At 28.8% G+C, this 121,896-nt stretch overlaps 14 protein-coding genes across 35 annotated transcripts; 10 read left to right on the top strand and 4 right to left on the bottom strand.

Moving 5' to 3' along the window:
• Positions 1 to 9,770: 9,770 nt before the first annotated feature.
• Ten-m (teneurin transmembrane protein Ten-m) lies at positions 9,771 to 69,198 on the top strand. Of its 10 annotated transcripts, none has more exons than XM_075728518.1 (19): positions 9,771 to 10,240; positions 12,369 to 12,853; positions 30,492 to 30,864; positions 36,405 to 36,628; positions 53,581 to 54,604; positions 54,675 to 54,753; positions 54,865 to 55,037; positions 55,113 to 55,418; positions 58,421 to 59,005; positions 59,219 to 59,413; positions 59,525 to 59,734; positions 59,805 to 59,990; positions 60,056 to 60,223; positions 60,431 to 60,469; positions 61,093 to 61,261; positions 62,217 to 62,243; positions 62,637 to 64,322; positions 64,386 to 66,860; positions 66,923 to 69,198. In XM_075728518.1, the coding sequence occupies exons 5-19, from the start codon at positions 53,791 to 53,793 to the stop codon at positions 68,595 to 68,597; spliced, it is 8,787 nt and encodes a 2,928-aa protein (XP_075584633.1). In that variant the 5' UTR covers positions 9,771 to 10,240; positions 12,369 to 12,853; positions 30,492 to 30,864; positions 36,405 to 36,628; positions 53,581 to 53,790; the 3' UTR covers positions 68,598 to 69,198. The 10 variants fall into 10 exon arrangements, with proteins under 10 accessions (XP_075584633.1, XP_075584640.1, XP_075584638.1 ...); XM_075728525.1 differs by having other exon boundaries at positions 55,113 to 55,289; XM_075728523.1 differs by having other exon boundaries at positions 54,868 to 55,037.
• Positions 69,199 to 70,915: 1,717 nt separating this feature from the next.
• On the top strand, positions 70,916 to 74,169 carry LOC124494959 (uncharacterized). The gene is made up of 4 exons (XM_075728532.1): positions 70,916 to 71,333; positions 71,397 to 71,724; positions 71,773 to 72,119; positions 72,180 to 74,169. The coding sequence occupies exons 1-4, from the start codon at positions 71,103 to 71,105 to the stop codon at positions 74,028 to 74,030; spliced, it is 2,757 nt and encodes a 918-aa protein (XP_075584647.1). The 5' UTR covers positions 70,916 to 71,102; the 3' UTR covers positions 74,031 to 74,169.
• A 686-nt stretch (positions 74,170 to 74,855) lies between these two features.
• Positions 74,856 to 76,590, top strand: LOC124496256 (solute carrier family 35 member G1). Its single transcript, XM_047059765.2, has 2 exons — positions 74,856 to 75,276; positions 75,339 to 76,590. Exons 1-2 carry the CDS (start codon positions 74,990 to 74,992, stop codon positions 76,141 to 76,143), a joined length of 1,092 nt encoding a protein of 363 aa, XP_046915721.1. The 5' UTR covers positions 74,856 to 74,989; the 3' UTR covers positions 76,144 to 76,590.
• A 439-nt stretch (positions 76,591 to 77,029) lies between these two features.
• Positions 77,030 to 78,116, top strand: LOC124496276 (uncharacterized). The gene is made up of 3 exons (XM_047059787.2): positions 77,030 to 77,436; positions 77,505 to 77,722; positions 77,795 to 78,116. The coding sequence occupies exons 1-3, from the start codon at positions 77,169 to 77,171 to the stop codon at positions 77,942 to 77,944; spliced, it is 636 nt and encodes a 211-aa protein (XP_046915743.1). The 5' UTR covers positions 77,030 to 77,168; the 3' UTR covers positions 77,945 to 78,116.
• A 909-nt stretch (positions 78,117 to 79,025) lies between these two features.
• Positions 79,026 to 80,096, top strand: LOC124496286 (uncharacterized). The gene is made up of 2 exons (XM_047059798.2): positions 79,026 to 79,419; positions 79,500 to 80,096. Exons 1-2 carry the CDS (start codon positions 79,248 to 79,250, stop codon positions 79,901 to 79,903), a joined length of 576 nt encoding a protein of 191 aa, XP_046915754.1. The 5' UTR covers positions 79,026 to 79,247; the 3' UTR covers positions 79,904 to 80,096.
• On the bottom strand, positions 80,021 to 84,849 carry LOC124496205 (alpha-1,3-mannosyl-glycoprotein 4-beta-N-acetylglucosaminyltransferase A). Of its 9 annotated transcripts, none has more exons than XM_075735939.1 (8): positions 84,449 to 84,849; positions 83,545 to 83,708; positions 82,143 to 82,967; positions 81,803 to 82,074; positions 81,556 to 81,739; positions 81,322 to 81,495; positions 80,569 to 81,254; positions 80,021 to 80,497 (listed from the first exon to the last, which is right to left on the bottom strand). In XM_075735939.1, the coding sequence occupies exons 3-8, from the start codon at positions 82,624 to 82,626 to the stop codon at positions 80,465 to 80,467; spliced, it is 1,833 nt and encodes a 610-aa protein (XP_075592054.1). In that variant the 5' UTR covers positions 82,627 to 82,967; positions 83,545 to 83,708; positions 84,449 to 84,849; the 3' UTR covers positions 80,021 to 80,464. The 9 variants fall into 9 exon arrangements, with proteins under 9 accessions (XP_075592054.1, XP_075592056.1, XP_075592057.1 ...); XM_075735941.1 differs by having other exon boundaries at positions 83,545 to 83,711; XM_075735942.1 differs by having other exon boundaries at positions 83,545 to 84,224.
• Positions 84,850 to 84,945: 96 nt separating this feature from the next.
• On the top strand, positions 84,946 to 89,755 carry LOC124496153 (uncharacterized). 4 transcript variants are annotated; one of them, XM_047059657.2, is made up of 3 exons: positions 84,946 to 85,504; positions 85,561 to 86,633; positions 86,702 to 89,755. In XM_047059657.2, exons 2-3 carry the CDS (start codon positions 85,703 to 85,705, stop codon positions 89,605 to 89,607), a joined length of 3,837 nt encoding a protein of 1,278 aa, XP_046915613.2. In that variant the 5' UTR covers positions 84,946 to 85,504; positions 85,561 to 85,702; the 3' UTR covers positions 89,608 to 89,755. The 4 variants fall into 4 exon arrangements, with proteins under 4 accessions (XP_046915613.2, XP_075592052.1, XP_046915597.2 ...); XM_075735937.1 differs by having other exon boundaries at positions 85,657 to 86,633; XM_047059641.2 differs by having other exon boundaries at positions 84,947 to 85,504; positions 85,561 to 86,636.
• A 74-nt stretch (positions 89,756 to 89,829) lies between these two features.
• Positions 89,830 to 90,965, top strand: LOC142598225 (uncharacterized). Its single transcript, XM_075735946.1, has 2 exons — positions 89,830 to 90,620; positions 90,691 to 90,965. The coding sequence occupies exons 1-2, from the start codon at positions 89,924 to 89,926 to the stop codon at positions 90,963 to 90,965; spliced, it is 972 nt and encodes a 323-aa protein (XP_075592061.1). The 5' UTR covers positions 89,830 to 89,923.
• Positions 90,915 to 96,819, bottom strand: Reck (Reversion-inducing-cysteine-rich protein with kazal motifs). Its single transcript, XM_047058406.2, has 9 exons — positions 96,635 to 96,819; positions 96,175 to 96,385; positions 93,662 to 93,822; positions 93,359 to 93,577; positions 92,600 to 93,296; positions 92,307 to 92,517; positions 92,044 to 92,241; positions 91,760 to 91,970; positions 90,915 to 91,690 (listed from the first exon to the last, which is right to left on the bottom strand). Exons 1-9 carry the CDS (start codon positions 96,635 to 96,637, stop codon positions 90,944 to 90,946), a joined length of 2,658 nt encoding a protein of 885 aa, XP_046914362.2. The 5' UTR covers positions 96,638 to 96,819; the 3' UTR covers positions 90,915 to 90,943.
• Positions 96,820 to 97,566: 747 nt separating this feature from the next.
• On the bottom strand, positions 97,567 to 98,508 carry LOC124496298 (uncharacterized). The gene is made up of 3 exons (XM_047059809.2): positions 98,381 to 98,508; positions 98,057 to 98,290; positions 97,567 to 97,834 (listed from the first exon to the last, which is right to left on the bottom strand). The coding sequence occupies exons 2-3, from the start codon at positions 98,234 to 98,236 to the stop codon at positions 97,628 to 97,630; spliced, it is 387 nt and encodes a 128-aa protein (XP_046915765.1). The 5' UTR covers positions 98,237 to 98,290; positions 98,381 to 98,508; the 3' UTR covers positions 97,567 to 97,627.
• A 1,667-nt stretch (positions 98,509 to 100,175) lies between these two features.
• On the bottom strand, positions 100,176 to 101,561 carry LOC124496313 (uncharacterized). The gene is made up of 2 exons (XM_047059828.2): positions 100,693 to 101,561; positions 100,176 to 100,637 (listed from the first exon to the last, which is right to left on the bottom strand). Exons 1-2 carry the CDS (start codon positions 100,889 to 100,891, stop codon positions 100,462 to 100,464), a joined length of 375 nt encoding a protein of 124 aa, XP_046915784.1. The 5' UTR covers positions 100,892 to 101,561; the 3' UTR covers positions 100,176 to 100,461.
• Positions 101,562 to 101,817: 256 nt separating this feature from the next.
• Positions 101,818 to 104,180, top strand: LOC124496226 (uncharacterized). Its single transcript, XM_047059729.2, has 3 exons — positions 101,818 to 102,515; positions 102,580 to 103,201; positions 103,298 to 104,180. Exons 1-3 carry the CDS (start codon positions 101,961 to 101,963, stop codon positions 103,636 to 103,638), a joined length of 1,518 nt encoding a protein of 505 aa, XP_046915685.2. The 5' UTR covers positions 101,818 to 101,960; the 3' UTR covers positions 103,639 to 104,180.
• A 306-nt stretch (positions 104,181 to 104,486) lies between these two features.
• Positions 104,487 to 106,137, top strand: LOC124496246 (uncharacterized). Its single transcript, XM_047059753.2, has 3 exons — positions 104,487 to 104,753; positions 104,830 to 105,453; positions 105,544 to 106,137. The coding sequence occupies exons 1-3, from the start codon at positions 104,603 to 104,605 to the stop codon at positions 106,080 to 106,082; spliced, it is 1,314 nt and encodes a 437-aa protein (XP_046915709.2). The 5' UTR covers positions 104,487 to 104,602; the 3' UTR covers positions 106,083 to 106,137.
• A 5,971-nt stretch (positions 106,138 to 112,108) lies between these two features.
• On the top strand, positions 112,109 to 121,584 carry LOC124496236 (uncharacterized). Of its 2 annotated transcripts, XM_075735935.1 has the most exons (7): positions 112,919 to 112,968; positions 113,087 to 113,153; positions 114,503 to 115,322; positions 116,196 to 116,462; positions 118,753 to 118,992; positions 119,140 to 119,505; positions 119,693 to 121,584. In XM_075735935.1, the coding sequence occupies exons 3-7, from the start codon at positions 114,593 to 114,595 to the stop codon at positions 120,736 to 120,738; spliced, it is 2,649 nt and encodes an 882-aa protein (XP_075592050.1). In that variant the 5' UTR covers positions 112,919 to 112,968; positions 113,087 to 113,153; positions 114,503 to 114,592; the 3' UTR covers positions 120,739 to 121,584. The 2 variants fall into 2 exon arrangements, with proteins under 2 accessions (XP_075592051.1, XP_075592050.1); XM_075735936.1 differs by lacking the exons at positions 112,919 to 112,968; positions 113,087 to 113,153 and adding an exon at positions 112,109 to 112,756.
• The last annotated feature ends 312 nt before the right edge of the window (positions 121,585 to 121,896 follow it).

Raw genomic sequence — 121,896 nt, forward strand, 5'->3', positions numbered from 1 at the left:
TCGTACTGTTGATGACATTCGTTGATCATTGATGATTCAGTCACATCATTATTGGTCATGTCACATCAACCCGTTCAAAATATTCATTAAATTCATTTATTTCGGAAACCAATACTTATTCTGGTCATCCATCATGGATAATGGAAACCCAACGGTCAAACCTACATGACCTTAACCGCCGGTTTCCAATGGATTAATTGATTGTTTTTTTCAAGAGAAAAAAAAATTAATGATACTTTTCCATTAGGATTAAGGTTTTTTGCCAATGTTCATTGTGATTAAAACACTGTCATATGCACAAGCATACAAAACATTTATTTTCACTATAAATTCAAATTGTAAATTGTATTTCAAATCTAGAATTTCACGAATCTCACAATGCGATTTGGTCTATTGTGTACATAATCATCAATTCGTTATCAATGTTTTATTTGTAAAAAAAAAATTTACTTTTAAATTCTTGTATTTCATTCATTTCAAAGCTACCAACAACAACTATTGATTATAATAATGATACAATTTCTGACTATAGTCAGATTCTATCAATTTTATCTATTTGTAATGTACATTTTTTTACTGTAGTCATCATTATTGATATTGTCATTGTGATGATATGATGGTGATAAACGTATATAGCTGAAACAAACCAAATCAAGATCCAAATTTTGCAAAGGAATTTCGCAAATGTTCAAATGACGTTCGAATTTTTCTTTATATCGATGTTTTCAATATTATTATTATTATTATCATTGTTGTTATTTTTATTGTTGTTATTATAAATGAATGTCTACCATGTCATCAGAATATTTGTCCTACCAGAACAGAACTAAACAGAACAGGCAAAATACCAATGAAAAAAGAAAAAAAAATTCTGATGTATTAACAACAACCAAAGACGGCGACAATAGCGATTGGCAATGATGATGATGATGATGAAAAGAAATAGAAACATTTCAACTATGGAATGTTTGGTTGGTTTTTAGTTGTCGCACCCCATCATCATTATTATTTGTACAATAATAATATGTATATGTATTGTTAATGATTTGAAATTCTTTTATCAATTGGAATCTTGTCATTGGTGTTTGTCTTTACATTTGAATATATATCGACAATCAGCCATCAAATTGTCATCACACACACATATATACGGACAAAGAATTGTGATTTTTTTTTCTTTGGTAAAATAACTATATATATGGTCAAAATGGTTATTTCTGTAATATTTTCCATTTTGGTTTGATTCTTTTTTACTATTTTGTCATTGTTGAAATGCAAAATGATGATCTTTTAATGTTTGCATCCCATAAGTGCTTAGATTCTATGGAAATTTTTTTTTCTTCGTTCTTTCTCTGTATCACATTCAATTGTTAATTGTGTGGCAAATTCTTTATCGCATTCAAAGTCTGTGTTGCTTTTAGTTTTTGTTTCCACAGAATTTTGTCGTTGTTGGTTTCGTCTATCATGGCTGCAACTAGAAAAAAATTCCTTCAATTATCAAATCAATTTGTTACTTTTTTTTGTCCAAAGAAAAAGCATTCTCTGTATTCTTTCCTTAAAAACACATGGTACAGGTCCACATTATTGTTTCTTATTTTTGTTTGATTATGGCCACATTTATATTATAGTAATTAACAATTATATTGCAACAACTAGTCAATGTTAATGTTGATGATAATGATGATGACAAAGAATATAAAAACAAATGGATTCCATTACGATTCTTTGATGATGATTATTATTATTATTATTACAGAATTGGCTAGCCAACAACAATTGAAATACAGTTTCGCCGAGTATCCCAGAATATCATTTCATGTTTATGTGTGTGTGTGTGTATGTATGTTCTTGATATATCTAATCTATAGTTTGTTTTTTTTCTGAGTTCCTTGGCATTCAAGTAATTTTTTTTGTCCATTTCCCAGTTGGTTTCACTCTTCATCATAGATTTTTTTTTTCATAAAACAAAACAAAGAATGAAGGATCACATATACACGATAGTGAAAGTTCAAGTCAAAGAAAAAAAAATGTTATCGGTCATATTTTGTTGGACATGTTATATCCATATATGTTATGCTAATAATAATGACATTCATTCATTCATTCAATTCAATTCAATTCCTGTGTAATGATCATCATCATCATTAGTTGATGATGAACGACGACAATGACAGTTGTAGTGTAACAAAGAAGAAAAATAGTAACATTTTTTTTTGTTGTTTTTGGATTTGGAATTTCTATTCCTATCTGTATCTACAATGTGTGTGTGTGTGTGTACCAAATATCAACGACCGATTCTGGTAAGTTTTTTTTTACATTTGAAAGAACAATTGTAATCACTATAGTAATAATTCGTAATCTATGTTGACCTCTATGAAGTTGTCATTTTTTGTTACACTTATATTTTTGTTGTAAATTTTTTTTTGTTACCGTACAGATATACGTAAAATAAAAATCATTCATCTCTGTTAATTCTCAGTTGATTAGCCAGTCATTTAGATTGATTCATCAACATTAGCTGATCCAGGTATGTATTATCCACAAGAAAGTAATGAATAAATTGAAACTATCATTCGTTACCATTAATTCTGTTTTTTCTTTCCACCACCACAAACAATTTATCTCTATTTTTTTTCCTTCAGGTTTTTTGTTCTGTCATACAATGTTTTGTCTTTTTCTCCGGATCGGTTCACGTTGATTATACATTCATCTGAAGAAAAAAAAACAACTACAACAAAGAGTTGACACAATGTTCCACAACAACAACAACAACAACAAAAGTCAAACAGAAATATCCTAGAAAAAAATGACAATTACACAATTAACTAATTGCTCAATTATACAGAATATATATACACATAAACGATTTCATTTACCTGAAATTTTTCTGTCCATTCTTTACACACTGATCTGAATGCAACAATTTTTGATTGTTAATGATTTGTATGATCCAGAAAAAAATACTCCATTATCAAGCCAATTTTTTTCTGTTATATTTGATTCAATCGCTATGTAAACTAAATACAATATTGATTTGTTTTTTCTTCTATAAATCACATCAAAAATGCTTAAACCAAATGTTGAAACCAATGGAGCAAACTAACTAACCAACCGGATGGATGGATGGATGAAATGTACGTCCCAACCTTTTTGGTTGGACGTTTTTTTTCTGTATTTTATTCTTTGTTGTTGTTGTTGTTTTATTTTCAATCCTTAACGATAGTGATGAGACACGCACAAACACACAGACATACATGGACAAACTGACAGTGTATTTATTTCTAAAAAACGATTCAAGCAAATAAAAAAAAAACACTATTCTTTTTACCCATCTTCCTATCTCTGAAACATATGTCTCTTCATTCTCATTGTGTGTTTCATTTATTTTTTTTTTTGGTGGCTACAGTTTTGTTTTGTCTTTTTTTTCTGTTTCATCCGATTGTGTAATCAATGAAATTCTCTCGATACGTACCCCATATATATCTCATTCATCTAATTCAGTGTGTGGAGTTTTTTATTATTATTATTATTATTATTCGTTGTCCGGTTTTGGTTCATTTTATTCATTTTGTTTTTTTTTCTCGTTTTCTGATAGTTCAATTGTGAATTCATTTTGTTGTCTATTCTATTCTAAATATGTTCGGCCTTATCAAATTGATGATAATGATGATGTTGGCTTTTGTTCCATCCATCTATCCATCCATCCAGAGAAATAACAAACTAGCCAACCATTTTCATTTGAATCATTCATCAATTGTTATTATTATTTAATCTATTTTTTTGTGATGATGATGATGATGATGATGATGGTCAATATGAATGGTACGAAATCATTGCAGAAATGACACCAAAATGACATGAACGGATGTAATAGTTGGAACTGTTTTTTTTTCGTTTGTTTAATCCATTATTATTTGATTTCATTCATTTATTTTTTGTGAATGTACATTAAATAAATTTTTAATTTCAAACGGATTGTTTTGTGATCAAATCAGAAGCATCAAATAATAATAATTGTTATTGTTGTATGAAGGGATGGATGGATGGATGGATAGATAGATGAAAGAATGGATGTTCATACTAATTTGAAATTCCATAATATTGATGATGAACACAGCATGGGCAAAAGTAAAAATCAATTTTGTTTGTTTGGGACATTGATGTCCGAATTTTGTAAAAATAATATTATTGATGATTTATGCAATCATGATCATTGGGCCCAAGAGAATGAATGAATGAATGAAGTGCATGTTTGAAGTGCTCTCAAAGTTTTTTTTACATTAAATTGAATTTTAAATGATTATTTTTTTTCATTTTGTTTTTGTTTAGCTTCACACTATTGCTTATAGTCATTATTTAACTATTTGATTGATGTCATTCGATCCATTCATTCATCCCTATAGGGATGGATCGAGTTTAGGTATACATGAGATTTCGAGTAGAAATGTTGGATTTCAAAAAAAAACGCATCACTATAGTTTTATACATTTAATACGATACTTGTGTGTTTGTGTTTGTGTGTGTGTGTGTGATATACTCGAAATTCATCGTCATTGTCATCAACGACGGTCCGTTGATGCACGATGTATATAACGGGCAACAAAACAAAAAAAATATCACCACTCAACCATGATGATGATGGTGATGAGCATCAAAGATCTGTAATATCTGTCTATGTTTATGTGTACATTGTAGACTTTAAACCGACTGGATGATTGCCATCATCATCATCAAAAAGCTTTAGCTCGCTTTGATGCATCGTTTGTTCCATTCATGCTTACTATTCTTGTTATTTTTCTTTCGTTTTTATTTTTTTTCTCTTGTTTCGTAGGGTTGGTTATTTCTAATTATGCTTCCAATAATAATAATAATAATAATAATAATGATGATGATAGTAGACGACCTCACACACATACACCACCACCACCACCATATAGGATCGTCATTGGATTCCTTATACAAGACCAGAATTGAAAGTTGAATGATTTTCTCTGTTTTTTTTTCTCCTTTGTCCATACGACAATGACAATGATGACATTGATGGACAATGAATGGATGATCAAATGAATGTTTTCAAATAATGATCCTCTTCAGTCAGCCAACCATGATTTTTTTTTTTTGTTGTTGTTATCGTTGTTTTGCTAAGTAGTAGCTATAATTTTTCTTTCTACCAGTTCATCATACTGTTGGTTACATTATTATGTTTAGGATAAATTAAATTCTTTCAAAGATTTTTAGAAAAAAAAATCAATGATGATCAAGGAAATTCAAGACATTCATATAATAATATTGATGACAATAACAAGATGAGATATATATTTTTTCATTTCGTTCGTTCGCCAATCACCAATCAAATAATTGTCAATCAATCAGATGTTTAATGGACAGCAAGCAAAAAAAAAAAAAAATCATTGAACCAGCTAAATGACAATTGATTTCTATTAATCAAATATTATTACTTTTTAAAAGAAATCATCATCTATTTTTCACAGATATGGATTCCATTTTTTTTTATTTGAAATTGCTGTGGGTGGAAACAATTTTTTTCTACTGCTGCTGCTCCGAATATATCCATTAAGAAGATTAACATTCACATCGATGCTAATTTCAAATTGGCTACCGTATTCATATATTATAATTGATTTGTGAAAAAAAAGTGAAGAGATTTTTTTTATTTATTTGTTTTTCCATCCAATTTTCGTTTTTTTTTCTTTATTTTCGATTCTCGGATGTGGAACATTAAACAAATTCTCAGCTTTTTTTTGGATCATTGATTTTCTCGGGATGCATTGAATATAATAACGTAGTAGTAGGTATAAAACGATTTTCAAACACGCGTACACACAACGATCATCTGGAAAGTGAGAGAGAAATCGGAGAGAAAAAAAAAATGAATGACCCAAAAGTCCATTTGTGAAATTGAAAAAAATGAACAGAAATTTTTTTTTTTCCTAACCATTCAACTGCATTGCAAGAGTCATCATTATTCATTTTTTTTTCTTATTGCATTTTTCGTAGTTTTTCTTTTGCATCCGAATGATCCACTTGTATAATGAAGAAGAAGATGGTGATGATGATGATGATGATGATGATGAAATGGAATTCAAATCTAAACTAATAATTGAAAATGATGAAAAAAAACGAATTGTTCCAATGCCATTCAATATTCATTGGCCATCATTTAGAAACATTGATATTTCGAATTGAAATTTACATTTATTCATCATTATTATTGAGTATCATCTTGAAGATGATCATAATACTGATGATGATGATCATCATCATCATCAACCAAGATGATAATGATAATAGCCACATTTAGACATCTGGAAAAAAACAAATAAAAAATAGTGGAGAAAATTGGCAATTTTTTTTTCTTTGACCACATTCGGTTTTTTTCGTTGACTCGTCTGTTTGATGAATTCGTGCAAATTGATGAGAAATGGAGAGAGAGCACACATTAGATATGTTATTTTTGGTGTTGAAACCAGACCACAACCACCATCATCATCATTGAATATTGGTCGAAGCCGCTATCATTATCTCATTTGAATACTGTCCATTTACACACACCCTTGTATATAAATGTTTAGCGGTATCTGTATAGGCAATTTTCGATTCAATTCAAAAAAAATCTATCTGTTTGTGTGTGTGTGTCTTTGAGGGTAATTTACCTTGTTGCGGGCCAGATCTCTTAGTTATTGAATGATAATAACAGTAAAAAAAAATTGTGATAATAATGATGATGATTGTAATAATAAAGTTATGAATTTCAAATGATTATTACGAATTTTTTCGATTCAATATTCCTGAAATAATCATAGACTATTCCATTGTACTTACCGATATTTTATTTTTTGTTTTTTGATTGAAAAATAACTTCTAAAATTTCGGAATTTTTTCCACAACAGTAATGGACATCTCGTGGTCAATCATTTGAATTTTAATTAATCATTAATGGATGGTCATTCGAATCCAATCGGATATGACCTTTGCCTTTTTCTAGGAATTTCATATTTATCAATAAAAAAAATTTCATTTTTTTTCCCTAATGGATTAATGATGATGATCAAAGTGTGTTGAATTTTCCATTTTTTTTTCACTAACAAAATGGTGTGTCGAATTTCATCATCATCTGTGGGTTTGTGTCTACGTGTGTGGTTGGTCAAGCGGTTCGATCTATTAGAACGAAAAAAAAAACGGTTCAATCAACCCATAGACAGTGGATGACGATGATGATTAAATGACTTTTAGTCTGAATTCGTTTGGTCATCATCATAATTTGTAAATAACAAACCAACCAACCAACCAATACGAGTCGATCAATTTTGACTTGAAAAAAAAATATTTGCAATCAATTAATTTGATTGTCACAATTTTTTTCGGGTTCTTTGTGTGTTTAATGTTGAAGAGGTGAGTATGAGTTGAACGAGTCTCATCAGATGATGATGATGATGATGATTGACCAATGCCTATTTGTCGATCAATCTATTTATGAACATGAAAATAACATTTGGTCAATGTCAAAATTGTTGGTGCTGGTGGTGGTGGTTGGTCATGAAAAAATACACAAAGTTCAAGTGAAAGAAAGAGAGTGATGAACGATTAATCGATTATGTGTCAATGAATGAAACGTTCGATTTGTATACAGAGTGAAAAAAAAACAATACAAAAAATACGAACCAAACCGAAACAACAACAACAACAAAAAAAACAGCAGAATTGCCCACGAGAATTGCCTTTTGGTTTTCAACAAATACGATTATTGTTGGTTACATCCATCCATTGCATTAGTTTTATTTCTCTCTCTCTTTCTCTCTTTACCTAATCAAATGGAATGTCCCATTCTAGTGATTGAAGTATTTAGTATATACCGTTATTTGTTAGGACTACCGGCTTTAGGTATAAACAATGAAAATTGAATTGAAGAAAATAACTTCCCCCCTCAAATAAAAGGCAATTTTCAGCATTATTTGTATATATAGTAATGAAAAAAAAGTCACGCCAAACATTCCTAAATTGGAGCCCAAATTGATTATGTTCGGCTGTTATATCCTGGTAGACAAATGGTCCATTGGTCGAAAATTATTATACAAAATGACAAACCGTTATACTAGCAGCAGCAGCAACAACAACAACAACAACAATGGCACCAAACAACCTGATCACATTGATGATGATGAATGACGGGTTCCGAAGTCTAATTAATTAACTATGAACTCTCGTGTTTGAATTGAATTTGACAAAAAAAAAATCAAGTTCGATACCGGTTCGATAGAGCTTGACTTTTTCCACCATTCATCTGTCTGTCGTTCAATTGTCATCGCCATCAAAAAAAAATCATCAGATTTTTTTTCTGAAAGGAGGGGGGACGAATGTCAAATCATCCAACAATTTACCGTTGATGATTAGGATGAACCTCATGAATCGAATGGAAAGATTGAAACAAAATCAAATCAAATGGATACTGTAATGGCTGAATGACTTGTCGCCTGATTTGTTGGTTGGTTGGTTGGCTGTCATCGTCTATATCATGTCATTAGAATTTTATTTTGGTGTTCACAATTTGATATCATTTTTTTCTGATTTGTTTCAAATCGATAAATCACAAATTTTCATCTAGTTTTTTTTACAATTTGATAGTAATGCCTGATACATTTATCATGCATCCGTTTGATTGGAATGAAAATCAATTTTTTTTTCTTTTACCAATCGTCATTAGTTGGACCTTGATTTTTTATGGTTTTTCATCATCATCATCATCAACATCAACCATGTTGCAATTAATAATAATAATAATAATAACTGTTCTGTCTGGACAGTGTTAGCATCAACAACAATAACACTTAAATTGAATGAATCTAAACGGAAATTGAGTTTTTTCTTCTCTCAATCTTTGTCTTGCTATTTGGGTATTGAGGTTTGGTGTGTTTTTTTTCCACATTCAATGTCCACATACATATTGGATTCATTTGTCAGCGTGTGTGTGTTCCAAACAAGACCGGAAATGTATGTGTGTGTGAGTGTGCGGGTAAAAGATCATTAGTTACAACGGTAGTATGACGGTATGTGGTTATGGTTCGTATGTGTCGAATTGTTGTTGTTGTTGTTGTTCTATGATCTTGATGTAAATTGATTTACCGTTTTTTTTAATGTTGTTCAATACCAATTTTGGATTATTTTCTTTCATTCGTTTTGGTTCACCCATTTTCTTTTTGATTTCTGGTTCATTGAACGAATCACGAACGTTTGTGTGTGTTTGATTAAATTTTGTTTTTTTGTTTTGTTTTGGATTCAATCAATCAATTGAAATTGATCAATATTTGGATTTTTTTTTCTGAAATGATTGGAGATTCTATTCGATTTTGGATTTAGGATTTGTATCCAAATGATTCAAAGACCCATCATCATCATATACACAGACGCAAGAATAAGAGTAGTGGTTCAAAATTAAACTACGAATAAAAGGGGTGGTACTTATAAAAAAAGTAGAAGCAAATAAATATTTACAAAGTTCTAAAATTCTACTGTTTGTGTGTGTGTGTGGCTTGTTGAATACATTTCACTGTATTAAATACCACTACTATACAACAACAACAAAAACGGAGAGAAATTCAGCTTCTTTTCACGTTATTTGACCATGGGGCTAGAAACTAGCTTTTCTTGTTCCCATACCACACATCGTACAAGAGGATTCACCACTACTGCTGTTTCGTAATCGTATTTGTGTGTGTTTGTGTTCATGTGTCCATTCAACCATCGTATCCATCTACATTCGCATTCGGTGTCTATGTTCGTTTACGAACGGACGGTTTTTATTTGGTTTGGTTAGATTTTTATTTGTGAATAAGGGAAAAGATGAAAAATTCGCGCTTAACCACAACATTATATCATCCTTGTATTCATCTATGAATGTGCGTGTGTTTGTATATGTCGATGTGATCATCATTGATTATCAGTGATTATATTAGTAGCCAATAAGTGTCATTTTTCAATTGTTTATGATCAAAATTCTATTTCGACCAAAACATTTTCTGTGTTTGTTTTCAAATCTGATAAAAATATTCGTGCTATTTGTACGATTATGGTGAATTATTATAATAATGATTATTATATCTAAACACATCGTGTATTTATTCTAACACATATTTATATTTTACAACCATCTGTGTGTGTGTGTGTGTTTTTGTATGACAAATAAAATGTTCTCATCAAATCCATCAAATGATACAACCGCGATGTAAGTTTTGTATTTGATTATATTTCCCCCTTCCATCATCGTTCAGCTTTCATAAAACGACTACGATTGATTTGATTAAAGAAAGAAAATCAATCAAATAATAACCAGAAAAACAGAAAACGAAAATCAGCCATCAGAATTGGCCACAAAATTATCACAATTTTTTTCCATTTTAACTCAATTCTGGTTATGCAAAATTAATTTTCGATTGCACAGAATCATTGCATAAATTCATTTTCTTCTTTTATTAATTTCTATGGTTCATTCATTTTTATATTAGACTTTGCAAACAATGTCTTATGAATTTTTTCACATTTGTTTTATTTTGACTCACTAACGATATATATCTTTTAAGACCCAAAAAATACAATTACAATCATCATAATATGATGATAATGATGTGATTCTTGTTTTCGTAATTTCAAGATTCTTTGGAATTTGAAATTAGAAATTCTTTTCTTTGCTTTTTTTTCTCTCTCTCTTATCCTTTTTTTGCATTCTGTAAGTCCTACATTTACATTTATTAGGAATTCTAATTCCCATCTCACGAGAGATGTTAATTTTTTTTTGTTGTTGTTGTTGTATTATTATATATGCGAATTGTTAAATCATTTATAATCATGTGTATATATGCTATTAATTTGTTGTATGAGTAAAATGTATAAATATGATGATGATGATTATGATGGTGGTGGCTTTCAATAGATCCTGTAGTTTTTGATTTTTCTTTTCATTTCTAATGAACTCAAATATTATTGGACAAATGCTTTTTGATCCGAGATTCTTATTGTATTGGAAAATGATTTTTATTTCGGATGAATTCATTTAAAAACTCTGTGAATTTTTTTTTTTTTTTTTTTTGGTTGAATAGAATGGGCATAGTATTTTTTTTCTCTCTCTCTTCTTTTCTTGTTATTTGTGTTTCCAGAATATTGCATCCAAAAGATTCTTTTGGTTATTGTATTCGGACTTTTTTGTTTTGTTTTGTTTTGTTTTGTCACAAATACAACAATGTGACCTGTCATTGCAAGATGTGTCGTCATCATCTTGGATCGAAATTTTTTCTACTCACAAACATATATATTATGTTTGTTTGTGTTGTTGAGTTTATTTGAAGAATGAAATTTCTATGCTGGCCATTCAGAATTTTTTTTGGTTTTCTTGAACCAAATTCATTTATTTCTACCATTAGAACTACATATTATTGAAAATCGAGTAAATATTTTTTTTTTCTGTTGCATGGCAATATTGTTGACATTATTTAGCTAATAAAATTAACAAGATTCATATTATTTGAATGAAAATTATTATTACTCATCACTTGAATTCATTTGTATCTTTGTTTCCGTCGTTAAGAGCCACACACACACACACACCCTATTATTGTTTACGATTTTCAATCATAATCATTCACTTAAAAATAGAAAAAACGTGACTTATATAATCACATATATTTACTATAATAAACCATCAAACATTATCATCATATCGATTGATTGTTGTATTGAATTGAAACACATGAAAAAAAAAATGAAATTTATATAAACAAGCAATGATAATTTCTATCTATATAAAATAACCAGCCAAAAACCAATGTTTGTGATTTTGATTTCAAGAATTGCAACAAAAACAGCAAACAACAACTACCACTACAGCAGCTGTTACTACTTGGTTGAATTTATTTTATTATGATAATAGTTACTTGGATGGCTAAAGATTTTTGATTTGATATGTAGGCGGTGGCGGCAAAAAAAAATGATGGAAAAAGAAAAAATTTTGATTTCTGATCAAATCCACATTCATTTTGTGATATTTTAAATGCCTCTATATTAATTTTTTCAGTGAGTAATAGATTTCATTTATTTAGAATCAAAGATTTTTATGTTTGAATCACATATTCAAACATAAATCTCATACAATATCTCTCTGGTATCGCTGGTTTTTGCTTTGTTATTGAGAAATTATCATCATTTTCAAATTTTTTTTTGTATCTTTATCTTACTACACAATCCAAAAATATTGATGACAAATCTTGTGAAAGTGTAATCATTACGAGTTCAATTATCAATCATTCATTTAATGTTTTTTTTTGTTGTTGTTGTTTTGTTCCATTTTTTTTTTTATTTAGTTGACAACTAGATAATTTCTGCAAAGTCATCATTAATATTTTCAACACTATTGAATTAATGAATGGATTGAAATCGAATACTTATCAAACTGGAGATAAATGTTTGAATTTTTCAACACAACAATATAATTCAAAAACATACAACATTATTATTCATCTAATCTGATTATCTTTGGCTCTAATCAAAGTGTAATCCGATCATTTCAAACATACAACATGGATGAAAATCCAAATTCAACTGAAACTTTGAATCTACACATGACATGACATTCAAAAAAAAAGATGACAACTGTTGAAATCATCATTTGATTTTTTTTTTTTGATTCTTTTTTCACTGGTTGTGTTTCTGTTGATGTGTAATGTGTTGTTTTTGAATTTTTTGATTTTTTTTTTGAAAACTACATTGTAAATTATCACATGTAACGTCAAATCATCATCATCATCTTCAACATCACACCATCACCACATGATTGGCCATTGAAATGGTAAATTTTGGCAAATGAAATTAATGCCTCTCTCTTTTTTTTTTGTTTTAAATTTTATTTTAAATGAAAAATTATTCTTGATATTCCGTTCATTTTATATAAACACAATATAAATCACATCATCATCACCGCCGCCACCACCACCACCATTATCGATGGATTTTATTTTTCTTTTCTTTTAAATTCCGTACATTCATTCAATATTTACACCAATATAGCTTTCGGTTTTTTTTTCTCGGTAAGCTTTCACCATTCTTCATTGAATAAATATTTACATTACAAATTTGTATACAAATTTCAACATAAAAACAAGTTTTGTCGATCATTGCAACAAAAAAAAAGAGAAAGAAAGATGGATAGTTTCACTTTCTCTCTCTCTTTCTCTCATTGGTTTGGATTTGTTTTTGGAACAATACACAACGCACGTACTAATACCGAGAAAAAAAAATCCAAATTTTGTACACTATCATTCTTCTTTTTTTTTCTTTTTGGTGGTTGCATCATCATCAATGTAAAGCATCGAAAAGCTTTTTTCCTAATTCAATGTAACAGCGACCGAGTGAAAGCTATAGTAGAAATAAAAGCCAAAAAGGTTTTATTTGTGTTATACATACAGAAGAATTTTTATTCATCTTCATTGTTGATATTATAGTGTATGGGCCTAAAAAAAATTTTATTCTTGTTTTTTTTTTTTGCTTCATTCTCTGAAATTCTTTGACATAGTAAGAAGCTTTTTTTTCCACAGAATAAAGCAAGTTTTATTTATCGAATAAATGATGAGAGGATTCTTCACCAAACAAATAAACAAACAAACAAACAAACAAACAAACGAACGAACGACAACAACAACAAAATGAAATCATGCGTTTTTTTTGAAAGAGGGTGATGATAAAAAAATGCATGATTTAATTTAGTTTCTGGAAATGAAAAAAAATGAAGAAAAAAAACGAAAAAAAATTAAGCATCCCAGTTTAGATAGAGATAGTGATGCCGATAGCGAAAAAAAACTCTCGTTGCTCTGTCTGTGTGTGTGAGTGAATATTTATCAAAAAAATTTTTTTTAAACTTTTTCAGCATCTTCACTTTGATCCTTGGTGTATAGTGGTGCTTTTCATCATTACTTGGAAATTTTTTTCGTTGTTGTTGTTCCTTTTGGTCGAATAATAATAATATATTCGGCTTGTTCCATCATCATCATTGCTCGTCAATGTTGTTGTTGTTGTTGTTGTGTATTCATAACCACGCTTGTTTCGATTTTTGTTGTTGTTGTTGAATTTAATAATTTTTAAAATTGAATAAACATAAATTTTGGCTACTCTTTTTTTCTGCACTGTGTAAAAGTATTAGCAGCGGTAAAAGAAAAAAAAATTGAAATCACCATTTTTTTTCTTCGGGACCTTATAGTTGTTTTTTCATTGAAATTCAGTTCAATTTCTAGTGATTTATCAAAAGATTTGATTATTTCGGTACATTTCGGTCATCATTGATTAGATTTTTTTTTACTTGTTCATCAATATGTGTGTGTGTTTGATGGGGGATGTTGACATTAAATTATACACCTATACCGTAGTGTATCGATCGATAGCCGGTTTCATTTTTGTATCATTTTAGCTATCTACTTTAGAATCTTTATATGCGATTTTTTTTTTACTTCGTTTTAGATGTCGTCAATCACCGTTGATTATCATGTTGCATATTTGATGATGAATGTCGTAATAACAAGATTGAATCAAACATTAAGGATCACTTGCACATTTTTGATTAAAAAGCCAAATATTATCTGCATAAATAGATATTAATTAATAGTGTACATTGTATACATCATCATCATTGCTGTTTTCATTTTCTACTTTTTTTTTCTTTCGTTGATTGATTAAACATATTCGGTCTATCTTTCATTCACTCACTTATGAGAAATTTCTCTTTGATCATCATCATCATCATTCGTGAATATATGAAGGTTCATCATTAAGGTCAATTTCAAATCTATTCGGCTTGTTTTTATGTTTTCATTTCATTCGTTCAAGACATGTGTGAATCTTAATTGGTCAATTATTATCGCTTTGCAAAATGTTTATTTGTCAATGCGATCCACTTTGCCTACTAACCACCATGATCATCATCATTGCCAAATGATATTCGTTTATTTTTTTCTTATCATTCTGGAATCGATATAAAAAAAGATGGCAAAAAAAACTTGATTTTTTTTATTTTGATCATCAAAAATGTGGTTTATCCACAATTAAAAGAAAGAAAAAAAAGCAGATTAGAGATAACAACAACAACAACAACAACAAAAATAGCAAAAAATCATTTTATCTCGATCATAAATTGTTTAGTGACCAGGTGACCTATGACTATGTTTGCTTTTTTCTGTTTAAAACCATCACTTAATAGATCTGATCTCATTATTTGATGATGATCATGATTACGATGATGATGATGAAATTGGATGTGTTGATGATAATGATCAAACATATATACACATATAATTGTGATCTTGTCGCATCATCCTACACTTGAAATGTTGATCAAGTTTTCAAGTTTCATTTACCTTTTTTTTCTCAGACAGTTTTTTTTTGTTTTTGTTTTATTATACTCGGATTTAATTTTTTTTTATGATTTTCTGTTTCATTTTCATCTAAATCCTTTCTAAATTAATAATTGTTTAAGTGTTTTTTTTCTTTGTTGAACCTTTTATTTTCTCAGCCAACAAATTGAAATTTATTCGTTCGTTTTTTTTACTGGACGATTGTAATCGATATCATTTTGTTTGCATGTGTGTTTTTATTTAAGATTTTCTCCTATAGTAGTATCTTGAATGGAATAACAAAAGTCGCTTGGAAATCCTTTGCAGGGCTCATTCATTTTCATCATTTTGTGTGTGTGTGTTTGTCCTTGCTAATGTTTGAGGATCTCTCTTTAGCTTATCTTTATTCGTTTTTTATATATTTCGGTAAAATGCTTGTTGCGCATTCAAAAAAAAAAAAATTGATGATGATGATCAATCTGGAATTTATTTTCCTTATTTTGCAATTTTAATTTCAACTATTTTAGATTTAATTTTATCGATAATGAATTGAATATAAAATTTGAATTAACGACAACGACTCACACACACACACATTGATGATGATGATGATGATAAACACATGTGGCATTTATTGGCAATTGAATCGAAGGTGGTCAACGATGATATAATAATATGCTTGTGTTGTGTGTACACTCACAAATAACAAATAAAGATTACGATAAAAAAAAGTTAAAGATTTGCAAATCTAATTTATTCTTCTTCTTCTTCTTCTCAATTTCATTCCAATATCTAGATTATTTTTTTTTATTTTATAATTTTACAATCATTTTGACACGTTTGATTGTGTCTCTGTGTGTGACTTTTTTTTTGCTGCTGTTGCTGTGATTCATTACAGAGTCGTATGATGTTTTTTTTTTGTTTGTGAATTTTGGTTGATCATATATGTATATATTTGAATGACATTTCATTGTTTCATTTTTTATTTTGTAAAATGATAATGATAATTTTTTTTCCATCTGAAATCCCAATGATGGTTTGTCGGTATTGATGGTTGAAAACACAACAACAATTACTGTCTTTTGTTTATGATGATGAGGACCACCCATTTATCCATTATCCACCCACATTAGGTCCCTAGTTTTATTCAAAATTCGTCTTATCATCATTTTGTGTTTTATAACTTTATATTTTTTTTTTTGACTTCAAGTTTCTTTGTTCTTGATGTGTGTTTGTGTGTGTGTGTGTGTTAATCTTAAAATCGATCATATAATTTTGACATTTACGGGATATCTTTTATCATATTTTTTTTTATTCTCTTCTTTTTTTTCTCTTCATTTTCGTTAAGAAGATTAGCTCTGCATATCCATATCCATAAAAATGATACATCATTGAATCATCATCATCATATGCTTTGATTTGATTATTGAATGTTTCTCTTACTGTCTCATCCATCTTCTTCCATAATCCATTTATATTCATTTTGTTTCCGTATCATATCAAATATTATACTGAATAAATGAGTTGAAATATTTTGTTTTGTTTCTAGTATATTTGGAAAATAATAATCGTTTCATATCGAAATAGTTATATATATGAAAACAGCATAATTCACAAATTTTTTTTAAAAATGTTTTCTTCTTCTTTTCATTACAAACACCAAATGTATCAATTAGAATGTTGTTTTTTTTTCTTTGTTATCATTATTTTGAATCTAAATAGTTGATGAATGAAAAAAAAAATTTAAAAATTTTCTCTCTTTAAAATTAAAAAATGCACTTGAAAATGCATTTGTCAAAGTGATATGAAATGGAATACAACATCTTTATCATTTTTTTTTCAAACCAGCAAATTATCATTGCCATTTGTTGATGATCAATGATGGTTTAATTCATCATTCATTCATTCATCATATAAAGATTTTTTTTTTTGGAGATCAAATTTTCATTTTTTTTCCATCAATGGAGAAACAATTTTTGGCAATTAATTCAGAGTTAATTTTTTTTTAAATAATCTCTTTATTTGATGATGATTTAATGAAATGAATTTTTCGATCATCATTTGAAAGATTTTTTACATTCATATTCAACAAATCTAACAACATTTGTATCAATTTGTTTGTTTGTAGCAATGGTAACATTGTCCATGTCTACTGATGCCATTGGCTTTGCAATTTTGTTCATCTTCCAATGATTCTTTTCGATGATGATGTTTTAAAAGACACAAAGATGACAGAGAAGAAGAAGAATAAGAAGATGAAAAATTATGAAATATAAGTTTATCTTAAATATATCCATGTTGTATGCCAGAGAGAGAGGTTATTAATCAAAATTTTTCACTTTGTACAAATTATGTGTATAAGTTCATCATATTTATTTTTTTGTTCAAATCCATTTCCATGTCAGTCTGTGGCCAAATACCATGTGTGTAAGTTTTTTTTTATCATCTGACTTTGTTAAGAAGAGAATTGATACACACACACACACACACACAAATGGCTGATGCTTCTGTCACCGATTGCCATCGTTACAAACACACACACACACACATCATTTTTTTGGTTGTTCCCCTGATGATGTTAAGTCTCCAAAAATTCGTGATCCGAATTTATTTTTCTATTCCCATTTTTCATTTTTTGCAGAAAAAAAAGTAAGAAAAATATGTTTTTTTCTACACTTAAGATGAATGTGTTTTTTGTGACATATTTGATAATCGAATTGATAATTCCTTAAACACACACACACACACGAAACAAACGTTCATATGACACATTGAAAAAAATCAACCGATTTTATGACAATTGAATCAATATGGTCCCCACCGGTCAAATTGCAAAATATAATATTCGGTTTTTTCTTTTTTTTCTTGCGATCTTTCATTTGTTCATTTTGGTCAGTTGTTTGTTTTGGTGAGGTGATTTGTCGATATTATTTTATTTTTTATTTTTGTTGTTGTTGTTGTTGTTGTTGTTGTTGATCATAAGCACCCGAATTTTTTTTCCACATATCCTTACTTTTTTTTCTTTTGACTTTTATCAAGTGACAATGTTTTTTTGACAAGCTAGAATGTCAATTGACATGAACATGAAATCCAAATATAAACCATAGTGTATTCATTTTGTGTACAAGCACACACACACACACATCTCGAAACTTTATCTGTTCTGCTGCTGGCCATGTGTTTTATTCATTTAATACGAAAAAAAAAACTTGAATTCGAAACAATCAGTGAAAAGATTAAAAAAGATCTTTGTCGTAAGGATATCTTGAAATTTTTTTTCTTCTTCTTCTTCTACTTCATTTCAATGCGTTTCACCCAAAATCGTTTTACGAATAATGTTGACATTTTTTTTCGTTTGAACGTTTTTCTTCTTTGGCCGATGCACAAGATGTAATGGATGACGAAACAACAACAACAAAAAAAATCTACATGACATGTTTTACTTGTCGGATAATCTCGATTCTCTCTTTTTATCTTTCGTTTTCCAGATTTTCATCATGTTTGTCGTACTCATAGAACCTTAATGTGTCATCTGAATTTTAGTGGTTTGCAGACAAACTGACTGAAATTCTTATCTAAATTGAATGTCCTATGATGATGACATTGATGATTGAAACTAGACTGAAAAGTTGTTTTTCTTTTTATTTTTTTTTGTTGTCTTTAATCAACGAATTTGTAATTAATATCCTATATCTATGTGTGTGTGGTGTTTGTATTCGACTGATTTGATTTGTGGTCATCAATTCGTTAGTATATTTTCTAAATACTGTTCGTGTAAAACAGTTTCGCTTGATTAAAGAATAATGGAAATGAATGAAACAAACCTTTGTACCCATGTACAATTTATAATTATCATTGCTGTCGTATTTCTTAACACTCCATTGGCACTAGACTTGGACAACATCAACAAGTTGTTCCATTATACAATTATAGCCAAACTAAAATGAGTATGGTGACACATGACCTTCTCAAGTGTATTTGGTGTGCACATTATATTATAATCCAACAGGTAAATTTTATTTCAGATTCCGTTATAGCAATTATACAAAATTATGCAAATCAGGGTGTTGTTTCCAGTCTTGACTTTTGTTGTTGTTGTTGTTGTTGTCGTCGTTTTTATACGCACCCTTAATTCACCTCATTTACACCGATTTCCATTGTGCAAAAAAATTGTTCATTTTTTTCTTACTTCAAAACATTTATAATGGCTGGTTTTGGGTTATTTGGTGGTATTTATTAGATGAGGATGATTGTAGACAATTTCCATTTTGAAAAATAATTATTATCATGGTGTGTATGAAATGTGTTTGTGTGTGTATTTGTCCCCTTTAGGGGTGAATTCACCACACGGATAATCAACACTTTGATGACAAATCTTTTGTCTTGTCATAGTAATATGTTTGCATAGAATTTTTTTTTTCGTTCATTTTTTCCGACTATTTTAGGCTTGGCATGTTTTGATGATTTGTGTTGTTAACCCATTAAAATGTCGTTGTTTTTTTTTCGAATGTGTCAAATATAGTATAGCTTCTGCTGTTCACATAAACATGTTTCTCATGAGCACCTTATGTATGGCTTCCGTGCACACACTGATGATATTCATGATCGATTTCCTTATCTAGCAGATATATCATTCATTTTTAGACAGAAAATAAAAAACACACACAAGTTCGTCTCGAAAGTTTTCAATATTAAAATTTTTATTTCTAATTGACTTGATATCGAAGAATATAGAGAAAGAAAATTTTTCATTGACTGTTTGTGTGTGTGTGTGTGTTGACAATTATTGTCATGATGATGATAAACAGATTGGTTTTAAATTGTGGGAATATTATGTTGATGATTATGGACATGGAACAAATTTGTCATATTGAAATTTTTCATTTTTTTTCTGAAAATTATTTAACATTTTCCATTGTTCTTTTCAATGTCCGAAAATGTATTATTCAATTCATTCATCATATATGAAAAACCATGCCCGAATTCCATAATATTGTTGTTTTCATTGATGATGAAAAATTTCTTGACCTTTTTTTCGCTCTCTCCAGTCATTTATGATCCATCAATCCTACTGTATATATGGTCCAAGCAATGAAATTCATGCACGCAACTATTTTTTTTTTCTCCATTTGATGCTGTCAATTGATGTGAGAAAAAAAGATTATCGAACTAAACGACGAATACTCATAAATCGGTTTCGATGAAAATTATGTGAAAATAATAAATTTATATTTTCCATCATCATCATCATCATCATCGTAATCATCATAACAGTCATCGAATAAATGTATTTCCATTTTGCATTTATTGGTTGGATATATATCTCAGCAAGGGATTTATATTCTGCAAAAGATTTTTCTTTTTTCATTTCTTACTTGTTAATAAGATTCTAAATCTTATGGATTTTTGTTTTTGTTTTTTTTTTGTTGTTGTTGCATTCATTTGTGACCGAGTTCTTTGATATAACATATGAACAACGTTATCATGTGATTTGTTAACATATCAAGAGATTATCATCATCATCCTTTTTTTTAAATGAAAATAGATAGTAAATGATAATTTAGTAGATTTCATAATTTCTCACATATTATGCAATGGATAATTATGTTTAAAAGTGGTGAATTTTCTCTTTGAATTCAATTCAATTTGAAAAGTGAAATCATTCACCAAAGTTTAATTTGTCTTTTTGGTTTTTGCAATTAATTTATATAATTTTGATCATAAAGTTTCACTCAAGACAAATCAAATAATGTTTGGAAGCAAATGTTCATCGTTTAATTCTCTTCTTCCCCCTCCCTACGACACACAAAAAAAACTTACATTATTGATTGACCACCCATTTACCATTTAGTATATCGACCATTCTTGCCCATCGTCATAGCCATCGCCATCATCAGATGGGCAGATTTTTTCTCGATTTTGTTTTTGGCTCCTCACTTTTTTTTCCATTTGCTTCTTGACTAAGAAATCGAAAAGTCCATTTATCTTATTCTTCTCTTTTTTTTCTATCATTTCTATACAACCAATCTTCGATCGGTCCATTTCATTTCAACCATATACAATGATGATTTGATCGATTTTGAATGTGAATCGAATCTTCTTATTGTTTGTTTGTTTGTTTGCTTGCTTGCTTTTTTTCATCAAATTCTACATTTATGCTTGAGCCAAACATCATCATGATGATGATGATGATTCTTTCTTATCACGTAGATTTTTATCTTATAATATCATGACTATTTGAAATCCAAATGAATGAATGAATTGTAGCTTTTGGCTGGTAGCTAAACATTGAACATACATAGCTTCACTTGATATTTCATATTCTAGAATTTTTCAAATATGATCAGTGATGCCCAGTGGCCATCACACACTAACACACCACAAATAACATATCATTTCCTAATATAAATGTGCGGGTTCGTCATTCGAATATGTTTTTTTTTTTTTTTTTTTTGGTTGGTCACACTAAAATATCAGAAAAACATACTGTTTTTGAAAATCGATTTGAATCGCTTTTCTCCCATCTTCTATTTTTTTTTTTTGGTACACGTAAATTTTGTTTCTCAAAATCTGTAGCAGAAAAAATATGATGGTGGCGTTATATAATGAATGAATAGCAAAAAAAAAAAAAATCTTAAAAAGTCAAAAAAGCCTGTCATCATTTTTTCGGATGATCGGTCATTCATTTTAATAGCCAAATTTTTTTTTTTTTTTTTGATCATTTGTCGTTGTTATCTACTTTCATCATTATCATTCTTATACCTGATTACCTGTGTACACACAGAACACAGTCATGAATATGAATCCGTATTGATTTTAAGTAAAATTTTTTTAAGAAAAAAAAATTAAAAATTCACTAATAACATACTATTAATAGTAGTACTAGTGTACGTAAATCATCATGTATAAAAAAAATTGGATAATGCACACGAATTTTTTCTGGAAAAAAAAGAAAATAAAAACAGTGTGGCTACCACCGGAAGATGTTGATATTATTATCATAATAGATTTAATTTGTCCATATGTTTCACGATTTCGTCAACCACTTGCCACGATTATGATTATTATTATTATTGATCATGATGATGATAATCGTCGTTCGAATTTTTGTTGTTGTTGTTGAAAATGATGAGCGATATTCATGATAATCGATCATTATTATTATTATCATAGATCTTTTTTGGATGAATTATCATTTTTTTTCCTCTGGTACATATATTGACCTGATATTAAATTGTTAAAATTTTTCTTTCTGGTATTTTTTTGAAGCAAATTATTATTGTTGTTGCCTAACATTTTTTTTTTACTCTAATCATCATCACCGGCGACATATTCCATAGTTAATGGTTGAAATGAAAAAAAAAAATTTTTTTTTTTTTAGTTCAAGTTGATCGATGTTATTTTTTTTTTGTTCTTTTCAAATCTAGCACACTAGCATCTAGCATTCAACATCTGGTGATGGTGATGGCGGGAAATAGATTTAATCATATTTATTGATCAATTATGCAATTATATTATTGACCTGTAATATTAAAATACTAAAAAAAATTTTCTACAACAACTATAGTGATGATAGTTTTCGATAGAAATCACACACACACACACAGACAGATTTATACACGCAATTATTGGTCAGCAGCAACAGCTAAACGACGATGATATAAAAATTGTATTCTAATGCCTAACCTTGATATCTGTGTGTGTGTGTGTGTGTGTGTGTGTGTGTGCGACCAGTTTATGCTTATGGCAAAATTCTCATATATAAAATGATTATGTTTGCTTGCCCTATTAACAATCATTTAATGATTCAATAATTATACGCTTTTGCTTCAGCAACAACAACAACAACGACAAAGTTTTTTTCTGTCTACTTTTTTTTCATTTTCATCCGTTTTGGAGACAAGTTTTTCTTTTTTCTTTTATCCATTGTGATGAACAAATTCAGTTTGTTATTTTGGATTGTTTTTTTTTCACTCACTCACTCCCTCAACGACATTGTTGATTCGTTTAATTTTCAAGATTTAATTGTTATTCAAAATAGCAAACAACAAAAAAAAAAAATATTTCATTTGCATAAATTTCTATCACTTTGTTTATCGTGATGTGATGATGAACTGATAAAGATCTATCATTTGAATTTCAGTCAAAAATACATGACCAATCTTTTTTTCCATATGTTAAGTTGGTGACAGAATGACATTTTTTTTTCGTTGGTCACCCATCAATAAATCTTCATATGATCAGACACATGTTAAAGAGACAGAAAAAAAATGAATAAATTAATACGAAATGCATAAAGTGTTCCATTTCATTTCATTGGAATTTTGTCCAAATGTTTTTTAGTTTTTCTGTTGAAAAAAAAAATTAAAATTTAATTCCAATTATGCAAATGATGATGATGATGAAAATTGATCAAACCAACCTGATATGTTTATCCCATTTTTATGTAACCCACATACACACACACAAGATCAAATAAGAAAGTAAATAATTTATGTGGAATTCAGATATATCCGGGATATATTCATTGTATCATCAGATTTCAGGTATATATGATCAAACTAGTGTTTTTTTTTGAATTACGTATATTGAATAATTTACATATATAGTTTTCTGGCGTAATTTATGAAAATAAAAAAAAAACAAAATTTTATCATATTACCTTTTAGCCTCAAGACAATTTTCTATCATCATTATTGATGATGATAATATCTACGAATGAATTCATCATCTAAAATCTCAATCTATGTATTCATTTTGTCATTTGCGTGCGTTTGTTGTCAATTTTTTTTTCGTTCTAAATCTTCTATATGCACCACTTCATCTTCACTAATCAACACACACACTCGAATGAAAACATATTCGAAAAAAAGTGAAGAATATAAAGATAAAGAAAACAATCCAAATTTTTGAATACCAAAAGCTAATCTTTATTATTTTCATTATTATATAACGACTTTCGATCATAGATTGTTGTAGTTTTTGGCTATTTCTTTAATATGCATCAACAAAGATAATGATTATTATCATTATTACTAATGTGCGTGCGTTTGCAAAAGTGAAAATTTTGGTTTTTTTTTGTTGTTTTGTTTTCACTATTTTTTTTTAAATCAAACCAAATCAACTTGTATACTTAGTAACAATGTTCAACACACAATCAGCCCCTCTTTCCCATTTTTTTGTGATTAAAATAAATAAATAAATAAGTTATCTTTACCTGTCGATTATTATTATTATTATCATCATTATTGTTGTTGTGTATTTTGGCCATCATTATCATTTTTTTTTATTTCGGGGTGGGCCATAATCATCGTTGTTGATTCGTTATTCGTCAACCACTATGAACTTATTATTATTACTCTTCTGATGATGATGTGTGATAATATTTTTGTTATTGTTGTTGTTTCTTTGCAAAAAAAAAAAAAAAAAAAAAATAATCTACATATCTCAAACGACATTAAAAAAAACATCATCTTTTTTGGCTTTTTTTTCCATAATATGAATTTTCAAACAACCGAATGGAATGAAAATTTTTTCTCATCTAAATTTTAGAATTTTGTTTTATTTTTTTTCTTTCATTTGTTCTTGTTTCTGTCAATGCCATTTTCTATTTATCTATCGTCGTCGTCATCATCTGTCGTTATGACTGATGGTAGATATGGTGGATAGATAGGTAAATGGATGGATGTGAAAATGAATGAATGATGGACTTTAGAAGACCACATTCTCTATTTTATATATGATAATATATAGTGAGAAACAAAACTGAAATAAGTGTTGATTGTTTTGTTTATGATGATGGTGGTGTAGCAAAAAAAAACTACTATTAACTTTGGTCATCATCATCATTATTATTATTCTTGAGCTATTTATTCATCATTGCACACCATTCAATTCTTTTTTTTTTTTTTTGGTCATTGTTGTTGTTATTGTCGGCGATTTGTCAACTGTCATTGCCACACACACACACAGACACATTTATTCCCCTTTCTGTTTTTTTTTGTTCATTGATAATGTGATAATTAGATGTGAACTAGTTTAGTTTTCTTATTAGTATCATTTTGGAACAAAAAAAAAATTTAACAACAAAACAAAACACACATCCAATGAGAACATCTTTTATTATTTTTTTTTTTTGCTACCAGGAATATTGAATCTCATTCACATTCATCATTTCTTTTGTTTTGATCATGGTCATCTCATTCTATATCTTCGTTTCGTTTGATGAGAAACAAAAAATACCAAAAATAGAAAAAAGAAAGAATAATTAAGTCATTAAATTAACGTTTTACGTTTGTGTGGTAGGTGTAAAAGTTTTCAACATTCCTAACAACAACGACGACGACAATTGAATGTGTATTTTCAAATTCATTTCAATTTGATTTGATTTGATCGAATCACCTTCTTTTTTTTTCTTTTCATCGAACAATAATAATGGACAACTTGACATTATTTTTTTTCTCGCCATCATCATTATATTACATTAGATCCACAAGTTTATTTTTTTTCTCATTGTTCACATAATTTATCTGTCCAAGAAAAAAAAGAAAAATTTGACGATTTAATCTTGTGTCGAAATTCTTCATCATCATTTTTTCAGACAGGATTCGAATAGAATGTTCAAAATGGAATAAAATGTTTAGTTTCCAATTTACTTTGTGTCAATTAACGGATAGACGGATTTTTGTTTTTACTAGGAAAATAGAGAAACAAAAAAAAAAAAAAAAAAATATCCATTCGACACACACACACACAGTCAAATTCGTAGGAAATTCTCATAATTCATTTTACATTTATACAATAATGATGATTATGATTGCTACTACCGTTTCTATCCACTGCCATATGTATATTCTCTTGTATGTGTGACACATTAAAGTTTAATTGGTTCACCACTACCCATTCTCTATCATTGCAATTTAACTTGAAATTCAAATTCATCTTTTTTTTATGATGATCAACATTTTTATTTTTTTTCTGGTTCAGGAATATATAAAAAAAAAATATTTCATTCAAATGTATGTGTGTATACGATATTTGATGACATGAATTTTACTCGCTTTATTCGCTGAAATCGTTTATGATGTCTGAATGTTGTTTTATTCTTTTGATATGCTTCTCACATGAATATTGTAATTCTTTCTGTATGTCAACATTTGCAACTTTGAAACTGTTTTTCTTTTCAATCTATTACTATCTATATTTGTCCATATATATAGACATTATTCGTACTGGCCAGAAATTTTTTTTTGTCATTTCATTTCAAATAGACCGGAATTTTTTCGCTTTACATTGATCTAAGATTAAAACTTGATTCTTGATTTTGAATGATTTTCCTAAGAAGAAAAAAAAATTCGGGTCCATACCCGAATGCACTCACACACACACACACACACACACACACACATAGACAGAAAATAAGATGTATATCATTATTACACACATTATTGATTAATCTTTTCATTCCAGAAAATCTATTTATTTGAAAATAAAAGTTTCATTTTCTCTATCTCTTATTTTCTTTTATTACTTTCTTCATTCATTCATTCATTCATTCGTTTGTTTATTTGTTTGAACGAAAAAAAAAATTAATCTCGTCATATGCTATTGATGATGATGGCTGGTTTTGGTGATGGTGATGGTTATGGTAGTGGTTGGGCAATATAATGCTATTATTACGATTTTTTTTGTTTGTTTGTTTGTTTTCTAATGTTCCAATTGGAATCTACTTTTCAAATGTTTGTTACACAAAACCTTTTTTTTATATTTATTTATATATAAAAGTCATAGGAAATAATAAAGTTGATCTCGACGATGAAGATGATTGTCGTCATCCACAATCGATGTATTATCGTCCTACAATCGATGTAATTATTTTCCTTTTTTTACATTCTATTTCTCTTTGTGTGTGTGTGTGTGTGTGTTTTAGTGAATAGCATCGATTTTTTTTTGGCAAATTTCATTCGTATCCTTATTTTTTTTTTGGTGCATTCACATTTCAAATAAAAAAAACATTGTTGATGACGATCAATTGTTTTTTCTTTTCCATTCGTCATTATCCTTAGCCTGATGTTGTTGTTTTTCTTTTACTTTCCCGTTCCTGTTCATAATAATAATAATAATGTTCACATTTCTTTGTATTATCGAAAAAAAACTTTTGATTTGATTGAGGAATGATGATCGATTCGAACATGTATTCTTGGTCTTCCTAGTGGATTTCAAACATAAGCAATCTACCAAATAACAAATACTTGAAGAAAAAAACAAAACATCATCATCATCATCATCCTGATCCAAAGAAAGAAACAGAAAGAAAAAACTGTAGAAATGAAAAAACTTTTTCTTTTCTTTTCGTTCGATTCGAAGTATATATATTGGTCAACGAAAAAAAAAAAGCCACAAAAAAAGATAATAGTTTTATCATTATCGATATATTCATCATCATCATCATCATTTTTTTTGATGAAATTGGTGGCCACAATTCAAACTTTTATTATACATTTGAAGATAGAAAAAAATCCATCCATCTATCTATCTATCTATAACATTTGTGGATAATCATTTTTTATCTCATATATGATGAAGATTTATTTGTTTATAATTGAGCACATCGATAGAAAAAACAAAATTTCTTTTTACCTTTTTTTTTAACAAACAGCGAACAAAAAAAAAAAACAATACAAATACAAAAACATATATATATTGACTATTGGTCGTGTGTCCTGATTCTTGTTATCTGTTTTGTAAATTGATTGACATCGATCTCTATTCAAATGCAATGCTATGACGATGACGATGATGATGTTGAAACGAAATCTTTCGTGAGTTTCAATTTTAGTAGAAAAAAAAATCAATCGTAATATTATATTGACATCATTAGTGATGTATTTATATGTTTATTCTTTGAAATTCATGTTATTCCTGTTTTCTTTTTGTCTCTGATTCAATTTTTTTGCCATCCATCTTCGAAAAAAAAGGTCACCTATCTCCCCTCACCACCACAATGATTTGATTGCGAATTTAGACTCTAAAAATTTTTCAATATCACATACACACCTGGGTGCCTTGTTGTGCCAATTGTTTTTTCTTTTTTACATTTGTCATTTATATATTCATCCAATATTTCTATTCTAACCCGCACACACACACATTCACCACATTACCGCAACAAATGAAAAAAAATCAAGTAGATTGGAAAAAAAATCAACCATGCTGAACCAATGGGGCAAATCATCATCATCATCATCATCATTTGAAATCATTTTAAATTTTTCTATCAAGTTTTTTTCTGACTTTTTTTTGTACAGAATCGACTAAAAATTGAATCGATTCATTTATTCATTCGGTTGATTCGTTTTTATTTCTTTTTTCTTACTATCATCATTATTTTACCATTGTTGTTGTTGTTGTTTTCGTTATCTTTTCAGGTTCATCATCATTTATTGTGTATACAATACAAGACATTCGGGTCCAGCTATTGTGATTTTCATAGCCAGCACAACAACAACAACAACAACGAAAAAAACCTTGATTATGACCTCAAAGCATAGAAAGGTCATAGGTTTTTTGTTTTTTTTTTTGATTCTAGTGATATAACATGTATTAGAAGGATTGTTGATTGTTTTTTGAATATCTAGTCATTTCGATATCATTCCAATAGTTAGACATCATATGCATCATATTCGGAATTTCATGTTTGAAAACAAAAATGATTCTCTGCTTTTTTTTGGAAATTTTTTTCTATTTATTATTTTAATCATGTTCACTTTTTCCAGATGTATTGAATGTGATTTTCTTCAATTCACTAGCAATTGTTATGACTTTTGAAAGCCATAGTAATTGTATGAAAAGAGAAAAATAGAGAGAGAAAGTGAGAAAAAATGAATTTTAATCATGTTAATATCAATAAAATAATAAAATTATTAAATTTGTCTATAGTTTGGCACTCACACACACACACTGGTGATGTAAAGAAAGCATTCAGCAATGAAAAATTTTTGCATTGTGCGTATAGAATCTAAATTGCTTATAATTTTTCGTATGGAATTTTTCTGCAATATGAAATATGAAATTTATTCTCAAATTTTTTTTTGTTTGGCTTCTCTAAATTTCCATTTTTAACAATTTCCTCATCATAACTGTGTGTTTTTTGAGCTTTCCTTTCGAGTTGAATTTTATTTTATTTTTTTTGGAATTTCTAGTATTTCAAAATGTGTGTGTGTGTGTGTGTGTGTGTGTGTGTGTGTGTGTGTGTGTGTGTGTGTGTGTGTGCATGTGTTTGTTTACCGTCTACAACAACATCAATAATGTTATGAATTTGGTTTCATTTTTTTCTTCTTCGCCGTTCTTGTCGTCATTCTAAACGAAAGAATGGATGCAAACAAACAAACAAACAAACAAACCCGAAAACAAATCCTAGACAAATTCTGTTATTTTACCATGTTTATTGAAAACAACTACTACTCTGTTGTTGTATACAAACAAAAATAATCTTAAGAATAATAGCAGTGAGTTCTCTTTTATTATAGAAAAAGGATTTCAATCACGAATCGAATTTGTCGATTTTCTCGATCAATCGAATTGATTTAAAGAATAATGAAAATATAGCTTTTTATAAAGTCAATGTTTGTGGAAACATTTCAATTCTTTTTTCCGTTTCTCTCTCTCTCTCTCTCACTCTTGCTGCTATTTTGATTTGAAAATTTATTCCAAATAACGAAAACCCTATTTACCCGAAAGACTTTTTTCTTTGTGTTATTATTGCATTTTATTTTTTTTTCTAATAGAAAATGTCTCTGAAAGTAAGTTTGTTTTTTTTTTTTTGGTGAATCTTGTTTTTTCTCTACATTTTTTTCTGATTTTGAATCAACAAAATTGTTGATTTTTGATTCTGGATGATGATTGTAAACAGTTGATATATCAATATTTTTTTTTTTTGGTATAGAAAAATTTGTCTCATTCACCATTGTAATCTAATCCAATTTGAAAGATTATTCGTGCATTCAAATTTTGATTTTTTGCGGACATTGTACCCCATTTTATTCATATTTGATTTTGTAAAGCCAAAAATGTCTAACTTTTTATTTTCATTTCTTTCTTTTTTTTCAGTTCATAGATTCCTCACAACAGAATCAGAAACGGCCACATTTCGTCATCCATAATCATCATCATCATCACATATCATCGAATCGAGCTATAAATATTCGTGTCATACATCATTACTATTATCAACTTTGTGTGTGTGTGTGCTGTATCTGTGTGTGTGTTTGCTTTAGGATGTTTTTTATTTTATTTCGTTGTTTTTGTGATTGTATGTGATTCATATCATTCATTCATATTCAGTTTTTGTTTTGTGTTCCAATAACCGATTCTCAACATTGACTACGACATCCATTTCTTAGCTTAAAAACAAACAAACAAAAGGGACATTGATGACGACGGCAAATTTGGTTTTTCAAACAAAACTAACGAAAAGAAAAACGTATGTATCACAAATGTGGAAATTATATGGCTTCCTGCTTCATTATTATTATGAGAAAAATAAAACATAGTTGAAACAGTGTGAAACAATCGTTTATCGCTTTTGATTTGATCGATTATCAAGAATCTTAGATTGAATTTCTCTTGATATGTTTGTGTGTGTGTGTGTGTGTGTGTGTGTGTGTGTGTGTGCAGAAATCACAACACAGAATATATCAAACACATTTTTATAGTATATCATAGAATTTCACATAGTCAATTTTCTATTCATGATTCGTTTACATATTTTTTCTTTTGATCATTTCGATTCAAGTTTTGCTGAATCGGCAACAAAATGAATGAAAATGTGTCGGTTAGCTTTTTCCTTTATTCATTCATTTCATTTCTCGTTTTGTATTTGTTTGTGATTATTATTTACACACACACACAAAAAAAACGGAAAATTTCTGAATGTATAAAAAACTTTGAGATGAAAATTAGAATGCAAAAAAAAATTATTTACTCCAAAAAACAACACACGGAGTTCTAGGGTGATGAACTCCATATTATTCTTATGATTCTTGGGCAAAAATGATGAAAAATGTATTCACATTGTATGTATACATGAATTGTATACCGTCACCATATGGAACATGTTTATAAATCTTATATTATTCATCACCGGATCGTTCGCCATTATAAATAGTTATTATGTGCGTGTGTGTGTGTACACTAATTAATGTCCAATCAACCTCGATGATAGTGTTAGTTCATTTTAGCGTGAAATGAAAGTCAACTTGTTAACAATGAATAAATAATAAATTGAATGGAATGGATTTGTTATGCACAAACACATTTTTTATGTTTTTTTTTCTCTTTTATTCATTCATTCGTTCATTTCATTTTCCATATATATACGAATTATGTGATGATAAAGATTGTAAATTGTTCATTTTCTTATGTCAGAATATTTCAAGCTCAATTAAATTGCATTGATGTCGTTATAATTGGCGAATGAAAAAAAGAAGAAGTGTCAGGAAAAAAATGCATCATATTGTACGAACTAAAATAATTTTTGTTTTTTTTTGCCACCACGTGTCAAACATCAGTGTGTGTGTGTGTTGATTGATTTTTTTTCATCCACCTACAACAACAACAACCATTTCTGTCAACAAAATGATTCTATATGGATGGATGAATGAATGAATCACAACCATGAATTTGTCTTAAATCTTTTTTCATCTCTTCATTTGTTTAATTACTTGAATATTCTTAATAATAATCATGTTAAGAATCATTCTTGAATATTGTTGATGTGATGCAATCAAGAATATTTTTTTTCTTCTTGTTAATTGTATTTTGATGCATTTCCTCATTGTCGTTGTTGTTGTTGCTGTTGTTGTCGTTTGCAATCATTTGTTTGATTTATGTTTTTTTTTCCTCGAATCTCCCATTAATTTTCAGCTACTATACTATAAATATATAAGTTTAGTCCAAAAAAAAAGACAAAGTTTCATATATTCAATTCTTGTTCACTTGGTTAAATTTATTTATATATTCACATTTATATATGATGTATGAAATGAATATTTCTTCTTCATTTTTCTGTTGTTAGATTTAATGACAAATTTTTTTTTTGCTATTTCTACTGTAAACATAATAATAATAATAATAAAGAGTGATTCACAAACGAATTTTTTTTTATTCAATTCGACAACTGAAAATTTGTTATGCATACACGCATAGCAATTGAATGAAATGAATGATTGTCAAAAGTAAAAATAAGGTACCTCATTCAGGTTTAATTTTTTTTTTTTTTTTTTTTATTGTCAAAATTGTCATCATCGTCGTCGTACAATGTTGTAAAAAAACGAAAATTTTATGACTTTTGTTTATTGTCTGTTAATTTCCACTTTCATCTTTTTTTATTTTTATTTTCTCATTATATTTACCATTCATCTTCATTTGTTTATTTTCATCTTCATTTTGCCATTTCTAATATCTTTATTTATAATACATTCATTCATTCATTCAGTTTTGGTCCTAGTCTTCACATACCTTTTTTCATGAATTCTGATGATGATTTTTTTCGTTGTTGTTGTTGTTGTTCTCATTCGTTTGTTTATGTCCATTTTTCATCTCCTTCACTCACTCTCTTTAATCATTCTGTTTTAATTAGCCTAATTATTTGTCGTTTGTTGTGTTTAGATCTCCCTTTGGGCTCGAATCATCATCATCATCATCATCATGATGTGATGTTCACAACCTCTTTATAGTCTTTTGTCTATTGTTTGGTTTTTGTTTGTTTGTTTTGAATGTTGATAAAAAGAAATTTTGATTGTCTGGTACAGTACACATTATGATGTCATTCCTGTATATTTGTCTTCATTTTTTTTATTCAAAAAATTCGTAATCATTTATCAATACTGCTACTATTAAATTGTGAAATTAACCACCTGATCAGGAATTATCGAACGACTTTTTTTCAGACAAAAAAAAATATATTCGATTTTCAAATTAACGCATTCAAAAAAAAAAAAAAATAAATTTGAAGTCATTAAAAAAAAATTTTCTTTACTGAATAAAAAATAAAAATTTTAAAATGAATGAATCGGGCAAAAAAAATGAATTCTCGTTACTGGTGCGTTTCACAATGGATCTTTCTTTTTTTAGAAAAAAAACTTTATTGCTAGTTTTTGTTCTCTCTCCGTTTTCTGTTTTCTACATGAAAGAAGCAGAAAAAAAAAATCAAATTGTCGCCATAATCAGTCAGTCAGTCAGTAAGTCTTTTTTTTTAGTAGTTTTGATATTTGCATAATTTCATCAATAATGGCCCTTAAAAACAATATTATTATTATTATTATTCGATCGATGATAAATAAAGTTCATATTTTTTTGATTGCCTTGGATGACACAATTATTTTTTATGAACTGAAATTTTCTTCTATCAATTCGTTTTTTTTGTTTGTTTGTTTGTGATATATTTCGCTCCATTTGATTGGAATTGTTTGTTTCTTTGTGTCGATCGTTACAGGTTTATAGATTGGATTTTTTTTTCATCCCAGCCGTATCTGGTTCCACCATTTATTTCCGTGTTTTTTTGCGATTAATATTATTATTCAAGATTTACGAGATTTTTTTTTCTCTCTCTCCCTCTCTCTCTCCTGACAATAATATTTCCAAACATCTTATACTCACTTACAAAGTGTTTTTGTGTATATTATAAGAAAATAGAAAAAAACTGATTTTTTTATCTGGAAATTTCACCCTTATCAAATATTCAACACACAATGTTGGTCTTCATCGTTTTTATTTTCATGATAACGAATAATAGAATGAATGTGAACACACACACATATATAGAATGATGAAAATCTTGGATAAAAGACACGCGTCCAAAAAGAAAAAGAAAATATTACATACACGAGCTATATTTGGCCTTACAAGTCAACTATTCTTTGGTTTTGAAAGTAAAGTGCCAATCCATGATGCATGTATATGATGATGATGATGATGTACTCCAGAAATTTTCTTTTTTAAAAAAAACAGAACATGGGTTATTAATGGGACCACTATTAATCATTGTCTCTTTTTTTCGCGTTGTTTTGTTTTATTTTCGATATGCAACATTCATCGAATAAAAAAAAAATATTTACCATTACCACTTCCATCAACTCTTCCTTTAACTCTTAGATTCAATGTATAATATATGGAAATAATGAAAGTGTTTTTCATCATATGGATTCTCTATTTGGTGGTCTCTTTCATTGTTCCAATATTTATACAGAATGTGTCAAGAGTATAATACTTTGTCGCCATTGCTTGTAAAGAACTTGATATTTTTGTTTTTTTTTTGTACCTCTTCTTGTCTTTCAACATTATGTTGATGAATGAAAAAGTCAATTCATGTGAAATAGGTGTGTGCGTATTCTCTTATGCTGCCCGTATTTATATTGGTAGCTTTTTTTATGTATACATAACAACAAAAATCCAAGTACAGACTAGAATAGAATTAAATGAATGGATTGATAATGATGATGATGACGGTAAACAAACAAAATAAGAACATTTTTTTCACTTTTGCTCTACAATCTTGATGAAAGTTTTTTTTTCTATTCACAATTCATCTGTAAAAAATGATTGAATGAATGTGTGAAAATGAATGAAAAATTGCTTCAAAGCCAATAGTTGAATTCCGATCCATTTTGTTCATAATCATGATCATTGTGGCTATTATCGTCGTCTTCGTCATCATCGTTATTGTTATTGTTTAGTTCAAAAACAATAATTAATTTATATCATTGAAATTTTCTTTTGTTTTTTTTTATTGGGCGAAATGTTTTTCTCGTCACCACCACCACCACCACCACCATAATAATAAATGGTCTAATTTTTTTTTTATTTCATGTGTCCTGTTGTTGTTTGATCAATAACCATTATTTGACCATGTGTTATAATGCTTGTGGTGTTAGGTGTGTTTTCTTTTCTATTCCATTGTTTGAATGGCTTATGAATCTTCAGCTTATTTATATCAATATCATTGTCTATTTTTTTTCATATTTGATAAAAATTTAGTCCAACATGAATTTGAATACAAAATGGCAGTGTATTTTTGCTTTTTCGTTTGCAATTGTGCAATGAAGTCAGAAATAAGAAAAAACTCTTACTTTTTGTTTCTTTTCTCGTCAATATATTATAATTCAATCTTGAAATTTTGAATAGATTTACTTTGATTTTTATTTCGATAGAAATTTTTAATAATCATTCGATACGTCAATCGTTTCGTATATGTGGCTCCTGGATTTTTTTTGTTGTTGTTGTGGAAATCACTTTTGACTAATCATACTCCATCTTTTTATAATTCATCAATCAGATAATGTTTTGTATACGCGTACAAATTTTGTATTTGTATTGAATAAAATGAATAATGAAGCGTAGCCACATAATATGTATACTGTTGTTAATATTTATTGTGATCGATCGATTATGTTTGATTATTCGACCGTTTTTTTTTTTTGATTTCATCACCGTTGTTTGCTTCTTCTTCTTGCTGCTTTAATTCGATATTTTTTTTTCATTTTGACGTATTCACAATCACGCAGTATCCCCATGGTTTTTTCGCTCATTGTTTGTCAATTAAATCAAATCCGTATATACAATGAGAAATTAATTAGTTCCTTACGTTTTCTCTTTCTTTTTTCATCATTCTCCTATTAGTTATGGTCATCATCATAATCCGTTTTATATTGATTGTTTATTGATCGAACAAACAAAATTCACATGCCTTGATTATATCAATATGATTCTGTGTTTTTACATAGGAAAAACAAAATTAAAATTTGATCCGAGAATTTTAATGAATGAATTCTTCATGTCCGGTTTTTCATTATCTACACACACACAGTGTTTGCTCCCATTTTTTTTTCTCTTTTTCATTTTTTATTTTTGCCTTATATTTCAAATTTTATATGGTGGTTATGTCATGTCAAAATCATATTCATATTGATGTTGTTGTTATATTATTATTAATAATTCCATTATCTTTATTTGTCGAAAATCTAGGTGGAGATCATTCAAATTCATTATTTTTTTGTGTGTATAATGTGTATGTATTTGATGATCACCTTTCACTTTCATCATCATCATCATCTTCCTCATCATCAATAACAACAACAACAACAACAACACTACTACAACAACAAGACGACTAATCAAAAATTCTCGCACATCATCATCAAATCGGAGACACCAACAATAATTTTTTATCGATCTTATTTATGTTGAAAGTATGTATTTGATTACATTTACATTTACACGAATTTATGATCTGTAATATATGACAGGTGTATATTTTGTTGGGTCATATGATCATACACACTCACACCAATTTTGACCAAAACAGAACATTTTGTTTAGTTTTGTTTTTAAATATTTTTTTTTTATTCAATAATCGATAAAGAATTTTTTTTCTGGTCTTGTGCCATATATAGTCAAAACAAAAAATTCAATTAATCGGAAATGAGTTTTATCGATTTTGATTTCCGTTTTGAATTTATTTTTATCGATTTTTCATTCGAATTGCATCTATTATATATAAGTTAGAATCAAAATAAATCTTTCATATATTAAAAATTCAATGCCGTTAATTTTTTTTCCAAATGATTTTTTTTTCGTAAATATATGGCCATTCGTTTAAATTGTATTCACTATGAATAAAGATATTCATCAATCTAGTTATTTTTTCTTTATCATTTGCATAATTGAAACTATCTTTCTTTTCTTCTAATTCCCCACTTTTTTTGCGGTTTGTTTATAGATTTCAAATTGAAGACGATCTTAATCTTTCTTTTTTTTTCTTACTCTCTCAATGAACATATCTCAGATAACTTGATGCTACAATTATTAATTGGCCTCTCTCTCTCTCTCTCTACCGATCTATTCTGTATGAAATGATGACCAAATTTAGTTAACTTGTAATACTATTTTATTTTTCTTCTTGGCCATAGTTTTCCTAATTTTTGAATATATGAACCGGAATGATGAGTTTTTCAAACTAATTGCTTGCCTTTTCAAACTTTGGTGTATCCGTATTTTTGTGGTTTTATTTTCCATATAATATTCGTATATACACATACACACATGTATATACCACTATTATCCTGTTTATGGATATCTCGTCTCGATATATAATGCTCATTTCATTTGATTATTGTTATGTCGGGCAAAAAAAAAATTTTTTTTTTTACTCATCATCGTTTACTCTGCATCGTCGTTTTTTTTCGTCTACCTAGCTTTTCTAGTTTATGTATGAAAGAAATTTGCATATGTGGTAAACACACACACACACACAGACAGATACCTTTATATTTGATTGTAAAAGAAGATATCTATTTTTTTTGTGCCATGATGATGATGATGATGATGTCCCTATTGTATCATTTACTCATTACTTATTATTATGATTTACCATTTTGAAGGTTGAATTGTGGCTACATGTTGGTGGATACATTTTATTTGTCTTGATATATCTCATTCAAGCCTGTCATTTGTAGAATAAAACGATGATGATGACGATGATGATCTTTGGGCTAATCCCTTGAATGAACTTTGCCATTGTATTTTTACATTCATCTCTTTTTTTTTAGTTGGAATAGAAAGAAAAAGAAAATCTTAGTATATTTGTTTCTAAAATAAATAAGGGGTGTGTATGCATATAATTTTTTTTTCATTTTATTTCATTGATACTTATCAACACACAATTATTATATTCACACAAACAAACAATAAATGTGTGTGTGTGTGTGTGTGTGTGTGTGTGTGTTATTCACAATTTCGATTATTTGTCCGTCCTGTTTCATCATCTGATTAGAAAACATTAGATTCTGTCATATTCTCATCATCATCAATAAAAATTCTAAAAATCTTTTTGGAAAATCATTATCACTGTGGCTAATAAATTTGATTGTTATATACAAATAAAAAAAAACATTGCTTACTTTCTTATTAATCCTGTCAAATGTTGAATTTTTTTTTCATATCTCTTTATTTTTGCTTATTTGTATTCGCTCATCATAATCATCGCGAAAATCCGATACCATCCATTTCAAGTATATTATTATTTTATTTGTTGAAAATATTTATTGCTTTTTCTTTCTTTTCCATTTTCTTTTTTTTCCGTATTTGATCGGTTGATGTTTATTTTTTTTCTGGCGAAGATTTCTTTTGAGTTCATTCGTTTGATTAATATTGTACAGACAAGATAGACATACATACATACATACACACACACACTACCATTCAACTACCAACGGACCACATACATCTCAATCACATATCTCTCTATATGTATGTATGTGATGAATAGATGGCCAAATCAAAAAAAAAAAAAAAAAAAAATCCATCGAATCTGTATAATGATGCTCTATATGATTGTTGATTGTTCGTTCTATTCGGTTGTTTGTTTGTTTGTTGGGTGACCCAGAAAGCAAAATATATGAAAAAAAATCAAAATAACCAACCAAAGTATCATCGGATCTATAGAAGAAAATGAAAATCTAAAAGAAAATTTATTATTTATATACGATCAAATACGAAGCGTCAAATAGCTTTATATATTTCTTTTCTTATTTTTTTTCTACTGTAAATAAGAATAAGTAGCTATGATGGTGATGATGATGATGATGATGATGTTGATGATGGCAAAGATTCGGCGAATCTATATCCTAAAAAGATTTTTTTAGCATTTATTTTTATATTTTTTTTTCATTTCAAAAAGCTGACTCAGTCCGATTGAATGAATGACTGGTCATTGGAATTGCATTATTATATATATTGCATTTACGTTACAAAGCAAGCAAACAAGCATTTGAACAAGGGAGAGAAAATAATTTATTCCAAGACCTAGTGTCCATTTTCTTCTTCATCATTTTGGATGTCCATCTTGTTTGCCTTAGTTGTTGTTGTTGTTGTTGTTGTTGTTGTTGTGTGTGTATATATATCCACCATTTGAAACCATCATCATACCAAATTCCAAAAGAAATCGAAATTGAATTATTATGAGATCAGATTTGCTTTTGCATTCATTTTGCCGTTGTTGTTGTTGTTGTTGTCAATTGAACACATACACACACACACACTTTTTCATTAATTGTGGATGATGATTTGTTGTTATATTGGTGGGACAGTCCGAGTTTTTTTTATGATATTTCCGTATCAGAAAAAAAAATTTGCCATTAATAAATATTAAATCTGATGACAATAACAATATTGATGTCTTATTTTCTTATATTCTTGTTACTTGTATGTATAGTTTCCATTCAAACCGATTGAAAGAATTTGTTTGTATAATGAAATTTCATGATGGATTTTTTCATTAATAATACTAATGAATATTTGATGCAGAACCAAAATAAATGTCAAAAAAAAAAAAAAAATTCCACTGACCTTAATATTTTATAGCATTATTATCATCCAAAATTAGTCTCCATTATTATTATTATTATGCCCATCATTTTTGATGCCGCAGCGTTCATTCATTTTTATTTGTCAATTGTCATTTGTTTTCGTTTTTCATATTGTCAAACAGACAGACAAAATAAAAATCGATTCCATAAAAGGGAATGATTTTTTAAATCCTTGGATAATGATGATAATCGTTTCATCATCATCATCATCATTATTATTATTAATAAGGAGAAGAAAATCCTTTCAAATTGTCATTATCATTAAAGATATTTTTTCGAGAAAAAAATGCCATTTTTTATCCTCACTAAATGTCATAAAGATTCGATTCATCATCTGTTTGGTGGCTCAAGAAAACAAAAATTGATTATTTGTGTAATGAATTTGATTCAAAAAATGGTCCAGAAAATGAAATGTTTTTCCATTTTATTTTCTTATCCTTTTCATCAACATACGTTGATAATGAAATACCCGTTTGAAACAAGTTGAATTTATATGAATGAATGTATGAAATGAAGATCATTAGTAGAGAACCAACTTTTTTCTCTCTTTCGATCGACCATATGATGATCAGACAATCCATGTGTAGCGTACAAGATGGTGCCAAAGTTAGAATCAATTGCATTTCCGTCATCCCCCATAAAAACCAAGTGAAAACCGAGAAAAGGAAATCGCTATCAGAACTCAATGATGATGATGATGATGATGATGATGATAGTGATGATGATGATGGTTGCATCAATGTAAGAAACGGTAGTTTTTTACTTTTACGATTTTCTTTCTTCGATTCACTTTTCCTATTTTTGTGTGGTATATTAAAATAACGAAAAGTCATTTGTTGTTGTTGTTGTTCATTTTTCTCTCTTTTTTTTCTTTGATTTTATTTCATTTTCATCATCAACATTAACATATACAAGGCGTCAAAAAGAATTCAATAATAATAATAATAACGATGATGATGAAAATCAAATGGAATATAGTGGTTTGAAATAGTGGAAAAACGTGCACATTTTTTTTCTTGCCAATGATACAACTATATGTTGTTTCTTTTTTCTTCCATAATTCTACAAAGCTTAAATCTAAATAGATTCAATTGAAAAATGAAAGCCAGTTAGAAATTCTAAGAGATTCTTTTTTTCTATTCTCCTGATTTTCTTTTTCAATGTAAAAAAAAATTTGTATAAATGTGTTCTCGCTCGCTTGCAAGAAGAGATAATAGAATTATCTTGTTCATTCTTTATATTCTCAGTTTTTCCATCACCATCATCATCATCATCTCTATCTCGACAAACGATTTTCAATTTTGTTCCATTTTTTTTGCTTTCTCACTTCAAATAATTGCTTCAGAGAAAAATGTGGTGCCCATGTGTGTGTGTGTGTGTATGGATACATGTGCCATTCACATCCATGTTTATTATTATTATATATCAATTTGTTATTATTATCATTGTTGTTGTTGTTGTTGTTGTTGTTGTTGTTGTTGTTGTTGAAGATAGAAAAATAAAGATGAAAATTGAAAAAAATGTAGAAAATAAAAATTGAAAATTAAAATTTATGTAAATTAAGATCAATTTTTTTTCACTTCTTCCTTTTATTCTTTTTATTCTTTGCTTGTGTGTGTTTGTGTTTCCGTATTATTCTGCACACACACATACACACACACAATGTATGAACATTACTACAAAGCAATCGTATATTGAAATTTAAATTTTTTTTTTCGTTAAAAAAAAAATTCTTACTGAATTTCAATTTGAATTTCATTTCCTTTTACATTCACTGTATACTGTTGTTTGTCTATGATTTGTTATCATTCAATTGATCATTTTCAATTTTTTTTCCAATTTTTCTACTTGTTTTCTGCTAGTAAATCAATTAGTTGAGATTATTTTTTTTTTCGTTGAATAAAATTTTTTTTATCAAAATAATGAAAAAAAAATCACATTAGTTTTGATAAAGATTTGAGCAACACATACACACAACATCACGCCATCTTCATATTGAATTTTTTTTTTTTGTTGTTGTTGTTTCTTTGATTTTGATTTTAGATTTTTTTTCCAACTATTAAAAGTTCTGTAATGAAAAAAAAAACAAAAAACAAGTCAGGCAACAAGATAGATTGTGTTAATTCATTTAATTGATTAATTTTCTTGATTGCCATCCCACTTATTTATTTCTGTTGGTGTGTGTGTGTGTGTGTGTGTGTGTGTGTGTGTGTGTGTATTGAAATTCACTTGAAAATTTTTCATTGTAATTTTGCAATTCTTTTTGTTGTTGTTGTCAATTTCGATTGTATCACGTTTCAATCATTTATTCATATAATGTATCGCTGACTAGTGTGTCATTGACTTTTACTTTTTTATTCATTCTTTTCCAAAAATTTCATCTGACAAATTTCTATTTATTTGTTTTTCATTAATTTTCTTTTCCAATATTCAACAAGATTTTTGTTTTTCTCTCTTGACAACCATTGATGATTGTCGTTATCATTATTTTGGGTTAGGTGTGATTCGTAATTAAAAAAAAAGAAACATCTTGCCAACAAAATTACAAACATTGTGTTTTTTCATTCATTACAAATCAATCAAATTAAAATTTGTATTCATCAATCCGAAACGATTGTCGATGATGATGATGATGTTTGTTTGTTTGTTTGTCATAAAACTTTGATTCTCAAACATATTCAATGCCATTACCACAATTCAATCTTGATTCTCAATTTTCAATCAGCATATAACATCATCATTCGACCATACCATTGGGTTTGGTTTCCATTATCATCATCATCATTATTATGATGATAATGATGATCAAGATCTTCTTTAGAATATGTTGTTCCCATTTTTCCACACACACACACACACACACGCACACATATATAGAATGACAAGAATGATGATGATGACCAGTTATCATTACAATAATGATGTTGATGATGATGAAGATACCTTGAAGAAGAAAGAACACAAAATTCGTAAATGGTTGAAAATATCTTTCTTTACTATTGTTCAATTTTTTTTTCTTTCAAAATTCGATTCGATTCTTCAGTCAATTTTTCGCTTTTTCATTTCATCATTTTCAACTTTTATTCTTTCCATAACATTGATTATTATTTATATTTATATTTCCTATACAAAGCAAAAAAGATAAAATGTTACCGTCAAATATTATCATCATGACATATATAAAGTCAAATAGTAGTAGTAGATATATTTATTTTATATATAAATATAAATCATCATTGATGAAAAACGAATATTATAAATATATGACGTTTAAAAAAGAACCATTAAAACCAATGATGAAGAAAATAAATATGTTTTTTTGTTCCGTTTGATGTTTTGATACGGTGCTAGAGTGTATTTTTTTGTTGCCTTTAATTTTGGGATAAGATTTGAAATAAAGATTTCGTTGTCAATGTTTTCTAACCTACAACATAGATATTGTGGTCATTATTATTGTGATTTTTATGTTGTTATTATTGTCGATTGTCAATGATTGTCCATCGATAATCTCAATGATGATGATGATGATGGTGGTACACATATAGTTTCCATTCAATCATCATCATAATTTTTTTCCCCATAAATGGATTGGATAGTTGAAACGGTTTTTTTTTCTTCTTCACTTGTTTAGATTACCTCTAGATGTATGATGATGTTTGTGTGATTATCGAATTCTATTATGTTTTTTTTTCTTGGAATATGTTTGTCTCTCTGTGTATTGGTTGTTTGTTTGTTTGTTTGTTTGTTAGTATCATCATCATCATCACCATTGTTAACTGTGGTACCAATAGTTTTTTTTCATTGTTATAAAAAAATACTCAATAAACACATTGACCAGGTAATCATTTTTCTTTTTTATATATACATACAAAACCTGTTTTCCCTATTCATCCATTCAAATCTGAATGATTGATCTATTCTTTCTTATTACAAATAATAATAGATTGATGATGTTGATAATAACGTTTTCTTCATAGTATTTAACAGTAGTAGTCAAGTTATAATACATTTTGAATGTTTTTCCTGTCTCTTCACTCTTGAAAAAATTAAACTTGAAAAAAATTTATTAAAATTGTTTTGATATCAATGTCTGTGGGGTCTTAATTTTATTATTCTTTTATATAGCACATACACACACACAACAACAACAACAACAACAATCAATAGCTCAATAGGTCAAAAATGTAGGTCTTAATCGATAATTATCTTGACATAATAATGACTATAATCCATACATCTTCTTTGGTCATCATCTTCATCATCATGTTGATACAGACCATTTTTTTGTTGGTTTTTTTTTTAAATTTTTCTATGTGTTTACATTGAATTTCATTCGAATTGCTCTCTTGAAACAAGATAGATAGATAGTAGTCTTTTTTATATCAAAATTAATGGCTTCAATAATGATGAAGAATTTACGTTTGTTTTTCTTTTTTTTTTTTTGATGTAAGAAAATCAGTAAATTTGTTTTTTTTGCTAAATGATTAAATGGTAGAAAATAAAATGAATGAAAAAAACACAAAGAAAGAAAAAAAATGCGAAATTCCGTTGGCTTTTAATCGATACAATCGATTTAATGGATATGGAATTTCGTTTTTTTTATAACAAACAAAAATTCTGATTCTGATGATGATGATGATGATTATAAACTCGTTAGCTACAACCACGGTTGCAAAAAAATGTGCGTGCTTTTAAAATACCATTTTTACTATCATGAAAATTCTCTAGTTTTTAGTCATTCGTAGTCATCATCGTTTATTTTTTTTTGCTTTTACTCTTTTTTATTAAATTAATCGAATTAATTGTGCTACTTTAATTTTTACTTTCACTATTCATTTCACTATTTGGTTTGGTGTTCTGTTCGGTGGTTCTGGGATTCTGGTACTATAGTTGTTCCTCTTTTTCTCTTTTCTTGTATCTAGCTGAATTTGAACTCCATATTTCATTATAACTTCTGTTACTATTATTACTTTTTATTATTGGAAGTATAAAATGTACATCATGACGAAAAATATTTTCTGGTTCTACGAGCTCGGGTTTCTTTTTCTTTTTCTTCATTTCCCTCTGCAAGTTTGTTCCGTTCTCTATCATGTAGTATTCTATCATCATCATCATCATTAGATTCACCAAAAGTTAATTCTAAATGAGAACAGAATATAAAAAGGATGTTCGTTGTGTGTGTGTGTGTTTTTTGTGTATTTGGTACATCGAAGAAACAACAGACAAATAATTTAGTTACAAAATAATGAGATGATTTTTGTCTGCATCATTTTATTCATCATCATCATCATCATCATCAAATTCTATCTGGTGATCTTTGTATCTGTGATGTAAATTTTTTCGTTTCTGGGTTACAACACTACTATAGTTTTAAAAATAAAAGAAAATTTTAAGCTAATTGAAAAATATCAAACACAAACCGGCTGGTATCGATGTATTATATTCTTGTTTCTTGGCAGCAGCATACAATAGAGAAAAAAATTGTAATTCGAATTTCCCCTTGAATTTGAATGATTACTTTCGATCATTTAATGATGTTCATGTATTTGTGAATCTTGAACGAAATCGAATCAACTTGATCTTGATTCGTTTTCGTCAATGGAATCTACAAAAATTCCAAACATTCATCTATGGCACACACACACATACACACCGAGAATGAAAGTACATTGGAAAAAATCATTTCAATTTCTAATTGATGGCCAACCCTAATCGTGTGTGTGTGTGTGTGTGTGTGCAAGAATCATTCAAATGATTTTTGGATATGGTTTTTTTCTCTTTTTCCATGTTCAATCATTGATGAGCATATTTATGTTTCATTTTCATTTAAAACATTTTTTTTAAACGATAATCGATTATGATCAACGTATAAATGTTTATTATTTATCTCTATCTCTATTTTTGTTTGTGTTTATAATGTTGTTGTTGTTGTTGTTGTCTGTTGTTAATAATAATCACATAATATTATGATTGAAATGAAAACTTTTTTTCTACTTTTCATTCCAAAATGTTTCTGTGAATGAAAAAAAATAAAATAAAGAATCTATTCCATGTCACGATTATTTACAACGATGCAATTGATGATGATGATGATGAGCTATGAATGATTCGTTGATGAGCAACTATTCAATGATTAGATTTAAACGACGGTTCGTGAACATTGCACGATCAATCGAATTTAGTTTTTTTTCTCGTTGTTTTTGTTGTTGTTCAAAGCCTTAATAATAATAATAATAATAATGATAATGATAATGCTGCTTATACACAAAGCCCATCATCTAATCACCATTATCAAGTCTTTAAATTCAATCAAATTATTGTTTATTGGTGGCAATGATGATGATTATGATTATGATCATCATAGCAAATTCGCAGAATACACACACACACACACACAAGATGATAATGATAATTTGCCAATGTATTTAATTATCTTCATTTTTAGCTTTTTTTCTATTGTTTATGGCCAATTTTTTTTTTGGTTCGTTTGTTGCAAAAATAAAACAGAAGGTCCATATGATGATGATGATGACGATGAACATTTGTTACAGAAAGAAAACAAAAATTTTCATATTCTGTTTCACATTGATCGTTTAATTTTTTTTGTCTGTTACAAATAACAGCTAATTGCCGTTAATTGCAGCATATTATTTATTAATACCTTGCTTTGCATTGTTTGCTTCATTATAAATTATTGCAAATCAGCCAGTCAAAGAACAGAATTTAGCCGATGAGCACAACTGTCTGTGTGTTATGTTCAACGATGATTGATCATCAAACTAAACAAAACACGGTTCGACCCGTCCATAGACCAACATATAGAGAGAGAGAGAATGTAAAAGCGGGACTGATTGGCGACACTGATTCATTAGACATTGACACACCTCCATTTTTTACCCATTTTTTTTCTATTTGTATTTGTCGTAAACGATTCATTTCATTTGTTTCTACTGTTTATTTGTTTATGTATATGTGTGTAGAATATAAATAAAATGCAAATATAATAATGATATATTGTCGAAAGGTAAAGAATGAAAAAAATTTTCCGTTTTCCTGTTTACCTGTTGTCACATCATCAAACAAATGAAATGAAAATTCAATTTTTTTTTTGCTACAATGAAGAAATTAATATAACATTTAATCAATGGATTCGAAAACTGTGATTTTTTTTTGTTTGTTTTGTTCGTTATAATTATAATGTTCATCATTATTATTTTGTTTATATATGGTGATGATCATGAAAGATTTGGTTCTCTTATTTTCATAGAAATTCGTAATAGAAGATTTTTTTTCACTTTAATTAACTCTTCTTTATCGTTATCGATATCGTTTTTGTTGTTGTTGTCTAATTACAGCTTATCATTATCATTCAATATATACCGAAAAAAAAGTCATCGACATTTGATTCTTACACTTTTCTCAGTGCCAGTGAACCAAACTTTCGTTGTTCGTGACTTTGTTACTTTAGTTTGTTTAATAATATTGTTTTTTATTTTCTCGGTTCAAAATCCACTCTTGGTGCCCTATTAGCAAATCATTTATTCTCAGTTTTTTGTTTTGTTTTTCGATTTTTTTTTCGAATAATCGGTTGTTGTTATTATTATTATTATTATCATTGAATTTACAAGAAATGTACTTAACTAGGATTGGGGGGAGTGGTTCATTCCTAAAAAAAAATACAATTGACAACATAATTGCCTCATCAATTCATTCAGCCTTTTGGTCCTGTTTTTTTTTCTTAGGTCCAAAGTCGATTGTCGAGTCAGTCAAAAACCCTGTGTGTAATAGAAAAAGTTATTCACTGCCTTAAGCTTTCGGGATTCTTTATGCCTATGGTCTTTTAGTTTTTTTTCTTTTATTTCATTTGTTTTCAAACATTCAAACTGCTCGTATATATGTGGTGTTAGTTCAATTTTTTTTGTTTTTTGTTAAAATTTTTTATTTTGTTTCTTGCAAAAACAGCAAAATTCATCTTGTTTTTTTTATGTTCAATTCAGAATCGTTTCAACCAAACAATGATGATAAAAAACAATTTTTCTTTCTTCTGTTTTTTTCGGGTGCTTGGATGCCAACACACACACACACACACACAGATTTATTGTTTAAAATGTGAAAAAAAAACTTGTAAAGAATGTTGAAAACGAAATGAATTTTTTTTTGTCCATATTCAACAACAATTCATTCATCTTTGAATGAAAAAAAAAATTTGTGCAGCATTTCATTCATTAAACATATACGAATATATCATCAAAGACATTATTTTGTCCACATTTTCTTTCTCTCATTCGTATGTTTTTGATCTATACACACAACATTTCTCTTCTTTTGTTCGTTTTATATTCAAAATATACATATACTTTTTTTTCTGGTCTACAATATTCATTTTCTCATTTTCACTTGCATATTAATATTTATTCATCATCATAATATTGATAATTAATGTGAAGAGCAGCCCGTAGAATTTGTAGTGAATTTTTTTTCTGGTTCACTCAGAGATTCACAAACACACAAATGCACATTCGATCAGACATTTTGGTAGTCGGGAGTTTTGTTTGGTGTTTATTTTCAATTCATCTCATTTTGTTGTTTGTTTGGAACGTTGTTTTTTTCTGGATATATGGTTGCAAGCTGGATCCAAACATTATGTGTTTTTCGTTTTTGCACATTTAACCCGATTTTTATTTTTTTTTATGTTTCTGGTATGTCCACGATCTCCTCCTATTCGCTTCACCACTATATTCCATCATTATTATCATCATAGCTTTATTCGATGGAACAATAGAAAAACAACAACAACAACAACAAGGACGTCATTCTCTATTTATTTGAATGGTGACTTAGTGATCATCACATATAAATATTCAATGGAATTCATTCAACGATTCTGATAATCAATAATTCATTCACTGTTCATCTGTTGTTGTGCTTCATATCATCATCATCATATATTCTCTATGTAGATTCTGAAAGAAGAAAAAAAAATATGTCACCAAAAGCAAAAGCAAAAAAATAATAAAATTAAAAAAAAACATTGTGTTTAAATTCAATGCATTATTCTTTTATGCTTATGTGTGTGTGTCAGGCCCACCAGCCAACTACAATTATGATCTCAAGGAATTGTCAGTTTCGTGTTTTTCACCATCATCATCATCATCATTTCTCTCAACAATAAAAATCTTTCCCTAAATTCCATGTCCCACAAAGTCAGATGTTGTAAACATTTTTGTTTTTCATTTGCAACAGAAACACACAGACTGAATTAAAAAAATAAATATAAAAAAAATGAAAACAATTCTCAACATCATCATATTTGAACGTTTTTGACAGTTGTTTTTAACGACAAAAATTATTTTCAAAACAAAAATTACAATTCAGCCATCAGAAATTCTGCGAAATATTGAATTAATTATATCAAATGTAATTTGTTATTATTATTATTGAAAAAAGAGAAATAAATTTATGAAATTTCATTTCATTTGATTTTCACATATTTCAATATTTCATTTTTATTGATATTAATCATACTTTAACTCTTTTTTTACTATAGTTTTGAATAATGTAGCGTGAACTGAATTATAACATACACATTGATCATGCAATGTCCACTTTAATTATGTTCATGATTTACGAATTAATATTTCGTTCTTCTGCATTATTATTAATTGGTGATCGCAGACACACACACACACACGCACACGTTTAGCTACTTTTTGTCTGCTTTGAATGAATGCAAGAATTTTTTTTTCACTTGTCAATTTGAATCAAATCATTCATATCATCATCATCATCATCATCATCATCAACAACAACCCGATTACAAGATCAAACGGGAATGTTGAAAGTTTTCTGGCTTTCTTTTTTCTGTTGGTTAAAAGTTTTATTCATTCTCGCCCACCATTCACTACCACTACCAATAAAGATAATGACGAGTTAAATCATTTTTCTCTTGATTGACTGTTGAACTGATTTTCTTTTTTTGCGATGAATTGAAAACTTTTATTAGAATTCCTATCAATTACTTTATTTATTAATCGATATTGTGTCATTCGTGTGTGTGTGTTCATCAATGTCATCATCATTTGAAACCTTTATAATTATTATATATGAGATGATGATAGAAAAGAATTTCTTTTATCATTCTAGATCCTTTGCTTATCTATCAAATGATTCTTATTATTCATTAATAATATTTTGTTTGTATGTGAATCCAATTATGAAGTCGTATATATGTGTGTATATTCCATATTATTCTGGTTAACTTGATGAAGGCTATTCTGGTTTTTCTAGTTAACTCTATTTATGATGATGTTTGAGAATGTTTCATTCAGCTTTTTCTTTGGTAAATAGTTTTGTTTTACCAAAAAAAGGATTCTTTTCATTGTTATTAATTTTTCTTTTTTTTCTGATTCTATGATCCTTTTTTTTGCCACCATCATCACCACAACTAAAACACTCACACGTCGTTGGATGTGGGTGGGTGGTTCAATGAATGATTATTGTTTTTTTTTCACTTTTTCTCTTTTATATAAGGACATTGATAGATGATGGATTCTTGGTGCGTGCTTGTGTCTATGTGTGTGTGTGTGTGTTCACTAATAACAATAATAATATAATGAAAAGGATTCTTTCGTTTTTTTTTGCCACACACCGAAATTCCATTTCTTATTAACTTTGGTTGGCTGAATCTAATAATTCTGTAATAATAATAATAATAATAATAAAACGAAAAAATTGTGATGCTTGAGTTATAAACAAAACAAAAAAAAAAATACAGTCGATTCGATTTTTTTATTCCTTTCTCTCTCTCTCTTTTACTTTTTTGTTAGTTACACATCATCACATCACATCTCACACACCCCTCTCTCTCTGCCTCACTACTATTCGAAATGTGAAAATTTAATTTTCAATTGCAATTTCTCATATTATATTATTTTATTATCATTATATTTGTCTTGAATTAAATTGAAGAATGATCGAAAGAGAGAGAGAGAGAGAGAGAGAGAGAGAGAGAGAGAGAAATCTTCAAAAAGTCTCTTGTGTGTGTGCGTGTGTATTTTATTCTTTCTTCATTTATTTTTTTTTTGCTGGAATTTTCACTTCAAAAGCCAATAGGTTCCATCGGAGAGCCAAATGAAAATTAACAGAATCAAATAAGATTACTTTTTTTTTAGCGAAAGCCAAACCGATAACGAACGCATAAAGGCCAAAGACTCAATGTTGATGATGATGATCATATTATTGCCATTTATTTTTTTTTCTTCCCGTTTTCAGCTATATTTGATACTATTGGAATGAAGTATGAAGTATAGTGAAGTTTGAAATGAAGTGTATCTGTATGTGTATGTGTGTGTCGTATTGTAAAGCCAATGAACCAAATTAATTAAATTACAACAACTATAGTGAAACAATAGAAAACAATGTTTGAAATACAATAAAAGTATTTAGAATCAACAATATTATTATTGGTTTAGAAAAAGAGAAGAAAAAATAGAAACATTTTTCTTTCTTTTTTTTAGTTAAAAGAGCATTCTCGATTCTAATTGATTCATTCGTCGTCGTTGTTGTTGAAATCGTTTTGTTTGCCTGGCCGCCGCTCTTCTTGAATCGAATAATGTGTATTTTTTTTTTGCTGTATATTTTTTCAATTTTTATTATTATGATTCTAGATTCTTGATCCATTTTTTCCTATCTAATTCTACATCATTTGGGTTGTGTGTGTAGCCGGGTACACTTTAAGTACAAAGAATAATAATAACAGCAACAAGAAATATATAGCTACGTTTATTTTTTTCTTATATTTTCCAGTTCTTTGCTTTCTGGTACGCTCTAATTATTGGCCAGCCAAAAAAAAAAAAATAAAAATAAAGAACTGAAACTCAAATAGAATAATAACAGTTTCCGGAATTTTTTTTTCGTTTGTTAAGATGTTCCAGACACACAAACATATTTCCACCAAAAAAAAAAAAAAAAAATTCTTGATGATTCATGTTCATGGTTTATGGGGTTTAATTTATACTTTTTCAATAATCAAATTCCTTGGTCTTTTCATTCCATCTTATTAATCATCATCATAGCCATCATTTTTGATTTATCATTTTATCATATCCCACATAGTTTTCAACAGCTGATTAAACATTATTTACTTTTAATTAATGTATATTATATTATTTGGGTTGATTATTTGGTCTTTTCACAAACATAATAATAAGACATGTGACATCATCCTTTTCAGGATCAGATAAATTATATATTTGAATGGACATTTTTTATTTTTTTATATTCTTTGCTCATGTTTATCATATTCAATGCTCTCAATTGCATTGTGTTTTTATATGTGATATGACATGAAATTCGATAATAATCGAAATCAGACAAAAAACGTCATGTTTGAATCTTTGTATATATGGTAAGAATCTTTAATTTTTTTTTGTCTGTGTTTCATTCATATTCAATTCTATAATTCTGGTTTCACATCAAATATTAGTCACTTTTATCATGTTCGATGATTTTTCTCTGTTCTTGTGTTGTTTTATTTTCGTCTTTTGGTTTCTTATTTGAATTGCTTGGCGTGTCTTGTCTTTTTTCACCCGTTTTTTTTTGAAAAGTGTTTTTTTTTGTGTGTATACGGTTCGAATTCGTTTTTTTATTTTTTATTTTCTTGACTTTCATATGACGATGATAAAAAGTGAAAAGGCATAAAGAGAAAAAAAAATCGTGAGCAGAATTCTTATTAGAATCTTTTGAATGTACTCAAACACACACAGACAGACAGACATTCTGTTATGTTATATACTGTTCTGTACCATTATTATCCATTGGTTTTGGAGTCTATCCATATTTTTTTTTCATTTTGTTTTTGTTTCTTGCATCTTGGATCAACGATTCCAGTTGATGATGATGATGATTATTATTATTATTTCAGATATGATACTGATAGAATAAGATGAAATGATTCATAGCTGATTCATATTTGCTGTGTCCTACTTCAATGATTATCACTGGCTATACTGTTTTTTATTTCGCTGTTGTTATGCATGATGAATGATGACTGACTGACTGACTGATTGTTCGATCCAAATTATCCATGTGAAACATTTTGGATGGGAGATCCCTTTCTTTCCTTTCTTTTATCGGTCCAATTTTTCTATAATATACCCGTTATCTAATCTAATCAACACTACTTTTGATGAAACTCGATGATGATAATGATAATTTTTACGGCTTTTTATAAAGAATATTGTAACAGAGTATATTTGATAGTAGTTGGTCCTAAATCCTTAACCAGAATCACACACACATCAAGCTCATATTTTTTTTTTAAATAAGGCGCGTTGCTATGAATTTTTACTATTGATTTTTTTTTCATCACTCTTCATCATCTACGTTTTTAGTATTTTTGATGGAAAATTCGTGCTGTTTTGACATTTTCCAGTTTTTGTTGTTGTTGTTGTTTGTAATAAATAAATAAGAAATATGAGATGAAGATGATCAAAATTCTCCTTTTTGCTTCAAGAGCAGAGTGAAAAGATTTGCTCGCTTTTTTTACAACTAAATAAATAAATGAAAAAATAGAACAAACAGGAAAAAGAAAAAATTAGCATTTTAATTAAATAACTATTTTACGCGGTTAGCGATGGGTGTGTGTATTTGTTGTATGTTCAACGATAATGATGTCCAATGTATTCGATATGCTCTAATTTAAATTTATGAAATTTTTTCTTTTCAAGTTTTACGTAATTAACTAATTTTTTTTTCTCCTTTCTTTTATATCGTAGGTAGTTGAATGGATGAATTATATACGCCCGAATGGGAAAAAAACTTGTACTAAATAAGTTTGTTGAAAAAAACTTGATTATTCGAAGCAAATTCGGTAGCTGGAAAATGTAAACAAATTTTCCGATTATTGAACAAAGTATACCAGGAACAAAAACGAGAAAAAAATTATTTTTTTAAATCAAGTTTATAATTAATTTCATTTATTTGTCATGATGGAATCGATGACAAGATTTGGTCGTAGTATTGGTCGTCATCCAATGCCTATACCACATTCAGAAGATTCTGAAACTGATGAATATAATGTGATCGATTCGGATCGACAATATGAACGTATTGGTGATCGTGGTTCATCCACCGGTACTACATCATCATCACGATCATCAAATCATAATGGTGCCCTTGTTGATCCATTAATATTATCACAAGGTGCTCATCATATTCATAATGCTCATAATCTATTTATTAATAACAATCATAATAAGTCATCTCAATCATCATCATCGCATACGAATACAATGGGTAAACAACATATGCCAACAACAGTCATGACAACTACATCGGCAGCGGCGGTCGCACATCCAACACATTATGCCGAATCAGCAATCTATCGAAGATCTCGTGGTAACGGTGGCAATGGTGTTTCTGGATCCTGTTTAGGATCACCACTTGATTCTGAACCACCTCCATTGATACCTGAGTCACAATTATTTATATCGGGCACAAATGGTCCAAACCAATCAGTCAATTCACTTTTGGAACAAGGATGGAAATCTCAGCATTCAACATTAGAATTTGGTCATTTGAATCATCATCATCATCATCAACATCATTTAAATACACAATCAACGCCAACACAACCACCATTATCTAACCAAAATACTACCATTCTATCAAATCTAGATTCAACAACAAATACTTCGAATGCAACGACCACTACTTCGGTCCATCCAGTCAACATGGCACCAGTTTATGAATCAGCGTGTTTGATGCGAACAGCTTCAGGTTCGCTATATATTCCAAGTGGTAAATATAATTCATTTTTATTCGATTTTAATTGTAAATTTACCATAAACATTTATCATTCAAAAAAAAGATAATAAAGGAGCTTTCAAGCCATCAATACAGTCAATCAATGAATTTACGATTGGAGGAACGTTAAAAAAACCAGATCGGTGAGTCATTTAATTTGAATAAATTAAATTGAATTTTTTTTTTGCTAATTACTCTAATTTTAATCATCATTGAATGGTTATTTTATTCCAAATTATACATTAATTTAACAGTAGATTGCCAACGGTTGGTGCCAATCATAGTCATTTTAGTCGACCATTGGCAACACATCTGTCTGGATCACGTTTTCGCAAAATCTTATCAGTGCAATGGAATTGGAAATATACAGCCATTGCATTCATATTAATCTCGATGGCATTATTGATAGCAATAACATATATAATGAGTATGTGATTCTAATTACCCAATCGTTTTGGATTATATAATTCCTCAAAATAAAAAAAAACAATTATTATTTCAGGTTCAGCATTATCAGTGGCCAATATGGCTCAAAATACAAATTGTCCTGTGATGGTAGATGACATACTTGAGCTTAATCCAGCTGCTGCACAGCAGCCACAACCATTACAACCATCATCATCATCATCAACGAATCCTGGTGGAGGAGGAGGTGGTGGAATACCGATCATCGGAATTGGTAACAATAATAATTTTCTTGGTAGAAATAATTTTCATGCTGGTGTTGGTGTTGGGCATTCACGAAATCCTTTTAATAACCCTTATCCTTTTGGAACAACCATAACAACAACAACAACAACAGCAGCAAGTAAGAATTGCTCGAATAAAGAGAGAAAAATATGAAATAGAAGTGAAGACATTATCATTTGATGTGATATTGATAATAATAATAATAATAATGATGATGCATGGATAAGAAAAAATCATGTGCATGACAACGAAACCTGAAAAAAATGAAAAATTGGCATCTATTTTTTTACGGCCAAATTTTCGTCTTCTAGAGATGAGTAGTTATTAGTAGATTCAGATCAATATTTAGGCCTACTAAATGCATGATGATGATGATGATTCACTCTTATCTTATATATTCCTATAGTGAAATAGTTTTTCGTGGCATTCATTTCTAGTTTGATTGATCCAGTTTTTTTTTATTATTTTTTTTACCCAAATTCTTCTGCGAAACAAATTGAAAAAGCAACTGGTTTTATGATGATAATGATGTGACACGGATAGGTCACACCATGGCCAATACTAATGTCAGTTGATGATGGTCGTATGCCATCATCATCATCATCATTATAACGATTATCGTTATGACATTTTTTATCATCATTTTAACCTGGTCGATAGTTACATGAAAAACATGTCTGATCTGATCGTCTGTTGATAATGATTCCTCATACATATGATGATTACTGAATCTGGTATTCCATTATAATATGACCCAAAAGATTGAAATCTTTTAAATGGCAATGAATGAAAGAAAAAATTTTTTTTTAATGGCGATTATAGCCAAGTGAACTATGTGTGTTTGTGTCAAGTTGCCAACCAAAAAAAAGTACATAAATTTCAAAAAAATCTCTTATATTTCTTGTATCCTTTTTTTCAGGTTTATCTGCACTTGGAATTTATATTTTTCTTACATTTTGTGGTCAATTAGGTTTAGGAATTGTTTTTTTTCTGGTGTTATTATTCTCTCTTACAATCATGCCCAGTATAGACAAAATTACAATGAATTTAATGATTAATCATCATATTGATCGTCGGAAAACAAAATAATCATGAATATATTTGTTCATCTATGGCAGCAACTACATATATTTTTCTATCATCATTCAAAATGATAAATTGATGATCACAACTATTCGATGATAGGCTTTATTGGTGTCGATGATGACACTAACAGCAATATCAATAATGATGATGATGATAATTGTGTAGGGGTGTACACCTTATATATTCGGAATGGAATCGGCATGTATGTTCTCATATAGCTAACCATTATAATGGTGAACAATTTGTCACTTCATTTTGTAGACTAATATTATATTTTGGAATCCCTGTGATCCTAGTCATTGTAGTTTTATATTTGTTTTCCTCTTTTTTTTCAGTTTATTTCATCATCATCATTGTCACCATGATGATGATAATAATCATTGATATTTTATATAATCATTTACAGAGCTAAGCACGTCCATAACATTGATACAAATATGAATCTCATTCTCTCATACAGCAGCATAATATAAAACTATAAGCCATATAACAACAACTAATCTGACCAATCTTTCTTCAATTTTCTCTTTTACAATATATATTTGGGCCACAATTCTCTTATGGGGCCATTATAATTACGATTCATTATAATTATCTATTCTGTATTTTTTTTTGGCTACCATCATCATGATGATGATGATGATAATAATGATGAGGTGATGGTGATTGTAACAGTGGTTGAACGAATTGGTGTACATTTCTGGATCATCATCTTTTGGATTTTTTTTTTTGAGAGAGACTAACCACCACCATCACCACACACATACACATATACTCGAATCGACATATATATTTCATCGATGTCGTTGTTATAAATATATCTAAATCTATTTTGTAACTAATTCCATTGTCGTCATATCTGTTTCATTCAAAATGTGTATGTGTGTTGTATGCTATGCTGGTCCTGTTTCCGTGATCCATTATATGCTACATGTTCCCATTGCCTAAAAAAAAAATTTGGTCGACCGGTCGATTCTGGTCGTTTGTGTATTGCTTTATCGCACTTATTTCTAATTTACTTTACTTCGATTCAAGAATCTTTTTCTTTTTTTTTCTCTCTCTCTCTCTTTATTTTGTTCGATCACGTATCTCAATCATATGTCCTGTGTGTGTGTGTTTTTAACAACAACAACAACAACAACAAATAAAACCATGAGATCTTTATGTGAATAGATAGAATTCGGATATGATGATGATATGTAGTTCCATTCCAGTTTCATCATCATCATGATTCTAGACAAGAATTTCTAATATGCTCGTTTCGAATTCGAAACGTGTATAAGTTTTATTCTTTTTTTTGCTCTGAATTTTAGTTTTTTTTTATTTTTTTGGTACTTTGCTTTTTCATTTTCAGACTCTTAAATTGTATATATTATATCATATCATATCGTGTATATACCACCATATCGAAACATTCATTCACTCACCAAATAATTAATGATGAGGAAAAAAAATTATTATTTGGTTTACACACACAAATATAAATGATACTTTTTTGAATCGTATTGAACCAAATTGGGATAGACAAATTTTTTTTCTGATTCTTGATAATAAAATGATAAAGCAATTAGTTTCGGGTTAAATCCAAATTAACCAAATGAAAACAGATGCTTTGATCATGATAAGTTGATCCGAAAACGAAATGAAAAGGAAAAAAATTGTTACGTTATTATTCTTCGAGATTACATTCATTTATTGTACGACAATTACTCAATCGATCAACCTTTTTGTTTGGTTGGTTCTACACGTTTTCATTTTTTTTTATTGTTGTTGATTGTTGTTATTCTGCCTTTTATTCCTTTCCTTTTTTTCTCTTGAAATGAATGCCTTTGTATCTGATTCGTGATTTTCTTCTTTCCACCCTGATTAACATCACACACCAATATTAGTTTGAATTGACATTATTTATTCATTTCACTCCTTGTCCCATTAATTTTATCTCTTATAATTAACCAATTCTTTTGGAATTCGTTTTATTTTGATCAATTTTTTTAACATTTTCATTTATATATAAACTTTGTATAATTTTCAAAGAAAATATAGCCAGTCATCATTATGTGCCATCATCGATTTCATCATTCACCAATATCCAACAATTAGGCCGTACATATTCACAACGTGTGCCTTCATTTGGTTATTGGCATCTACGATATCATCAATTGGAACCAAGTCTGGTCAAATTTAATCTTAGTTTACCATCATCATTTTCACAAACAAATAATATGGGTGGCAATAGTCCATCGGTATTAGCTATTTATGGTAATCGCGATAAACCAGCTACACATACACGTTATGATTTTGTTGAATTCATTGATCGTGTACTCATGGCAACCAGTGCGACAGCCAGTTTAGTTATTGGTCGTCAACGTTTGAAACGGGCCAATGAACATCATTCAATGGCCACAATGCACATCATACAGAAAGAGTTTACTAAATATCTGGATAATGGAATCTGGTTTTTAACATTGTACAATGATGCACCATTATATGTGGACGTTTCGCTCGATTTGTCATTGGCCACTGATGAATTGTGTCCATTTAATTGTCGAGGTCATGGTGTTTGCATTGCTGGCCATTGTAAATGTGATCCCGGTTATAATGGTGAAAGTTGTGATCTCAGTAAGTAATATTATTGTATATACCGACAAAATATATTTTGTTATTTTCGTTGTTGTTGTTGTTGTTGTTGTTGTTGTTGTTATTGTTGATAATGATGAGGAATTCAATGTTAGGGATTATAAGCTTCGAGTTTTTCGAGTCTATAGTAACTAATGATGATCATGTCGTATCTTTGCTTTTCTTTTTTTTTCATACAAAAAAACATTACAACAGTGACTTGTCCGGTTTTATGCTCTGGTCGTGGACAATATCTCAGTGGTGAATGTGTTTGTAACTCCGGATGGAAAGGAAAAGAATGCCATATTCGTGAAGATGAATGTGAAGTACCAAACTGTAATGGACATGGTGATTGTATTGATGGTACATGCCATTGCTTTGCTGGTTACAAAGGAGATCATTGTGAAAATGGTTTGTATGCTTGTTAAATTTTTCTTTTCATTCTTGTTTCTCTTTCCGTTTTGGTTGGAATTTTTTCTATTTATAATTTTCTTTCTATATCTATTTTCATTCATATTTTAGTCGATTGTCTTGATCCAAAATGTTCTGGCCATGGCCATTGTATGTCGGGTGTATGCATCTGTGGAAAAGGATGGAAAGGTGGTGATTGTTCGGAACCTGATAATGAAGCCACACATTGTTTACCGGATTGCTCCGGGCATGGAAATTTCGATCTACAATTACAGCAATGTATTTGTGATGAACGATGGTCTGGTTCTGATTGTTCACAAGGTATGTGGGCTTACTATTTATTGTTCCAATGAATTTTTTCTCTAACACTTTGATCATTAACGTGTCAAAGAACGATGCGATCTAGATTGTGGTACCAATGGTCATTGTGAAGATGGTGAATGTGTTTGTGATGAAGGCTGGAGCGGTGACAAATGTTTGACTCGACTATGTGATCCAAGATGTTTAGAACATGGACAATGTCAGAATGGAACTTGTATCTGTGCTAAAGGTTGGAATGGCAAACATTGTTCATTAGGTATGTTTAATTCTTTTTATATTTTTCCCATAATTAATTCTCATAATTTCTTATTACATCATTAGCTGGATGTGTCAACGATTGCAGTGAACACGGTGAATGTGTTCGTCAACATTTAACTACACCAAATGATGAACTACTTTGGGTGTGCGTATGTGAACCTGGTTATGCCGGTTTAGATTGTTCAGTTGCATTAGAATCTCAATGCGGTGATAATATCGACAATGACAAAGGTAATGATGGTCTGACTTTAATCAATCTATTCATCTATGTCTGGTTATCTATCCCTCTTTATCTGTAACTGACTAGCTGTCGTTTTGAATTAAATCTCATTTTCTTCTTTTTTTTCACTTATTAATCAAATGTGTACGATTGCAATAATAATTGAAAATCTTTTTCTTTTTTTTTTCTCTTTTATTCCATTCAATCATCATGTACAGATGGTTTGGTTGATTGTGCCGATCCGGAATGTTGTCAGAGTAAGTAAAATTCCATCCACTCACTCATATCATACAACATCAATACAATTCACGATATATACACCTATTTTTCTTGCTATTCATTCATGCAATTGAACTTTCATTTCCAATATGAAATATTTGTTTGTATGAGTGCGTCTAAGATTCTTATAAAGTTAGAGGGAGAGAGAGAGAGCTGCCTTCTATATGAATCTTGATTTTCTTTTTTCACCCAACAAAAAGCTGAATAGGATAGAAAAACTTATATACGATGATGAAGATTAATTAATTAACATTTGTTTTCAAATGTGAATTCATTCATCTCCTTCTCCTCTCTTCTTCTTCTTCATCTCCTGAGAACTTTAGCCTTAAAATTACTACAAAGATATATACAATCCATAGTGAAAAAGCATTAATTAATTTGTTTCCATTCTTTTGATCTCAGATTTTACAGAAAAAAATATATATTCATTTCATGTCAATCTTTTTTTCTTTGTTAAATGTATGAACATACTAATCACTTTCTTCTATTTTATTTTTTTTTTATTTGTTTGTTTGTTTGTTTTATCATCATTATCAACATGATGTTCATCGATATGAAAATCATCATCATCATCATCATCATTATTTTAATGTTAATGTAGGCAAAGAATGCGAAAGTAAACAGCTATGTTTTTCAGCATCAGATCCACAGGACATCCTGCTGCGTAAACAACCACCGGCCATGACAGCTTCGTTTTATCAACGAATGCAATTTTTGATTGAAGAAGAATCCGTACAATCATTTGCACAGAAAATGGCTTTCAACGATAGGTATGTTGTCATCTGGTTTATTTTTTTTTGTTTTCCAGTGGCCAATCCTTACAAAGCGAATTATTCTTTTCGACCATTTTTTATTCTATCAAATGCATCCTGAACGATAATTCTGTATACAGTAGTTAGTTCCAGATCAACATTTTCTTCAACGAAAAAAAAAAATTTTTCAACTGTCAGATTAGTAATCAATCGTCTACTTTTCCTCTGTCATATAGGATGCATTGAATTTTTAAAAAAATTTCAAATGTCAAATCTCATAATCTGTAGTGTAATAGTAATAGCTCGATAATTTGAGAAAGTTTTCAGATTTTTATTTTCTCCATCATCATTTGACAATCAACAATAACATCAATTATACTATTTTATCCTGTCTGTTGCGTAATATTTATTCGCTTTATTTTAGTTGCAACTTGCAAATTTATCAACAATCTGTCATCAATACTAATTTGTTTCTTCAATTTTTTTTCTTTCTCCTTTTTATTCTAATTATTCTTCTAATATATTGTTTCCTCAATTAACATTTGCTTCTTCATATAAATACGGATTTCTGCTATTCACAAACATCTTTTGAAATCAAAATGATCAATCTATTCAATTTTTCAAAAACAAAAACAAAAAAAAATAACTTACAATTTATTGACCTAACCCTACTGTCACTACTACTATCTTAATGCTTTTCTCTAACAACTACATTAATATGTAATGTACCTTCAACTTTAAAATCTAACAACACGATTTCTTTGCCATCATTATCATCATCATCGTTATCATCTTGTGTCATTTGAAAATTTATTCATAATCAATCATTCCGGTTTTGTCGCTTTCTTGTTACATATATAAATTTTTTTTTTCAATCCATAATGATGATCTGTGTGGTCTTTTAACTATTATTTATACACTCAAATTTGGTTGCCACGATCGACAAACATAAAAATTACGAACGAAATGACAGTTTACTATGGAATCGTATAAATGAGAGGTGAAATTTTCTCATTCTTTTTTTTCATCCTTTCACATTCTTTTTGTTTTATTTTTCATTATTAATATTTTTATTTCCATTCCTTGTTTTCATCTTTTTTCTGTTGATTACTTCTTTATGATGATGATGATGATCTTCATTCATTTTCTTTTTTGGATATTATTTTGATTTATTATTTCATTGTTGTTCGTTTAGTTTCGCATCATTCTTTCTTTTATTCATTTTTTTTTCGTTGCCGTAAATTTCGTTAATTTTTGTTTCTTGAATGCTTACAAATTCATTATTTTTCATTTTTTTTGCATTTCATTTCAATTTTCTTTTGTTTGAAGTTTTATTAAGAAAATTTCTGTTTATTATATCATTAATTTTTTTATTTTTTCCCCCCACTTGTAGTCGTGCATCAGTTATACGAGGACAGATTGTTGATTCTGGTGGATTGGGTATTACCGGTGTACGGGTCGGAGTTTCAACCGATCCATTCCTCGGCTTTACAATGACCCGTGAAAATGGATGGTTCGATCTTTTGGTTAATGGTGGTGGCTCGGTCACTCTACATTTTCATCGTGAACCATTTAAATCTGTACAAAAAGTGGTCAATGTACCAATCAACGAAATCATTGTTCTTGATAAAATTTCTCTTAATCTTGAAGGACAAATTTCTATTACAAATGATGTGGATAATAAGAAATCAGCTATTTGTTCTGATCATGATTATGATAAAATGAAACCGATTGTTGTTGCAACATGGAAACAACCATTTCAAAATAGTCATTCATCCGATCAATCAGCTGTACTAGCTGAATCACAAATTGTTCAAGAATCTATTCGTATGCCTGGAACCGGCATCCATCTGGTTTATCATTCATCACGTTCAAATGGCTATCTATCAACTATTGAGCTTCAACTTACACCGGATAAAATTGAACCAACATTACGTCTTGTTTATTTAAAAATATCTATCGAAGGAATCTTGTTCGAAAAAATCTTTGAAGCTGATCCGAATATTCTGTATACGTTTGCCTGGAATCGTCGTAATGTTTATAGACAAAAAGTCTATGGATTGGCCAATGCTGTCATTCAAGTTGGCTATCAATATAACAATTGTGCAAATGTTATTTGGGAAATGCAAACAGTACAACTAGCTGGTCATGATATGCCAATTTCAGAAATTGGCGGGTGGAATATTGATGTACATCATCGTTATAATTTTCATGAAGGCATTCTGCAAAAAGGTGATGGTAGCAATGTTTATTTGAAAAAGAATTCGAAACTTTTGACTACCAGCGTTGGAGACGGTCAACAACGTCCATTACATTGTTCTTATTGTAATGGATTGGCTAAGGATCAACGATTATTGGCTCCTGTAGCTTTGGCTTCATCTCCAGATGGAAGTCTCTACATTGGTGATTTTAATTTGATTCGTCGTCTTCGACCGGATGGAACTATTTCGACTGTTGTAGAATTGAGTGAATCATCCGTAGCCTATAAATATCATCTTGCTGTCGGATCTGTCGATGGTAAACTATATTTCAGCGATCCTGAGAAGCATCAAGTTTTTCGTGTGATCAGCACTGAATCACCCAACGATCCAAGAAACAATTTGGAAGTGTTTGTTGGTAGTGGCGTTAAATGTTTGCCTGGTGATCGAACTGCATGTGGTGATGGTCGTTCAGCACGTGAAGCAAAACTTTCCTATCCAAAAGGAATTGTTCTTGCTCCTACCGGTGAGCTTTACATAGCCGATGGAACAAATATACGAATGGTCGATACATTTGGAATTATCCACACGATTATTGGTGATCATTATCATAAATCTCATTGGAAACCAATACCATGCTCTGGTTCAACACCGATCAACAAATTAATTCTTCGCTGGCCAACACAACTGGCCATTTCTCCATTGGATCAAACTTTACATATCCTCGATGATCATATGGTTCTGAAAGTAACCAATGATAAACGTATCATAATAGTGGCAGGTCGACCATCCCATTGTCCGTCATACATTCATCATCGTCATCAAACAAACGACTCTGAGGATAAAAAAGAACTATCCGATTCAAAAGAACCATTGGCAACGTAAGTTTTATCTATATATTAAATCAGATCGATTAATCGATAATTGTTATTTTTTATAAACAGACAAGTATTCCTAGAAACTCCTCAAGCAATCACATTTGGACCAAATGGAGATCTTTATATTGCTGAAAGTGATTCCCAAAATACAAATCGTGTTCGTGTTGTGTCCGTATCCGATCAACGAATATCACGATTTGCTGGTGCTGATATCAATTGTTCATGTATGGATGTCTCTTGTAAATGTTTTTCACCTGATGATTTGTTAGCTGTGAATGCTCATCTGTCTACAATTTCATCGATTACCGTTACACCTGACGGAAAAGTTCATATCAGTGATCAGGAAAATCTTCGTGTACGAACAGTTTATTCTCCATTGCCACAACAGAATCCTTCAACCGGTGAATATGAGATTGTATGGCCAGAAACGCATGAAGTTTATGTATTTAATCGTCATGGTCAACATATTTCAACCAAATCAGCATTGACCGGCACATTGATTTATTCATTTGCTTATAATGTCAATGCTATAAATGGTAAAATCAGTTCAGTCACTGATGCAGCTGGTAACAAGATTTACATATTGAGAGATTATAGTAACCAAGTGAAAAGTATCGAGAATTCTCAAGGCGAAAAATGTCGACTTGCGATGAACCGACAAGGGCTGTTAGCATCGTTCACCACTTCAAGCAATTATGCCATAAAATTCAATTATCAAGGAAATTTGGATGCTTTGCTTACATCGCGAACTGATTCATGGGGAAAATCTACCTTGTATAAATATGATGAATATGGACGAGTAATTCAAGTAGTATTGCCCACTGGTGATGTCATGCGTTTAAGCAATCGTTTGGCTTTTGATGGAACAACGAAATTGTTGGTCACCTACAATGATATTGATCTTATGCGTTTAGACGTAGGCGACAAGTATATAAGCAAAAATTTATTGCAAGGGGATGAAATTTTCACTTTGGAAAGACTCAGTAACATTAATCCATCAACAAAAGGCTCATCACATAAATTGGCCATGAGGAAGCGTGATACAAGTCATTTGGAAATTGAATCAATGTCATCACCCGTGATTGCCGATTCATGGTCTAAAATGAGCGAATTATGGCCTTTACCGTCAATTATGAGGATCATTTATAATTCAGAAAATGTCAAACGTATTGAATGGAAATATTTTGTTAGAAGAAATTCTCCTTCATCTATGCCGAATAAGCTATCCGGTAATACAGGAAATGATCCGACAAAAAAACCATCATTGACGTCTATTGGTAGGAAACTAAAATTTAATGGAAATACCATCCTATCAATCGAATACGACAAAGATGCCAATCAACAAACTTTGTTTGATCATTCGACTCGTCCAATATTACATATGGCTTTCGATAATGTTGCTCGGCCAATCAAGTTTATATCAAACTTTAATCTAACACCCGTAGCATTGGAATACGATCAATTCGGGCGTCTGCTCAGCTGGAAACGTGGAGCATTATCACTTCAATTGTCATATGATTTGAAAGGTCGCGTGACCAGTGTCAAACATGGTGATGGTTCATCAACAGCCCTTAAATATGCCGATACGACCTTAGGTCCAACCGAAATTATCAAAGACAGTGGTAGTAGCCGTTACTTGCTTCAATATGACGCCAATGGTGGTCTAACCGCCATCATGACACCAGCTGGTCATCGCAATGAACTGTATCGTCAAGTTTCGCTTGGTTTCTACAAATTACTCTTCTTACCATCTGGTTTTCATAATTCATTCACCATACAATACGATGAATGGGGTCGAACCATAACCAAATTGTTGCCAAATAATTCCGGTCGAAAAGTAATGATATACAATTCATTGGGATTAATACAAACAGAACTTTGTGGTGCGGAAAAAACCGAATATATTTATCATACTGGAAGTGATTTGATCAAAAGTATAAACAAAGCTTCATCAGACAATTTTGATTATAAAGCCGAATACCGTCATCAAGGCTCGTTGCTTAAAGAAGAACGAATTCGTTTCAATCCTCGCACCGAACTTTCCAATTACAAACTTCGCTATAAATATGATGGTGTTGGCCATATTAACGAAGTTGAATTCGAGCTACAAGGACGAAATGTGGAAACAAAAAAATTAAAGTATTCAATGTTGACCGGAATGGAAGAAGGCGTAGATACGTTTATATTCAAACGACATAGTGCTAATGTTGTACAGATTGGTGATGAAAGATTGCTCAAAACTATTGCCACCGATTCATATGGTCGAATGGTTGGAATAACATTCTCGGTCTGGAATAAAGAACTCTTTTCACAAGTTATTCAATATGAACCACGTCGATCACGTATTGCTCAGTCTCGATTAAAATATGGTGCCAACTACATTAATAGCAATCATACATACACGAGCTCTGGCTTTTTGGAACAAGTTCTAATTAGTGGTTCTTCATCTGTATCGAATGTTGTTGCACGTTCACTATTTGGTTATGATATCGACGGTAATCTGAAAACCATACAAGAAGGTGATAACGAACTTAAGATCAGGTTAGTATAGATGGTAACAATATTCATTTTCTCAATGATTAATCATGGTTTTTTTTTCACAGACGCGATGAAGCTGGTCGAGCTCGAAGTTTTGGCGATAATGGTGAAGATCTATTCATGATCGATGAGCGTGGCTTTACCATTTCTCGAGATTCCACTAACAAATACATGTTGAATGCGAATGGCCAACTAACTGGTGTGATGCTTAAAGATGGAACTCAAAATGATTTGGCAATTTCTTATCATTATGATCATAAAAATCGATTAATGAGTAGATTCGTGACTAGTTCAAGTAATACACAAAATCGAACTCAATTCATCTATGATCAAACTCGTCCCTCATCAATCAGTCATTGTGTCATTGATTCGAGGATTATCGGATTCATATACGATACAAATGGCCATCTTATTGCGCTTACCATCGAAGGTACAAAATACTATGTTGCTAGTGATCATCTTGGCTCACCAGTAGCTGTCTATACCGGTGATGGTGTTTTAGTCAAAGAAATTATTCGAGATGTTTGGGGTAAAATTCTCAAAGATTCTAACCCATCATTTTGGCTGCCTATAGATTTCCGTGGTTCAATTAGAGATCCTTTGACTGGATTGAATCACTTTGAAGATGGACGAGTTTATGACGCATCAATCGCTCAATGGCTAACACCTAGTTGGGATGCATTTGATAAAGATTTATCGAACATGATTCATCTATATCGATTCGAAAACAATGATCCTGTCAATCCAGCACATTTTGTCGAAAAAATGGATGGTTCAATTGGCTCATTGCCAATGGCAAATATTGAATCATGGTTGCAAACCCTCGGCTATCGACTTGATTTTATTTTTGATGAACAAATTGAAACTAAACGTCATAGTTTCATGCAAAGCCCTCCAATCATCACATCCTTAAATTCTGAAAGAAAAAATCTGATTGAAATTTTTAATCATTTATCGATGATTCCAGAAAGTAAAATCAAACTACCTTTCAACTCAAATCCTGGAAGTTTTCTGGATATGCACGAAATATCAATTGCTATAATGCCATCACCATTGAGTGCAGCATTGATATCACGAACACCACGAATAACTACTGTCCACAGTATAGAAATCGATAAAAATCCTATCATTAATTCTGTGCTAACGAATGTATTTAACGGCACTTATTCATTGCCATTCCATTTGGTTCATCATTCTAAGGATGAATTCTTTTTCGTTCAACCATCCCAAAACGATGTTCATCAACGAATGCAACGTGATATCGAACAATTACACAAACTAGGCTCTATGGTCAATGTCAGTAAGATTTCAGATAGTGATTCATCATATTCAACTAGTCATTTATTGGTCAACACTGGTAATATAATGCTCAACATTCGTTATGGCGCTTCATTTGATGAAGAAATAAATCGAGTTGCACGATTAGCAAGACGTAAAGCTGTACAAGAAGCTTGGCAACGTGAAATTTATTATCTTCGACATTCACTTCCTGGTTTGGTCAAATCGGATTGGTCAACAGAGGAAAAGAAAACTTTGTTACATTCCGGAATTGTTCGTGAATATTTCGGATCCGACATTCATGGTATTGAACGATATCCACAATTGGCCGATGATCCAACTAATGTACGATTTAAACGAGATTCATCAAATCTTTTAAGTCGAAAACGTCGAAATCATTCAAGACGACAACAACGATCATCATCATTGATTCATGAAAAAATCGGATCATTAAGTTTGTAAATATCATCCAAGCTTTAAATAACATGATGATGATGATTGGAATCGATGAACTAGATCGATAAAAAAAAATTTTATATTTTTTTTCTCACAGAAAAAACTAATTGAAATAATTTATTTTCTTTTTCGAATGCATTGCACAATATTGTACAAAAACAAAACAAACATCAATGAATTCTCATATTCTTCTTTGTTCGTGGAAGATATACCTTCGAAATACTCACACCTATCAACACTCATTATAATATTAATAATTTGATTCTGCCAATCTTTGTTGTTATTTGTAAAATTATTGTTTTTCCAATTTTAATTATTGATCAAGCATCATCAATTTGTATAATGTGAATACATTTTTGTAATATTTTCCCATCGTCATTATATAATTGTCATCATTTGAAACTCATCAATGATTATTAATTTTTTTCAAATTCATCACATTTTTTTTTTAATTATTTAATTATTGTTTTTGATTTTTTTCCTGTCAATTATTGTGTATCATTTATTTAATGATTATTGATTTATATATCATAATTATGTGCTGTACAAAAATAATTAATTTATGTGAATGAATAATGAATAATAAAATTTTTATTTAAAAAAAAAATTGAAAATTTCTATCAATAGATGGCGATTCTTGATCAAAAATATTATTGGAAAAAAAAAATCCACATTCATCATCAATTGGTTTTGACCAAGCATTGATAACGCCATCTATGATCATTTTATTCAATGGCCATAAGTTAACCGGATTAACCCATTGACTACCAAGCGGCACATATGTGTGCCACTCAAATTTTCCACAATAGACCAGCGGCTCATATATGCGCCAAAAACACATGAAAATTCGAAAAGTTGGTCTATTTTGCGACCTTTTTTCTGTCTATGGCGGTAGTCGATGGGTTAATTATAAACAAACAAAATAATTGATGATGATTTTTCCATCTCATCTTGACCAGCAGCCTATTATATTGACAAAAAAAAAACAATTAAAAATGAGAAATGTTTTAATTTTTTTTCTTGACAACATGAGAAATTTTTCTCATTTGAACTGTGTCGTTCCAAAAAAAATTAATAATAATAATAAATACAACAATACGGAAACGGGCGGAGACCAGTTTTTATGTTTAACAACGTCTTGACAGCATTAGCCATAGTTTTCGTCTTTAAACGACGTTATATATTTTAATATTCAAATGAATCGTATTCATGATGGAATGATACAATTTTACTAAATTTGACGTTTTTTACGGACCATTTTTAGTGAATATTTTGTTTTCATCGTCATCATTATCATGAGAGAATGTTTTTTGAAAAAAATGAAATCATATTCTTCTCGATGCTGTTCTGAATTTTTGATTAAAGTTTTTAAATTCTTAATCACAACGATTGATAAATAATAAATGTATGACATGACAAAAATGAACAACGAATGAATTGAACAATCTCATTGATTCATTCATTTCTATTTGTGATAATTATTAGTTAGATTAGATATGGCACGCAAATGCGATACACATTTTCATTCATAAGGTGTGCATAGGGCTTCAACAACAACAACAAAAAAATAGCTCTCATTCGGTTAAAGGTAATCTAGTTGTTTATGTGTTTTATTGTTTGCACACACAAAAAAAAAAAAAAAAAATGGAACAACGTCCGATGAGAGAGAGGATAGAGAATAAAGTTATGACAGAATTATGGGCGAGTCAACATTAAAAAAAAAAAAAAATGAAGACGAAGAAGAAGAAGAAGAATCAAAATCCAAGTGATTGCAAACTAGATCGGAAAGAGCCACATGCAGTTTTTTTTTGCTGGCCAATATATAGTGTGTGATCAAAAACAAAATTATTTTCAGATCTACACTCTCCGGATTATGTAAACATTAGCATAAAAATATTCTAATATATTGTTTCATGATCTAAATAATTTCATTTTCAATATGATGACACACAATATATAATGTTTGACCATAGTCGGATGCTGTGTGAAAACCAAAAAAAAAAAAAAAAAATTCTGCTTAAATTCTGGGCTGTTGTGTTCAATAATAAAAACAAATTGTTGTTATGCCTGGTGAAATTGATTAAATTTTCTACGATTGTGTACATATGGTTTATATATTTTTTTTTTCATCAATTCTAAACATGAATAAATTCTGTTTTTTACTATCATCATTGTCATCATATTGTTCAATCATTTTAAGGTGTCAACAATAAAAAACGTATATATATAACAACATTCGAATTTTTAGCTAGTTTAATCAAACCGAATTGAACAAACCGATGGCTCCCATGAAGTCATAATAGTGTTTGATGATGTTGATCATTGTTGCTTTTTTGTGCCATTGTAGTTTGTCATGTTGCCCATGAAATATCGACTGTGATCCTATAGGATAAATAACCGAAATTTTTTTCATCCAAAATTAATGATCAAACTTTGTTTCTTAAAAAAAGTAAAATGATGACTTTAAATAATGAGACGGCTAAATACTTGAAAATTTACTAAAATGAAACAATGCATCTGAAATCAAACGTTTTCTACAATTTTACTCATCATCTTCATTATTATTATTATTGTTGGGATATTGAATCAATTTTTTTTAAAGGCCGACAAATTATAATTAAAATGTGCAAACAATCAGCCAATATGACGATCAAACCGATATTAATTCTTGCATTAACATTCCATTTATTATTTGCCAAACAATTGATTGCTGAAGCAGAAAATGATGATGAATCAAAACAAGTAAGTTCTGTTGAATAAAAATTTGACTTTAAATCTCATTGAATGATGTTAAATTCACTTCAGACTCAGATGCCATCATCGTCTCCAACACCACCACCACCACCTCCGGTGGTGATTTGTCAATCACCAATCGATTTGACTGTTGATAGTTCTTGGCTGGAACAAGTCGTTTTTGGAGATTTTCGAATATGGCACATTATGTTTTCGTGTTTGGGTATTCTAACTGTAATAGCTGTTCTACTTTGTTGTCTGTTCCGGTGTCGAATTCCGAGAACAAAACAAGAAATAGAAGCCGATTATACACGAAGAAAAATCACCAAACTAATCAATACTCATTTAAGTAAAATTAAATTGGAAGAGCTTGAATTCGACCCTTCAAATTTGCTGCCAGGTATATGACTTTTAGATATGAAATAGTATTTAACTTTTATTTTTTTAGTATTAAAACGAGTCGAAGATTTGGAAGAAAATCGTGTTAAAAAACATAGATCATTTGAATTGCGACATATGAATTGGCGTCAACGTCTTAAACGATTATTTAGTCGTAAAGATTTATCATTCGAAGAAGATGTAGATGATCAAAAAGATGATATTCATGGTGTTAAAATGTCAAAAGAAGAAATGGAAAAAGTCGAAAAGCAAGTGGAAAGTGCCAAAATTGATTCAACAGCTTTCAATATTATTACTGATCATATTGCCATACTTAGTAATGGTTTTGAATCTGAAAAAGATCAAAAAAAACGAATTAAAAGAGAACAAAAAGAGCAGAAAAAGCTTGAAAAAGAGGTATTTACGCCTAAAATCATAGAATGAATAGTCTAATATTTTTTTTTTTTGATTTTAAAGCAAAAGAAAAAGGAAAAAAAAGAAATGAAAAAATTAAATAAAGAATCTAAAAGTCAACTTCCTACTAAACTAATTGAAAAAGATAATGGCAAATTATTGGAACTTAAAGCAGCCGAATTGGAAAAAGATGTCAATAAGACCAACGAATCTAAATCTGATGATATTGCATTAATAATGGACACTGTCAAATCTGAACCATCGACCAAGGTAGATGGTAAAAGTTCAAAGCTTAAAGAAATTGTCCAATCGAAGCTAATGACAGAAACAACAGCCAAAAAGTCGTCAAAATTTTCTCTTCGTAATACGGTTATGGGACTGATGTCTGGATTTCTTGCTGGTGGTGGACGAAGTGAACCGAAGCAATCAGAACCCGAACCAGAACTAAAAACTGTGGAAAGCAGTAAAAGCTCATTACATGAAGAAATCGTAATCAATATTGGCCTTGTTGGTCGACAAACTAAAGATGACGAAGAAATAATAGAAAGAGAATATGATAATATTCCCGAAATCAAAGTCCTGAAAGAAAGTGATGACGCCATCGAGGATGTTGTTGATGAGACAAATATTGATAAAAACTACAATGAAAAAGCAAGCAAAAGTAAATCGAGTAAAAGTAAACACAAAATTTCACGAATGGATGCAATCGCGGAACGGAATCGTTTGCAAATACCGGAAGTTATTATCAGTGATATAAATGTGGCACGAGATTCGAAAATGAAAAAAAACTCTAAAGATCTCAAGAGTAAAGAGAAAGAGAAAAAGATATCAAAGAAAAAATCATCTAGAATCGAAGCAAAAGAACATGATGAAAAGAAAAAAAAGTCGAAAGATAGTAAACAAAAAGAAATTGATACACAAAAATCTAAACCATCCAAATCTGTATTGAAAGATAAAAGTAAAAAATTGGAAAAAATTGAAAAGCAAAAGTCAGAAAAAGAACCGAGCAAAAAAATTGAAAAAGAAAAACCAGAAAAAGAATCGAGCAAAAAAATTGAAAAAGAAAAGAAAAAAATAAAAGTTAAATGTGAAAAGTCAAAAAAATCTAAAGAATTGGATCAGAAACATGCGAAACATAGAGATAAGGAATCGAAATCAGAAGTCAATGATCAAATTCCGCCACCATATCCGGGACAATCGAAAAGGGTGATCGTTTTTGATGAACAGAAAGATAAAAAATCATCAAAACCAAAAAGTTCAAAATCCAAATTATTGAAATCAATTGATGAAGCGGAAATTGTTCCCACTAAATCAAGTAGTTCAACATTTAAATTGTTGAAAAAAGTTATGGAAAAAGATAAATCGCCTCGTAAAGAAAAACTTGTCGAACTCAAGAAACAATCGAAAATTCATTCATCACATAGCGATGCTCATGATGATGATGAACGATTAATTCATAAACAACTAACTACTGTTAGTTCATCTGAAATTGAAATACCAGTTGAACATGTTTATACGGATCCTTCCACCTTTTCACAACCCATTCAAATTCATCATTATCATCATCATGATAAATCTGCAGGGCCATCAACATCAATGTTCACATCACAATTACCTGTTGAACATGTTGAAACGATTGAAAAATTTGCCGCATCCTCACCCACTGGTGATCAACATAGAAGATTGATTATTGAAAAGACTCGCAATGTAATGTTTGATGTAGGCGGTGGACATTATAGTAGGATACAATCTCCTCAACATTTATATCCACTAATTGAAATACAGCCAGATGAATCTCAGATAAAGATGAAAAAAAAGAAAAAAGTAAAATTATCAGACAATGTAGCCATTGCAGGACCTAAAGATTCAAATAAGGATAAAAAGAAAGATGGAAAAAGTTCACGACATAACTAAGATATGCACAACATATTTATAGCAATTAACTATTAATATAATGACATATTCTTATTTTCTCCAATTCTCTTGATTATGAGCTTATAACATAAACAAATCATAAAAAATGTATTAAAAAAGTATTGTTTTCAAAAAAAAGATATCTTTTCTTACATTTCCGTTACATTAAAAGATGTGATAAATCATTGGTCAATTCTTGTATATACATTGTAAACAAAACTAAACTAAAATTACAATTTGATGATTGGGATCTTACTGGTTCGAATTGGTTTTAAATGCAAATAAAAAGTTTTTTTTTGACACATTTTAGAATAACATTACACATGGTATCCTATTAGTGTTGTAAATAGTATCTGTGAAAAGAATTATCTCCAAGTGAAAAAAGAAAATCCTCGAAAATAAATCAAATCTTAAGCAAGTTTTGTTTATGAGTAAGACAACATTAAAATACTGTACGATACGATATTATTGATTGGATCGTAAAAAACCAGATAAAAGAAAAAAAAATTAAAAAAAATCTGTTTGGAACAAACTTGCTAAACATAAATGCACATGTGCAAAAAAAAGACCAAAACGGTATTTTAATCTTTAGTATTGAACAATAATTTGACAAGAAAATTTTTTATGTATACAATTATACAATTATAATTTTCAAATTGTTACAAATTTTGGATCCAAATAAAGATGTTAACCTAATCTTATTCACAAAATTAAGGTTAGTTGTTATGATTGTTTTTTTAAAAATTTTTATGATATCTGCAAATTTTATGCCTTTCACAATGCCAAAATTGAATGACACAGAATTTTATTGTTTTTTTTGTCCTAATTGTTTGTCTTTGGTAATTTTTCATATAAATTATAAATTATTTTTTGGAAAATCGCTTATTAATGTGGAATTTTTTTCACATGTTAAATTTTTATTTAACTTGATTTATCGCCACATTACTATAGAATTCATCATGTCTGATGATTCATTGACAAAGAAACACGTGACAGATATAACGACTATTGCTACAATACAAAATCATCATTTGAATAACCATAATCATCATCATAATGTTCATTCCATTACAGTCGAAGATGATAAAAAACTTGTATCAAAATTTAAAAAACCACCCATATTTGGTTCAGCATTCGGAATCACTTGTGCAATGGTTTCGGTTCTTTGTTTTTCATTTTGTTCGGTGATTGCCAAATTATTAAATTCATCATATCAGATTCCAGGTATTCAAGTTCTAGTCTTAAGGTATGGAATTTTTTGTTTTTTTTTTTGATCATATAAATCTTATATTATTGCATTTAACACAGATCGTTCATTCAGATTGCCTTATGTTCCATTATTCTGTTTTATCAACGTTCATTGCCCGGATATACGGATATGCGAACAAATCTGTACATATTTGGTTGTTCAATAATAGGCACTATTGCTGTGTGTTGTCTGTTTACCGCATTCAACAAAATTCCTATTGGTGATGCTACCACAATCTATTTAACATCACCAGTTTTTGTTGCTATTTTTTCCTTCATATTTCTTCATGAACCATTTCGGTGGTTACAATCGATCACTATATTTATCACCATTATTGGTGTAGGATTCATTGCAAAACCAGTGTTCATTTTCGGGACACAACAACAACAACAAACGGATCAACATTATGCACAGGAAATTTTGGGACAAATTCTATCTTTTATTTCAGCTATTTCATCATCGTTGGCATTGATTTTTCTACGAAAATTAAAATCTACATCGCCCATTATAATATTGCTCTGGTTTGCAATTGCGATCACAATTATTGGTTCAATAATCCTTGTTCATTTACGTCTGTATCGATCATTGGATTGGCATGATTCATGGTGTATTGTACTATTGGTTTTGATAGGCTTGTTGAGTATGGTAGAACAGTATTTTCTTACATTATCATTACAATATGAAGATGCAAGCACAATTTCTGTGACTCGTTCATTCAACATTGTATTGGCCTTTCTTTGGGAGGTGATTATTTTCCAAGAAACAATTACATGGACATCAATAGTAGGTGCTATACTTGTATCCTGTTGTATTATTGCCATTGCTTTGAACAAACGTAGTTATCAACAACAGACAAAAAATTGAATTTTAATCAACAATTTTTTCAAAATAATTATTATTATAACTCTTAAAATCATCAATGATTGCGTCAACAAAATCAAATACTATGGAAAATTATTATTTTTGGGAAAAAAAACTCAAAAATCTCATTTAATCTATGTATAGTGAAATTAATATGTATATATGGAATAATCAGCCGGATGTACCGATTATAATATCTTTTCCTCTCATAGATCCTTCACATTTTTTTTCATTATTTTTTTCAAATAAACAATAAAAAAACCCTTCTGCTTGTTTCATCATCATCATCATCATGTTAACCGGAAATATGCATTTATTATTTATGAGCCAACATTAAAAGTCATGAGATAACTTGTATATATGTGTACTACTAAAAGAGAAGTGGGGAAAAAATCCATGAAAAATGTGGAAATGTTTTTTAATCGATTTTTTGTAGAAAAAAAAATTTCATAATACCTTTCACCTTAACCGAAAATAAAAATAAAAATAAAATTGAGACCTGATTTGGACAAACATTGTTTTTTTTTCTGATAATTTTCATCAACATCCTATACATGCACACACACACACACACACACACACACACACACACACATACACAAGAAATCTGAAAATTTCCTGTTTTTTTTTCGTAGATATGTATTCATTTCACTTTAGTATATACTCATGTATATGTGGATATGAAGAATCAAAGTTGACAAAATTTATATTCAATCATTATTTATCGAATTGAAAAAGAAATTCAATAGGATATAAAATTGATGTCAATACTAATATGAAGGTTGATGAAAAATTTTGACGAGATCAAAGTCGAAGGAAAAAAAGTCATAGCTTTATTATGATAACAAATGAAATTTTATAAACAAATTATCTTATCACATTTTCTTTTCATATGATTTTGGATTTGATATTGGTTGGATATACTCTACTGAATGAAAAGGAAAAAAGTTACTAATCTTCATCATTATTCAAGTGATTGAGTACCGTAAGATACATTGCATAGAATAATTGTTTTTTGTTTCATTGAAATGGCCACTATGGTTCAAATGGCGAACAATTTATTATTATTTTTAATCGTATTTTCTTGGTCTTTATCAATTATCAATACCCAAGAAATTACTACTGCTGCATCTGAAGAAAGTGAAACTATTTGGTCATCATGTAATGAAGAATTCAAATATCCAATGGCAGCTAAAGATGTCAAAGTTTATGTTAATCAATGTCCACCAGTGAACGGTAACGAAACTCGTTGTAAACTAACTAAAGGAATTGATGCTGTATTGAAAATTCAATTTAGTAAGTACAAAAAGGAAATTTTTTTTTTTAATCAATTAAAAAAATTTAAACACAAATATTTTTTTCAGGAACAATCGCTAAGGTACCATCAATTGAACGGATAATGGTTGCACGTGTTCCAGTGGCAGGAAACATGGTTGAAATGCCATATGGACCATCGATGAGTCCATGTGAAAATTCATCAACCATCGCCGATGATGGTAGCGAATGTGTCGATAATGGTGTTGTGCCTGACAAATATTATACATTCACATCTTTATTTAAAGTGTTGAAAAGTTTTCCTACTGTATGTTTTTTGTTTTTCCTTAATTTTGATATCTACTGATTATCATGTTTACCAATTAACAAAAAAAAACAGGTTCAAAATATCTCCACTCGAATCATTGTACGACAGAAATTGGATGACCATAAAAAAATACGTCTATATAAAAAACATCCTGGACCAATGTTGTTCTGTGTTTTGGTACCAAATATTGAAGTAGTTGAACAAACAATTGCAATCGATTAGTTTTTTTTTTGTTAAAAAACTGTTCATTTTAATTGATAGAAATTTTTGTTCAAAGAAAACAACTCATGATTATAATTCTAATAATAAATTACCAATTATTTGATCGCGTAATTTGAACGGAATATATTCAAGGACATTAATGAGAAAATGAAATAAAATATTTTCGATTGAATGTCATACGATTGATATTTTTATTAAAGGAAATTGTACCAACAAACAAAAAGAAAATCTTAAAATAGTAACTACAAGCCAAACCTCTTATATTCTTATATTATACGAAAGAATTGAATTTGTTTTTTCTACTCTAAATCAAAAAAAATCGTTTCAAGGTTTCAGCATCATTCGCATTCGCCGATTTCATCTAAAAATAAGAGAAAGAGAGGGAGAAAAGAAAAATCACTTTAATCGAGTGAATTCTCATTGAATAGTAAGTAGGGTCATGATGATAATCCGTTTCAGCTTTTTTCAAATAATAAAAAAAATTATTTCCCTTATTTTCTCTATATGATTACCTTTTTGATTTCGTTTGAATTTTATTTATTCATCCATTCATTCAATCGATTGAATTGAATAAGAAAAAACCAAACATGCCCAATCATATCATATTAAACGATCATGATGATGATGATGATGATGATATTAGCAATGGTTTCAGTGTTTCGAATTTAATTTTGATGACGTACATTTTTTTCTTTAGTTGTATCCATTAGTGAATACGTCAGTGCGTTTAGTGTAGTTATGTCATGTGAAATTACTGACCATCTCTATATCTTCCTTTCTTTTACTTAATTTATCATAGAATGTATTGAGTTGATATGAACTTGTTGTACAATACTGGGGGTGGGAAAAAAAATTCCATTCAATAGTTAAACGATTCAACCTGAATATATTATATTCATCATCATGACAAATTTTTTGTTGTTGTCAGCCTCTCAACCCACAAAAACTAATGGGCAATTGATTGCTATTTTGTGTTTGACTGTTTTTTTCTACCACTACAAAGATGACGATCATCATCCTCATCATCAAATGAATTGTCATAGTAAAATCTTCTATATAAACGTATGTCAAACGAAGGAAAGCGCCAAATCACAATTTTCAAAACGACTAATGAACACGAAAAAAAATAACTAATCACAAACACAATCGATCTATCTATTTTTTTTTATTATTTGATTTATGTTTTTACGTTTTTATTGGATTTTCATTCATTCATTCATTTTCTAATCAGTGACACAAAAATAAAAAACAAGAATCAAATTGGAGTAAAAAGTGCATTGTTCACAAATTAAGGACAAAAATAATGGATCAAACAATGTTTTTGATCCTGATCGATGAATCTTTAAGTATGCGGATGAAACGACAGGATGTTGTCGACGGTATTAATCGTTATCTTGATGTTCAACGGGAAATCAATCCGGATAGCCGACTAATATTGATCAAATTTAACAATCATGTCACAGTAATGCATAAAGGTATTTAAGAATTACATTTATATATCGATTTTATCAAAATCATAGTGTTTAATCAATGTTTTTTTTTGTTTTCATGATAGCTATCAATATCAATCTGGTACAGCCATTACGAATGTGTGATTATAATCCATCGGGCCGTACAGGATTATTTGATGCCGTCAAATGTGCCATTGAATTAGCCGATGAATTACGAAATGATCATGAAAGAATTGTATGCATAATGATGACCGATGGTGAAGATAATGCTTCACAACAGAATCAATCATGTAAAGCAATACAAAAATTAGTGAGAAAATATGAAACAAAAAATGATTGGTCATTCACTTATCTGGGAAAATCGAGCGAATACTGGAGTCGACAAAAGCCAGTATCTAAAATTAGCTATAAAGCTAGACGACCTTGTTATTCAACGATGGCCAATACATCGGCTGTGGCTCAACGACGATTACGTTCATCACAATTACAATCATTAGTACCGAGTTAAAAAAAAAATCTTTAATCATTTGAAATCAAATGATTTAAAATCAATTCTGTATTTTGATATGTGACTGTGATATTTGTTTCTATTTCTGTGAAAAAAATGTCATTCAATCCAAAGTACTTTGTTTGTTATTATTTATTAATAACGAATGAAAAAACAATGCATCAAATAAATAATGATTTTTTTTAAAAAAAAAGTTTCATTCGAAATATCACACATAAATTGAAAATTATTGTCACGATTAATTAGTAAAAGAATAGATAGGGTAAATTTTGTGAATAATAAAGATTAGATTAGATAGCAAATCACACGTACAAACACTCACACACACACGGAACGATGCTTATAACAGGGAATATTTTTTTTTTTTGGCGAAAAGGCACAATAATCAATAAAAAAAAAATTCCAATTGACATGATGATATTTTTGTGACAAAATAATAATAAGCAATAAAAAAAAATTCTTTTGACACAATCAGTTAATAATAAGATATATATAGGCAGAGACTAGAATTCACTGTAGAAAACAACAAAATAATTTGTTTGTTGTTTGCCAATTTATGTTTTACGTAGGATGAGACATTTCTTTTATGTGGATCTATATTTATTTATGAAAAGAAAATAGACATTTTGTTATAAATGTTGTGAATTTAATGAATATAAACATACCTCATTTACAATCACCCAATTAATTGAATCTTGATCAATACGAACACGTAGCTCAACAATTGGATTCAATTCGTTTGGTATTCGAACATTGACTAAACCTGCGACAGGATCGAATGACGTAAGATCGATGAAACCATCTTTATCTATGTTTTTGTATTTGTTATTAGGAACATTTGGTTTGATCTGAAGGGTAGCGTTGTACAATACATCCGATGGATGTTCCAAATTTCCGGATTTGATTAGGCAGCTTTCCAAATCGATTGGTGGCTGATATTTAAATCCGAATACATCACCTTTAATCGGTGATACACCCCAAAAGAATGTTCTTCCTTCATAGGCATTACTGAGCTTATATCGTTGATATTGTTTGATTGAACAATAATATACTGAAACAGGTGGATTATCATGATGTGGTTCGTATAATTTAACTTTTCCGAATCCTTTATCACGTAATTTCTGAATTTTTCCTTTCAAACTTGAATGAGTACCAATATGTTGAAACAACGACGGTTTATGCGTGATCCAGATGGCATTCTTTCGACGTTTACAATCTTTTATGTCCTTGTCGAAACGGCAAACCTTTGTTTGAACATAATTATCCAAAAGCCAATCCACCGGTTTATCATTGTGAAACATGGTGAAAAATAGAACAAAATGTGACAAATCGATTGTACGAAATAGTTTACCTATAATAGAAATTTTCGGGTTGAAAATACGATAATTAATATTTTATAATAGATAATGAATACAAACCAATAAAACCAAGGGAACAAAAATCTAATATAAGCCAATCTTGTTTCGTCTGTGTATTTTTGGCTATGAAATTTTCCATTTTAGCCAAATATGATGGCTTTGTTATGATATCGTCTTCAAGTTGAACATAATAAGTTCCTTTCGGTCGACAATACATCATCAGGTAAGCGAAATCTGACAAAAATCATGAGAACATTATCGATCATATTGTATTTGTCAACACAAATTGTTTACCAAAATTTTGTTTGCTTCGCCATTTGACTCGTTCAATTGGATCACCAAGTGTTTGTTTGAGGTTGGAAAAATTTGGATAATAGTTAGCAGGCGGCGAAATTATTTCTATTAAACCCGAATCGATTTGTTTCTCAAAATTACCAATAATATCGCTGGCAGTTTTTTGAAAAAATTCTGGGTCGCTCTATAAATAGAAAAAAATATTAGAATATTCAAATAAGATCAAAATTAAATGAATAATTCATACTTCAGCAATGAATACTACAAACAATGATTGTTCTTGTTCGATTGGTGATAGATTTTTGATCAAATCTCTCAATGTTGAAATCAGGTAAGATTCAACCAAACGTTTTACCGTTGGCAATCCAAATACAAAACGACGAGCCAATTGTTTTTGTTTGGTAGCAACACGAAATGCCGGATTTAATGATGATGTTGATGCAAGATGAGGCATAAGACTTAATAATGTAGGCATCTGAACAATTTCCTCTTGCATTGATAATGAAGAATTTTGCTCAGCTATCGAAACATTATTAAAGTGAATTATTCGTCACCGTAACAAAAAAAAATTGATTTGTATCACTTACTGAAAAGCAATTCAGCCATCGATTTGCTCATAGTGAATGATGTAAAATTAGTATGTAGTTCTTTTGATGATTTATTCTGTATGACGGTCCAAAGATCCCGAATTTCTTGTAATAGCTGGAAGATTTCCTGTTTACGTTCACCGGCAATCATTTCAGCATATTTCACTCGATTACTTAGATCGGCAAAACGATATTCCAGTTGTTGATCCAATTTATTGCCAGCTATCATTTTTACATATGTTAGATTTAAATTATTAATCGGTTGTAATATGAATGAATCATGTTCATTAGAGGATTCTTGTTGTCCATAATATTTATTAAGTTGTAATTTTTCTTGATTTGAAATAATGATTGCTTGTGGTTGCAACGATGGTGAGAGCTGTTTATTGTGAAAATTTCCCAGAAGATTCAAGAGGATTGGAAATATCACGGTTAACAGGAATAGACAGAATAATATCTGTAGGATTCGATTCTTGCGAATCATGATGATGGTGACGGTATATTTACAATAAATCGATAAAGGCCAATGAATGAATAAGGAACATTTGATTAATAAGATGGGCAAACAAATGTTGTGCGTCGAATTCAAAAATCAAATTTTTTTTTTTTAATAATCATCTACATTGTCGTTCATCTGGAAATGCTTTCAAGCAGAAATTAATTCATTCGAATTAAACAAAACAAAACAAAACAAAAATAAAAATTGAAGAATTGAGAACGGAAAAGGATGACGAAAAAAATTATGGGTGAAAAAAAACAACAAAATGATGACGATGACTTGACATAACGAGAAGGAAAAAAATCGTCGTTACATTTTGGTTTTAGCTTATGTCATATATTAAATCGAAAATGTTTTGTTGTTTTGTGATGATTTTCATCCGAGAGAGAGAGAGAGAGAGAGAGAGAAAAAGAGAAGTTTATGTTATTATATTAATAAATTTTCTATTGTTGATTATCACAATTTTTTATAAAAAAAAATTTGCCACTGATCTACTATCATATAAGGTCTTGCAAAAAAGAAACATAATGATATAAAAAAACGAATCTCAAATGAATGAATGAAATTTTTTGCATACAACTAACAATTAACTCCAATATATATTCTCTATTTATAACGACAATTGAATGTCACTTCTAAAGTGGCATTAAACATTATATATTGATGATGATTATAACCAATGGTAATCAGGAACAAAAGCTAAATTATATATATGATGATGATGATAAAATCAAATAAAACAATTTTTCTCATACTTTAACCTTTTAGCTTATTCAATGAGATTCAAATTAAATCTAAAAACAAGTTTTTTTTATCAAACTATTAATCAATCAAGCATGGCGTATAAATTGTTTGTTTTTTTTTACAATTTATTGAACCAATAAAAAAAAATTCATTACTTACCTACAGCTGATTTTTTTCAGCAGATTCTCATCATTATAAATATATATGGTGATTGTTGATACAATGTTATCATATAACACGCATGTAGTTATTTTTTTTTACAAAGACAATTCATCATAAGGGAATCACATTATTTGTGTTTTTTTTTTTAAAGTGTGTATTACCTGCTGCATCAGGTAAATCGATCGTTCGGATGAATGGTTGGAAAATGAGAAAAAACAAACAAAATAGATTGAAAAATTGAATAATAGTTATTGGTAGATTATTGATTATTATAAACTGTATAAGGAAGCAGTATGCATACTAAATATCAATTCAGATTTGTCGAATGTATTAGATAACTCAGTGTACAGACACAAAATCAAACAAGAATGGTGAATGATGAATCGTAATATAGATATATAAATAAATGAACTGTATAAATTTTGTTGCTTGAAGAGAGAATCGAGGTTAGTAGGAATTGAAAACAAATAAACGATTGGCGTACAAACATGCGAACAAAACGAAACATATGAACAAAAAAAAAAACAATAAATTATGATCCGAAATACATATCCGTCGACTATATCAATGACAACAGTTTGTTGTTGTGGTCATTCTTTTTTTCAATTATTAACTCATCCGTAAAATTCAAGTTATCATCATCATCACCAATATTACAATTACAATAACAAAAAATACTGGTAAAAAATGAATTTTTGTAAACATGTGTATGTGTTTGTGATAATATTCGAAAAAAAGAACATTGACAAACGAATTTTGAAAGGAACATAAAAAAAACCGAACAAGCATGCAAACAATACAAAAAAAAAATTACCGAAATGAAAAATGAAAAAAAACAAGCAAAAACGATGACAACAAAAACAGTTAATTAATTAATTAAAATTCACATTTCATTACAGACTTATTATTTTTCGTGTAGATTGGTATACCACTGTATACTTCGAGTGAATGCAATCGAGGAAGAAATTTTTTTTTTTTTTGTTATCATCGTTGTTTGATGTCGTTTCCAACGCATATTTCAGCAATTTAAGGTACAAAATCAGACAATAAATGCATCAAAACAACATCCTTCATTTGATTTGAGAAAGTATAGAAAATTTTAAGCAAAAAACTACACAAAAAAAGCTGGAAGCCATGCTTGCATATTGGATATATCAAAAAAAAAAAAAAAAAAACAGACGCAACAACCATGTACTCAGCCATGATAAAATAAAGAGAAAAAGAGAGAAAACGAGCAAGTGAATTGAAAGAGAGAGTGATTGATAGAAACATTAAACAACTTATATATTCATTCAAATAATCAACAACATGGATATATCATTGTAATGTAGTGGACGTGTAATTCATTGAAACAGTTATTACAAACACAATAATAATGGAGTATATATGCATCGAATGATATCCATGCGCCAAAATCATACTATATATTCAGGGATTTGGATATATCCAAAAATATATAGTCAAAATATTTAGGTTAATTGAATTTGGTAATCATAATTTTTTCAATATATTTCTTAAACTGAATTCAGAAATTAAAACAAATTTCTAGTGGAAAAGTTTGAAATTTTCAACAGTTGTTGATTTTACAGAAACGAACATTCAATTTTGTACCGTTTCTGTAATAAAATTCTTTAAAAAATCGTTCATACATTGTCAACTTGTGTATTTTACTTTCGGTGTATGAATCGGTCACATTTTGAATGCATTTAACTCCACCCACAGAATAACTTTTGCAATACGATTCTCACCCTCAAAATCAAGGAGGAACTCTTGTTCAGTGATATGCTGATGCAAAGAAAAACCACTCTGTTTTCATGCCATATCTAATCTAATAATTCATTATGACGCTTGTATTTTATAATTTATAAATATTCTCAAATCTAAAAATAATAACAAAATACATCATCTCAAAATTTATTTTTGTTGTTGTTAATATTTTCACTATTTCCAAATTGAGGTAAGTAAATGTTTTGTTAAATTGATTCAATATATATGATCAATGTTTTAATCTAGGTTTTAATTCTAAATTCAACATCATTCCTTGACAACGACAAGATTCTCAGTCTCTCATTTTGGTTTTATTTTATTTTTCATTAAAATGTTTTCCAGATTGCATTCTTATCTTCGAAGCAACAACTAATATTTCTATATAAAGATGTCTTCATCATTAACATTTCAGCAATCGATTCTTCGAGCTATTGTTTCGAAGATTTGCCATGATGTTGGATGGCATTCGGCTCATACATCTACATTAAATGTTCTATCTGATTTACTTAATCATTATCTTCGACGTTTATCAATGTTGGCCATTGATGCCGCAAATCTTGCTGGTCGTAATGAACCGACAATGGATGATATGTTCATGGCATTCAAATATATAGCTATTGATATGAATCAATTAAAAGACTATGTCTTGAATGTGGAATCATCGCCACTTGAATTTAGCCTGCCAGTTTATTCATTACCAAATCGACCAAGCCGTATATTTGATCAATATGATCCTAATGAAGAGCGGTCAGAATATTATGACGAATGGTTGCCATCTTTGAATTGTACCAAATATATTGAGTCCGATTCAAATGAACATACTAAATCCATGATTTCAGCTGACGAAAACCCAATTGATTTAAATTCTGAAAAAAATGATCTACAACAAAATGAAGGCAAACTTTCTGAAACCCAGAATCAAACAATTTTGGATAAAAACGATAATGAACAAAAAACCGATAAAATGGAGGATGAAATCGAAACAGAAACAGCTGATGATGAACAAAAAACCAAATTAGTTTTCAAATTTAGTTTGGGAAAATCTTTGGAAGAAAATCAATCTAATGCAAATCAAGAAAAATCCGCACAGAATGGGACTGATAATAGTAACAAAATTGCTTTATTCCAATCAGCTTCTGCTAATGATTTGGTTAATCATTTAATGTCATCGAAAGCTTATTTACGATTATTATCAAATGCTAATTCCGGTTCATTGTTACCTAATTTGGAAAATCAAGAAACAAGGAAGAAATTACGTTTTCCAGATACTCAACGTTTACCCAATAATCATATAAGCCGCGAAAATTCTCCTGAACCTGGTGGTAAAATCGATAAAATGTCATCTATTTTCTATAATATTAATCATTCTTTTTTTTTGTCCTTATAGAGCCTGAAAATGCCGATTTTTCAGCTAACAATCCGTTAAATGCTATCAATAATAATATTGATTTGGATATCAATTTGAAAAAATTGAAAAAGATGCCCATTACTAAAAAACCAATCAAAATAGGATCATTGGGTTTGGAAGAATTCGGGGAATCAGTTACACCTAGCATCAAAGTGAAAGAAATAAGATCAAATAATAAAGAACGTGTTAAAAAAGATGTCACCGAGAAAATTTCTAGGCTGAAAAAGCCGAAATTAGATAAGCCATTGAATTTCAAATTCACAATTTCGAGTGAAGATAAAATTGTTGCTAGCCAGGATAATGATAATTTAAAAACAACCACTCCTGTCAAAAAACGGCAATACAAACGTAAAGACAAACCAATCAAAGAAAATGTTGAACGAAAACCAAAAAAAGCTGCAGGCAGAAAATCAGTTCAGAAACAAAAAGCATCAAATTCAACTGATTTTGTTCCATCTCCCCTTCAAAATGCATCTCTTGGTTCGAATTTATTTCCGCCTAAAAATTCTAAAAACATTTCAGACAATTCATTCAATGAGAATGAAGCAGCCGAAACATTGGTTTCCATTTTCGAATCTAAAGACGTGAAAAAAGAAAATGACGATTCATTATCATACATCAGTGGCATTGAACTTGATATGGATGATTCGAATTCGAAACTTACATCTACATCGAAGAAAAGTTCTCGTCCCAATACCAATAATAACAACAAGCGCAACAAAAGCGCTAATCAAAGATTCAAATCGGCTGAAGTAATCAATAGTTCTGGTGATTCCTCAAGTGATGATAATATGGATGTTGATAAAATTCCTGTTTCATTGCTTGTAAATCAATCCGATATCAATGAAAGTTTGGATAATGAAATTCCAACTAGTAATCGTAAACGTCATAATTCTAATTCTTCTTTATCATCAGTTTATTCAAATTCTTCAAAATCATCTAGGTCTACCGCTATGATCGATACTGGTATGGATATTGATGATAGTAAACTTCTGGGTAAAGCATTCAATGAGGAACATCATATTAAAAGTAAAAAGCCTGGCGAAGAAAAATCAAAAGAATCAAGTAAACATAAAAAGAATAAGAAACATTCTAAGAATAAACATCGTCATGGTGAAGAAAAACAACATAAAAAACATAAAAAGAATAGAGATAAAGAACGAGATAAAGATGTCGCTAAAATTAAAGAAAAAGATTTCAAACCAAAAATTAATATCAAGTTTGGTCAGGGACCCTCGGATAGCAATCAAGATCCGATCAAATTGGATACCTTAAATCAATCAGTCAACAAACAGAAAGTTTCAATGAAAGAGTTTGATGAAGCCAAATTGGTCGATTTCAAAGAATCAAGTTTAATTATAAATAAAATTGAAAAGAAATCTGCAACAAAAAGTAAAAAAGCCGAAACTGAGGATATACACAATGAACTTGTATTCATCAAGGATACTACAATCAAAACTAAAGAATCGAAAACAAAGAAAAATCCTATCATCAGTGTCGCGACATCTTTATTTGCTAACGATTCGATTGTAAATACACCATCAAATAACAAAGCTTCGAAAAGCAAGGACGTTTTGGTAAAAGAAGGTAAAAAGGTTAAAAATAAAGATTTAGATCTGGCTAAAGGGAATGAAGAATTGCCATTACCACCACCATCATCATCATCATCATTGAAGCATAAGAAAGAAAAAAGTATCAGAGATTTAAAGAAGGATAAAGATTCACCACATGTTATTAGTAAAAAAGATGAAAATCAGGCCTGTACAGTGGTCAGTGAAACAATCAACGTAACATCAGAGACCATTGATAATAAGCTTTGGATTTGTCCTATTTGTCTCAAACCAGATGATGGTACGCCAATGATTGGTTGTGATACTTGTGATCAATGGCATCATTATTATTGTCTGGGAATCCAACATGATCCAAATCCTGGTGGTCCTTGGTTTTGCCCAAGATGTTTTGAAAAACAAAAGAAAAAATTAGAAAAATTCCAAAAGAAACAGGAAAAACTTGCCAAGGCTAAAAATGAAGAAGACTTTGTGACAATTACCGTTACCACAAACATTGATGAAACATCTAAACCAAAAAGACCGGTTGGTAGACCAAGAAAACATCCGCCACTTAATTTGTCCACTCCACAGGATTCAGGCTTGACAATTACGCCCATCGATCCGACACCAAGTTTATCGACGACATCATCATCCATGAAATATGATCATAATTTTATAAAGGAACAACAAAGACAATCTTATCTTACATCAATGGAAATGATCATGAATCAAGCCGCAAGTGCTGGTGGTGATGTTGGAAGTATCATTGAAAAACCAACACAGAAGAAAGAAATCTGTCCCAAATGTCAAAGTGTTGAAAATTTATCGGTAAATATGATCGGATGTGATTCATGTGATCAATGGTTTCATTGGCCATGTGTGGGTATCAATACTGCACCAAGCCCTGATTCATCTTGGTTTTGTGCCAAATGTATAAAGAAAAAATCCAGCAAACGCTTATGGACTGAACTAGATTCTGGTTCTGATAGTGAACAGCAATCTTCAAAACATCGTCGTAAAATGCATCATCATCAAAAACAATTATCATCATCTCGGGCAAAATCACATTTAGAAGATCAAATACATGACGATTCAATTGTTGAAATACAAACAGATTCGAAACAATCAATATGCGGTACATGTAAACAACATACTAAAAATGATTTGAATGAAGAATGGATTGCCTGCGATATATGTGATGTATGGTATCATTTTGTTTGTGAAAATATTATCAAAGCACCAGAAAAAAATGAACATTGGTTCTGTAGACATTGTATTAAAAAGCAGCGAAACATTGAGAATCAAATCCATAGTAAATCGAAAAGAAAATTGTAATTAATAATAATAATAATAATAATTTTATATTATATATGATCATAAAAATTAAAGATAATCGTATATGTAATTTGGATTAGCGATGCAAATTTTTCGTAATACAATTTCTATAATAATAATAAATAAATGAATAAATAAATTATATTAATTATTATAATAATTAATGAGTGTTTTTGATCGATCGTTTATATATTTATTGTATTAAATTTGCATATTCAGAATGTTTGTTTTGGAAAAAAAACGAGAGCAAGAGCAGTGTGTATTTGTGATTGAAATTTAAGCATAAAAATAAACAAAAACAAATAAAAAAAAAACGATGAACAATCGTCGATACAAATCAAAAACGATCAATTTAAAATATTCAGGAATTAGACGATCAAACATTCGAAAGTTACCAACCGTGCCATTAGATTCAAGTAATTTGAATGAAAATAAAGAGAAAATGATTAATGATTCTATTGAATGTGTTCAAAATGAAATACCAAAAACATTAATACAAATTAATGAATTTTACAATGAAATTATAAAATTTATTGATGATAATTACGATAAACAATTGACCAAAAATGATTATGAAAATATCCGTAATAAATTGCAAAATAAATTAGAAAAACTTTGGCCATTTGAATGTGAACAACAACAACAACAACAACAAAGTGAATCTAAACAAGTTTCAAACAAAACTTTGTCATGTGCTGAAAAACGTCATCCATATAGCCAATGTGTTCGACATGTTAACAATTTACATCATCATTGCTACAATCGCTATTCTTTCTGGGAAACAATAAACATTGTTCCCGAGATTTTGTCAAACACCACCATTTCGAATGAATATATTGTAAGATTTAGTGAAAAATTTCGTTCCATCATTGTTGATCTTACGGAAAAATTATTGAAAATCAATATCGGTTTCTCATTTCTGGTTCCAAAGACCGAAGATAATGAAGATAATGATATTTCCATTAAAGTTCTTGATAAAGTTCTTGCCCTTACTTCATTTGAATGCAGTATCGGTAACGTACATATAGAACAAAACTTTATTTATAGTTTTTTATTAACATTTTTCTTTCTTTTTTTTCAAAGATTTTAATGAAATTTTCAATGAACGTGCCAGATTGTTAAAAACAATCAACCAACATCCACATTCAGAGGAATGTTATTTCATGATGCAAGAATATGATCATGAAACTTGTCTACAAATACAACATGAATTACAGGACATAATGACACAATGTTATTGTTTATACGATATAATAATTAAAAATTTTGATAAAATTATCAAAACTAAAAAATCTTTTAAACGTAATGATGATAATAATGATGTTTATAATGATAATCATTCAACATTATATTCATGAAATATATTTTTCCAATACAATAATATTAATAAAATGAGATTAAGAAAAATGAATGTATATGAAACGTTCGATGAATTCATGATTCCGGAATTAATGTTTGAAAATTTTAATTTTCTCCATTGTTGTTGTTGTTTAACGGCCAACATGGAAGACCATAATCGAATTTTTTCGTTGATTGTTTCATCATAATAAAGTAATGATAATGGAAATTTCAGCTGTACAATAGGTGATCTATTTTTAATTATTATAATCAATCTTAATAATTCTTTATGGCAAACATCATTTTGATAATTGGATTCAAATTTCGATCGAATCAATACAGTGACAAAACCTGGTGCTAATAAATGTATTGAAAGTTGACAATCATTATTGTCCATCAATGATTGAATTTGACGTGATAATGTTTTAATGTTTAGCGATTTTTGCCTTAGTAAGAGATACTGTATGGTCAATGCATCGGATTGATAGGAAATTTTTTTGAAATAATTTCGATCATAAATGAAATATGCAACCGAACCACAGAATGGACATTGATTAAATGGTAACCAATGTATATATTGTTCCGGACATGATGTAATAGTGGGACAAAATTTTTCTTGAATTTTATTGTTTGATCCACACGAATCAAAATAATCGACAAAAACATTGGCTGCTTGTGCTGCACATTCAGAATAATAAATATAAAGATCACGGCCGCATACAGGACCAGACATTGAACAATAAACCTTTGAATAATGGAAAAAAAAATAATTATTGGTAATCAAATTGAGAAAAGCTCGACAATTCCGACATACTCGACATTTTCCAAAATAGGATGTGGTAAAATTTTGTAGGGTACAGATATTCAAGTGTTCTTGTCCTTTTGTATCGCATACGGTCATATCATTAAGATTCATCCATTCAACTTCTGATTGGTTAAAATCATCACATATGTATTGTAATCGTTCGATAGATATTCGCATTTCTTTTATTTCAAACAATTGAACAGAATCATCCATAATACAACTAAAAATGAAAATATTTTATATTTTTTGAAAATAAAATTCAAAATGAATAATATCAAACATTAATAACAAACCTTTCTTTGTTCTTATTTTTTAGACAAATTTTTTTGAAATCATCACCAATTCTTCGACAATTTCGGCCAAACATATATTCCATTTCAAATTCCGATTCATTATGAAAACATTCATAAAAACATTTATTCAAATAAGTATGACCAGTTTTAAACGAACAAATTGGTTCATAAGTATCGGAACATTGTGACATACAAAATCTATTGAAAATAATAGTTTTGATCATAAAAAGAACGTTGACCAAATGGTGGGGGACCATACTTACAATTGATCCTGGATCAATTTTATCCATTCTTGTTTCTCATTGATCGAAGTATTGGAAAAACAATGATAATAACAATCGACTAATGTTCCCATTGGATTGCAATAACATTGATGATAACAGTTATTCAAATGATTATTATTATTATCAAATGATTGGATCATTGGCAATTTAATACTTGTATCTAGAGATATTTTTAGTTCAGATAATTTTCCTATAGATTTTTCGATACAAATACGTAAATAAAATGAATAAATGGATTAACATATATATATAGTCACTGTAACAATCATTACCGATACTACAAATATTGGAACATCGAATACGAGGACAATCATTTATGAAACAATCATGATTGATTGAACATTGTTGATGATCATTTTGGCAAAAACATTCTTCTTCATTCATGCGAGAAGTAACCGAATAAGTGGAAATTCGATTATCTGATTTTATCGTCATACGGTTTAGATTCAAACATTTTTCGGGATTTTCTCTTGAAAATAAAAGATCTGATGATCCTTTTGTTAATCTATGAATGGTATTGTCTAAAAAATCACAAACAATATTTTTGTCCAACATTTCAATTTGATTATTAAGACTATTATGATGAAAAAGTTCAACACAATTTGATTGACAGATTGGCATTGGATCATGATTTTGTGGCATACATGGACGAATATGTAGTAGGCATGCTAGATTTTTCCACATTTCCATCTGGTTTTGATTTGAAACATTCGTTACTAATCCAGTCATGTTTTGTAGAATCCATAAATGAAACATTTTCTCGGCTTGTTTATCAGAATTTCGATTACAATTTCTTAATGGATATTCGAAGTTATTAAAGTGATGACAAAAATGTAATTTTATCGGACATTTATAAGTGCATAGGCTATCGGCATCATCTAGGCATTGATTCAATGATATTTCATTCGATGATCGTTGACAGAATTGTTCAAAATTTTGCCATGATTCCAGCCATTTATTAGAATATGTCTATGGGAAAAAATATAAATGATTCTATGATATAAATCCGAATGTGTTTAGATTTAATTTACTTCATAACAAAGTTTTCGACATTTTTTCTGTTGTGCTCTTTCACAGCAAACAAATTTTGCTGGATTCATTCCACCGTAATATGATTTATCCACTGTATTGATCTGTAATTTTTTCATTGATTTTTCATTTGATATACTTTCAATATTTTTATGGCCATCATTGAGATCATTATCACCGTTAAAATAACCCGATGTTAAAAGACAATCCCAAAGTTCATCCTATTCAAAATATATTGCCCGATACAAATAGATATTATAGTCAAGTTGAACATTTGAAAAAAATAATAATTGTAGCGAACAAACCGTTTCGAGATTGACCAATGGTTTATCACAAGAAATTTCTATTTGATCCAAAATTTTTGATTTATCACTACAATAATAATCATCATTACAAAATTCATTGAATGAATTATGGCAACTATTTTGACACATTTGATTCAAAGTTAGTTGACAACATTGTTTGGCTTCATTGAATGATGATGAAAATAATTGGAAAATGGAAAATAAGAAATTACGATTAATCTATCAATGATTTGAAGTTGTTTTTGTTGCTGTTGTTGTTGTTGTTGTTGTTTTATGTTCATTCATATATATTAAGTTTTTATTCATGTTAATAGATGTTGATAATTACTGTAAAATTAATTATTCATCATTCAATAATTATTATAATTACATTTATAGTGAAATAATAAGACCAACAATAAAGAAAGAAAAGAAAAAAAAGAAAAGCAATTCATCCGACAAGAATTTGAACAAAATGTAGGTATTTACAGTTTTTTTTTCATTGCAATATAAACTCATTTTGGTTATGGTTATTTATTGAATAATTTAGATTTCATTATTATTACACTGCTGCTGCTGCTGCTGCTGGTGATGCTGAAAATGCTGTAATTCTCACACAGTTTCCGTCGTTGTTGTTTTATTTTTCAAATGGTTTATTCATTATTATTCTTTAGTCTTTTTTTGTTTCATTCTTCGAATAAATACGTACGCAACAACAACAACAACAAAAAACTGAATAAGTTTTTATTCGAAAATTCATTTTACTTCATATCGTAATTTTATCATCACCATCATCATCATTGTGCGATAATTGTTTTCGGATACGAACATAACAACAACAACAACAAAAAAACGAACCATGGGAATTATTTATAAGAAATACACAGCCACACATACATACACTCAAAAAAAAAAATCTTTGATCGTAACATTAGAAAAAAAACTATAGAATAAATGTTACATGTGTGTATAATTATCATACAAAATAATATACAATTCTTAAATTATCAAACGAATCAATTATTGTCAATAATATATAAATGCGTGTGCGTCCAGTGTAAATAAAAATAACAACTATTTTTATACCAGAAAAAAAAACAAAATTCTTTATTCTTCACACATAATGAAATGAAAAACAAAAATTTCAACACAAAAAAAACTTAATACAATCAAAAAAAAAGTTTCAGAATGTTGTCATTAAGCAAGTGAAAAAAAATACCAACTTATTTTTTTCTTTCGTTTCATCATGATGTCATTCATTATAATGGGCTATCTTCATTTCTCTTTTTTTTTGGTGATTTTTATTTATTTTTGCTCTATCCAATAGCATTATCAATCGATTCTTTTTTTTTACAAAAGGAATCGTTTTTCAGACTTTAATTTTTTCAACTTAATTTATATGGAATGTTAGGAAAATCGTGTGTGTGTGTTTAGGATACGAGAATGCTATCAAAGAGTTTTATTTTTATTTTTTCCATTTTTCACTTCTTGATGTTTTCACCAGAATCAAGTCACCGTTTTTGCCAGATGTTTTTCATTAACATTTTTCAATACCAAATTTAGAAATCATGATGATGGATAAGAATCGAAGCCAAAGAATCGAGAAAATAAAAAATTAATTTTGATATTGTTACACACAACAACAAAAAGTCTAATTATGTGTGTGGACGAAACAAGGAAATTCCTATAATTTTGATAATATAATGAAGATAATAAAAACAAACTATTCTGAATTGAAAGCTGCTGCTGATTCCTACATGATCCTATTTGAATTTGGATTTTTCGTAAATATAAACTTTAAGTCAATTAGTACAATTTTTTCTTTTTTTTATGTAATCAATTGCAAAACAATTGAACAAAGGAAAAAATGTTTCAAAATATCATGATTATTATGTTTGATTGATGAAATTCCGTATAAAATTAAAATTCACTTGACTGTCCATTTTAATTTTCATCATGATGAACATGAAGTAAAAATTAAATTCATCAGAAATCCAGTTCGTTATCTCTTGATTGAATGGCAAATAAAAAAATATTTCAGATTCAAGAATTTTGAATTCAGAATAAAATTTATGGTTTTTTCTTTTGAGAATACTAATCATTTTTATTGGTGGAAAAAAATTAAATTTAATTTTAGAAATTAGATCAACATTTTTCCATGATAAAAAAGGAAGCATAATCCAAATAAAATTCTGAATCGAATTGTTTTGGATGCATGTGTGTGTGTGTAACTGAATATTGGATACCAACCAATCAATTTTGATTTTAAAGTAAAAAGTTTTTTATTTTCATTTTTTTATATTCTAATCAAAAAACAACAGCAACAACAACAAATTCTGATAATGGCATATATGTACATCATATACTCATCATTTGGAATTTCGAATGAAAAAAAAACAACAACTATAAAAACCTATATATTCCTTGTCCAGTGAAAAAAAAAACATTTTCATTAAGATTAAAATAATACTAACAACAACAACAAGAGAGATGATGATGATGAAAAAAACCTATTTTATAAAATTCCCACTTGCCTTGTTTCAATTGATAACTATTCAATCCTCTTGATGATAACGAATCACGAATGGTTCTAGAATTTTTACCATGCCATATGTTGAAAGATTCGATCGTTAAATTTAAATTTCTTCGTTGTTCAGTTATGGTTGTATTTGTTGTTTTTTTTATTATTACAATTAAAATGATGATAAAAACGATGGTGATATGTTTCATGAACCAGTATGGTGACTGATATATATATATCCACAAGAAACAAAACAAAAAAAAAGAAAAGAAAATTAGATATAATGGATTATATTATTTACATGTTGTTCATCATGATCATCATAATTTTTTTTATGATGATCATCCTAAAGAATATTCAAAATATAAATAAAAAAAATTTCATTTGGGAATTTCCATTATATTTTTACTTTTTTTTTGCACATTGCATTCAACCGGATGACAGAATTTGATTCATTGAAAATATACACTTACCATGTTGAAAATTTTTGTTTCTCTCGGTTGTTGTTGTTGTTATTGCTGATACTCATCAAAATTCATTTCAACAATTTTCGTTTTCTTTTTTGTCATAAAATTTTACTATTCATTCATTTTCCAATGTTGACAGTTTTTTTTTCAATTGATCATCATACACTTTTGCATGAATGAATGAATGAATCTGGTGAACTCGTATTTTTATGATCATTTGTTGTATTGATAAATTTTTTTTCTCTTGCTTGCAAGCAATCTTATCATTGCAACAACAAATCTACAAAAATCTTATCATATGTATGATAATCGGTATTGCTGGTAACCCAAAAAAAAACCTTTAAATGGTGGATGGCCAAAATGAACAAAATAAAATCGATAAGAATTGAAAAGTTTTTTTTTATTAGTGGAAACTTGTAGCTTGTATCTAATTAATTTATTTGAAAAACATTAAAATTCATCATCATCATCATAGATTATTAAGACAAAATTCATATTTTTTTAGCATTCATTTATTTCTGGTTTGAAAATTATTATTGTGATTTTTTTTTGGAATGTTGAATAAAAGATCGTATTCAGAATAACAATAATTCTTGATTTTATTATTAAATCATGGAATCCAAATGTTGATCATGATCCAAAAAATGATTGAATTTGTTGTATTTTTTTTAATTTTTTCTTATTTATCCAAAAACTTTACATTTCATCATCAATGTGTGTGTGTATTTTGTTTGTGAAGCAAATGGAATAAAAAATAACAATACAAATACAATAAATGAGAGAATGGCAAAAAGAAACTATCATCATTACTAAATTAAACTACTAGAAGATGTCAATTCACAATTATTGATCGATTATTTGATTATTTTTTTTCAAGAAGGTTGTAGTATAATAATAGATAACTGTTTTTGAACACTTTTATCTATTTGTATGTATTATTTTGTTTTGTTTTGGTTTTTTGTTGTTGTTGTTGTTGTGAGTTCATTTTTTTTTCGTTTTTCAACCAGATTTTAATAATGTTGATCGTTTTGATCTTTGATTATTAGCCATCATTGAATCGGTTCCAGCAACATCAGTTCCTTGAATATTACGTGCAACACGTATTGCTGAATTCATATCATATGCTGCTTCACGGCCTCCATTCATCCATCCTAATTGTGAATCTCTTTGTGATGAAATGGTTTCATCACCGGGTAAATCTAAAAGCTAAATAAATGAAAAAAAATAAATGTTTGAATGTTTGAAAATAATTATCAATATCAAATTCAGAATAACAAGTGACAAAAAAAAATTGACAAGAAAATAAATCTTTATTCGATTCGTTGTGTAATCATCCAAAACAAAAAACAAAAAAAAAAACAGAAACATTCAAGTTTTCTTTATCGGCAAAACATAAAAAAATAAAATAATAAACAAATATCCACTTACAAGACGTAAAATTTCTTTGATTTCTTGCCGTCGCAATTGATCATTACTTCGTGTCGGTAGATAACGTGCCGATACTATTGGCATGAATAATGTAACATTCAAAATTATGACGACAATAGCCATGATGGCGAATAATCGGCTACATTGCGATGATGATGATGATGATGACGAGGCGGCCATTTTATTTTTTAAACCAGATTTTTTAATTTTTATGTTGTAAGATGCAAAATCTTGCTAATGTTATGATAGCAGTCAATAAAAAAAAATTAATCAATACCAACAGCCAACAATGGTCGTAATCAAATGGAATGATGAAAAACTTACCACGTTTTATTAAATGATAATCTGGATAGATATTAATCAGGAGAATTAATCGGTAGTTTTCGAGGATCGAGATTTTCAAATTTTTTTTTTACCAAGTTTAATGTTATGTGTATAAGTATTTGTGAATTAATTTGTGTCATGGACCATCCATTTATATACCCGACAAAAATATATCGGATTTGTGGTCAAAATGATCGGTTCTCACCATCATCATCATCGTCATCATCATCATCTATTTCACTATTGTTCTACTACCAATCAAGACAAAAAAAAATTGCTACACACATATACTAAGCATCAAATTGTGTGAATGTACAACACAAGAATCCGTCAATTAGACCGAGTATGGGCAAACACACGCATACATAAATACCGTCCCTTTTCAATATATATTATATCCGAATATGGCCAATGGAAAGGAAATGAACAGCTCTATCTCTCTCCACCTTCACATACACACACACACACATACATAAATCCAATGATATGAGACAAAAGACCAAAAATGGTAAGAGGGAAAAGAAAATGAAATGGTTTCCGTTTTCATCAATGAAACGTTCATAATCAGATTGTGTGTGTGTGTGTGTGTGTGTGTGTGTTGTAAAAGTTAACATAGCCATACATTAGAATAATACAGATCATCACCTTTTCTTTTTTTGTTTCTATTTAAAAAGATATCTTGAATGACGTGAAAATGTGATCGATTCGATTTTTGAAAATGTCAATAAAAAAAAGGGGAAAGAAAATTGTAAAAAAAATTCCTTGATGCATATATGCAGAACATGCAATTATAAAATGATGTAGATAAGTTTCCAAAATGATTGTGAACATTTCCATCGAAATGTATTTAACGTGTTTTTAAAACAATTTTCAAATTCGTTAAACATTTAATTTGTTGGATGAATTTAATTGAAAAAGATATATAATCATGCACACACACACACACACAAACAGCCTCAAGCAGCAGCAACAGTAGTGAATTTTTTTTTCAATTTTCTTGTTTATCTAAATTTGTTCCAAATGGGAAAAAAATCAACACAATGTATCACATGGTTCATGATTGAATGAACAGCATGTATTTTTTTTCAATTTTCTCCAATTCAATTCACATAATATTATTTCGAATGATAAATGTTGGAATTTAATCTAAACATAGAACATACACAAACACATTGATTAAGAACAAAAAAAATGAGGCTAATCTAAAGTTTTTTGTCAGAATTTTTTCCCTATTCCATCAAAAACAAACTTGATCAATTAGAAGCCATAAAATTAGAACAAATTGAAAGTTCTGAATTCAATCAAAGAAAAATAATAATAAAAAATACTATTATGAAATGTCAAAATTGAAAACATTCTCTCTCTCTATATATACATATTTTTTGTTCAATGGGACAAAAATGCAAAAAAATTACTTGATTATGGATCAATGATGATGATGATAAAGAAAAAAAACGAACAAATCGATATTAGTTTCTTCACATACAGAATACATACATTTTGACAGTTTTTCATCAATCAAGCAAGTATATGTTTAATCTATTGGTCAAATATTATCATTGATTATTGATTGGATGATCCAATGATAATGATGATGATGATAATATTATCCAAAATTCAAACAACAACAACAGAAAAAAAGTTAAGGACAAATTTGTTTTTTATTGCTTTGTTTGCTATAGGGGAAAAAAACAAAATTCATATATTTAATAATGTCCAACCATCATGTTTTTGTTTTGGTATTTGTGTTATATTAATTGGATTCGACATATTTAAACAGTAAATTTTTTTAGATTAATTAATCATCAATAAAGATTAATCATTGATGTAACATTCCATTAATCTGACATTTAACTTGTTGTTTATTCAATTTTTTTTATTATTATCATGAATTTTTTATTTTTAATGATAATGGATTATTAATGGTGCAAGAAAATCCGTAAATAGAATCGTGGGTGAAATCTAAAAAAAAAAAAAAAAAATTCGAACATGTAAACACTAACGCCATCTATAGTTGTTGTATTCAATTATTTGATTGATAATTGTTCGAATTATTGAATTATTGGATTGTTATAACAGAATTACAAAACATTTGCATTCAAACATTGAAGATTAATATAATATTGTCCTTGTCGTATTATCATTTTACACAATACCGACTGAAAAGTATCCATATTTATTGGTTGTTGATCAATAGGAAATGATCGATGTTCGATCATATCATTTGTAAACATTTTTTCAGCGTTCAAATATTGCTCTATATTGAATATGAATATTTATAATTTTTGACAATTTTATTCATTCATACTAACCTTTGTTATCGAATTGTCGTTTACCAAAACGAGGCGGAACTTTAAGCCGTTCCATAAAATCATTATCTGAACATGAAATCATATGCATGTACAAATGACCATATAAACAAATGGCAAGAAAAAACATTCTCATCGATAATGTTGAAGTAAACATGATGCTGGTGGTTACTGTTGTCAAGATTGGTATCGATATGATCATCGATTATCAGAATCGTCCGTATCAATATTCAGGAAGGAATGATTTTCCAAATGATAGTCGTGACCATCATTGTCTCTTGTCTTATATACCTGTCTCGAAATCCGGAATCATAGCTATACTTTTCATTATAGGAGATAAAAAATAATTTCACATTGTAAATAGATTTAAACAAATATAAACAATTCCAAGAAATTGACGGAATATTCTTGTATACATAAAATTAATTAGTTCAATCAAGTGCTTGAAAAGCAATCGATTTTGAAAAAAAAAATTTACAGATAATGAAATTTCAAATTCTGAAAATTTTGTTGAAAAATAAATTTAATTTAATTTTCAACATTCGAAAAGATTCGACATCATCAGGATAATTAAAATTGTTCTTTTTCATCTCATGAGACGATGATCATCATCCATTAATGTTTGGTAAAACGGTTCTAATCAAATTTTTTTTTCATTTATTTCATTTCTAATCATCAATTGGATCATCATTTAAATTATCTGCAAACAAACGAAGAATCTATAATTGAATCAATTCTCCTGAGATTATCGAGAATATATCTCAACATAGTTAAGTTCTTCCAGACAGGTATTAGTTGACCTGTTTGTTTATAAACCAAATTCATTTACTTATAGCTAGTATTATTATATTTTGAACATTTTGAATTTTATATTTTTTTCTTCGTTTCTATATTTTTTTATCGATGACCTCAATATTTATATAATATAAAAATGATCAGCCAATCAAAAACTTGTTGTCAGTTAATAATCAAAAAAAAAAAAAAAAAATCACGGAAGGTTATAATAACCAAAAATAGTTTAACGTCACCATTCTAAAAGCTGTATTCATCAATTTCAAACACAAAGGTCATTGCCATTGCCATTTGTTGTGAAATGCCAAGAATAATTTTTTTTTCAACAATTACTTCATAAACACGGTGGCACTGCTATCGCTGTGTTGGGCGCAGTTTTTCTGTTGTTTTACTCAAATGGCCTTTGTGTTTGTTTGTGTGCGTCGAAAACAAATTTCATTGTAATTTTTGTTTGAATTTGTAATTTCGAAATAAACATCATGGCATTACCTTATGATGCATTACCTTATGATCGCAAATTCTATCATGGAACATCAAATGTTGAAACATCGAAATCAAAAAAAGCTAAAATCTATGCATTTCATGATGATGATAGTAATGATGACCATAATAATGATGGCCATCATATGAATGTTGATGATAAAAGTATTAAAAAGAAAATTAACAATCAAGAATCAAAACCAGCTCGAGTACCGTATGAGTTTATTAAATCATTCCAACAATTATTGAAATCAATTGGCTTTATGAAACTTGATGAAGATGTTTACAAACAACTTCGATCATTGTTTCCATTGTTACATCATAACCATGACAATCTGACAATAGTTGAACGTAATTTGGCCAATATTTACAAATGCGATCCCTTCCATGACGAATGCTTTTTTACAACAAATGATGCCATCGAATTTCGTAAACATATCGACCAGAAACATTCGAATCGATCGTTGTTTTGTTTTTATTGCATCAAATCTGATGATGACCGCCATAAACATTGTTCAAGTGGTTCAAATTGTTTTGACAATTCCAATGAATTGGTTAGTAATAACAAAATAAAATATAGACATTTTAATCGATGAAAGTCTTGTTTTCATTACATAGGCTGATCACATTGCTGAAAAACATTCCTGTTTAGCATACCAATGCAATCTTTGTTTCTATCGTGCATACTCATTCGATCACGTTTTGTTTCATCAAGCATTTGAACATTCGAAGAATTTTTATGAAACAATCAAACGATTGACATTGGAGAAAAAAGATGAACCAGATCACCAATTGAATGTTTTCGAGCAAACTTTTTTAAATCAAGCTATTCAAGATGTTAAGACAAGCGATGATGAAACTGAAATTGAAGAATCTTTCGATGACAATGTAGTTCAAATTCATCATCTAGATATCTGTAAAATCATCAATTGTTTGGACGATAAAATCGATGATAATGATTACAAAACTTATATCGACCGTTTTGGTTATCAACCCGAATATCAAGATCTTTGGGATTTTGAAAACTATTCACTACATTGTGCATATTGTAATGAAAGTTCTGGCCATTTTGATAACAATGACAATTTGTGGATTCATTTCATCACTTATCATCCTGAACATCCAATTCTTTCATATGATCTGAATTCTGAACAAAATCGGATGAAAACTTTACCATCTTCATCTGAAACCAAAGAAGAAGATGTCATTCAAATGATAAGTGAAATGCGAAAATTACTTGGTATGTTAATTTCTACAAGAGTTGGCGCTTGCCTCTTCGACTTAATAATGAATACGATATCAATACTTTTTTTATAATCTGTTTTTTGAACTATAGCAAAGAATTCATTGCCAAGAATGTATGAGGAAAAATTGATGCTTGATGCATTCGATTGGTATGATGATTTGTTGCCAATTCCTAAAGGAACAAAAAGAAAACAAAGCGACTTGCAAGACGAGACTATGGTAACACCTGGTGAGCAAAATTCAAATGATCAAACGGATTCTGATTCTTTTCGAAATAAACGACGTCGATTATTTGAGAGATTTATACCGGAATCAGTACGTAATCAAGCAAAAACGGCCATCGGAGTGGCAACCACAGCTGTCGTAGCACTTGGATTCTATCATTTTGCTCAATATTTACCCATTAGTGTCCAGCGACTATTGGAACATTAACATTTTAAATGATATGATGATGATGATGATGATATTGATAATAATCATGACCAAAGATGACAAAAACAATAAATAGCAGAGTAACGCACAAACATTCATCAACAAAAAACAAAAACATTTGCATAATTTTCAAATATATTGATTTAATTTGATGTGTAAACATGAAAAAAAATAGAATATAACATATGATTCATTTATGTATGTGTCTGCATTTAAATACAGTTTTTTTTCTAACTATAATAATTCATTTTATATTCAAAAGAACTTTGAAAAAATATGTTATTAGTTTTTCAACACAATACACACACAAACATAACGCCTTCATATTCTATATTCATGACATATTTTTCATTTTTTTGGCAAATTTTTTTTCATATTTTTCACCCTTCTCTCATACAAAAGGGTGTAGTATATAGTATTTTTATGACTTGAAATATATGATGATTAAACAATCCATCACATATATAGGGATGACAAAATAATTTTGAAATTTTTTTGTTCAAATTTTCTTTATATAATAATAAAATCATATCATCATATAATCATTAATGAATTTTGGAATCAAATTGCAATACATTGTTTGGATGGACGAAAAGGACGTCCACTTTTATTCTCTAACAAAGACATGAAGTTTTTTTTCGTTTTCAATTTACTTTAGGATAGACTTTCAAACATGTTCACGAATGTAAACATACACACACACACATCAGTACATAGTTTTTTTTCTAAATTTAATTATTGAAAATCGAATATAGTTAAACGAATGAAATTCTGAAAATAAATTCCATGTTTTCTAAACACTTGGGTCATTATTAATTTTGATTGTGTGTTTGTGTGCGTGTGTTTGCTTTCGTTTATTTGTTTCGTGTTTTGTCGACAAAATCTAATAATACAAAAAAGTTTCAAAAAAAAAAAAAAAAAAAAAAATCTTTGTTAATTACCGTTACTGGTGGTGAATGCTTATATGGTGATGATGATGATGGATAAAAATGAAAGAATTTCCGATCCTGAATTGAATACAAAAAATGTTTCCAAGCATGAAAAAATGACAGACGTAGATTCCGAAAATGATAATGAAAATGTCGCCGCTGTTGTTGACAATAATAATGGTTATGGTATGTATACGACTAGAAGCAAAATAAATTCTTTTTTAAAAAGGTCATTGTTGTTTATTTGATTTAATTTTTCTAGAATCCGATTCACATGTAAATGATGAAGATACTAAAAGCAAAAATACTGATGTTGAAAGTTTTGACAGTGATAATAGTTCAGTTTTTGTATATGATATTCAAGAGGATTACCTGAAAGAATTCGTTAAATGTTTAGACAAAAGTGATGATGGCCATGGATTACAACAACAAGAAGAAAAGAAATCTGATAAAAATAATTCAGTACAAGAAAATGTGCCAAATATCAATAAACGACGTCCGGTAAACAAACGTACGGTATCAGGCGGCATTGGTGGTGGCAATACTGTTCATAATCGTGGCTTTCATCGTAATAATATGGTAACATATCAACAGTATATTAAAACAGCAGCAACAAACAATTCTAAAAATTGTGATAATGATAATCCATATTTAAATGTTTGGGGACATCGTACAAACATTGTGGATAGGAATGGCCATATTCATCGTGTGGTTATGGAATTGAACAATTATTTGGCCGTATATAGAGCACGTTATTTTTATTATTTTGATCTAGTCAATGGAAAATATCCACAATTTGTTCGCTGTACCGATGATAATATGGAAATATGGCGTATGAGTTTTAATATTTATGCGACCGGTTTTTCTGATTTGATTGCTCATCTTGGTAAGTTGTATCAAAATGAATGTAACATTTATATGAATATTTTTTTTTTCAATGATAAAATTTGTAAATTTTCTAAAAAAAATGAAAAAGGCGAAATTCATTCATTTTATCAAATGGAAACCATTGATAATGAATTAAAATGGGTATATAAAGATTTTAATTTCTATCCAAACAAAATGCGTTACGGTATACCTGTCCATTCATATGATATTGCCGATATTTATTCACGATTTGTTAAGTTTGTTTGTCTTAAGGATAATATAGTGAAAAATTTTCCCAACGTTATTGTGAATCAAAATTATTATGTACATCGAAAATTTCAAGAAAATTTACAAGCAATGAAAAATCGTATAAATGAAATATCATTAGTTCGAACCGAAGAAGGTGATAATAGTGGCGGCTGTAACCAAACGGAAATGGATAAGAAAATTCTGGTGCCCGACAAAGATGGTCGACAAAGTTTGGATGAACAACAAACAGCGACAACAACAATCCAATGTGATAGTATTGTCGGTAAAAATGAAGCCTATTCATTTCATGATCGAGCATTTCGATATTGGACAAAATCTTCAAATGAAATGAATCGTCGTCGTCGTAGTCATTCTAACAACATTATCAACAAACGTTAACATTTCAATATTATTCAAGTTTAAATATAATATATGAAATGATTTTTTCATTAAAAACAAGTGATTTTTGAAATGGTTTGAATGTCAATTTTTTTCTGTTTGTCTGTTTTTTTTTCACACGGTATTTGCCAATTTTGATGATTTTGGTCCAAAAATACTTAAAGAAAAAGGGTTTGTTGTGTTTTTATTTTACGACGTCCTTTGAATTAATGCCATCATCGATTTATTTATTATGATTGAATGGTTAATCGCTAAAATTATTATATCAATAATGTGTGGTTGCAACTAATACGATCACACATTGAACATTTTCAAATTGAATGTTAAATCAATAATGATGATGACGATAAACATCATTTGAATTATTCAATAAATAATTGATGAATATTTCCATTTATAGAATCATTGTATAGTTAAATTATCTTTTTCAGTTATCGTTCCCCACTATAATTGGTATAATAATAATTCCATGAACAATAATAAAAAAAAAATATATTCAAGCGGAAATGAGAAACGGAAAAAAATTCATTTGAATAGTTTGTGTTTTTTTTCGAAATAAAACGATAAGATTTGATCGGTTTCTCTTATCAGATTTCATATGAATGTTTTATGATTTTATCTTCAATGGTTTTAATTATTTTAGGTTTCAAACACACAGATAGGTAAAGAAACTAAATAAAGAATCATTGTATCTAGAATTCGGTAAAAATCGTACAACGATCAAAATATTTTATGGGATAATCGATAGAAAGCAAGAGAAAGAGAGACAAATAACAACATTCAAGAATTGATTGAACACAACGACAATAATTTATTTTACTCTTAATCGTTAATTCGATTACAGCAACAAAAAAAAATATAATAACGATGATGATTATAATAATCTAACAAACAAGAAGATGAACGAAAGAAGCCATTTTTTTTGTTGTCCTTGTGCATCATCATAAGTTTTCCTTTGAAATGTTTTTTTTTTACGATAAACTATCCAGTTTATAATATTAGTCGTTTCAGTTCTTTTTTCACTGTCTTTTTAATTTAATCTCGAATTTCAGAAATAATTCAAGTTTATTTCTTCGAAAGACGATCAACGTCATCATCATTATTGAAACCACTTCCTTTTTAATGAAGCGACGAATGTCGTAGATCTTTTCATCCAAAATTGATTCTGGAACAAGAAAGAGATTCCATAAAATCAGCAAAGAAAAAAAAACTAAAATAAAATAAATTCTTTTTTCTTTACTATACATACGAAATTCTATGGAATTTGTAAGTAATGTCCTTGTGAATGTGCGTGTGTATGCTGTAATCATTGCGAAAAAAAATTTCATTTACCATCAATATATTCATGGTATATGGTTGTGACCAAATTACACTCTGAATTTCAAGGGTGTCAATTTCCAAAATGAATGTCAATCTATCCACCAGTATCATCGATTGTATAGTTTATTCATGTATTTCGTCATTTCATTTATAAAATGTTATTTGTGGTATAATATTATTGCTTCATATTGGTTGCCATTGTTATTGTTGTTGTCAAGTTATAAAAATTTTTCTCTTTTTCATTTTTTTTCTGTCTTTATTATCGAAACATCTTCATCACAATATCATGGACCACTGAACACATCCACACACCCACACAAACAAACGAAACGAAAGGACGTGAAAGGAAAAGGGATACAAAAATCGACCACAGATTATATAACCAGAATCATGATTGTTGATTATGATTATCGATACAATTACATCATGATTTTAGTGCATTTAATATTCTTGCCAAAGATTATAACTATCGATAGTGATAAACTAAATATAATGGTAATTATTATTTTTTTTTCTCAACACTCTATTTTTATACTTTTTGTACTTGTTGACAGAATTCAACACATACACACACACACACACAAACACACACAATTCCAAAATTCATTATTATTAGTGTTGACGGTTGGCTGTTGTTGTTATCGTATGTGTGTGTGTGTGTGTGTGTGTTTCAAGTATGATTCGAAATTTTATGTTGGCTTCATCTATTCCTATGGGGAAATAAACAACCATCCAAATAATAAATAACCGCTTTCAGCCATTGATTGTGATTAATGAATTTTTTTCTTTATTCTTTTTTTTTGCTTGCTTGCTTGCCTTCTAGTTTACTTGTATGAATTCAGCTAGATTGTCGATATAACACCATTTTTATATTCGAATTTTTTTCCTTCAATAAATTGAATTGATTCTATGATTCTATGATCATCTTTGAATGGATAGTATGTATGTTGTATCATAACATTTGATGATGATGATAAAAGTGAATGATTTTAATCGATCATTGGATATTTCATCATTGCCATTCTATAATCTATAGATTATCATCATTTTCAAAAATGATCACATATGGTTGATTGATTCAAATTTTTTATGGCCATCAATTTTGTTTACATTTATTAATAGTGAAAAGAATTTTTTTTTATTTTTGTTCATCTGACATTTTGTACAATTTAATAACGATAATAACATACATAAACTTTAATTATCTCTTTTTTTATTGTATTCAATAAGCGTTATATGTTCGGTTGATGACAGAATTTTTTTTTTATTTTTGTTCTGTCAATTCTTGTCAAATTACATTTTCACAAGAATCGAAAATCGGACATTAACTTTTGTTCAAAAAAAAATTTTTATCTCATTCATTTGTTCATTTATGTTTCGAAATTTTTCATTTAGAATTTCACTTATTTCCTATTTGTGTGTTTGTGTTCATAATTATAAATAATTAAACATTAGCATTAATTATGAATTGAAAAAAAATAATCCATTGTTTTTTTCACCGGAAAAAAAAGATTATTAGATGTTATTCGGTTTGTTTTTGTTTTGTTTTTGACAGATTTTTCTTTTATATGTTTTCGTATGTTTAATTAAGCCGAAAAAGTATGTGAAAAATCCACACATGTTCTTATGTTTATGTGTGTGTGTGTGTGTGTTGTTTCGTCATAAGAATATAGTTTTGATGTAGTAATATGTGTGTGTGTGTGTATCATTCACCGGAAATTCAAATGAAAATCAAATCTTTTTCTATACTAGTAGATTTTTAATGATTATAGAAAAAAATTAGATTTATCATTATTTTAAATGATGTTTATGGATATTCAATTTTTTCTTCTTTTCTATATACCTGATCATGTTTTTAAAAAATTGTTTTGCATTCAAAATGTACTTTTCTCTATTCTTCTATATCTAATGTATATAAATGAAGAAAAACAGAGAAAAAACAGAAACAAATAGAATGATAGGAATAACTTTTTGTTCGATTTTTTTTTGTGTGTGTGAGTGTGTGTGTGTGTTTTTGTATATATAATATTCCTTGTCATCATTGTCAATTGATTGTTGATATTATACAAAAACATGGTCATCTGAATTTATTTATTTTATTTTTTTATTGTTCAACATCATGTGATGATTGATCGATTTGTTTTAACAACAACAACAGCAACAACAACAACAATGACAACAACAGTAACAACGATTGACAAAATCGATGAACAAACTAATCTCTATCTAGATCTTAAATGTTTACTCAACATAAACACTCATACACACACACACACACCCACAAAAGATAATGAATGAACACTTGTCAAATAAATTGGTCGAGGAGTAGTATATTGTCCTGAAACAAAAGAGAAAAAAAATTCGGGATCAAATTATTATTATCTGGTCTGGTTCATCATCATGTGCTTTTTGAACAAAAAAAAATAAAAACACAAAACAGAATAGAATAATAAAATAGTTTCACATTCATATATAGATAATTTAGTTATTATCTCATTATATCCAATGATAACAATAAAAATTTCAATGAAAAAAGCTCATTTGGATAAATATTCGGTGAATTTTTTTTTCTTTTTACGAACTAATCACGATAATAACTCATTCATTCATTCATTCATTGAATCTTAAGACAAAATACAAACATTTTTTTTTTTTTTTTGGTTTTTTTTTCATTTTTGAATAATTATCATTATTTGGCTGTATGAAAATTTCATTTCAATTTGATATTTTAAGAGGAAGAAAAAGAAGAAGAAAAAAGAAATGAAATTAATTCATCATCAATACCATAAACACGATTTTGTTTATATTTATCACACAAGAAAATTGATTATTTTCATATATTCGATTGATTTTCATTTGATTATTCTATGTATGTGTGTGTAAGTGAAAGTTTTTCTTTCGATTCTTATACAAAAAAAAAAAAAATGCCTATGCCATGCAAGACATATAAGTTTATCATTTGTACTTAAATTAATAAATAATGATGATGATGAACTCTTTTTTTTCAATTTCATTATACAATCAAGAATTTTTTCGAGTGTGTGTGTGTGAAAAATTGCAAAATAACTATAGAGTTGCTAAGAATCTTCTTTTTGGAAATCAATTGTTATGATGATGATGATGATGATTCAGTATGAAAAGATCTCTCTTAATATCTGTTTCATTCTATTTCTTATACTATATATCAACATTGATTGTTAAATATTCTTACAGAAAAAGATTTCTCTTATTCCATTTCAAATGATGTTGATATATCAATCGATCTGTGTGTGTGTGTGTGATTATTTTAAGTCAATCTTGCATATTGTTTAATCAATATATTCTATTTATATTCTGATACAAAATTTATATAAATTGTTGATTGTTTTTTTTTCTCAAAACAAAAATGGCTGAGAGAGAAAGTGAAGGAAAAAAAATAATTGAATGAAATATACAATTTTTTCTCAATGATATTTTGCAGAAAATATCTATCTAATGTAAATAATAAAATTGATTCAGTTGTTATTGATGTTCCAATGGATAAATAATCATGTCTCTATGTCAATTATATATAACATCCGCATAAACACACACACACACACAATGATTCAAGAAAACAATAACGAAAATTTCCATTTAAATGAAGAGAGAAAAAAAAATTATTAAATGTCAAATTATTTATTGATTAACATCCATGAATACACATTATTATCAATTTTTTTCCATTGATTTCATATGATTCTAATACGAATACAATATATGAATATTGATTCATTTTGTCGAGAAAAAGTAGAAAAAGAAAAATCATTTCAGTGAATCTAACCCACATCACCATCATAAAACATTATTTTCTCTTGTTTGATATATATATGGTTAATTAATTTCTATAATAGGAAACGTATTCGATTTGTGCGGAAAAAAAAACAAAATAAATTAGAATCTTTTTAAATCTTTTTTTCCTGTTGTTGTTGTTTTAGTCTAATCATTTTTTTCATTCTCACTTATTTGGATCGATCTCTCATCTGATCGTTAATAAATCATCAATTCATTTGAATTCAGTTGAATGCAGCTATAATCAACACATTAATTTGTTGTTTCCGGGAACTTGTTCATTTTTACCTCACTTTTTTTTCTCTCTCCTCCTTATTTTTTTTTCTTTAGAAAAAATAACCGTAATAATAATGATAATCATGTACCATCATCATCATTGTGTCGATATTAACTAGATTGGCTATATTGTGTTCTATTAATATGTATTTAAACAATCAATAATGATTATCGTCATTACCTCTATTATCATTCAACAAATTATTTTTGTCATCATCGATTTCTTTATTATTTTGTCTTATTTTCTTTTTAAATATATAGCAGTTATATATAGTTATATTGCACATGCGAAACTTTATCATTTCTTTTTACTGATATAATATTCTTCAAATATTTCACAATTTCATACAACACAACTGGTGGTGTTGTTGTTCAATATACTGGAACATTTTGTGTATAGTTATAGAACCAACCATCAAACACACACACACACACACACCAGCAAGTAGGCAAGCAAGCAAGACGCCGAACCACCACTATAGTATATCGAATATATTTTGTTAGACTAATCAATCAGCAAGTAAAAACAGAATATAAAATAAAAACGCGCGATTCAAACATGAATAGACAAGAGAAAAAAAAATATATTCTATGTTAAAGAATTAAACTGAAACTGAATCATTTTTATGTTGGCCATAAACATATACAGACCAACAGGATAGAATATTCTGTTTTTATGGTATAACCAGTGCTACATATCGGAATCAAATAACATTATTTCAGATTGAGATTGTGTCACTTTGTATTCATATATGTGTATGTGTATATGTTGGTCTGATTCATGAATCTTGTGTAATATTGAATTCAAATAATAAAACAGTATCATATAACATCAGACAACAGATTGTCAGATATATTCATTTAAATATTTTAATAATTTGTTCATTTGTGAAAATCCGATCCGATTTATTTTTTTTCTGTATATTTTTTTATGTAATTTTGAAAAAAAAAATATATTCAAAATGTTCAATCACATTCAACTTCAGTAGTTACAACGACAACAAATTCATTCATCTTTTCGTAATGTGAGTTATTCGCGCCAACTATACATATACTAACAAAAGGCTATTTTCCAAGTGGATCTTTGTAATGGACAGTCAATAACAACAACAACAACAACAACTACTACTACTACAAAGATTATGATGATCATACATTAGCCAGAAAAAAAGCGATGAAACGCCTCAATTATTCTGAAATTAATAATATTAATTTGATGATTAATAATTGTTGTTGTTCAATAACATATTTTTTTATCCGTTGTGAATGTAAGTTTATCTTTGTTTTAATGTGTTGTTTATATTTCCAACATCTACAAAGCTAAAACATCTTCCTTTTATCTTTTCCAAATCAAATCAAATCAAAAAAAAAAAAAAAAACATTAACATCAGATCGAATGGCTGAACATTGTGTTGTTTGTTGTAAAACTTAAAACTTTAACAGCTAAAAAGAGTGAATAATCATTCGACCAATCAACATTGTATGTTATTATACAATTTTTTTTTGCTTCGAATTTTATTTATCTGGATGAAAAAGTTTTTCACTTTCATGTTATCTCTATATGATGGACTTTTTTTCTGTCATTTGACTTTTCAAAGTTAGAATAAGAGAAAAAAAATCGCTTTCAACTTATTTCCTGTTCAACAAATCAAATGCGTCATATAAGTATGTTAAAGTTTTGACTACGACCAAAAATAAAAAAGTAAATCATTTTGATTTCTTTAATTCTATTTGGAATTATAATCGGTTTTTTTCCCATTTCCATTCAAACGATATATCTGTTTATCTGTTGGTAGGAAGATAGAAAACTTTATATTTTTCCAGTTTTGTTACACTGTCATCCAGACACAATGTAATAATAGATAATTTTTAATGGCATTATTTGACAAACTGATTTTTCTTCGAAATTTTTTTCTGACTAATTTTTTTAAAATAGCAAATAAAAAGAAAAAAATTCTAAAAGTATTTCCGCTGCTGGCAATTATAAAAAAAAACAACGTTGAAAATTCAAATATTTACTCAGAAAAATGATGAATGATGAAACCAAATGATAAAGAAAATAAAAAAACGCATGATAATACCCGCGGCATAATAAGAGACTCTCATCATTATCATCATAGCGGCAAAAAAAAGAATAACCTACTTTGATTGAGACCGAATTTTCAATATCATCATATCACTTAGTCAGAACAATTTAAATTGTCTTGTCTTTTTCTATTTCTATGTTTGTTTATGTGTTTGCTTTCGTGCACAATATGATCAAATTATTAGTTTTCAAAGAACATTCTCAGAAATAAAAGAAATCCAAATTTAAAATGTTTTTTTTCTATTTTATAATACTATACTATGCATCAACCGAATCATAGCAACAATAGTGATGATGATGACGATGATGATGAAAATAATAATAACATCAACAAAAAACTATAACAATGACAACAAATAAACATCCAAAACAGTAGAATCAATGAATCTTCTACAACCATCCAATCAACAATTGATGATGTGTAATACAATATAATAATACAAATGATCATGATATTAATAATAATAATGATTGAAGAAAATCATCAATGTTTCATGAACAAGTATCTCACTTTTTTTTGTATTACCATTACCATTGAAGTTTCAATTTTGTTTGGAACATCTGTCCACTTTTTTTTTCTATTAAATCAATTATCCTGATTGACATACAATAATAAATGATGATGTCAATGTTTTATATTGTTGATTGTTTCAGATCTTATAGTGATATGATAATTTAATCGGAAAAAGAGATACTTCGTTTCTTTTTTCCAGACAGAATTTTCTTCTATTCACATCGAATGCATTTTGAAATCAAAAAATAATAATTGAAACCATGTTTTTTTTTCATAGGATTTACAATTTATATAAACATACTATTAATTCATGGGTATTCCATGTGGATGACCAGAATAAAATAAAATATTCAAGTGCCGATTTCTTGTTCTTAATTCCTAATAATAATAAGTTTTTGTTTCTATTTGATACAGCATTCATCATGTGGATATTTTTAAACATAATAATCATATGTATTGACATCGTCATCATCAGTTAATATAATAAAATCACATAATGACGATATGGTCATGCGATTAACAGAAAACTTTTTATTAAAAAATAATTTTGTTGACCTAATTTATTTGCAACAATTCACAACAATCGTTGATTATTATTTTTCACATGATGATAATCTTAACAAAAGAAAATCGATGAAAACGACAACAAGTATTATTATAGCATCATTCAATTATCATTTTATAATGAAATTGAATCAAAGTATTATAATAAATATTATGGCCATAACTACAGCAACTACAAAAGATATTACTACAGAAATGAATAGTATTAATTCAAATATGACACCTGATGAATTATCATCTTCAGCAATGATATTTGAAACAATCAGACATTCGACACCGATTGCAACAATTTATTTTCAACATCAAACTCATAAATTTACATTACCATGGATAACAATGGTCAACAATATGACGGCAGCAGCATCAAATTCCTATTTAACTACTATATCAGATAATAGCCATACAACTACCAATGATCGAATTGATGATGTTTTCAATGATAGACAAAAACAACAACAACAACATTATAATAATAATCATCATCATCAGCAACTACAATCATTATCACCATCAACTATGGCCTACTATTCTGATGCTGTATCCTCATCAACATCAACATCAACATCTTCGACAACAAACAATTATTCGTTCACATCACCATATTCATTATCACATTCATCATATTTTACATCATCACCAATTGTTAGCAATGCATACAACTATGATGATGGTTTGTAAATTTTTTTTTTTTTTTTTTTTAGTTGCTTATTGTTTTTTATTTTGTTATTCTATCTTGACGATAAACCATTTCCTTTCTTTTTCTAGTGGTTATTGGCTGTTGATGATGTGGGAGTGTGTGTGTGCGTACAGCATGTATTTTAATAATAAAAATAATAATGTCATGAGAGTATTCTATTTTTTTCTTGTTTTTTTTTTGTTTTGTTTTGTTTTGTTTTCTTCCTATTTCTCAAACAAATATATGGTGCTTATAAATTTGACAACGGAAATTCATGTTGAATTGCCCAAAAAAATAACAAAACAACACAATTCTTATACTATTTTGTTTGATTTTTTGTTTGGTTGGTTTGTTAGTATTTTCTTCATTTATGTTTATAGTTTATGAACAATGAAAACACATACACATTGCAATTTAAATAACCAAAAAAAAAAATAACTCAATTTATACCACACATTATATTCCATTATTTTTTCTTTCCATTTTGTTTGAATCCTCCCTATAATCGAAGAAGATGAGAATCATGAATCATGAATAGAATTCATTTTGATGCAAAAAATTTCTCACTTTCTTTCTCTCTCTCTCTGTTCTTTTTTCCTTAATTTCATTTCGAAAATTTCACTGATGATGTTGATTTGTGATTCTTTACAGATCAACCCGTCTCATCCGTTTCTGAAAATTGCAAATAATAATAATGATAACATTGACAGAATTCTCACGTCTAATGATGTTTTGGTTGTGTTGAAGTGATTTTGTTTTTCATTGACTTTTTTGTTTGTTTGTTTTTTTATTTCTAATTCAATTCTCTGATGATTTTTATACACATTTTTTTTCTTATTCTTATTTTAATTTTATTCTTTGATTCAGAAAGTGAAAAAGAATTGTTTCAACAATATTTACGTAATCAAGCATTGGAAACACCAATATTGGTAACATTAATAATCGTATATGCTGTATTAATATTCATTGGAGCATTTGGTAATGGTCTTGTTTGTTTGGCCGTTGCAAGAAATCCTCGTATGCGTACATCACAGAATTTATTCATTGTAAATCTAGCCATTTCCGATCTATTACTTTGTTTTTTTACAATACCATTCTCATTGTTTGAGATAGCGACAAAATTTTGGCCTTATGGTATGTATATATATAATGATGATGACGATGACCGTAATGATGAAGATATTTTTTTTTTTATATAAAATATTTTTACAGCGAAATATAAAACTAGTGAAATACATTTATTTTTATATATGTGAAAAAAATATTCTGTTTTTTATAAATTGAATATGGCACATACATAAAACATGATGATTCTTGACATATGTCATAATCGATATTTTCATTATATTATTACATAAAATGATTTTCTATCCAGTTCAAAAAAAAATAGAATATTGATGTGTGTACGATTTCGTTCATCTTCAATGTTGAAAACTTTACTTAACTATAGCCGGGAATCAATGAAGAGGGGAGAAGAGAATTAATGAATAAATGAATGAATGAATGGAACACAAGTTACAGGAAAAAATTCCCCCACCACCCATATATTTCTATTCTAAAAATGACGAAAAAAAATTTTCTACTCAATCGATACTGATAATATTAAAAGATGTTCTAGAATTGAAAAAAAAAAATTTCCATAAAAAAAAGAATCATTGTTATGTTCGGATGTTGATAGCCGCTGCAAATATACAAAAGATTTGTATTTCGATCCTTTTAACAATTTTTGTTTTGTAAAATTTATTTTTTTTTTCACAAGAATTGCCTTCATGTTCATCATTATTTTGTTGTTGTTGTTGTTGTTGTTGTCATTTATCCGATTGATATTGATTAAGGCTTCATGTGAATGTATAACACGGAGATCAATGTTTGTCATATACACTCTTTTAACAAGAAAGAGAAATTGTGAACAAAATAGAATTATGATGTTTTTTCATGATGACAATTTCATATGACCATCCATAATAATTTTGCACTTGTTACACACACAGAAAACGTAAAACAAAACCATTGCATCCAACAAAACTAACCAAACGTTAAGGATTAGGATATATTTCAAGAAATAGAATTTGTCAAGTGCAAATATAAATTAAACATGTAATCTTATCCGAATACGATTAGATATTTTTGTCCTCTTCACTATGTGTGTGTGTGTGTGTGTGTGTGTGTTTATATTTGACCACCTACCACAAAAAATGTTTATTCTATGAGATGGTCATAATGTTTGGATATTGTTGATTTTCATATTTTTTTTCCAAATAGAAATCAAATGTATGAATGAAAACAAAAATTGTAATACAATCATCGTTTTTTTTATCGCTAAACATTCATTCAAAGAAAAACAAACAAATGAATGAAATTCCAATACATACGCCACTTATTCGAATGTTATTTATCACAATTTCTAAATATCGTGATTTTATTGTGTGTTTATGTTTATTTTTGGACAACAATATTTTTTTTTTTGGCTGTTGTTTTTGTTTATTTAAACTTATAGAACAAAAAAAAAGAAACATTTTTCTAGATTTCATCATCTAGAATTTTCTTGTGGTAATCATGTGAGGGAAAATTTTGTTTTGAAAATCTTTTAACTTTTATTTTACTGTCCTCATACCTAGCGATTTGTATTGTTTTTTTGTTTTGTTTTCATCAAGTTTTTCCAGTTTTCTGTGTGTGTGTGCGGTTGAACTCAATAGACCGCAAGACAATTCTTGATAATCTTCATTTCATTTAGACAGGAAAAAAACTTGAAAAAAAAATTTCAAACTAACAAAACGAAAATGTATAACTTTTACAATTACATGTAATATGAACCATAAAATTAGTCGACCGAAAATCTTTCATTCTGAAATGGACTTTTTTTTCTCTCATCATAAATCAAATGATGACAATAATAATGACTACAACAATGAAATTGTGATTCTTAAACATTTTCTACAAAAAAAAAAAAATTCTCGCTTCTAAATTATAGTTGGAATTCTTATATAGTCAAATCGTTCTCATGTTGCATGACAACAATTTTCCTTTCTTTTTCTTTCTTTCTCTTTGATTCCATCACTTTTTTCTCGTTCAATGAATCAATTGTTACATGTATAATGACGAATACACTTGATTCTGGTTCCATGATTTTTTTTTTCGTTACTGTGATATAATGATTTAATCGAAAAAATAGAAAAGAAATTTTTTTCGTCTATTTTTTTCAGACAGAATTTTCTTCTAGTCACATTGAATGCATTTGGAAATCAAAAATAGTAATTGAAACCATGTTTTTTTTGTCTCGCATTGAGAAAAACTCATCATACAATTTTAAAGTTTCAAAGTTCATTCACTCGAATAATAATATTATCATAACCATTTTATATAATGTTAATTTATTACATTTTTGTTAATTGAATTTATTATTTTTTTTTTTTTGGAAAAAAAGGTGTTACAATGTGTAAATTGGTTCAGGCATTGGAAGGAACATCGATTTTTGTATCAACATTATCCATTATTGCAATCGCATTGGATCGTTATAATGTGATTCTTCGTTCAGTTAGTCCTGATCAACATCGTCGTACAACAGTGGTGCCCATTTTTCTAAAACTAATACTAATATGGATTATTGGAATCATATTGTCAATGCCACTGTTTTTAGTTCGTACTGTTGAATCTCATTATATTGGTATGTATATATTAAATGAATCAAATGAATGAATGAATTGAATGATGTTTTTGTCAGTTTTCATTTGGATAAAAACGTTTTTTTTTCTTTTATTATTATCAATTTATATTATCGATAATTATAATGTTTTGTTAAATTATATAATAGGAATGGGACCAATACATACAATCAATTTTTGTATTGAAAAATGGCCTATTGATAATGGTCGAGCTTATTATTCTGTATTATCAATGTTAATACAATATGTTGGACCAATCATTATTGTATCGGTTGTTTATGCACGTCTTTGTATTAAATTACGTTCACGTACCCTTCGTCGTACATCGACTACACAGTTACCTAAATTACGTACAAGATTACAAAGGCGAATGCGTAAAACAAATCTATTATTGATATCGATTGCATTGATTTTCTTTATATCATGGTTACCATTGAATGTACTCAATATAGTAGCTGATTTTTTCTTTCCCGTCAGTGCATTTCGTATTACATTTGCAATTTGTCACATGTTTGGTATTTATCAACGTTTTTTTTATTCTTTTGATCAATAGAATTTTAAGTTTGTTTGTTTGTTCAATTATTTTTTTTCGATAAAGAAATCGGAAAATGTTTTCTTATTCATCACTATTAATGACATTCTGGTCTATATCTTTTTTTTTCTTTATCATCTTTTTCTTTTATGTTCGAATAACAACAAAAGGAATGTCATCTGCATGTTCGAATCCATTCTTATATGGATGGCTGAATCAAACATTTCGTAATGAATTCAAAGAAATATTTAATTCATTTCAACGTTTATTTTGTCGCCGATGTTTTAAATATCCAATAATGCATCGACAACAATTAACATCGGTTATTCGTGAATCTGATCATTCAATGTCATTCTCGCCAAATCATCGTATTATTCATTATCAGCCAAATAATGGTCGTTGTACAATAACAGATTTTAGTCATATTATCAATACACGTACAAATCTGACAAATAACAACAGCAACAATAATAATAAAACAAACAATACAAATATAGTCAATAATAATGATATAATCATTACGACAGATGATACGAATCGAAAAAATCCTTTTTTAAATACAAATACGAATAATAATAGTAATTCTAATAGTACTAATAACAACAACAATAATAATAATAACATTTGTCATCGATTAAATTTCCATCCATCAACGGTAACAATGACAACAACAACGAATATGAATGAAACGGATACAACACAAATCTATCCAGCATCCACAACAACAACAACAACAGTGATACATGAAGATGAATCGAATAGTTTTCAAAAACAAAAACATCATCAACAACAACGACAGCTACAGAAAAAACGGTCAGATGGTCAGATAAAAATTAATTATTCAATGAAAACAGATGACCTAAATCAATATGATAATAGTAACAATAACAACATCAACAACAGCAATAGTAATAATCACATTAATTTTAATCGAAATGCCCATTGCAAATTTAAAAGATTATCATTAGTTGATTCAAGAAAACGTCGAAGAAAAAGAAATTCAATAGATCAAACATCATTATCATTACAACAATCAAAGCAAAAACAGCAGCAGCAGCAGCCACAGTCACAACAAAATATAACCTTTAAGAATTGTGATAAAAATAACATCGAAGATTATGATAATAATAATGAACCAGAATTTAATGGTATACAACAGAATATCAATAAGGATGATGGTCGACATTACCATCAACATCAACAACAACAAAAATGAAAAATCAAGAAAAAAAGCTAAATTCTAGTCATTAAAATACTATTTTTTTTCTTTTATATATGTGGTCACTTTTTTATATACTTTTTTGTTGAATAAAAAAAATTGAATAAAACACACACACACACAGACACATAAAAAATAAATGATGAAAATCCAACCGGAAATATACAATAAAATTGGACAGATGTGAACCATATACATTTCCAGATAAAAATAAAAAAAAACAAAGAAAAACAAATTAACAATTCGAAGAATATAAAAAAAAACCAAAAGTGATAATCATGTGCATATATTATCATTATCATCATCATCATCATTGTTATATAATTCTCTATCGGAATCGAAAATGATAAAAATGGATAATCGTTTTTATTTTTGGAACACACATTTGGATTTTATTATTATTTTTTATATTGTTCTCTATTTGTTCATTTGTTTGTTTGTACATATGTGTTTGTGTGTATGTGTGTGTATTTCATTGTATCATTTTTTCTTGTTGATATTATTGTCTGGATGATTAAATTGTTTTGAAATTGTGTGCATGTGTGCGTGATAGAGAAAGAGGGAGAGGGAAATAAAACACTAAATACATAATAATAAATTCTATAACTTTATTAAATGTTTTCGACAGTAAAAGAGAGAGAGAAAAAAAAAATAAAAAACATAATGATAATAAAATCATTCAAATAATAAGACACGAAATACGATGGAATTTTCCAGCAACAAAAAAAAATCCAAAGAATATTCTATTATTAGTTTGTTTTACATTATTATTATGTGTGCCATTTACCTAAATTTTTTTAACGGCTCTCAGATTTCGTGATCATCTTCATCTTCATCTTCATCATCATCTTCATCATCATCATCATCGTGTATTTTTTTTTATTTCATTTCATTTTATTCATAGATGAAACAAATCTAATAAATCATGAGAAATTATTAATGTGAACATAAATAAGATGTAATAATCTATAGATAAAAAACATTTTTTTCAAATATGACCATCATCATTATCATCGTTATAATGTACAAAATGAATGCTTTTTCGTTTCTTGTTTTATTTCCAAATTATATGACAAAAAAAAAATTTGTGATATATACATGATCATCATGATCATCATCATCATCACCATTAAAATTTTTGTTTGTTTGTTTGTT

The sequence above is a fragment of the Dermatophagoides farinae genome, chromosome 2, assembly GCF_024713945.1.
Source record: "Dermatophagoides farinae isolate YC_2012a chromosome 2, ASM2471394v1, whole genome shotgun sequence".
NCBI classification, from domain to species: domain Eukaryota; kingdom Metazoa; phylum Arthropoda; class Arachnida; order Sarcoptiformes; family Pyroglyphidae; genus Dermatophagoides; species Dermatophagoides farinae.

Coding starts and splice junctions, on each gene's coding strand:
- LOC124496286 (XM_047059798.2), top strand. CDS start 79,248: ATGGATCAAACAATGTTTTTGATCCTGATCGATGAATCTTTAAGTATG. Junction 79,420..79,499: donor TGTCACAGTAATGCATAAAG/GTATTTAAGAAT, acceptor TTTTCATGATAG/CTATCAATATCAATCTGGTA.
- LOC124496153 (XM_047059641.2), top strand. CDS start 85,703: ATGTCTTCATCATTAACATTTCAGCAATCGATTCTTCGAGCTATTGTT. Junction 86,637..86,701: donor AAATTCTCCTGAACCTGGTG/GTAAAATCGATA, acceptor TTGTCCTTATAG/AGCCTGAAAATGCCGATTTT.
- LOC124496276 (XM_047059787.2), top strand. CDS start 77,169: ATGGCCACTATGGTTCAAATGGCGAACAATTTATTATTATTTTTAATC. Junction 77,437..77,504: donor TGTATTGAAAATTCAATTTA/GTAAGTACAAAA, acceptor TATTTTTTTCAG/GAACAATCGCTAAGGTACCA. Junction 77,723..77,794: donor TGTTGAAAAGTTTTCCTACT/GTATGTTTTTTG, acceptor AAAAAAAAACAG/GTTCAAAATATCTCCACTCG.
- LOC124496226 (XM_047059729.2), top strand. CDS start 101,961: ATGGCATTACCTTATGATGCATTACCTTATGATCGCAAATTCTATCAT. Junction 102,516..102,579: donor TTGACAATTCCAATGAATTG/GTTAGTAATAAC, acceptor TTCATTACATAG/GCTGATCACATTGCTGAAAA. Junction 103,202..103,297: donor TGAAATGCGAAAATTACTTG/GTATGTTAATTT, acceptor TTTGAACTATAG/CAAAGAATTCATTGCCAAGA.
- Reck (XM_047058406.2), bottom strand. Junction 92,242..92,306: donor AAATTGATCCAGGATCAATT/GTAAGTATGGTC, acceptor TATTTTCAATAG/ATTTTGTATGTCACAATGTT. Junction 91,691..91,759: donor CCTATTTTGGAAAATGTCGA/GTATGTCGGAAT, acceptor CATTATTCAAAG/GTTTATTGTTCAATGTCTGG.
- LOC124496298 (XM_047059809.2), bottom strand. CDS start 98,236: ATGGCCGCCTCGTCATCATCATCATCATCATCGCAATGTAGCCGATTA. Junction 97,835..98,056: donor TCAAAGAAATTTTACGTCTT/GTAAGTGGATAT, acceptor TCATTTATTTAG/CTTTTAGATTTACCCGGTGA.
- LOC124494959 (XM_075728532.1), top strand. CDS start 71,103: ATGCATCTGAAATCAAACGTTTTCTACAATTTTACTCATCATCTTCAT. Junction 71,334..71,396: donor ATGATGATGAATCAAAACAA/GTAAGTTCTGTT, acceptor AATTCACTTCAG/ACTCAGATGCCATCATCGTC. Junction 72,120..72,179: donor AGAAAAAGCTTGAAAAAGAG/GTATTTACGCCT, acceptor TTGATTTTAAAG/CAAAAGAAAAAGGAAAAAAA.
- LOC124496205 (XM_075735939.1), bottom strand. CDS start 82,626: ATGATTCGCAAGAATCGAATCCTACAGATATTATTCTGTCTATTCCTG. Junction 82,075..82,142: donor GATGGCTGAATTGCTTTTCA/GTAAGTGATACA, acceptor ATGTTTCGATAG/CTGAGCAAAATTCTTCATTA. Junction 81,496..81,555: donor GCGAAGCAAACAAAATTTTG/GTAAACAATTTG, acceptor GATTTTTGTCAG/ATTTCGCTTACCTGATGATG.
- LOC124496246 (XM_047059753.2), top strand. CDS start 104,603: ATGGTGATGATGATGATGGATAAAAATGAAAGAATTTCCGATCCTGAA. Junction 104,754..104,829: donor TGACAATAATAATGGTTATG/GTATGTATACGA, acceptor TAATTTTTCTAG/AATCCGATTCACATGTAAAT. Junction 105,454..105,543: donor TGATTTGATTGCTCATCTTG/GTAAGTTGTATC, acceptor AAAATGAAAAAG/GCGAAATTCATTCATTTTAT.
- LOC142598225 (XM_075735946.1), top strand. CDS start 89,924: ATGAACAATCGTCGATACAAATCAAAAACGATCAATTTAAAATATTCA. Junction 90,621..90,690: donor TTCATTTGAATGCAGTATCG/GTAACGTACATA, acceptor TTTTTTTCAAAG/ATTTTAATGAAATTTTCAAT.
- LOC124496236 (XM_075735936.1), top strand. CDS start 114,593: ATGGTCATGCGATTAACAGAAAACTTTTTATTAAAAAATAATTTTGTT. Junction 116,463..118,752: donor GACAAAATTTTGGCCTTATG/GTATGTATATAT, acceptor TTGGAAAAAAAG/GTGTTACAATGTGTAAATTG. Junction 119,506..119,692: donor TGCAATTTGTCACATGTTTG/GTATTTATCAAC, acceptor TAACAACAAAAG/GAATGTCATCTGCATGTTCG.
- Ten-m (XM_075728518.1), top strand. CDS start 53,791: ATGATGGAATCGATGACAAGATTTGGTCGTAGTATTGGTCGTCATCCA. Junction 59,991..60,055: donor TGGCAAACATTGTTCATTAG/GTATGTTTAATT, acceptor TTACATCATTAG/CTGGATGTGTCAACGATTGC. Junction 60,224..60,430: donor TAATATCGACAATGACAAAG/GTAATGATGGTC, acceptor CATCATGTACAG/ATGGTTTGGTTGATTGTGCC.
- LOC124496313 (XM_047059828.2), bottom strand. CDS start 100,891: ATGATCATATCGATACCAATCTTGACAACAGTAACCACCAGCATCATG. Junction 100,638..100,692: donor ACGACAATTCGATAACAAAG/GTTAGTATGAAT, acceptor TATTCAATATAG/AGCAATATTTGAACGCTGAA.
- LOC124496256 (XM_047059765.2), top strand. CDS start 74,990: ATGTCTGATGATTCATTGACAAAGAAACACGTGACAGATATAACGACT. Junction 75,277..75,338: donor ATTCAAGTTCTAGTCTTAAG/GTATGGAATTTT, acceptor CATTTAACACAG/ATCGTTCATTCAGATTGCCT.